This window comes from Lepidochelys olivacea, assembly GCF_965140295.1.
Source record: "Lepidochelys olivacea isolate rLepOli2 genome assembly, chromosome: 22".
NCBI classification, from domain to species: domain Eukaryota; kingdom Metazoa; phylum Chordata; order Testudines; family Cheloniidae; genus Lepidochelys; species Lepidochelys olivacea.
In genome coordinates, this window is record NC_140432.1 from 5,693,144 (window position 1) to 5,836,783 (window position 143,640).

The following is a 143,640-nucleotide window of genomic DNA, read 5'->3' on the forward strand; positions in this document are numbered from 1 at the left end:
GATATGATACCTGGACATACACAAATCTTTAACCATCCTGGAACCCATCTCCTCCTGGGACCCTCCCTTCCCCCATCCCCCTCAGTGCTGATGTGGTTTTTTGTTTGTTTCTCTCCTCCGGTTGTTGTTTTTAATAAAAGAATTGTTCTGGTTTGAAAGCAAATTTTATTCCATTAATTGAAAGCAAACAGAGCCCTGCAAAGCAACTGGCAATTTTCTTTCACCTTCATAGTGCATCATCTGCACCAATCACAATCACCTCCTAGCATTACAAGCACTACACTCCTGAGCATAGCAACAAATATTAGTGGCTTTCAGCTTCCAATTGCTGTCTCAAGGCATCCCTGATCCTTATGGCCCTGCACTGGGCCCCCCTAATAGCCCTGGTCTCTGGCTGTTCAAATTCAGCCTCCAGGTGCTGAGCCTCAGCAGTCCAGCCCTGAGTGAAGTTTTCACCTTCCCTTCACAGCACACGGCTATAAGCATAGGAATATTGTCATCAGCCACATCCAACCTCCCATATAGGCAGCGCCAGCGGGCCTTTAAACAGTGAAAAGCACACTCAACAGCCATTCTGCACTTGCTCAGCCTGTTGAACCGCTCCTTGCTGCTGTCAAGGTGCCCCATATATGGCTTCATAAGCCACGGCATTAAGGGGTAGGCGGGGTCTCCCAGGATCACAATGAGCATTTCGACTTCCCCTATGGTGATCTTCTGGTCCAGGAAGAAAGTGCCTGCTTGCAGCTTCCTGAACAGGCCAGTGTTCCGAAAGATGCGTTTGTCATGCACCTTTCTGGACCAACCTGCGTCAATGTCCGTGAAATGCCCACGGTGATCCACAAGCGCCTGGAGAACCATTGAGAAATACCCCTTGCGATTAATATACTCAGTGGCTAGGTGGTCTGGTGCCAGAATTGGAATGTGTGTGCCATCAATTGCCCCTCTGCATTTAGGGAAGCCCATTTGTGCCAAGCCATCCACAATGTCATGCACATTGCCCAGAGTCACGGTCTTTTGGAGCAGGATACAATTAGTGGCCCTGCACACTTCTATCAACATGAGTCCAACGGTCAACTTTCCCACTCCGAACTGGTTAGCGACCGATCGATAACACTCTGGAGCAGCCAGCTTCCACAGTGCAATCGCCCCACACTTCTACAACAGCAGGGTAGCTCTCATTCTCGTGTCCTTGCGCCTCAGGGCTGGGGCGAACTCATCACACAGTCCCATGAATGTGGATTTCCTCATCCGAAAGTTCTGCAGCCACTGCTCATCATCCCAGATGTGCATGACGACGTGATCCCACCACTCAGTGCTTGTTTCCCAAGCCCAAAAGCAGCGTTCCACAGTAGTCAGCACCTCCATGAATGCCACAAGCAATCGTAGCTACTACACATGGCAAAATCAATGTCACACTCCTCTTGCCTTTGTAGTTTAAGGAATAACTCCACTGCCACTCGTGACATGACACACAGCGAGCAGCATGTTGGAAAACTGTGCGGGATCCTGCAGACCAAATGGGCAGAGCACACAGTACACAAGTCACTGAAAGATGGCACCAAATGCGGATGGAAGCACAGGGATTGCTGGGATGCAAAGCAATGCATCACTGGGCATTGGGACAGGACCCAGGATGCTCCGCGACCCCCTCCGCCTTCCCACAACTCTTAGCAGCAAAAGAGGAAGAAATGCTCTGTGGGATAGCTGCCCAGAGTGCACCACTCTGAATAGCGCCGCAAGTGTGAACACGCAATTGTGCAGGCAGCTGACAGTATGAACACACAACAACGGTTTCCCTGCAGTGCTCTCTGAGTGGCACTGTAACTGCCAGCGCTGTAAGTCTGCCGGCGTAGACATACCCTAATTGTCACAGCTAAATCCAAGATCGAATGGATAATTTAGCATAAGTAGTTAGCATATATTCTAATGGACCATTCAAGGTGAAGTCAGGGGTGTTAATGGGCCACTTGTCTCTCTCCCCAACAGAAGTTGGTCCAATAAAAGACATTACCTCACCCACCTTGTCTCTTTAATTCACAGCTGGAGCCAGGGGACCAGATCCTCCGCTGGTGTCAATCAGAGTAGACCCTTTGGAATCACTATTCTGTTCTGTTCTATTTAGAAGATAAAGGGGTGGTTTGATCACAGTCTGTAAATACCTACATGGGGAACAAATATTTAATAAAGGGCTCTTCAATCTAGCAGAGAAAGATCTAACACAATTCAATGACTGGAAGTTGAAGCTAGACAAATTCAGACTGGAAATAAGGTGTACATTTTTAACAGAGTAATTAACCATTGGAACAATTTACCGAGGCTTGTGGTAGATTCTGCATCACTGACAGGGCGGAGAGGCACAACCGGGGTGGGGGGAAGGGGGCTCAGGAGAGGGGGCCGAGCAGGAGCAGGCCTTGGGGTGGAGCAGGGGGCGGAGCCACAGGTTGCCCCCCTCCCCCCCCAGGGAGCTTCCACCGCTTGCACCCAGCCTCCTCAAATGCAGAAGTCACACGCCGCCCATACTGGTTGATCTGTTATGCCACATGAGTAAGGGTGGCACAGTATCTGGGCAATTTCCGAGTCCCTTTTTCTTTTGAGCTTTTGGTTCTTCCCTCCAGCATTCCCTTCATTCCTATGTGTCATTCTCATTCCCATCCCTTCTCATTTCTCTCACCTGGAGTTAACTCTCTCCCTCCCCAGGGCTCTGTCCTCCACGGTGCTGAGCACTCTGGCCTGAGCCAATGAAATACTTAGGTACATGACTAGTTCCATTAAGTCAATAAGGTTACACAGTGCTTCACTATAAACACAAGCTTCAGTGCTTCCGTGGATCACTCACAGTCCTCAGCTGTGACAGGATGAAGCTCTTAAGTAGTTTTTCTCCTCCCTTTACATCTCTCCCTTTGGTCCCCTCTCCTTCTCCGCCATCTCTCGCTTTCACTCAGTTCCCCTTCAGAAAACCACAAAAGCAGATTTCAACCGGGACGAACACAAGCTAAGATCTGGGGGGAAATAATCTGACATGCAGACAGTTACTGCAAAGGAGAGCATGGGAACAGAGGAAGAGACCGAGGGGCAGGAGGGACTAGAAAAATCAGACATGAGCTTGCAATGTGATATGGTAGTAAAAACACATCAAAGATCTGACAGTCTTTTGCTATCAGACTTTGAGATCCTCAGGGCACAGTCTGGCCTTCTGGAGGGTCTGCAAAGAACCTAGCACGTTGTGGGGCTATCATACAAAAATAATAATAATGCAGCTCTGGAAAGACAGCAGTTAGAGTAGTGGTCCAGATCTTCATCTAGTGTGAACCGGTGTCACTCCACTGAAATCAGCAGTTACCAGATTGACACCAGCATAGGACATAACCTTCTGGCCGTAGAATCTGTGAAGTCAGCAGAGCTATGCTGATTAACACCAGCAGAGGATATGGCCCTGCGTGGTCAGTTCGGGGCACCTGCATGCCATAAAGATACAGAAATCCTGGAGGGGACTGAGAGAAGTGAAGCGACAAATAGCTGAAGGGTCCAAGGAGTTGTCTCCAGGGCGACCAAAGGGGGGCAGGACGCTTATTAGACAGAAGGAAAAGAACACACAAGGGGGGCCAGGTGGGGAGAGGAGACAAAGTCTCACATCACAGGTAGTATGTGGGATTTAGCTGGAGGTGGCAATGTCATCTGGCTCCATCTCTCTGGCCCGCTCTGGTCAGGACACCAATCAGGATTAGGAGGAAGAAGGTCCAGAGGCCCAGGAGACAATGGGGGTAGCAACCATGGTGGTGAATCTTGCTCCAGTAGCCATTTTTTCTCCCCAAAGTCTCTTTCTTACATATCCATAAAAGGAGTGATGGACAGGGTAGTCCATCCCCTCCTTATTTTGTCCACCAATAGGTATAATTTCAAGTTTGGTTAATTGATTTTCGGCCTCACACTGTTTTTGTTTACCAGGCATAGTCATAGAATCATCAAACCATAGGTCTGGAAGGGACCTTGAGTGGTCATCTAGTCCAGTCCCCTGCACTCATGGCAGGACTAAGTATTATCTAGACCATCCCTGACAGGTGTTTGGAGAACCTGGTCTTAGAAAGCTCCAATGATGGAGATTCCACCACCTCCCTAGGCAATTTATTCCAGTGCTTAACCACCCTGACAGTTAGGAAAAGTTTTTCCTAATGTCCAACCTTAACCTCCCTTGCTGCAATTTAAGCCCATTGCTTGACACAGTCTTTGATTTATATCAGTAGGCATTTTGCTTGGACTAATTCAGTCTTTCTATCTCTTTCTTGCACCTTTTCCCATTAACATTTATTGTGAGAGGTTATTGTGACACCTTATAAACTTTTATTCAGTTTCCCTCCGTTGAGCTCACATTTAGAGTAAATTGGTAGGCCCAGTGATTCTGGAAGTTGTACAGAGGGTCAGAGAGAGAGCATGGTGTGATCTATCTTAAACTCCATTGATGTCAAAGGAGTTACTTGGACGTACAGTTGGTGGCAGGGACATCAGAATCCAGGAGACAAATGTATTTCCTGTTGGGAAAGAACCAGACCATTTAGAGCCAGGGAAGAGGTTGTTCAGTGAAGGAAACTTTCTCTGGTTTCCCCTCATGCCCATAAACACTAGGCCTGTGTGAGGAGTGGATCATTTCACTGAAACTACTCACTGCTTCTGCATTTTGTTTTGTTCTAATGGATGAATGAGTCATGCGAAAATTGCCATAAAAGCACCCACACCTGTAAGCCCAAAACGTGCCCTGATTGTACAGTATGTTTGGCACGCCTAGCAAGCTCTGTTCAGTCAAAGGCCAGTATTTAATGGGATCTGAAAGGCTTGCTCTTCCCAGCTGGTGACTCTCCTTTAACTCAGGGTTGACATCAGTAAGAGTACAGGCGAACTCAGATCTGCAATACTGAAAACACAAAGGAGGCCTGAATAAGAAACATATGAAAAAATGAGGGCCACATTATTTGGAAACCTATAAAATATTGGAGAGGTGGTTTTTTGTACAAGTGTGAACAGCTCATTCTGGCAAGCATCGGGGACTGAGATGGGGCTTTGCAGTACTGCGAAATACCTTCCAGATATCCACATGGCCCAGCTTCAGAGCAGCTAGCCAGCCAGAGAAAAGGACTTGGAAATTAAAGGTATTTCAAGACATAAATGTACTGGGCATTTCTCTGGAAATAGCTCTTTGAGTTTGCTAATAAAACAACAGGCACCCAGAACGCTGGCTCTTATCCAGCTGCCTACAAGAGGTGGGGGAATTGTGTGCAGGGGAATTGTAGTGTGGCAACAGGTGCTGGATTGACAATACTGAGCATGGAAATACTCCTCAGAGCAGGTAGCTGCTCTGATGGCAGCAGCCACAGCTTCCCCCTCCCCAGCTCCCACCAACCTGACTCCAGCCTCATAGGTAAGGCGCAGAAGGGAGAGACAAGATCAAGCACTAGGGCCATTCAACGAGGTTAATCCATGCCGATTGTCGTGGCCGATTGTTATGGGAATTGTAATGGTGGTTGTGCTGTGAACACCTGTCCATTAGGAACTGCTTGCTCCCAGCCTTACTCCAGTCTTGCGCCTGCCCTGCATGACTCCAGGTAACGGGGTTCTGACCCTTGGCTCCAATTCCCAACCTCTGATGTCAGCTCTGGCCTCTGGCTCCAATTCTGACCCTAGGCTCTGACTCCGCTTGTGACCCTTGGCTCTAGCACCTGGCCTCTGACTCCAGCTTGACCCTGGGTTCCAATTCCTGGCTAGCAAATCCTGCTCTAACCGCTAGGCACAACTGCCCACATCCTAGTCCCTGACAGCATCATGTGAGTCCAGTCTACTCTGCTGGAAGGGAAAGAACAAGTTAAAAATTACTTAGACAAGTTAGATCTCTTCAAGTCTCCGGGGGCTGATGAAGTACATCCACTCAAGTAGCTGACTGAGGAGATGTCTGAGCCATTAGCAATTATCTTTGAAAATTCATGGAAAACAGGAGAGATTCCAGAGGACTGGAAAAGGGCAAATATAGTGCCCACCTATATATAAAAAGTGAAATAAGGACAACTCAGGGAATTACAGATCAGTCAGCTTAAGTTCAGTACCTGGAAAGATAATGGAGCAATCAAGCAAGCAATTTGCAGATACCTAGAAGATAATAAGGTGATAAATAACAGTCAACATGGATTTGTCAAGAACAAATCATGTCAAGCCAACCTAACAACTTTTTTTGACAGGATGACAAGCCTTGTGGATAGGAGGAAAGCAGTAGATGTGGTATATCTTGACTTTAATAAGGCTTTTGATACTGTCCCACGTGACCTTCTCATAAAGAAACTAGAGAAATACAGCATAGATGGAGCTACCTATAAGGTGGGTGCATACCTCATTGGAAAACCATTCCCAGAGAGTAGTTATCAGTGATTCACCATCAAGCTGGAATGGCATATCAAGTGTAGTCCCACAAGATTGGTCCTGGGTCTGGTTCTGGTCAATATTTTCATCAAAAATTTAGATAATGACATAGAGAGTACACTTATAAATTTTGTGGATAATACCAACTCGGGAGGGGTTGCAAATGCTTTGGAGGATAGGATTAAAATTCAAAATGATCTGGACACACTGGAGAAATGGTCTAAAATAAATAGAATGAAATTCAATAAGGACAAATGCAAAGTACTCCACCTAGGAAGAAGCAATCAATTGCACATGTACAAAATGGGAAATGACTGCCTCAGAAGGAGTACTGCAGAAAGGGATCTGGGAGTCATAGTGGATCACAAGCTAAATGTGAGTGAACAGTGTAACACTGTTGCAAAAAAAGTGAACATCATTCTGGGATGCATTATCAGGAGTGTCATAAGCAAGACACGAGAATTAATTCTTCCACTCTTCTCTGCATTGATATGGCCTCAACTGGAGTATTGTGTCTAGTTCTGGGTGCCACATTTCAGGAAAGATGTGGACAAATTGGAGAAAGTCCAGAGTAGAGCAACAAAAATGATTAAAGGTCTAGAAAATATGACCTATAAGGGAAGATTGAAAGAAGTGGGTTTGTTTAGTCTGGAGCAGAGAAGACTGAGAGGGGACATGATAACAGTTTTCAAGTACATAAAAGGTTGTTACAAGGAGGAGAGAGAAAAATTGTTCTTCTTAACCTCTGAGGATAAGACAAGAAGCAATGGGCTTAAATTACAGCAAGAGAGGTTTAGGTTGGACATTAGGAAAAAATTCCTAACTGTCAGGGTGGTTAAGCACTGGAATAAATTGCCCAGGGAGGTTGTGAAATCTCCATTGATGGGTTTTAAGAACAGGTTAGACAACCACGTATCAGGGATGGACTAGTTACTACTTAGTCCTGCCTTGAGTGCAGGAGACTGGACTAGATGGCCTACTGAGGTCCCTTCCAGTTCTATGATTCTATGATTCTGCTAGCCACATGTGTTGCCCTCAACGCCAAGGGAAACAGGAGTCTCTCTTCAGGGTAGAGGCCATTGTTATGCGGAGGGTCATTATTCCTTCATGTCCCACTTACTTAGAGGTCTTGTGCAGAGATTGTTATTCAGCGGCAGAATCTTCATGTCACTTTTGAGCGTGCCCTTTCTGGGTGAAGCTCCTTGTGCCAGACGTACTGTTGTATGTGTTGTGCGATTTGCATAGGCTGTTCCCTCATTCATCCCAACGTGACCTCTCCACAGCTGCATCTTCCCCTGATCACGAGGCTCAGCTATTTCTGAGCTTGCATAGCAGGCATCACTTGCAGCTTGCTCAGAATTTAGCAGCACCTTTAACCCAACCATGCAAGCTAGCCCCACTCTTCACAATGGCCACCTTGAGAACTGACTCCAGGTTGGCCTTGTCGCTTTCTAAAGCCTTTATGGAGGCAGGCTCTGGCTGTAATCAGCCGCTACCCATGAGCCTCAGCCTGATCTGTATCTGGGCTCAGATACCACGCTCTTTAAATTCCCACCACTGTATATCCTGGACCTAGTCCAAAGCCCGTTGACTTTGACCTCAAGTCAGCAAGTGATCAGGGCTTTGTTCTATAGGGCTGTATACTGCAGAGACCGTTCTACTCCAAAATCTCTCCTTGCATCCTTCCTCATCTTTAGCTCTGCCACCTAGAAGCCTCTTCATCCTAGTGGTGGGTTTTAGTTTCACTGTTATGGGCCCCACACTCATTGATTCTTTCTTCTCCATGCCCTCAGCTGTTTTGTTAACCTTAGTAGGTGGCCTCTGAGAGGGCTTTTTGTAAAGTATTTTAAATGGCTCTGTTATGATGTGCATCTATCTGAGTTTTTCCATGGAGGCTGAAAGTATTTGTAACCTACAATTCCTGTTCTGTATTACCCTTTCCATTCATTACATCCCAGGCTGGATTTGAACCCATGGCCTATACAGGAAAGGTTTCAGCTACTGTTACCAACCTGTTAAGTCATTCATTCTACCAGCCAGGGTCTTCTTAGCTTTTGGGCTGTACTGGCAGCTACAGGCACCACCCACCCCGCCAACACTGCAAACTCTGCCTGTCCAAGGCTCTCCTCCTGTCAGGAGAACAGGCAGTGCCTTTGACATGCAGCTGTCCACAGCTGTTGTGCTGTAACACTGCATACTCTATAGGCAGCTTTTGGAGCTTTCTGTGAATGAATTTTTCTACAGTGCTTTGTTAGTTCCACAGTGGCTTCAGCTGTTATACCGTTGCCTCCGGTCACTTTACAGCAATCTCAAGATTTCGTAACGATGCCTGTGGCATAATTCCAGCAGGGGTGAATTTGTTCCATTGTGTCTATGACTTAGAGAATCAGAAGTCAGCGATGTTCAATACCCATTGATCTGATCCATCACGCAGGGGCCAGCGCAGGAGTGGTCCCTACAGTATATTTTCCACAACTTTGTCCAGTCTAGGTTTCAATGATTCAAGAGATGCCCTGGAGCCCCCACAACTCCGTTAGAAGGCCATTCCATAGTCCATCAGGAAACAACCGAGAGCCAATGGATCAATTTCCAAGGGGAGCACTTAGTAGAGCAGGGCATCAGCTAACCAAGGGTGAGGTTAGACGTTTGGGGTGGGGAACAGTTAGAGAGAAAACACCTTAAAGGAGATACAAGAGCACCATGTTCAGCACCGGTCAAAGGGGGTCAGGAATGAGACCTGGTGAATGGAATGACCTGCTGTGGGTCAGCACTCAGTGTGGTGCTCATGGCCTCTGGACAAGGAGGCATCTCAGACAGAGGGAGGGGTAGCAAAATGTGCAAGTGGGAGCAGGGAGAGAGAACGAATAAAATATCAGATCCTTCTAGTGTCTGATACCGAAAGTGCCCAATCCTGCCTGCCCCACCGGAGTCAATGAGCGTTTTGCGATCAGTGGGAGCTGGCTGTATGGAATGTATGTTCAGAAATCCCTGTGTGGCAGACTCACCGTGTCCTGGGCAAACCTTATGGATTTCAGATAACCTTTGCTGAATTAAATGACCCCTGACTGAATTAGGTTGAATACCTTTGGGGTCCGTGGCATTAAAAATGCAATTGTGTGTGTGTTGTGGTATGCACCTTCTGTAGGAGGAGGGGGATGCTAATGCAGTTCCTCTGTTACCAGCCCTTTGAAGCCACTCCCTGGAGAGGTGCATTTTCAAACTGGATTCTCAGGGACCAACAGACAAAGAAAGGGTTATTGGATAAATAGCCTGGTTTCAAACTGGCTCAGGGTCTTCCTGTTCCAGCAGGCAGACAGGACCCCCTGGTTCACACAGGGCCCCCTTCTTAGACCAGGGTTGCAAGGACAGGGCCTACTGAGGCCACGTAAGCCTGCGGACTTGTTCTGAGCTGAGGCTGTGATGAACTTGTGACCATAAAGGGATCCCCTTGGGTGGGGATTTGAAGGACTTTTCCTGCCAGAGCCCATGTTAAGTTGGGGTGAACCCTGGTAAGATTATTAGCAGGTGTGGAGATTCTTTTCATGTTTTCTCTGTAGTGCGGTTACCTTAAGGAGAAAAGAGGCTTGCATAGAAAGAGCCGTGTGGTATCTGTAACTCCGGCCCCTCACATTGTAACCATCTCTGAAAAGAAAGCAAGCAGGTGTGCTCGGGCAGCCTGTCTCTGCTGGGCATAACACAGGGAAGGCAGGGAAGGGTGCCGCATGGGAACACCCTGCTCTGAAGGCAAAGAGACATGGGTCTTCCGGCAAAAAAGGCAATGGCTGGAGAGCTGGAAGACTGACAGTGGCTGCCCTTGTTGGACCAGTGAGGGGAAATACAGGTGCAGTTGCCCTGAACCACGACACCCTGAACCACAGGCGCTAACTCCGTGGGTGCTTCGGGGCTGGAGCACCCACGGGGGAAAAATGGCGGGTACCCACTGGCAGTCCCCCTATCAGAACCTCCCCCGCCAGCATCTCCTGCCTGCCGATAGGCCCCACAGATCAGCACCTCCCCCTCCCTCCCCACACCTCCTGCCAGATGCAATCCACTGTTTCGCAGAATGCAGGCGCTCAGGAGGAGGGGGAGCGAGGATGCGGCACTCGGGGGAGGGTGGAGCGGGGGCCGGGAAGAGGCAGGTGGGGGCAGGGCCTGGGGCAGAACCGGGGGTCGGGCGCCCTCCAGCACATTGGAAAGTCGGCGCCTGTGCCCTGAACCACAGCCCCAGCAGAGATGAAGGCCCGCGGCCGGGTGGAGGAGAATCAGAACACAGTGCGTTGTGCAACAGTGGGAGAGGCGCGGTCATTTTAGCCAGACATTGGAGAAAACGCCGGTTCTGGGGAAAGTGCCACGGGGTCCCTCATGTTCACAAAGACCAGCCCGGGCCTCGCTTGTCGAGGTCTGTGCACCTAGCAAACCCCCGAGATAGGGTCACCTGCTGCAGCGGAGCCCTGGGCTGAGCTGACCCAAATTCACACCCGTGACTCCAGGAAGTTTGGGGATTTCCAGCCTGAGGATTCGGCCCTGCCAGGACAGTCAGCAGACTGATGGATCCCAACCACCCACGCACCACTGGCTCCTCCCCATTCTCCCCCCAAAATAACCTTGGAGGGGTGGGAAACTGAACCATGACGGTGTGAACACAATAGGTCAGGCAGTGTTCTGCACGCTACCATTGGAGAGGCACAAGACCGAGTACGTCTCAAGACTATCCCCAACTGGAGCACTATCCTCCCGAGTGGAGCAAGGTAGGGTGGACAGCTGGGCCGTGGCCTGACCTAGGAGGGAGGGCATATTTGTTACTCCCTGTGGAAGGGTGAAGTCAGAGCTTGTTCTCACAAAGACCCTGGGGCTTCTGGCACAGTGCCTGCGGGGGCTTCTGCTGGGTCCCAGGTATCGCAAGGATGGGAGAGCCACATTCTAGCCCAGAGCGTAGTGTGAGAGCAGAAAGAACAAAGGGAACTGATGTCCATGTATATCAGGGCACGATACAGAGATCAGAGAAGTTCTGCTAGCTGGTGGAGAGAGGCTGGGTTGGCTACTGAACTGGGATTTTCCAATGGCTGGAGACAATTTAGTAATAGTTACTACGTGTTTCTAGTGAAATCACAGGAAAGCCATCAGACACTGTTCCCCTCCCAGGGTTTGTTGTTAATGTCTTGATTTAAGGTTGATGTTGAAGCAGAAAAGGAACCTACTGGTCAGTGTGTGTTACAGGTCCCCAGCTAGGCTTGAGGCACAGAGGATGAGAATCTGTTCCAGCCACAGCCGGGGACTCCGGCTCTTTAGTTCATGCTGTAACAGCCCAAGCTTTTAGCTCTGGAGGCCCCCCATTCAGTCTTCAGTGTGTTGGCCAACACAGTAGCCATCCCATAAGTGGGGTCTTGTCTGGGATTTGAACTGCAGCGGGCCTCGGACACTTGGGATCAGCTTTCTTTGATCACATTAGGAGAACGTTGACGTGAATGCATGTGAGGAAGCACTTCAAAGCCACAGCAGCGTTTGGACCCTACTGGGCTCACAGCTCTGCCATTTCTCACAGTTGCCTCTGTTGCTCTTGACCACCCCACTGACTCTAGGGCAAAGACATACCTCCCCCTCCAGACTGCGCAGAAGCCCTGAGAGAGAAGGGAAAAAACTCAAATTAAAAATAAATCTTGCTATAACTTTCTTGGGGCAGATTTTTACAGGCACTTGAGTTTTTTTTAACTGCTTTTTCGTCACAGACTCCTTTGCATTTTTCCCTTTATTAATATGGCACCCTTCCCAGGACACTTTATGATGCCATATGTGCTTTCACTTAGGCACTGATTTTGTTTGATAGTTTCTTTTCCTATAAAAATCCTGGTGATGTTATTAAAGTTCTTTTCTGTGTAATAAAGTTGCCCAAGGAAAGTACATTTGCTGTTCCCACCTCCGTTTCCAGTAAGCCCAGGATCAGAACTGCACATTTTTCCATTTCATTTAAGCATTGTCTCTCTCTCTTCCAAGAGGTCAAGAGCCAGGCTAAGAATAGAAAGAAACTATGTCTGGAGACTCTGCACCAGGTCCTGTTCGCAGCTTGGCCCGGAAGCAGCGCTACAAAGCCTGCTGATGATGGACAGCGACTCTGTCACTTGCCAGACCAGCTCATAGGATGATGAGGTGAGGTGTTTGCAGCTACACAATGCAGCACGGCTGCTATGTGTCGTAGATACAACAGCAACCTTGCAAAGGAACGCCAGACCATGCAGCTCTCCGGTGGTACAATGTAACTGCTCTCTCAGTCCCCGCTCCTGGACAGGGAGAGGGGCAATAACAACTCAGCTTTTTTTACCTGTAACTCTGTAAGTGCTTCACAAAGGAGGGGCAACAGAATTAACCCCATTTTCCCGATGGGGAAACTGAGGCAGGGATAAAGGAAGTGACTTGCCTGAGGTCACAGGGCAGAGTTTGGAGAAGAAACCAGGTCTTATAACTCCACACCAGTGAAAGGCCATGCTGCAGGGGTTCTCCTTTCTTGCTCTGTCATCCCTGCTCCTTCTCCCTCCCTGGCTGCTTGGAGGGAAGGGGTTGGATCCCAACAGTTCCACTGTGTTTACTCAGCACTTTCCCCATAGCCTTGCAGGGGCAGGGTGAAATAATATTCATTAATAATCCCAAATGTGTTGTGACCTGGGGGTCTATTTACCGGTGGGATAGCACATAGGATCATAATCTGTGGGATAAGGGCAGCTGGTGCAAGTTCAGTAACTGCCCGGGGTCTTTTACTGTTTGAGATTAGCTCGGCAAGCTCGCCTCCTGCTGCCCGTGTTAGGATTATAGTCACGTTTCTCTCTCCAAGAGGCAAGACGAACTGACACACCCTGAACTGCCTTGTGGAATTACTGAGTGTGACCTGGCCCTTTGTGGCCCCCTACTGGAGGCCCCATGATCCTTCCGCACCCCGCCCCAGGGAAGGAGCGACAAAGGTGGGTCCTCCAGGCCTGCCTAGAGAGGCTGCAGGGAAGCAGCCAATCAGGGCACAGCAGGCTCGGATAAAAGGCGGCCGCAGGGGCTGAGCAGAGTAGTCCCTGGCTGGGACCAGAGGGCTCAGTTTAGGCCAGAGGAGCTTGATGGGCTGCATTAGCTAAGCCTGGGAGTGAGAGGAGGTGAGCGCTCTAGCTCTAACCTAATGGACAGAGGCGAAGAGGCCAGCTGGGAAGAGGCCCAGGGAATGTAGCAGCAATCACGTAAAGGAAGTGGCATGTGGGTGCTATTTGTAGGGTCCCCGAGTTGGGACCCCGGCTAGGCAGGCAGGCCGAGGTCCCCCCACCAGCCCTGAGAAGGGGATGAGGCTCATTTAGAAGCCCAAGCAAAGGGCTGAATTCAAAGGGCCCAGGGAGGGGACTGAAGACCCTGGTTCAGGCAGACAAACCATCTGGTGAACTCTTGGTTACCCTACTGCCCTGGAAGGGGGCTGAACTTGAGAGACAACCTGGCTGGAGAGCTCAGGCAGTGAGAACCGGTGAAGATGAAGAGTCTCCAGGGAGGAAGTCCTGGGAGCAGTATTCTATCAGAGGGCAGGGAAGGACTTAAAGCTGGGGGCTGAGAACTGAGCCCAGAGACAGGGCTGAAGGGGCTAACAAGGATGCAGCGATAGTCCTTGGTGGACCTTTGCTATCCTGGAAGGGGTTCATCTATGAACTGTGTGACTTAGCTGGAGGGCCGAGTCACCAGTGACCTGCCTGGCGAGGTCTACAGCCCACCTGGGGCACCGGGAGCGGCGGAAGAGAGTGCAGGACCTCACCCAGCTGACAGGAGGCGCTTACCAGAGGTGAGTGCCCTGTTGCACTGAGCCTGGGTTCATCTAGGGGGAGCAACACCCCTTGGAGACTGTCTCAAGTGTGTGGGGAGCACTGGTTCCCGCACCAGCACAGTTACTTTCTTACAGTGTCTGTGGTCTCAAAGACTTCAAGGCTAGGAGGGAGCATGTCTAGTTGGAGCTGTATAACACAGGCCAGGCTGTATCCTCTTCCCTTCTAGAAGAGCCCCAAGAGTCCCTTGCCTGATTCTGGAACCTAGCCAGCTCCTCCTGTGCGGTGTTGATAGGCCACGACTACTCCCAGTGATGTCACTCGGTGCCCCACAGGATGATGGGATATGGCATTCAGTTTTTAACCGTATGAATTTGGGACCGCTGTATACATCACAAGGAGAGAAGCCACGAGTGTTACCCAGATCATCCGAATGAGCACCAATAAAACCTCTAAGCCGCCCCACCAGGCGCTCTGTACATGCAGACACATTGCTGAGAGTTTAGAGTGTTTTCCAAAACGAAACAAGGACTATTTTTCAGTGTCCGTATGGGATGGCCACCATCTTGGCCAACACATTCGCAACTGAACTGGGGACCTCCAGCACTCAAATTACGAGCTGTTTTACAGATTGAGCTAAAGGTTCCCCCCCCCCCCCCGCGGATGTAATCGGCTTGTATCTCTTGTGGTTCCTCACAAAGGAGCCTGTAACATACAGTAACCAGTGGCTTGCATCTCCACTGATAAAACCTAGGTGCTTTCGGTACTAGGAGTCCAAGTATACAGCGCTCAGAGGAAACATTAAAAACCTCTGGAACCTAAGTAACTTTTCTACGGCTAAAAGCGTCCCCACTTCAAACGGAGACCTCAGGCACTTCTATGCTAGACATGATGCGGACAGCCCCCCTTGGGCAGATGGGCCTCTCTCATTGCCAAAGGGCTACAAATCCCACTTCTAGTCCTGCAGAGGCATAGCCAGCCCCTCAAGTCATCACCGGTGCCTACAGAGAAGCTGGTTATGGCCCAGCTGGAATCTTGTTGGTCTTGTCCTTGAGGAAGTGAAATTGGGCGGGAGATGGGCTGTAAGGAATTCCACATTTGGCTGCTCATCCCCAGGAGGTAGGGCAATGTGGGAGGCAGGAGGCACCCGGGTGCACGAGTTTAAGGCCAGGCGGGACCATTAATCACATAGTCTGACCTCCTGTATAGCATAGCAATAGGGGTAAGGTCACCCAGTTACCCCTATTGCTGAGCCCAGTAACTTGTGTTTGGCTAAAGCATCTTCCAGAAAAGACTCTGGTCTTATTCTGAAGACTTCAGGAGATGGAAAGTCCCCCCACTTCCCTTGCTACTTTGTTCCAGTGATTAATCTCCTCCCTGCTACAGATGTGGGCCTTATTTTCAGTTTGAAATGGCCTGGCTTCACCTTCAAGCCATTGGTTCTTCTGCCTTTCACCACTAAAATAAAGAGCCCTGTAGTACCCACTGCTTTCTCCCCAAAGGTACTTCTATCAGGTCACCTCTCAGTCCACTTTTTGATAACCATACCGACTGAGCTCTTTGTCTCTCACTACAAAGCATTTTCTCCAGCCCTCCAATCAGGTGTGTCTCTTCATTGCACCCTCTCCAATTTTTCAACATCCTTTTAAAAATGCAGACACTAGGACTAGACACCATGTTCCGGTAACAGTCTCACCAGTGTCAGACACAGATGTAGTGCTCCTATTCTCCTCCCTTCTCCAAACCCTCCTTCAGGTTGTCAGCTACTCCTGTTTTCTCGACTGACTGGGCAGTAGACTCTTTGGGAGAGGGTCCCCCAGCTCTCTCCCTTCCTTAAAACACCAGGCACATCTATGGTGCTACCTAAACAAGTAATGGAGCTAAACAGTGATGATAAATTCCTCCGGAAGTCTCAGTTGTATGCAGTATTCTATCATAAATGGTGGTAGCCAGCGCCATCAGAGGGAACTGATGGTGCTCAGCCTCTCACAGGAGGCCCTCAGCACCTTGCAGGTTTGGGCTCTTAAAGTGTTGTGTTGCTGTGAGCTGTTAGACAGTTGCCACATTCCACCTAGAAGTGACTGCATTTTAGTGGTCCCCTACATAGCACGACTTTCAGTTTGACTTCTTTGAGATGAAACCTACTGCATATGTAGGTATAACACGTAAGGCCCTCCCCCACTACAGCTCACGAAGGCAGAAACATCCACCCTAATGCTTGGAGTCACCTTCTGTCCTGCTCAGCTGATGCCATTTGGGGGTGCAGGGCACTGGTTCCATAACTGTCCATCTGTGTTTCTGTGTTCCAGAGCATAACGGTAATCCGGATTGAAATCGTAGTTCTGTGTCCGAATGCCTGGCTAGGGAGCAACGAACCACGTCCCCATCTCCCTGAGTCGCCTGGTTCTCAGTGGCTCCAAGGCCAAATGCTTTGCCCGTTGTGGACACGCTACATAGAATTGCTCAGCAGCTGCATCTTCTGATCTCCTCCTGGAGAGCTGTTCCCAGGCCAAAGGGGGTGGGCTCCAGCAGTCTCTTTCCCACTCAGATAAGCAAGCTAGTCCCTTTCCATTGTTATCCCAGAGCCCTCCTCAGCAGCAGGTGCTAATGCCGGAGGCATCAAGCCAGCCTGCAACCCTGGAGCCAGCATTTCCAAAATGCCCCCATTCAAAACAACATGAAATGGAGGGGTGGGGAAGCCTCCCCGCTTGTTAGTCAGCTGCACTGAAGGTTATCTGGATTTTTCACATGTCAAGAGGCCAAATAACGGCCCTGTGCAGCTGAAAGTTTTGGCTGTATTGTCAGGTTCCTCGCATCTGGCCTGCAGATGTGCTGCAGCACTGCTGAGCCAGCCTCTGCCGTCCAGATGGGAGAAGGAATGACGTGCTGAGATTTTATTTTTAAAACTCCTTAAAAGTTGAGCTCCATGACTCTCAGTCCCGGGCCGGGGACCCATTTTCCATGGCCACGCCTTCAGCTGGGAGACTGCTCCCAGCTTCCACTGTGGGGTGCAGTGAAAGGTGGCAGGAAGGAAAAGATCCACATCTGTAATCCAGAGGCAACAGCTCACCATCATTCTGCTCCTAGCTGATCCCTCTCCAGCCAGACTTTTTAGAAATCTTTCAGGCCATAGTGACTACATAGGAGTGTTGGGTGTGGTCATTGCATCAGGGAAGGTGAACATGACACATGGAGCAGAAGACTGGACTCAGATAGGGAGCCAAGGGGATAGGGAAGACTGGAGAAGAATTGCAGGGAAGACAGGGGTTAACCAGGGCAGTGAAGAAGATTGACATTATTAGGGAGGAGGATGGAAGAAATCTACCATTTCATTGCACTGGGTGAAACTGTTTCAGAGGCTATGTGCCATATGAGAACACAGGGAGGGCAAAGACAGACGATCAGTTTGCTGGGTGCTATTTCATGAGGTTTTTTAGGATACTACTCCTCAAATGGGCAATTATATCTGAAAGACCCATACCAACAGAAGGAATTAGATTGGTTTGCAACCAGTGGGAACCTGAAGAGGAGGAAGCACAGGACTGGGAGTTGGGAAAACAGTTGAAATCTTCGGGAAAGCTTTCTAGACTTAGAAATGATGGGAAGGATATTTCCCTCTGCTACAGCTCCTCTATGCCACTCCAGCAGGACGTTCCGGGGCCCCGTCTGCCCATCTACACCCAAGCCCCCACACAGGGGGTGTGCCAGGCGCACCAAGGAGCACGCGGAAGGTGTCTCCGCAGCACACAGCGGTGGGGCTGCTGTAAATGAGAGCTGCCCTTGGCTGCTCTACCTTATGGCAGAGGCTTCAGCAGCCCTGTGACGAGGCAACGACTCACCGCTGTGGCGCCTACTGCTGGTTGTCCAGGGAATTAGCTCTTTTCAGCCAGGAGCACCCTCTGCCGGTCGGTGTCTTGCCTGCTGCTGGCCCTGTGTCCCTCCTGGGCCCCAGTGCCCTCCTGGCTTAGGGTTCTGCCCCCTGGCAGTACCCCCTCAGTCTGGGTTTCCCTTCCCCAGGGGAGCCCCCAAACTCCCATCCCTCCCTTGCCTCAGTGGCTACTGTCAGTCATCATCTAGCCACCACTCCCTAGGGCAGACTGCAGTCTGTACCACTCATCATTGGCAAGGGGGCGTCGGACCAGCTGCCTCTGTCTAGGTCTGGGCTGCTTCTCTGCAGCCTTAGTACCATTTTGTGGGCCTTTACCTCGGCCTGCAGCCTGGGGCTCCGCTAGGCTGGAGCTCCCTAGCTCCCTCTGCCCTTCCCCAGCACTGCTCTGCCCTGCCCTAGGTACCCTCCTCAGATTCCCAGGCAGCCAGGTCCGCCACTCTCCATGTAGCTAGAGAGAGTGTCTCCCTCAGCTCCTGGCTAACAGCCCTCTTATAGGGCCAGCTGTGGCCTGACTGGGGCATGGCCCCACCTGTGGCTACTTCCCCCAATCAGCCTAGCTTTCCTCCAGCTACAGCCCTCTCTTAGGGCTGTTTTAAGCCCTTCGAGGCACACACCCACCCCCTTAAGGGAGCCGATGGGGGGAGGAACTCTCTATCGGCCCAGTGCCCCTCGCAGCTGGACTCTCAGGGAATCCCTCTCCTGTAGCAGGTTCCCCACTATTTGGAGCCACCCGCTTCCCTCTAGAATAGTCGGGATCCCCACCGTAGCTGTCTCTGCTCCCGCATGGGTTTCCCTGTCCTTTTGAGGGCCCACTGTAGCCCTCCTGGCTCCTGTGTGGGTCCCCAGGTTCAGCTAGGGCCTCCCCTGCAACAGCTGTAGCAGCCTTGCTTGCTGCTCGGCAAGACGGGCCACACAGGCTCTCCAGTACCAATCCATTTCTTTCTTTTTCCGCCACCTTCTGTTCCTCCACACGGATCCGGGCAATTGTCCCACAGTCCTTGCCCTGCCCCTTGTATCAGAGGCGGACCATTATGCCCACATTCTCCACCACTTGTTGCGGGGCGCCGACTCACCGGTGCGGCGCCTCCTGCTGGTTGTCCAGGGAATTGGCTCTTTTCAGCCAGGAGCGCCCTCTGCCGGTCGGTGTCTCGCCTGCCGCTGGCCCTGTGTCCCTCCCAGACCCCAGTGCCCTTCTAACTTAGGGTTCTCTCCCCTGGCAGTACCCCCTCAGTCTGGGTCTCCCCTCCCCAGGGGAACCCCCAACCCCCATCCCTCCCTTGCCTCAGTGGCTACTGTCAGTCATCATCTAGCCCCACTCCCTGGGGCAGACTGCCGTCCGTACCACGCATCATCAGCAAGGGGGAGTCAGACCAGCTGCCTCTGTCTAGGTCTGGGCTGCTCCTCTGCAGCCTTAGTACCATTTCATGGGCCTTTACCTCTGCCCAGGGCTCTGCTAGACTGGAGCTCCCCAGCTCCCCCTGCCCTTCCCTAGGTACCCTCCTCAGCTTCCCAGGCAGCCAGGTCCTCCTCTCTCCATGTAGCTAGAGAGAGTGTCTCCCTCAGCACCTGGCTAACAGCCCTCTTATAGGGCCAGGCCAGCTGTGGCTTGATTGGGGCATGGCCCCACCGTGGCTACTTCCCCCAATCAGCCTAGCTTTCCTCCAGCTACAGCCCTCTCTTAGGGCTGTTTTAAGCCCTTTGAGGTATGGCTCATCCCAGCTGGTCGGCATGCTGAGATACCGCCGTGGAAGCAAGCTACAAGCTGTGGCCCTCGCTCATTTCTTATAGCAGGGCTGGGCTTGGGGAAAGAACCCAATGTATGAATAAGACATAACTGGCTTTCTACAGCCTGATTTAAGAGTGTAAGTTTGATGGGTGGTCTTAGAATTAGAGCAAAAGACTGGGAGTCAGGAAATGCTTAGTCGTATGCCCGTCTCTGCCATTGGCAGACCCTGTAATCTTGAGCAAGTCTGGTTCCTCATTAAAATCACTACAAGAATACTTAGATACTTTGCCAAGGACTTTGAGATCCTTGGCTAAAAGGTCCTATATGGGGTGGATCCAAAGCCCATTGACTTCAATGGAAGTCTTTCCACTGATTTCAGTGGGCTTTAGCCCAAGCCCTAGAAATGCAGAAGCGCTGTGATCACTGGTTAACCATACTGCACAGCCTCTTGTGGGAGAGGAGATCTCACAGATACGGTGCTCTTTTTTTCCACCTTGGTGGGTGTGCTGAGCAGCTTGAGCCAAAGTCTGGTCTCACTGGAGGCAAAGACAACATTCCCACTGACTTCAGTGGGTCTCGGACTCGGCTGTAGGTCCACCTGATAAGTGTAACTCACACAGCTCAAGTCCAAATGAGGTGTCAAAGAAAGCACGAGGACATCTGCTGTCCTATTTCCCTTTCTTCCACCAGAGCGAAGGAAAAGACATGGGCAGAGATGGAGCCATCATCAACAGAAACAGTGCCAGCCCTGAAGAAACCCCTGAACTAGGGAGGACTGAGCGCAGGATGCTGGGGCTGGAGTAGGCAGCAGTCTTCCCTCCGAGTCACTACAGGGCCAGCGCTTCAGCCGTTGCTGCCTTTTAGATGAGACCTGAGACCGTTGTGTAGCGATATCTCCTGGCCCTTTGTGCAAGAGTAGAGGGCTGCCCCCGTATCCTGACCAAATTCCAGTGGGGGTAATTGCGTTCGGTTATATGCTATACCCCGTTAGTTTTGGTTCTCTTTTTTTTTTTTTCTTTCTCCAAGAGGAAGGGTGATGTTATGGTTGAGGCAGCTGAAAAAAGAGTGGTTTTGGAAAGCATCGGTGAGTCAGTTTTTAAAGTTACATTCTTTATACAATGGAAAGGTTCTCTCCTTCATCGCTGCCTGGTTTCCTTATGAATTTTTTGCCACCTTATAATGAGAATGAATAATTTTTCCACTTTAAAAAGTCTTTATATACCTTTCTATGCCTGACAAAGTCATGAGATGTGCTTTTTAGAAGGCTGAGAAAAAATTATTGCAAAGTTGCACATGTTTAAGTGTAGCCATTTGAAACTTGTGGGCAGCTAAGTATTGGGAACACTCCCCTGATTAAGCATTCAGAACACCCCAAGACAATTTAGTACAGGAAGTTGATCCTACTAGTAAATATCAGTTTAGAGCACTGTATAAATGATTATTTCCTCAATAATTCCATGTCCAATTTAAACTCAAAAGAGAGAACTTAAGATAGGTGGAATGGAATTACCCATCCTTTAGTTATTAACGCTTGAAGATATACTGTGCAATCTTTAATGACGAGTGGTCTCATGTTTCATCAGAAAGGCCACCTCCAGCGGTATGATATCCCCAGTTCCCACCAAGGTAAAGTTGAAGAATGACACCTATTGAATCACCCAACCCTAGGTGTCTCTTCAAGTCTCCCTTCCTAGTGATTATACTGGTCCAGCTTATCTTGGCTTTTAGGATCCAAGGGCCTTAAAGCCCAACATGGTATGGCTGGAAACCAAGAGATACTCAACACTCAGCCTTGTCTGGCTGAGGTTGTCTTTCATCACAGCTAGTCTCATGGGTCACAGCTTTGCATAGCAGAGTTTTCTTTTCTTTTATAAATTGCCAGTTGTGGGATTTATTTGTTTAAAAATCATCACAAAGAGGACAGCTCCTCCTTCAGATCTGATTCTTTATTTCCATGTCAATCCCCAAGGGCGGAAGGCAGTCTAGAAGAGCAGGCAAACATTTCATGGTCTTGCCCAGCAGCCGACATTTGAAGAAAACCGCGTTCATTGCACGTGGCATCATCTGGCGCTTGCATCGCTCTATGTTAATTTAAACCTCATAGTCATTTCCACTCCAGACACAGACGAACAGCTGGCTTCAAGTCAATGTCATTACTGCGTATTTTTTAAAGAGGTGACCCTACTACAAACACAAAGGTAATAAACTAGCTTGAAAGGAAAGGGCCAGATTTGCAGATGTTCTCTGGATGATTTGCATTGCTCGAGCAACCCAAAGTATCTTTAAGTCCATCTTGGCTGGCTGAGTAACCCTGCTAGAGAGCTGTAAAGCAGTCAGAGAGTACCAGGGAGTCCTAGCCCAAAGTCTGAAAATGCTGTATGATTTCCCCCCTTTCCCTTAACACATTTGATTATGGATATTTCTTTGGCAGGAAAACTTCAGCTGTGGATCAGATTCATGTTCATTGGCAGGGAGATGGACGGTGTAATCTCTGAGGTCTTTTCTATCTCTAATTTCTATGACTCCAACTATATAAAAAAACAGGCTTTACCAAGCAGGCCTGCTCCATGCCAGAGATGTGTGACTGGAAGGACCTTCTGCCGCAGATCGGCACACATTATAATGAAGTGCTACCCTGAAGAGGGTCTCTTTATAGAAGGTGGAACAAACCCCCAGCTGATGTAAATTGACATAGCAGCTAGACCAGTTTACAATAGCTGAGGACCCTGTGGGGTTCCGTGGTTCTTGTCTGTCAGCCATGCCAGATCAGATGTACTGTTTACAAGTAACGAACCCACTCCCCTCAGGATCAGAGCGCCAACGAGCTCTTTCCTTCTCAGACCGTAGCACCAGTGAGAAAGGTTCAGCAGGGTCAAGCTAAGCCCTCGGTGACCCCTGTGCAGTCCCAGTGTCTGCCGTGGGTTTGCACAGGTGGAACTGGTTGGAAGTTAGCAAACAATTCTGTTGATGATACACCAGAAGGCATGGACACCAGCTTCCTCTTGTACCGCTGCGTCTTCTCTGCTGGGCTAGCAGGAGTACAAAGCAAGGGAAATGCATTTTCTCACTCGCATCTTGTCCCTCATATTCCCGATAATCAGCAAATTGTCCCCCATCCCACTGTCAACCTTGCTGGGGTGTCATCCCTGGCAGTGTTACAGCTGAACTGAGAGCTTCCCAGCCCATTGTCCCGAACTGCGAGCAGGTGCCTGTTGTCTCTCTGTAAAGCCCCCTACCCACCAGTGCTGCAATAGGAGCTGGCTCCGGGAAGGCTCTGCTGGGCTCTTGTCGAGCTGAGCTTTTTGTACTAGCCATTTCCATATATTTCAACCCCTACTTTCCAAGAGGGCTTAGTATAGATAGGAACCAGAGGAACAGTGCTTTAGAGCTTCGGCTCCAGACGCTCTCCAGTTAACCACAGCTTCCAGGTCAGATTCCAGTCAGAATTTTTCAGATTCTTTTTGTCCTGGAGTGTGGGGGTGGCAGGCATTCGGGGGTCTCTTGGCTCTCCCCTCCTGCCTATACACTATGAAGAAGGGATGTGACTTCTCTCAGGCTGTGTAGACAGAGGATTCTCTCATACCTACTCATGTTGGGGCTGCAATTCCTCCTCCTCATAACCCTTCCCACCCAATTTCCCACTCTCAGAGCCTGGCCCGGCTGCAATACATTCCAGTTACTGCTGCTAGGAGATTCTAGTCTCCCAAAGAAAGTTGCGGAAGCCCAGTTGCATGGAAAAGAAAACAGAACATGGCTTATAAGGACCAGCCATGCATTGGCTGTGGGATAACCAAGATGTGACCTAATAGGTATTTGCAATCTGTGTGCCTTTTATTGTTCTCTACACTCTGTTTCCTATCATCCTCAGAATGCACACCTAGCAGGAAATCCACATCTGATATGGAATAATGCTCAAAGCTTGGGATGAGTACGTACCCTGATCTCCATTGGATGGATGGTGGAAGCTGGGCCACAGAGGAGGTTCATGGAGTTATGAGGCAATGGTGGAGCTGGCAGTGGACCACTCTTTCTCGTTGATAGACGTTAAGGGAATGATGTGGCTGACAAACATTTATATAAATAAACACTGCCTCCATAAATACACAGCTCTGCATTCTGAGCCAACCCATTCCTGTCCCATTTGCATTGCACTGAAATCTTCCCTGCCCTGGGGCTCCTGCCGGTACTTTGATGTGTCCCAAGTGCTCTGGCATGCATGTGAGTGTACAAGCATGTCCCGCTCCCCACAGCTGTCCTCACTTAGAGGGAGCCTGCTCATTTTCACTTTTCCTTTTTCGTTTTCTTCTGGGGCTCTCTTGGGGCTGACGTCATCACTGGTTTATTACTGTTCTGACCAAGTTTATTCGGCGTTACAGTCCCACCTGCCCAACATCTCTCTCTTTCTTCCGCGGCCCCATTTCCCTGGATTGGGCAAAACTTATCACGAGTGCTGAGTCTGTGTTTCTCATTAGGCATCAGGACGACCACCCCACCCCCACCCGCCAGCCCCTCCAGTACTGTCAGTTTTCCAACAGTTGAGAAATGCCCTCTGGCCATTCCTCAGAGCTGCATTTCCGCAGCATGGCTCTCAGATCACTGTACCAGCATCCACTACTTTGGACTCACAGCTGCCTGCGAGGTAGAGAAAGACCATGATTAGCATTCCCATTTTACAGAAGGGGAAGCAGAAGGAAACAGCGGGGAAAGTGTCTTGGTCAGAGTCACACGGCAAGTCAATAGGGAAGTCAGCTCTTGGGTTAGGGACTGACCGTTCACTCTCTGTACAGCTCCTAGCACAATGGGGTTCTGGGCCATCATGAGGGCTCCGAGCACTGCCACAATACAAATACTAAAATAATAATAACACTGAAAATAAACCCCACATACTGACTGCCAGTTCCCTGCTTTAACTCCTGGGCACGCTGCCTTCTTGCACTAGTGACCAGCCAAAACCGGTCCCATTTGGGGAGGTTTCTGCTAAAGTCACAGTGGACAGCTCCCAAAAATCTAGGGCTGGAGTTCCATCCCGTGCGTCTCCTCCAGCAAAAGGAAGTGAGTCACTGTCCCCAAGCGGGAGGCGCAGAAATCAGACTCCCTTCCAAATGCTTTCATCCCATTCTGACTTGATGGGGGCTGGGCCGCAGCTGCCCCCACCTCCCTAGAGGGCTCTTTTGGGGGAAGCAAGGAATGTGCATTTTATAAGGAGATGCTATTAAATGTGCACAGAACCCCCCCACACCCAAAAAAAAAACCCCTGCAATAAAATCTGATTAAGCTGAGAGGTAGAGCCACAAAGTCAGGATATTTCTGCATTCACATGACTGCAGCTGCCTCCGCTCGCCTCCTTGGTGCCTTATTACTGCACATCTGGTCTGCCTCTGTCAGAGCTGGCCACTCTGACTAAACAGGGGCTTAACAGATTGAAACCATTTTTAAAAAGAATAACAACGGTTTCGTATCCAAGCCGAGGAGGTACCTACTAAGTGTAGTCCTGGACTATGGGCACATAGTGTTCTGAATGCCCTCTAGTGGTAATTCTCATTATAGTACTACATAGGACAGGAAATTGCCTGCCAGACAGCACTACCCAGAATACTTAATAGGGACATAGATGTGCCTTTGGTTGGATAGTGGAAAAATAAAGCCAGGTGGATTTTCAGCAGCACCTCAAGGTCTCTCTGTTCCCTTAAATACAATACATAAGTCCAACATAATTAGATGTGTTCAAGACACTGGGATCGCAACAGAAGATCTGACTCATCTTTGACACTGCGTTGCTAGAATCAAGTATTAATGTATTGCATTCGACCAAAGTGAGGGGCCCACGACTCTTTCCGTTCGGAGCTCCATTTTCAGGGGGTTATCACTGAAACTGGTGAGCAGGAGAAAGTAAGATAAATATACCCAGTTGGACAGCCAAGATCGGTCGCGGTCCCAAGCCTGCTCCCCAGATACCGAGGCTTGATCCAAGCTGGAGCGGATGAGAACCTCGGCAGGGTCTTGCATTGCTGAATGAAGGGGATTTTTTGTTCAGTTTGTGTTACAGCACTGCAGAGCTGAGTTTGTTGCCCTTCAGCCCTATGGAATTATCCAACTGGTTCAGTGGCTTAAAGTTTTTAATGTGGCCCCTGATTTGGAATGCCCATCTTGAGACCCCTTGAGACCCCTAATTTTCAGAGGTAATGACACCCAGAAGCTCCATCTGATCTCAGTGAGGGCGCTGGCTCTCAGCCCCTCTGAGTATTAGGCTCCCAATGGCTCAGGATTGTCACACAAAAATTGATGGAACCAGTGGCCACTTCTTCAAATGTCTGGGAGAGCCTGGGTGGTGTCCGCCCTGCTCAGAGACTCGCACCCAGACCCCTCCTGCCACTCCCTGGGTGACAGAAGAGGCTCTTTCCCCTTTGCCCTGATCAGCGTTATCAGGAGTCCCTGACTCAACATGTTGGTTCCTTTCTCTTGCCTTTCTCCTAGTCTCTCCTCATCTGTAGCTGATGTTACGACACAGCCTGCCACTGGCCCTCTGCCATAGCTGCCAGCTCTCTCCTTTTGGCCTGGGGCAACGCTGGCCAAAGCACAATACCAGCCTCTTGCCCTGAGCAGGCGGGGGGCTGGCTGGGGAGACCCCTCTGCTCACTCTGGTGTCTGAGAGCACAGGAGCTGAATCAGGCAGGAAGGGTGGCGTAGTCAAGCCCGCGGCTGCCTCCTGCCTGCTCTGCACAGTGCAGCAGTGGAGAGGGGGTGGCATGTCTCTCCTCACAACCCTTTCCCACCTCCTAGGGAAGTGGGGGATGGAGAGATTCTGCTGGGGGGAGGGAGACGCAGGTAGAGGGAGAAAATGGAAAGAGAATGAACTGGGGATGTGGAGAGAGGAGAGAATCAGGCAATGGGAGGTGCCCTGCAGTTTCTGGAGGGGGTGGGTATCAGACCCGCCTTCCTTCCCCAAACACACCAGACAGGATAGCAGGCAAAGGGGAGGGAGTCCATCAGGGGAGCTGTGTAGGGAGGCATGGAGGATGCTGGGGGTCTCATGGGGACCCCCATAGATTCTTGTAGGCATTTAAACTTCTGGATGGCTCTCTTCGCCTCCTGGGTTTGCTCTGCATTCGAGTTGCGCCTGGCCAAGGAGTGGCTTTGCCTGTGGGGCGGAGAAGGATCCTCGCCCACCAGGGATTGCACAGAGCAGGCTTCGTTCCCTGCAGCCAGTGCGATAGCCATGGCTGAGGAAGAGCCTCGTAAATCACAATGGATGAGTTCATGGTAATGAGAAGCAGCTTTATGAGGTTTCCACAGAGGTGAAGCTGCCCAGGAAACAAGCGTACAGGGTTCCCTTTGGGCCCTGCCGGGGAGAATCACCACCTCTAATACACTGGAGTGACACATGGTGGTCATAAGCACAATCAAGGGAACTGACTGCTTAGGGTTCCTCAGTTGCATGGCCCAATCCACACCCGCTGGCCGTGCGACCAGAGCGGGAGGAAATGCAGAGCACAATCCCTGCTCCCTCCCTGCTACAGGGGACTGAGATCTGGCTCGCTTGGCCCACGAGCTTTGTGAGATGCCCACAGGAGGACAGCTCTGAGTCCCGCTGAGTTCTTTGGCATCTCAACAAAGTTCAGGCTCCAGGGAGAGGTCTGAATTGGTTCAATACTCAAGCGGCACTTGGTCCCACGGGCGAGAGGAGAACGTTGTAGAGGCTCTGAGACTGGTGTGATAAACTTGGCAGTTTGAGGAGATGCTGGAACACTGTAATCTGCCCAGTACCAATCAAAAGATCTGGAAAATGGCGGACGCAAGAGGAATCAGCCTGGAGGGTTAATTTGAGTGTCTGCACCTGTTAAATGGAAGTTCAGGCAGTGAAACCAGTTGGCACCGAAGCGCTCACATGGGGAAGCATCAGACACATTGCACTGCAGATATATTTGTTCACGGTAGCATTCCCCATGGGCTAGGTGTTCTCCAGATAGTAAAGAAGGGGTGAGTTGTCCATGATTTGCTCACAGTTGACCTCGTCCAAGAAACGTGTATGCAATAAACCACCTGGGACTCCAGGTGTTCTCCTCGGAAGGGCCAGTGCCCCCAAGTCCTCCCTGCCAAAGTGTGACACCGTGGCTCCAACCAGACAAGGTCTTTCAAGCCTGATTCGTATGCCACTAAGCCATCCCTTCCGAGTCGGAGCATGGAGCAGTTACCTCTCTAGTCCACAGAAGGCAGTCTCAACAAGGGTCAAGGGGACCTGAGACTCCTTGCTGATGGAGGAAGAGAAGCACATTCTCCATCAAGCATTTCAGATCTGCACTTTAGCCCACAATTACACATAATAGTCCCTGTTTTCTTTATTCCACTCAAAGCATTCCCAATTGCCCGGGGACCTCAAGGGCTCGCTACCCGCCCCCCCTTATGACTGACATGCCAGAAGAGCATGTGTTTTATCTCAGACTCACAAGGTTTGTGGCTCAGATCAGAGTGAGAGCCGTACTATTAGCATAGAGTTCACACATTTTCAGGCCATCAGAGGGAGGGAAGGCTAAGCCAGGATGGCTGTGGCCGTCTGAGTTTAGACGGAGGCAGAATTTCAGGCTCCATTAGTGAAATCCCACTACATCCCTGGGCTCTATTAAAGAGCCCTTCCCAGGCTGCTTGAAACTGAAAGCTAAGCCCACCCCATAAGTCAACAGCTCTGCGCAGCTACCTCTGAAGTGGTGATGGGGGAGCCTTGGAAGTTTGGGGAAAAGCCTCAGCACTTTGAAGAGTGACAGCTTAGCAGAGTTTATTCCCAGGGTCTAAAATCTCCCATTTGCCTCCATTCCCCTTCCCTCTTCATGCCTAAACCAGAGTTTTCTCCCTTTTCCTGACCAGTGGCTACATCTCCCCAGTTCCCAACAGCTCCCCCAACCCTTCGATGATATCCCGCACCAGGGACAGGCCATTTCAAAGTCTGGCATGCTCTCTGCTGGGCTCTATCTAGTCACCTTGACCATATTTGGTGCACCCTGGGGCTCCCCAGGGCAGAGGCTCCCCTTCCCAGGGTGCATTACGCCTCCTCTGGCCCCTGGGAAGCCTCACAATTCACAAGATTCAAAGAGAGCAACCAGCCGGGCTGAGGTGGACAGAGTTCAGCGAGCCCCCGCTGCCTGCCTGCGTATCCTCCCCTGACAGACACCGGGGGTTCGTCCCGACACAAGCCCTCCCGGGGAGAAGGGGCGTGCGCAACTCGTGTTTTCATGGAGCCTCTGCAGCAACATTCGAGCTGCTCAAAGAGACCTTGACGAGAACCAGGCCGCCGCGCCCTGGCACTGGCCTGGGGACAGGACAAGGGATGACCAAGTGGCTGCTGTGAGGTGGGGCAGTTGTCACTTCACTCCCTCTCCTGCCCCACCAGCTGGACCCCCCCTCCCCGCCCCAAGCCTCAGCAGTGAAAGCTGGGAGAACAGCCCCCCAGCCCCTCTGTCCAAGGGCTCTGCTCTGTGGTAAGCTAAGGGGCTTCTGACAGAAAAGTAAACTGTGGCCACAGGAGTTTACACAGCACAAATAAGCAGCACTTTGGTGTGTTTAACATTCCCTCCCCCCGAATTAGCAGAGAGGCCCTGAACCACAGCGATGCTCCTCGCACTCCATATAACCCCCGCTCCCTGCTGTCCTCCAGCCCTGCAGCCCCAGCTAACGATGACAAGCCACGGTGCAGAAACCAGCCGAAATTGGGGGGGGGGGCAGGGGGAGCTTCAGACATCTGAGCGGACAGAGGCCTTCAGCTCCCGGAGCTGCCATCCTGGGTCCTTCCACCTGCACAAAACACAAACGGAAGGTGCAAAAGAAGTACCCCCTTTCCCGGGTGTTTCTGACGTCTGATCTCCAAACGGCCCTGCTCTGGGGGAAACATTTCCAGCGAGGGCCAGCCATGGCACAGTTTGTTGCCCACTGAGGACATCAGCTTCGCAGCCTCGACTGGAGGAAGAGGCTGTGACTCTGCAGCTCCAGCATGGGGCGCTTCACGGGCATTTTCCGGCTGTAGCTCACTGGCCACCTTTAAGGGCTTGCCTCTGTTGGGATGCTGCTCCTAACCTTGCAGGCTCGGGTGCCAGACAAAGAACAGGGGGAACCGCTCGTGACCCTGGCTAAGGCTGCCTTTTATAACTACAGTGAATATACCATTGCCTCAGTTTTCCCTACAAATCCCTTTCATTTAGCACAGATCATGTTACGTAGCTAGGTAGGGGAATGAAACATTCATAAGGGTGACGGCGGTTGGTTTTTGTTTTCGGTTCTCTCTCTCTCTCGTTCCTGGTACTCTTTTCTTTCTCTGTCTTCCTCTCTTTTAACTACAAGCCAGTCGTTATCATTTCAAACAGAACAACACACAATGCTGATATTTCTACCCCGCAAGAAAACCATCCCCTTTTCATCAGAAACTCGATTTGGCTCCGGAGGTGCCAAACCACCCTGCTTGGGATGGGCAGGGGCAGCTCTGGAGAGATGGAACCTCTCCGGTCCTCTTCGGAGGCTCCTAGCCAGCAGATCTGGCCCAGCGTAGCTCACCCAAATGCCAGCAATTGCACTGTGGAGCGGACTCTACGTGGGTCTAGTTTGAAGGAGAGCAGGGGTTTGGGGGAGGGCCCCTAATTTCAACCTGTGACTGTTTTGCTTCTGTCCAACTTTCTCTGGAAGAAATAAAAAAGTAAGCACACCAGGAAACCCCTTGCAAGAGGCGGGGGTTGGCAGGGCCGTCGGGGGGTGGCTGGAGGAGGAACACGCCAGCTCCGTGCTGGTTGCGAGCCAGGTTTGCCTGGCCTCGCGCTCTGGTTTAATAAACTCCGAAAGGGGGGTTTCAAAGGCCCACTTGATCTCCCCCATCAGGCGTCCCCTTCTTCCTTTCAGAGCCAGGGGACTGGAAAGAGGGGGGGAAAGCCCTCCGTGAACAACAAGGCCGGAGAAAGAAGCGCCTGAGGGTTTGACTATGAATTTTTGATGAACAGAGGGAGACCCTGCCCCCTTCTAGGAGAGCTGGGTGCAATGTCAATAATGTTAGTTTAAGTAATTTAGCATGGTTCAGTGGCTCTCTGAGAGCGTCTTGTAGTCAGTCTGGGCCTCTCCAACAAGCCTCTTTTGCTCTGGGCTCCCTGGCACTGAGGGTCTAACAATAGCCGCTTTCAAGGGGCTGCAGTCTATGGAGTACTTGTCTTTCCACATCCTAACCCTGCCTCGTCCACCCAAGAGGGGGTCCGGCTCCTTTCTCGCTCTCCCTCGCTGCAGTGGCAGGAGCTAACGGTACTTTAGGAGAGGCTAGGTCAGGCTGAGCTCAGCCGGTGTCCCCTCCATCCCCGCTGGAACGGGGCCGGCAGCTCGGGGGTGCAGCTGAGGCGAGGATCCGCTCAGCTCCGGGGCAGAGGTGCTTTTGGCCTCAATCCAACGTCAGGGGAGCTGCACCTGGGCCAGGCTGCAGCTTCCCGGGCCGGACGGACTGACTATGGCTGGGAGCTCTAGGGGCCGGCTGGCCTTCCCAGCTTGCGTAGGGGAAGGCTGGCTTCTGCGTGCAAAATTGTTGGGGGAGTGCTACCTTCCACTGGTTCACCCTGAACGACCCCCACCCCTCCTACCCCCCCAACACCCCGCCCCCTCCCTGAACACCCCCCCCCAGGCCTTCTCCCCTCCCTGAACAACCCCCCAGGTCTTCTCCGCTCCCCCTACTTGAGCACCCCCTGGCCTCTTCCCCCTCCCTGAACACTCCCCAGCCTTAAACACCCCCACAACTTTCCTCCTCTTTCCCTGCCCCCCATCCCATAGGTCTACTACCCCACCCCAGATTCAGCTTTCTCACCCTGCCTCCCTCTTTCTGAACCTAAACCTCCCCCTGCCACGCCCCCTCATCTCATTCACCCTGACCCCCACCCCGGCCCCACCCCAATCTCCCCCCAGCTCTCTGTCTCCTGAAGATCCCCGGCTGCTGGCCTCTCTCCATGGGGCTGGCTGTATCTTCCCAACAGTACATGTTGCTCTGGGAAGCAGGCTTGGGCGGAGAAACCCTCATGGCACATCCTGCCCGAGGGAACCCCCCCCCCCACACACACACACACGCAGAAGGGGTTTTGATAGAGCAGCCAACATGAGCCCCATTGGGTGCATGCCAGCCCCACGGAATAGCCCAGCAGGGCTGGAGCATGGCAAGGGCATGAGGGAGCCAGGGTGACACGGGGTGGGCTGGGCCTGGGTCAGATAAGGAGCTTGGAGAAGGGGTCGTTGCTCATCTGGGGCCCACCGGAGGTCAGGCGGCATGGGAGGGTCTCAGACTGAAGAGGCCCTCTGGGCAGAGGAGGGGAGTTGGACATTCAGTGGGCCCTGGGGTGCTGGAGACGGAGGGGACCCAGGTGTTCGGGAGGGTGAATGGAGTGTTCAGGGAGCCAGTCAGGAGGAGGAGGGGGCAGGTGTCCAGGCTGGGAGCGAACCAGCTTTGCAGGGTGCATTTCTTCCGTGTATGCCTGTCCAGGGGGATGGGACACGGGGCTGAGGGCTGCATCCTGGGACGCCCTGCCACGGAGCAGGGCACTGTGGAGGGGTGCAGGACAGGCTGGGGGCTGGGTCACACTTAGGCACTCAGACCTATGTGCTCTCCTATCCCACCTGCCTCTCTCAGTCCAGACCCCTTTTGGGATCCATTCCCCATGGATTCGCTAGCCTGCCAGGTCCGGGGCTGCTCTGGGCTCCCAAGGAAACACTTGCTGTTAACCACCAGCCCCCCGTGTAAACATAGCTTCACTGTATCAAAAGAGAAATAAGCCGGAAGTTGCTTCCCCCTCATTCCCTCTTCTGTGCCTTCGGTTCAGCCTTGAGCCCTGTTGGTTCTCACCCGCTGGCCTGTTTCTCCTGGGGCTGGATTTCCCCCTTCCCTCACAGGCAGGTGCATGCGACTAGGACTGCCATCCTTCTGCAGGGGAAGGAGAAGAAGCAGGGCTGCAATTCCGTACAGAAGTTGTAAAGGCAGCTCGGAGGGCCAGAGGAGACTCCGAGGGCCATGAAGGCAGCCTGGCCTCTCTCCTCCATGCAGCATTCTGGGGAGGTAAAGCATAACAAAGATCTGTCTGCACTTCTAACAACAGCTCCAGACCTCTTCCTTCTGGGCACACAAACCCCTCACTTAGCACTCTGGCACAAGGCAGGGGGCGGTCGAAATGTCTCCCAGCTGATACCAATTCTCAGGGTCAGTGTCTCGTACCCGGCGGGTTCCAGAACCTCACTCTTTCTGACAGTCCGGTCTGGGACTGCTTTATACTCACTTTACGCTAGTGTGAATGGCAATGCATGGATATCCATGCCATGCCCCTTCTGATGTCCCCCCAGCACACCTTCTGCAGTGCAGACTGCAAGGGATTCATTTGTGCTGATTTCTGCTAGTTCTGTGCTGGGGGGATTCTCCCCTGGCCCTCCGAGCTGCCTTTACAACCCCTGTACCTCACTGGAATGGCATATAGGGGCCACAGTTGGGGAGGGGGGAAATCTCTCCCAGTGTAACTTAGGTGACCTTTCTCACCCCCACAAATAACCAATGGTAACTAGCTAAAGTGTCTAATTCACAAACAACCTGCCAAGAGAGAGGCCTTTGCATAAAGTCTCCAAACACCTCTGCACGAGGAACAAACTTAAAATTCAGAGCCTGGCAATGCCTAATTCATGAACCGAAAAGAGGCTAGATGCCTCAAACAAATGGGCTGTCGGAATACACCCCCCCAGCTCTGGCACTGACAGTGTTATGTCTGTTGTTAAGTTAAAAGAAAATAAGGTTGAAATAGAAAGAGCAAGAAGGACCTTGGGAAGTCAAAACCCGCTTAGCAGAGCTCCCTGCATGGGTCTGTCCTGATATTTGGTTGCAGCTGTTGGCTTTGTGGCTGTTCTGCTCTTGTTCCCTCCCCATGGGCTGCAGAGGACCGCTTTGGGGAAAGGGGAGCAATTAGCAAAAGAAACCTATCTGCATTTTTAGACTAAATTATTTGCTGAGAAAATAAGGTTCATTTAGAAAACAAACCAGCAGTCCGTCCTAATGAGCTGCTTTCCCTGCCATTTGGCAGCCCGCGTGGCTGCTTTGAAGGTGACTTTTGACCCCTGAAAGTCCTGAAGGCTCCAAGATGCCCTTCCACTGAAGTTCCAGCCGGCCGGCCTGAAATCATTAGAGGAATTTTCCAGCCTTCTCCAAGAGCACCTGCCAACAATTAGAGCCATCTCCCCGGAGGCTAAACTCCTTCCCAGCCATCTCCTCCTCAACCCTTCCATGTCCTTCCCACCCCTCAGTCCCTGCAGTGAAAAAAGGTCGGTAGCGGGAGGAGATTAAGCTCTTTCCTATTATCTATATTACAGCAGCACCTAAAGATGCCAACAACTGGGGCCCCACTGTTCTGGGGGTTGTACACACATGACAAGAGACAGGCCCTGCCCGGTAGAGTTTTCTAACTAGATGAGCCAACGCATTCTAATGGAAAGTATAGGGCCATCACTACATAAACATTGCGCACGGTTAAGCACAGCATAGGGTCATCTTCACCAGCACACCATGCTGCTGCATTGACTCAGAGGAAAGTGTATCGGCTTCTCAATCACTAGCCCAGGTTCCTGCAGTATTTGGGTTTGCCCTGGCAGACGCCCATCCACGTCAAAAGCTGGCCCAATGCTGATCAGGTTGTGAAAGCTGACAGCACAGCAGCGCAATGTAAGAGGACCGTACTGCGGTAGGACCTGTGACAGTAAAGCAGGAGGCAGGCAAAAGCTGTTAGTGAAAACGAAAACAAATGAGGCAATTAAAAAAAAATAAACCATCAAAGAAGGGAGAAATGAATCACGCCTGAGATAAACAGAAAATTAGAAGCCCCGCTCAGGACTAATCTGCAAATCCACCCTGCAGATGTTCAGTGCAGATGACTTTGGGAAGCCTGTAAAAATTTTGCATTTAAAGACAGGCTCTGTTGAAAGCAGCTGGGGAACAGGTGGGAAAGGGCCCTGCCAGCGCACAGGGAAGACACTTAAACCTCTGGTCGGAGAAAGCCAAGTTCAGCCCTGCCCCTCTTCTTTGGGGCTCGCGTGGTACATATTGTCCCCCTGAGTGGGTACGAAACAGGCCAGCCTGCCCCTGCTAGGGCCACCTCCGCACCTTGGGGCTTTGCAGGCTTCCCAGGGGACCACTTCCAGAACAGATGGGCAGAGGCAGTGGCTGGGGGCACATATCTCAGAGACACCGTAGAGTCATGGTGGTGGCAAAACCATTACAGATCTGATCCTCCAGTGGGGGGATAGATACCGAACCCTGTCAGCACTGGGCCTGCCTCACCCTAGCACAGCGAGGGGGATAGACAGGGCTGGGCTTCATTTCTTAACAGCAGCGGAGCATCTCCGACCCAGCTCGTAAAATAGCCACATTCGATAACAGCAGGTTCTTTGCATTTGCTCCACTGTGTCTGGGGGCTTTAAACTCCTGTCCTCTCCCTACCCATGTCCACTCACGGCACCTGAGACAGGCATCTGGGCCTGCTCACCACCCTGAGATCTAGTGGGGAGCACTGGGAGGTGGGCCTGGGTCCTTGGCACCCTGTCCCGGGTCCCCACGGCGGGTAGGCAGGAGATGTGTTGGTCTGTACCAGTGGTTCTCAACCTATTTACCAGTGTGGGCCGCATACGTAGCTCTCTATGTGTTACGTGGGCCCATCCACACAATCTATATACTATCTGTATGGCCCTGAGGATGTCACATGGGCCGTAGCTGCGTGCTGATTGAGCCTCAAGGGGGTCATCCCTCCCCTTCCCCCCCAAGCTCCCCTCTGCCCTCCAGCCAGCCAACGCTGGCATGGGAATACTCTCCCTCTCCCCCAGCCACACTCAGTCCGGACTGTGCCCCCTCCATGCCAGCATTGTGATCGGCGCCGTCTCCTCCCTGCCAAGGGAGAAGATCAAATGTAGATACAGATGATGAAAGGCCCGAATCCCAATGCTGCCTGGGAATTTTCTTCTCGCTTTTCCATTTCTTTTTTCCTTTCCCTCTTCTCTCCTTCCAGTCGCTTTTCACTGTTTCCCTTGTCCCTCCTTCCTGCCCCATTGTTCTTTTCCCTTCTGATGTTTTCCCTCCTCTTCCTGTGTCCACCTTCTCCCTCCAAGCACTCCACGCTCTCTTTCCTTAGGCCCAGCACCCGTCTTTTTGAACACTGCACTTTTCTCTGCAAAGGCAGAGCTCCCCCAGCCCCTTCCTGCCATCCCCGCTCCAGCCCCCAGCCTGCCAGGAAAGAAGTTAGTTTCCAGAATCTCCACTTCCCCCTGTCCCTGGCAATTGGACTCATCACATGGGGGCCCTGGCCTGCCCTTATGCAGCCGAAATATTTGCCACAAGTTCACAGGTGACTGAGTCCATCCCAGCACTTCCTGTCTCAACTCATGCTGTCCACTCACCTCTATTCTCACACACCCTCCCAACCCCTGCATGGAAGTCACACCTTGCACACTGCCTCCATTCACACACTTTAACTACCCCAGGGTAGACACCCTGGCTACCCACCAGGTGCTCACATGTACGCTCCTCACTGCAGACCTGGAGCCTTCTCTAGCGTTCAGGGGAGGAAAGTGGGGCCATCTCCCCGCTCACCCTCTGCTCTTTTCTTTTTCTCTTGGGTAGAGACGGGCCCTTGGATCTGACCCCAGAACCCAACTCACTTGGCGGCTGGAGAAGTTGAGTTCCAATGCTGTACGCCACCGCTCTGGCTCATCTCAGCATGCATCCATCCTGAGACACATCGAAATCCACCCTAGGGCCCCAGTCCGTCTCCCCTTAAAGGGACTCACACACGTCCCCTTCACTTTAACAGGAGCTGGAAGAATAGCCCACAGCCACGCACACACCTCTACACACACACACACGCCCCCGAACTTCTTTCGCAGCTTCAAATCCCCTGCGCCCAGAGGATGGCGATGGGTTAAGAAAGGATTTATGACTTTTGCCTGGCCTTTGTTTCTTTTCTGTGTAAAGGGGTCATGCGTTCACAGCACCTGCGAAACACGGGCGGGCTCTCGGGCAGAGCCCCGTGTGCTGGAGGGACGTGTGTGCCTCCATGCAAAACAGATCAATGTGCAAAAACCGAGCACTGAAGGGTTATCCAGCTTTGAGCATTGCCGTACTCAGTGACCCCCATGTGCGTCACACACCACAACAATACAGGGTTCCCAGAACCTCCTAGGGGGTCCCACCTGGTACCCAGAATGGCTGTGGAGTTAGTATTCCAGTTGCACATGCCCTAGAGACCGTGGTGACAGGTTTCCCCAGCCCATGGAGAAACCAAGTGCAGAGACAGCGGGATATGCTCATTCTTCATGCCCCGAAGACTTCTCTGCACAGGCTGGGCTCATAACTGGAGAAGCCAGACGTCACCCTGCAGGGACAGCTGGGTTTGTGAGACCCATGAGAACCCCATGGTGGCCAGTCAGTTGGACACACTTGATCAGACTGAGCCTCTACTGGCTGTCACGTTGCACCAGAAGTTCTCTGGTGATGCCAACAGTAATCGTAGAAGCTCCCGTCCCCTCAGTGTCTCACATCTCCAAGTACCAGAAATGTCTGTGTTGCTTACTCACATACTTACTATTTCAGATTGAAACCTAATTTGACCTCTGGATCCTGGATGCTGAGTCTCTCCCTTTAGCGCTCCGGGCCGCAGCTCGTTCACACTGTGGGATCAGGACGAAAAATAGCCTCTGACAGCAAGACTTGGCCAGTAGCAGCTGGATGGAAAGCACCCGCTCAGTTCAGAAGCACACTAGTGGACAAACCACTGAACCAGAACTCAGGTGACCTCAGTTCTATTTCTGGCTCTGCCACTGGCCTGCTGGGTAACCTTGGACAGCCTCTCTCTGCCTCAGCTTCCCCATCTGTAAAATGGAGATAATGATACTGACCTTGTTTATAAGAGCTATTAAAACACTATATACTGTAAATGCCCATCACATGACTTCTAGTTATTGCCCAGCTAAACTGGATTTGAACTTCTGACCTGACAGTGAAAAGCCCTGTCGCCCATTGCCAGTAACCTGAGTTATCTAGCCCCTCTTCATTTGCGTTTATAAATCTCCTGGAATACATCAGTTCCATTTTAGCTGTGCTTCTCATATTTATAGCTGTATTACCGAATAAACTAGCTAGTGTGTATGGTACCACTCCTTTTCAGAGCTACACAACTAGAAAAGGAGGACTTGTGGCTCCTTAGAGACTAACAAAATTGGTTAGTCTCTAAGGTGCCACAAGTACTCCTTTACTTTTTGTGGATACAGACTAACACGGCTGCTACTCTGAAATCAGCTACACAACTGTGTGTCATAGGTCAGTTTTCGGTCATGCGTCCAGGGGCTGTACTTTAAACAGGAGTACCTGGATACTAACCCTGCTGTCACCATAAAGTCCTGTGTGGTCTTGGAATGCTGCATAATGACTGTAATTATATATTTCCCTGCAGTATGTTATTCAGCCATTAGATGTCTCCATGTGCTACATAGAGTTCCAAAAAGGGCGTGGTCTGTGGTAAACCAAGAAGACAAAGCTGGAATGCGAGCTGCGTGCAAGCCTGTATGTTTGTCTATAGTTGTCATTAGTTTCATTAATAAACTTCACCTCCTTAAGGACTTGTGATTGCATATAGCATGGCAATACTAACAACTGTAAAATCCTAGGTCACATCAGATTTGCAACAGTATTTACTGTTCTAGTTCTCCATTATTTTATCACCTGCCTGGAGACTCCAGTTAACTGTCTCCTGGCTTCTATTAAATTTCTAACAATGGCACATATATGTCTAAGTCTAGCATCTCCCATGAAGCTAAGCTAAAGCCCACCTCACATGTCCCACTCTGCCTAGCCAACATGGGCTGGCAGGATTTAATCTTGATGGGAGTGAGAGTGTGGGATAGGGAAGAATAATCTGCAGGTGCCTTGAAGTCCTATAAAGCACCAATAAATCACCCAGCTCTGCATGAGAAAGCATAAGCTTTATGATGAAAATATCCCGAGAGAGGGAGAGATGGGATCGGGCCCGTCACACCTGCCCGGGCGACTCTGGGAGGCGCGCTGCTCTCCTATGCCCAGAGCGCTCTAGTTAACGGTTGCCCGGCTCCAGCGCAGATTGACAAGGAGCTCCCTATATCTGGCAGCTCCCTTAATTGAAACCAAACCTGTGTTGCTCTTTTGTGAACAAACATGGCACAGAAGAAGAAATGTTTTCTGTTGGCTGCCAAGGCTTTAAGTGCCTACAGGTGTCTGAGGAATGCTAATGGCAGGGGGGAAAGGAGGGGGGCTGCACTGCCTCCTGCATTTGGTTCCCATTAAGCCCCCTTCCCCACCCCCTCTACACCCACCCTTTCCTCAACCCTCCAGCAATACGCAGCTTTCATGAGCCAATTATTTCACCCGCTCCCCCCCCCCCATGTGAAGCTGTTGCCGCCTTAACGAAGAGCAGATGTGAGGGCAGGACAGTCCCACTGGCCTGTGATGACAGGCCAGAGACGGGCTGTTCTCCACTCTCTCTGCTCTGTGTCCCCAGAGGATGTGTGAGAGAAAGGGAAAGTGGCTCCAGCTGCATCCTGCCTCCACTGGGCAAGGGATTTGGGTTACCTCACTCTGCTGGAGGAACCGGCAGGTCCCCTGGGGCTTCTCAGCGCCGCCCTGCTGATGGGACAGAGACACCATCTGGGGGTGGCTCAGCCAGCTCCCATGCTCACCAGAGTGAGTGTCCCCAGCAGACATTGCAGAGAAGACTACACCATCCCACCCCAGGGGGCTGTAAACTTCCCCTGCGAACTGTCCCGCAGGAGATACAGGACTCCCCCACGACAGCTACAATCCTCTCCAAGAACTATGACAAGGAAGCACCACCCTCCTGCCCTCTCCTCAGGCACGCGACTGTTACTGGTCACTTAGAATCATAGAATCATAGAATATCAGGGTTGGAAGGGACCTCAGGAGGTCATCTAGTCCAACCCCCTGCTCAAAAGCTGGACCCATCCCCAATTAAATCATCCCAGCCAGGGCTTTGTCAAGCCTGACCTTAAAAACTTCTAAGGAAGGAGATTCCACCACCTCCCTAGGCAACGCATTCCAGTGTTTCACCACCCTCCTAGTGAAAAAGTTTTTCCTAATATCCAACCTAAACCTCCCCCACTGCAACTTGAGACCATTACTCCTTGTCCTGTCCTCTTCCACCACTGAGAATAGTCTAGAACCATCCTCTCTGGAACCACCTCTCAGGTAGTTGAAAGCAGCTATCAAATCCCCCCTCATTCTTCTCTTCCGCAGACTAAACAATCCCAGTTCCCTCAGCCTCTCCTCATAAGTCATGTGTTCCAGACCCCTAATCATTTTTGTTGCCCTTCGCTGGACTCTCGCCAATTTATCCACATGCTTCTTGTAGTGTGGGGCCCAAAACTGGACACAGTACTCCAGATGAGGCCTCACCAATGTCGAATAGAGGGGGACGATCACGTCCCTCGATCTGCTCGCTATGCCCCTACTTATACATCCCAAAATGCCATTGGCCTTCTTGGCAACAAGGGCACACTGCTGACTCATATCCAGGTTCTCGTCCACTGTCACCCCTAGGTCCTTTTCCGCAGAACTGCTGCCTAGCCATTCGGTCCCTAGTCTGTAGCGGTGCACTGGGTTCTTCCGTCCTAAGTGCAGTACCCTGCACTTATCCTTATTGAACCTCATCAGATTTCTTTTGGCCCAATCCTCCAATTTGTCTAGGTCCCTCTGTATCCTATCCCTGCCCTCCAGCGTATCTACCTCTCCTCCCAGTTTAGTATCATCCGCAAATTTGCTGAGAGTGCAATCCACACCATCCTCCAGATCATTTATGAAGATATTGAACAAAACCGGCCCCAGGACCGACCCCTGGGGCACTCCACTTGACACCGGCTGCCAACTAGACATGGAGCCATTGATCACTACCCGTTGAGCCCGACAATCTAGCCAACTTTCTACCCACCTTATAGTGCATTCATCCAGCCCATACTTCTTTAAGCCCGAGGAATGTTCCCAGCAGCAAAGGGGCAAACAAAGGCGAAAGCCCTGCCCCGAAGTCCACAGGACAAGCTTTTGCCAGCATCGTTCCATTGGGCAGGGGGGAGGAGGTGTGATCCCTGAGCGACATAGCTGTGCTGGCAAAGGCCCCTAGTGTAGACACAGTTATACAGGCAAAAGTGTGCTTCTGCCAGCATTCCTCATTTCGCTCGCAGGGGTGTGGGATGGACTAAAGCATACTGGCAAAAACAGCTTTGCCAGCATAAGCTGCATCTACACTGGGAGCACTTTGCTGGGACAGTCTGAAGGTCCCAGTCCCGTAGCTGGATTCACATAGGCAGACTCTTACACTCAGGAGGACCCAGTCCTTTGGAAGCTGTTTTACAGAAACCACCATGCAAAGCACTGGTGTAGCATCAGAAAATTAACATGACATTGCAGAAGTACTCATTAAATGTGAAATACAGCCTGGCAGGAGATCCTTAGGGGGTACCCCACTTCCAAGAGGGGCAATCAATAGTAAGGGGTAGCAAGAGGTCGCAATTCAGTACTTGTATGAGGTGAATTGAAAAATACTAATTCTTTTGTTTATCTTTTTTACAGGGCAAATATTTGTAATCGAAAACAATAACAAAGTGCACAGGGCTCACTTTATATATCGGGTGTTGTAACTGAAATCAATATGTGTGAAAATGTAGAAAACCATCCAAAATATTTAAATAAAAAGTATTCTATTATGGTTTAACAGTGTGATTAGAACTGCGATGAATCGCGATTTATTTTAATCTTGCGATTAATCACAATTCATTTTTTTTTATCGTTTGGCAGCCCTAGTGCAGATCTCTTTTAATTGAATGAGAACGTTTGCCTCTTCTTAGTGGATGGTTTCACAACACACCTCACAGTGCTTTGCCAGGTTTGCTAGTTCAGAGACTTGCAGGCAAATGGACAAACTCCGGACAGCCCATAGCGAACAAACTCCTTGAGTCAAAGGCGTGTAATCCTGAAAGAGTTACAAGGCAGCTGTACACCAGGAAACTGGAACCGAAGCAATATGCTGTGATGAATATCAAACAGCAACCCACAGTGCAAGTGCGAGGGAATGTTTGATTGCAGACAGAAAATGGCTGGAAATCTGCAACGGTAACACCTCTATCAACCACCCCAAGGTCATACATCTTAACTATTCCATGAGTCAATGCTGCAGAAGGAAGAGGAGAATCTTAAGAATCCATGGAGGACACTGAAGGACACTGGCTGCCTGTTACTTGAGGACATCCAGAATTGGCACTGATGGTGCTCATGCACTGATTGAAGAAACATTCACCCACCCAGTCACGGACAATGGAAAGCATCAAAAGCAGCAAACACAGAGACTAGGGGGTAGACCATGGCCTCCCTGGCAGACCATGCCATAGCAGGAAGAAGTGTTCTGGGAGCAAGCGGCTGTGCGATTAGAAATCTGTATTCGTAGTGGTTGGGTTTTTTTGATGCCATAGGGCTGGGGGAGTGGCGGGATTCTGCACTTGAATTAAATACATAACAAGGGATGGTTTCCCAATGACCCCTGGTGCAAATGGGACCCCGGCATCTGTCAGGGGGATTAGCACTTTGTAACCCCAATCCATGCCAGGTGACTGGGACCAATGTACAAAGATCCAGCAGCTCTCCTATATTACACTGCTAAGTAGTGGTTGGAGGAAGGAGAGCAGCAACGAGATTATGTGGTTCATGCCCAGGGTGTGGAGAATATTCTTGAATGCATTTCTGAGTATGGGGCCTATAGCCAGAGGTATGCTGTAGGGGCGGATGGGAAGGAAGAAAGAGTGGAAATTTGATGGACAAAGTCAGGAGGAGGCTCCTTCTGCACAGCGGGGAGGCATGAAAGAAGCCGTAGTGGCAAGAGCAGCAAGGAAACAGGGGACCAATGGAAGAGTGAAAAGAGACAAAGGCAGAGAGGGGCACGAGGGGGCTCATTTGTGCAGGGCCTTCCAAGCAAAGAGAAGGAGGTTGGAGCTGATGTAGAAGGCAAGGAGCAGCCTGTGGAGTGACCTGAAGAGGCAAAGCCCTTGCTCAGGGGGAGAAGCAAGGCAGATGTTTCCTGAAGCCCCACATTGGAGGAGCTGCAATGGGAAAGGGGAGAGAAAGCGAGGCCAGAGAAGGCACATTGCTGTGTTGCTGGTAGGTAACGTTAGCGGTGGGCTTTAGCGGTGGGGATGGAGAGGAGCAGGGTGGATCCTGAAGGAATCGTTGGCAGGACTGGCAGCAGTGACGCGGCTCACAAAAGAAGCTGCCGCCCTCCCACCATGAAATACCACATGGAAAGCTACAACCACACCACAGCAGTCAGCGGATGAACCTTGAGACTGGGTGGGGCAGTCTCTTAGGCCCACATCCTCAAAGGTGCGTCAGTTCTTCACTCCCAGGGCACCTGTGCAGATCCAGGCCTTAGTTCTAGACCCCTACGGATTTCCACAATCCATCCTATATGCCCAGGAGCAGCTCAGAGTTCAGGGGCTGACAGCTCACAGGAACACGTTAGATTTACGGAGGGGTGAGCTAATTTGGACCGACTCAGTCTTCATAGTGAACCCATGCCAAACCCCAAACCCTGTTCTAGACAGGAAAATTACCTGACATCTTATAGTTTCCTTTCCCTGGTGGCATTCTCATTCCCTGGCCCTGGCTGGCATAAGGAGCGATGAAATGCCACAAAGCGGGTTCTGCTTGGATCATTCGACTTGGTCAGGAATTTTTTGACTAAATGTTTTTTCATCAGAAAAACGTCGATGTGTCGAAGCCAAAACACTTCCCGGGAAAGGCTCTGTTTCTGTGGATATTTCTACTCAAAATTTTTTGAAATAAACATTCTGAAGCTGTCAGAATGTTCTGTTTTGACACTTTGAGAACGAAACAGCCCAGTTTTCCAGTTCAGAACAACTCTTTGTTGCAAAATTTAAGCTAATTATAGTAAATATTTCTATATAAAAATGGTCAAAATTGAAACAACCCTTTTTGACTGACCCAATCCAAAATATTTGCTGGATTTTCAGTTTGTGAACATTTGAGATTTCCATTTTTCAGCCTGATTCGGGACAGGAAAATTTGTTGATGTCTCAAAGATTTTCATGGGGTGAGAAAACAGCTAGAACTTGCAGTGAGTATTGGAACCCTAGTGAGGAACCCGGTTTGGGTGGGAGTCTCAGACCTGTGCCCATGTCACACAGACACTGTCCTTAGCAGAGGAGACAGAATCCAGGGAACCTCTGCCCATAAAAAGAAAAGGAGGACTTGTGGCACCTTAGAGACTAACAAATTTATTAGAGCATAAGCTTTCGTGAACTACAGCTCACTTCATCGGATGCATTCAGTGGAAAATACAGTGGGGAGATTTATATACATCGAGAACATGAAACAATGGGTATTTCCATACACACTGTAACAAGAGTGACCAGGAAAGGTGAGCTATTACCAGCAGGAGAGCGGGGGGAAGAGGAGGGGGGAAGACTTTTGTAGTGATAATCAAGGGGGACCATTTCCAGCAGTTGACAAGAATGTCTGAGGAACGGGGTGGGGGGAGCTTGGGGGAATAAACATGGGTAAATAGTTTTACTTTGTGTAATGACCCATCCACCCCCAGTCTTTATTCAAGCCTAAATTAATTGTATCCAGTTTGCAAATTAATTCCAATTCAGCAGACTCTCGTTGGAGTCTGTTTTTGAAGTTTTTTTGTTGAACAATTGCCACTGTTAGGTCTGTAATCGAGTGACCAGAGAGATTGAAGTGTTCTCTGACTGGTTTTTGAACGTTATAATTCTTGACATTTGATTTGTGTCCATTTATTCTTTTACGTAGAGACTGTCCAGTTTGACCAATGTACATGGCAGAGGGGCATTGCTGGCACATGATGGCATATATCACATTGGTAGATGTGCAGGTGAACGAGCCTCTGATAGCGTGGCTGATGTGATTAGGCCCTGTGATGGTGTCCCCTGAATAGATATGTGGACACAGTTGGCAACGGGCTTTGTTGCAAGGATAAGTTCCTGGGTTAGTGGTTCTGTTGTGTGGTATGTGGTTGCTGGTGAATATTTGCTTCTGGTTGGGGGGCTGTCTGTAAGCAAGGATTGGAATTACTTTGCAAACTGGATACAATTAACTTAGGCTCGAATAAAGACTGGGAGTGGATGGGTCATTACACAAAGTAAAACTATTTTTACTATTCCCCCCCCCTCCCCCGCGCTGTTCCTCAGACATTCTTGTCAACTGCTGGAAATGGCCCACCTTGATTGTCACTACAAAAGGTCGTTCCCCTCCCCCCGCTCTCCTGCTGGTAATAGCTCACCTTACCTGATCCCTCGCCTTACAATGTGTATGGTAACACCCATTGTTTCATGTTCTCTGTGTATATAAATCTCCCCACTGTATTTTCCACTGAATGCATCCGATGAAGTGAGCTGTAGCTCACAAAAGCTTATGCTCAAATAAATTAGTTAGTCTCTAAGGTGCCACAAGTCCTCCTTTTCTTTTTGCGGATACAGACTAACACGGCTGCTCCTCTGCAATCTGTCTATAAAGAACGAGGACTTGCTCTTGGAGCTGTCAGCTGTGAGTCAGCAGCTGGGTGTCATAATGCCTCGGCGCAGCCACGAGAGGGGGACATGCTCTTGCACAGTAAGACGGCATTACATTTTCTAAAGCTTGTGGTCACCCCATTTTGCCAGGCCAATGCTACTGTATTTTGGGGGGGCTGATGGGACTTCATCCCTGGAGCCAGGGACTTTGGAGATATCCCAGTTCAATATGCACCCAACTCCACTCCTGCACACCCATTTTAGGTATGCCGTCCCCAAAGATCAGTACCCCTTGGACTCAGGAACCCTCTGCAGGCAGCTTGTCCCATCCCAGGGGAGGATGCAGATCCTCACAGCCTGCTTGTGTTTCAATAATACCAAGTGAAATCTGCTCACTTACAAGTAAAGAGATGGTTTCTCTAAATGCCAGCCCTGCAACCTGCCCCTGGGATCTGACCTCTTTCCTTCTCACTCATCATCACCAGTAAAGGTGCTGCAGGCCAAATTCTGCCCTCACTTATCCCCATACAGCCTATTGTCCACAGAGTATGCCCATAGTGAGTCTTGTACAGTCTCATTGCCATCTGCCATCTCATTGCACAGGTGTAACTCAAAAAACATAAGAACGGCTGTACTGGGTCAGACCAATGGTCCATCTAGCCCAGTGTCCTGTCTTCCCACAGTGGCCAATTCCAGGTGCCCCAGAGGGAATGAACAAAACAGGATGATTATCAAGTGATCCATCCTCTGTTGTCCACACCCAGCTTCTGGCATTCCTTCAGCTCATGTGGTAATGGCCTATGTTTTTGGCTTTGAAGGCTACAGGACCTAGTCTGGGCTGGCCGCCCAGGTGTGTGTACATGGTATTATCTGGTAATGGCTTCTGTTTATTGCAGAAAGTAATTTCATTCCAATGGGCCTGGGTCCCAACTTTCCAGCTGGCCCTTATCTCCATGTCAGGCAGAACCTACAGTCAAGGTCCCAACACGTCGAAAGTTGGGAGAGTCCTGAGCCAGTCCTGTGTCAGCACCGAGCCAGGCCTGGTGTGTAGGAGAGTGGAGGCTCTGCTTTGGGGCATGGCCTTCCTTCACCTCGTCAGGCCTTTCAACTCCTCCAGCCCACTTGCAAAGAGGCCCAGAGAGCACACAGGTATTTTAATGAGCTGATTGAGTCAATCCACAAACAATGAATATAAACCAGCCGGAGTTTGCCCTGTGACCCCAGTAATGACTTGTTTATCGTCGAAACAGCAGTGTGTAATATAAGACAATCTCAAAGTGTCACTAACTGGAAAAGCACCAGTAAATAGCACCATATAAACATTAAGTCCTTGCACCAAGGTTTGCTATTAACCAAAGAGAAATCCTAAGGCCCAACACCAGTTCTAGTAGCCCAGCCCCTTCGTGCTAGAGGAAGAAGGTAAAATGAGGCCTGATGTGGGTTAATGTTTGACAAGTCAATCTCCATTCTCGAGATTACAGTAGTACCTTTCGGGAATAGATCATGCGCGGCTCACCCCAAGCATTAAAAGGTATTGCAGAGGGAGCTGAAGGCAAAGCCACGGGTGGGCTTGTCGCCACCTTGATTGCTAAAGTGAGGGGAGAAATACCTTCACACCCATATTAGGAGTGGAGAGAGGGCTTGGATCCCTTGGGCGGAAACCTAAACGAGGGGAGAGATCTCCAGCCACGGACAGGAAAGCGCCGCAATTCCAGAGCAAGCATGTGCCATGAAGTGTGGAATGTTCACCTGGCTCTTTCTAGACAAGAGCTGGGAGCCCAGTAAGGGGAGGAGGTGATGGGGAAAGGAGCGCAAAGTGCTCTCTGACTCAGAGCTCCTAGCAGCCAGATTCTGCACTGACCCATATCCCCCTTTCCACTCTGGGAGGCCAGGAGGTGGTACAAGGATTCATAAATCTTAAAGCCATTGTGGTCAGCCAGTCTAACCCCCTGCATAGCGAAGGCCAGGGAATCTCACCCCATGATTCCTGCACCGAGCCCAACAACTAGGCTAGGGCAGGTCTCTTAGAAAGAGACATCTGAGCTCAGTTCAAAGTGACGGAGAATCCACCGCATCCCTAGGCAAGTTGTTCCAATGGTTAATTTCCTTCTAAACTGTGGAAGAGGTGGAGCACAAACCCAATTCTCCTTGAACTGACACCAGATTCACACTGGTGTAACTCCAGTGGCTTCCGTGGGATTACCCTGGGTCTCTGGCATAAGGGAGAGGGACCATTTACATCGGATCATTAATCTTAATAACAATGAAAAGGTACAGAGCGAATTTATGAGCAACTCTGGGGTGACGGGGGGTGGGGCAGCTGGTGGCTGGGCTCTCTGTATTCACATTCCTCACATGGGTTACAGGCTACTCAGTTTCTGCTCAGCCTGGGAGAGGAAGGAGGCCCCAGCCCTTGACTCGTTGGCCTGATTCTCCTGCGACATACACCAGTGTGAATCACGCATCTGTGCAGCTGTGCATTGGCGCGAGATGAGCATCACGCTCCTTGATTCGGTTGGGAATACATGGGGATACCACCACAGCAGCAGCTTGGCAAAGAGGTCTCTCCCCCAGCTCCAGGCCTGCTGCTGGGGAGAGGGCTAGCACCAGCCGTGAGCTGCAGAGTCGGCCTACAGTGTGAGGAAAAGAGCAGGGCTCCAGGCAGCCACATTCTTTGTTAGCACCTATGGTCACCCCGGCCTGAAATATCAGTAATTGGCCACTGTCAGGGGCTGGAACAGCCAAGGGTCTGACTTGATATGGCAGCTCCAGAGCAGCCAGGTGGAGAGAGGAGAGCAGAAAGGGGGGAAGGAGCAGAAGAGGGGAGGGAGAGAAACGGATGGTAGGAAAGAGAAGGCAGGAAATTGGAAACAAAAAAGTATGGGCCTGTATGAGTCTTGACACGGATTTCATTAGGAGCAGGATCGGGGCTGGAAATCAGTGGACCAGCGGGAATGCACAGGCTCTCTGAAGGAAGGAGAGATGTGAGGAGAAGTCAGGGTTAGATGGAACCTGCCATCCTGACTCTGACAGCACTCCCGTTGCCTTGGAAGGGAGTCTCGCCTGAGCAATGGCGGCAGGATCAGCAGGGATCAGTGCCGAACCACTGAGAGTGCAAAAAATGTCAGCCCCTGGCTGAATGAGATCCCATGGGCTGTGACCTGCAGCTCCTGGGTGTCAACTATTGGAGAGCAGCCACTCCCAAAGCCCCTCGCTGTGGAGGGGCGTGATTTAGAAATAAAACCATCATCGCGATAAAGCACGCCTCTGCCCCCTCATTTTTACCAGCGGCTGCTTCACACACAGTGACATAAAGACAAAGCTCTAGAATTTGCCGCACAGCTGCAGATTTCAGTCTCTTCGTTCTAGGACATTTTCCAGAGCCCCATGGGAATGGCTTGCTCACAGAATTTGGAGCCCGGTTTCCCCGTAACAGGCTCTGCTTCAGTCACTGACACCCAGGTCGACAGAGTTTCTTTCGAGGGGCATTAGAAGCCTATGCAGATCTCGCCCAGGTTCGAGCTGCAAAGGGCTGTGATCTCTGTTCTGGGGGCACAGAGAGATTAACTGCCATGGTAAGGTCACACAGAAAATCTATAGCAGAGGGGGGGATTAGAACCCACATGTTCTGAAGCAGTTTTACATGTCCAAACCACAAAGCTTGCCTCCTCTGCAGGCTTACAGATACACCGCTGGTGCAAGATATAGCCAGCACTAATCTGACCTACTCTCTCACCCCTAGAGGTCATTCTCTCTGGCAAAATGGCTTCTGTAAGGTACCAGCTCTGCAGGGTTGTACCTTAGTGCCCTAGAGGTGAAAGCATCTGCACGCAATTCCCTGAGCAAGGCCATCTCCAAGCAGCCAGTGGAGTTTTTCCTTTGTGCCACCAGGGCTGCCTGTTTTACAGCTGAAATGGGCAGGGAGTCACATAAGATGCTGCAGCTCGGTGTTTATTTCCTTCTGTTCATAGATGGCTAAACAAGTCTCAGCCGCACCTAAACCCTGCCTATGTGACTTGCCAGAGCGGTAGCCTGGGGACTCTCCCATCATTTCAGTGTCGTGGCTGCAGAAATATTTGTAAAAAGAAAAGGAGTACTTGTGGCACCTTAGAGACTAACCAATTTATTTGAGCATGAGCTTTCGTGAGCTACAGCTCACTTCATCGGATGCATACCGTGGAAACTGCAGCAGACTTTATATACACACAGAGAATATGAAACAATACCTCCTCCCACCCCACTGTCCTGCTGGTAATAGCTTATCTAAAGTGATCATCAAGTTGGGCCATTTCCAGCACAAACCCAGGTTTTCTCACCCTCCGCCCCCACACACAAATTCACTCTCCCACTGGTAATAGCCCATCCAAAGTGACAACTCTCTACACAATGTGCATGATAATCAAGTTGGGCCATTTCCTGCACAAATCCAGGTTCTCTCACCCCCTCACCCCCCTCCAAAAAACACACACACAAACTCACTATCCTGCTGGTAATAGCTCATCCAAAGTGACCACTCTCCCTACAATGTGCATGGTAATCAGGTGGGCCATGTCCAGCACAAATCCAGGCTTTCTCACCCCCCCCCCCTTTTTTTTTTTGTGTTAACTTGCAGCAGCATCCAAAGCGAGATGGCTGCAGAGCTCCTGCTGCATTACAGCCTGGAACATGCAGGACATTTGTGGTGTTGACTAGCACCCGGGCGGAGATCCACTTTTAAACAAAGATAACAGAGGAGCAAATAGGCTCAACTAGGAGGTATTAGCTGCAGGATGTGTTACGACCCAGAGAAACAGCAAGCTGACAAAGCTGCGGGACAGAGAGACCTGAAATGCCGCAGTTTGTATTTTCTCATATACACCTTTGACTATGAGGTACACAGCTGATTTAATGCTCTGCGGGCCCCAATTATTGCAGTGTGCAGGCCAAGCCATTGGAATTATTAATGTTATTATTGATTTGTATTATTGCAGCATCTAGGAACTCCGGTCATGTACCGGGACCCCATTGTGCCAGGTGCAAAAGAACCGAAGGGTCGTTTGCCTTCAGCGAGGCCATATTGAAGGCGTGGGCATGTTAAAAGAGCATTTTCTATGTACTCGAGCAGAGCAAGTATAGCGGAGCCCTTTACAAGGAAACCCAGGTAAAGCAGCAACATTCCCATGACACCAAAAGAGGAGCATGCAAATGGAAACGGTGCTAAGCAGGGAACAGGTCTGCTGGAATGCAGGCGTTCTGTGTGTATCAAATTCAAACGTGCCCCAGCCCGTAGGTCAGCTGCAGCCTCCGAGATGCCGACCTGTGAAAAGTCGGATGCTGTGAGATAGCTGAGCCGCCCGTGTAGCTAGAGGCGGGCAAACTAGCTCCAGTAAGACAAGAATTAATGGAACCTTTGCCTGAGTTTTGCTAATGGGCTGGAAAGGGCTGGGCAAGGCAGCTGGTAACAAAGCTGGTCTTCTGGCTCCATGGTGGAGAACTGATGCTTTCACTGTATGTTTCTAGCCCTCGTCCTTGCTATGATCACCCTAACAAGCTCCTTCACCAGCCAGGAGAGACCCTGCTCCCCCCACCCGCCCAGTGGTGAGGGCAGACCAGCGGCATTCAAGAGAGACCTGCCCACCTCAGAACCAAAGTGGACCCCTTCCCCATCCAAGCACCCAGCCCACTACCAGAGGAGACCTGCCCAGGCATCCCACAGCCTGAGGCCACAGGACAACGCACCTGCTAGCATTGCTGCTGCTGAGGGGGACAGTTCAGCTGCCACGTGGAGGAGTCACCAGGAGGGGTGTGTGAAGGGGCCACAGACACAATGAGCCAGGGCTGGGCAGGGGGTATGGTGGGCGGTGTGGGATGGCGTTTGCCTTGTGGGTGGATGTGGATGGAATTTATGGCTGGCGGGGAGTGTTTTACCGTGTGTGTGTCAAAGAATGGTTCTAAACATACAGGGGGCGCCTCCCAGCCCAAACCCACCTGCACCCTGCACCAGGCCCTGACCCCATCATCGACACCAGTGCAGAGTAGGGGAGAACCAAACCAAACCAGCATGGCAATAATTCACACCAGCTTTGCACCAGTGTGAATGGCAGCTCCCGGTGCTGGGCATGGAGGAATCTTGCCCCCCAGATCTTCCCACAGGATCTACAATGTTTGTGTATTTGCCCCTTGCTTATTTTTCACTCCTGTGGCTGTCTCCAGGCATCCGTGGCACGCGACAACCCCACGGGAGATGCCGCTGCCTGGAGAGTGTTGCCTGCCTGGTTCTGTGGACCCTAAGAGGTTGAGAAGAGAAGGCAATGGGATAGAGAAGGAGACTTGAGCCCCATCCTACACTGCCATACACATGGGCAGAGCCCAGCACCCTCCCAGCTGCTAGGCTCCGTGTAGTTCTCCTTATTAAGGCACAGAGAGCAGGTAGTTGACACTTGCATTATTTGTATTTAAATTGGAGCTGAATGGGAATTTTCTGACAACATGTTTTTTCATTGGAAAAGGCCGATGGGTTGAACCCAAACTTTAGGTGGAAACGCACTTGTTTTCATTAAACCGTCTTAGGCCCGGGATGGAATTTCTGTTCAAAGAGACGGCTCCACCCCAGAATGGCCTGCTGGTTAGAGCACTCAGCTGCCTTGCGGGCAAGCCAGGTTTAAGTCTCTATGCTGCCCGATGACCTGGATCAGAGCCGCAACTTGATCCTGGCTCTCTGACAATGCAGCTGAGTGCATTAATCAGCAGGCTATGGAGTGAGCCTAGCTCACTGGCCCAGTGAAGAGTTTCTTATCCAGGCACAATGGAACCTCTTCGACAGGAGAAATCGGCTCGAGAGCCTGGTGTTACGGCACTTAGCTGGGATGGGAGAGCCCCACATACAAGCCCCTGCCCCAAATCATGAAGGGCAGGGACCTGACTGTCAGTTTCCCACAGCAGAGGTCAGTGCCTGGGCTACTGGGTGGGGCTCTGGCTTTGTTCTGATGCGGCATGAAACCAAATTCCAATACTTTCTGAGAACTGAGACATTTCTCACAAAATAGAAATTCTGTTTCCTGGCCAGCCCTGATCTGAACATTACAGAACTTGGTCATAGAGCCGCCAGCCGCTCAGAAACCCCCTCTAAATGCACCCAAACATCACATCCTTATGCAGCGATAGCAGTTACCTTGCAGTATGTCTGCCTTTATCCCTCCAGTTAAAGCATGGAGGACTGTGAAGTCTATCCCTGATTCACCAGGTGGCCTTGAGCATGTCACTTAAGCCTAACTTAGTTCTGGGTGCCACAGGTCTTGGGTGCCCAGCTCACGCCTATGTACCCTCAAAACAGAGGTACCCCAGATGAGTGGTCACTTTGGGCTTTGACCTCGCTCCATGCCTCAGTTTCCCTGTCCGCAAAATGCAAATAAACAACCACCCTCCTTCGAAAGGTGGCCTGAGATCTTCAGATGAAAGCTGCTACATCCGTGCAAAATGGGATCAGCCAAAGTTTCAAAGCACAGAAGAGTTCCCCCTCCTGAGCCTAAGACTGGTTTTCATTTTTTCTTGTATCAATGTGAGGAGGACTTTCCGATGAATGTGTGTCACAGGTGGGTCACCCAGATGAATGCTGTTAATTTTTTATTTATATCATGGTAGCACCGGAGGCCACAGTCTGGGATCGAGGTCCCATTGTGCTAGACACTGCACCATTCCTCCCCTCAAAATCCTTATTCTTCCTTCCTTTACTCTGCTTTTCAAGCGCTTATTACTTTTCTCTCATAGAAAAAGGAATCCTTTTTGTGCAACAAAATCTACTTCCATTGTCCTCGAGACAGGGCCACAATTGGAGATAATCAGTTGTGTAAAAAAAAATAAACCAAGGGAGCCAAAATCCCACGTATAATTTCCCTTTCTTTGGACTAGGGGAGGAGAGCAGGATGGAGAACGGCTGCAGCAGGCTAGTCTGCTCAACAGCTGGCCCTGATCTATTTTCTCTTGAAAAGGAGGGGGGAACCGTGCAAAAATTATCTCTCTGCTTCTAGAAAATATGAGCAGGGCATTAGTTTCTTTGCACAACTTGTCTTTTACAGGAGTGGATACAGCTCGGGCAGAAATCAAAGGCGGGGGGCAGGCGGGGAAATCTGTCAAAATGTTTTAAAATGTCGCTCTAAGTGGGACCTTTCTTGCAAGGCTGTCAAAACAAGAGGCCCGAGCCTTTCACACAATGGGCCTCTATGAAGACAGGTTCATAACCGAGAGCCACTTTTCAGTCAAGTCAGGGTGAAGTGATTGCACTAACGAGTCAGGGGCTATAATAAGGGGAGAGACAGCTGTCAGGAACCCAAACTGGCCCTAAGTCCACATTAATGAGACTTCACATGGAGAAGTCGTCTCTTTCAGGAAGGCCAGGATCTGAGGAACAGCTGGAGCCCTGCAGTCATCAATGCTGTTTATTAGGAGACAAAGAAAAGAACTTTGCTCTGAGTGTTTAAGGTCAAACTCAAGGTATCCCCAGGAGACAGCAGGAGAATTTATGAAGTGGTGGACAACTGGTTCAGCAAGAGTTCTTGTTCCCTGGCTGAGCGCCATTCTCTGCCCACTGCCTAGCTATCAGGCTAGCCCTGTACCTTGCCTCCCAGAGAGCCCGTTGTCATGATCACTTACCTGCGTTTGTCTTTACTAAAGCTGTTAGGCACTCCTGTGGTGGAGTTTAAATATCACTGTAATTCCCCCTGCAAGCGTGACAGCTCTTGTTAATCAGGAAACCACTCTCATTACTGCTGCTTCCTTTGCTAGGCACAGGCAGGTAATATTTCCTCCAAAATGGAGTTGTCCCAGGGTGAATTTGGTTAGTTGGCACTTGGAAGAAGAAAGGGACAGATGCATTCCTGCATGGATAAGAGAGAGGGTTTAGCAGGGAACAGCTGAGACAGGAATAATAATATTTATTTAGGGAAACTGAGTTAGAGAGCAAAAGTGATTTGCCCAAGGTCACTTTGCAGGTCAGTGGCAGAGCAAGGACTAAAGCTCAGGTCTCTTGACTCCCACCTTGTCCATCGGATCACATGGCCTCCCCTAGCTGCTAGTCACTTGTGGGAGGCACAGGGGTCCCATGAACTGAGCTTTCTCTGTGGCTCTTAAAAAGCCTTCAAGAAAAGGAGGACTTGTGGCACCTTAGAGACTAACCAATTTATTTGAGCATATTAGTCTCTAAGGTGCCACGAGTCCTCCTTTTCTTCTTGCAAATACAGACTAACACGGCTGCTACTCTGAAAAAAGCCTTCAGTGACCTGATTCTGCCCGCACTGACCCCAGTTTTACACCATGTGCTTTCATTGACTACAATGGAGTCACTCTTGTTTCACACTGGAGTAAAACAGCCCTTGTCTTCACACAAAAGCTATGCTTATTTAACTAAAAGCAGCTCTTAAATAGCTTTAAACTGAGATAAGTCAGGTTTCAACTAGAGCTGGGTGTGACAGGGTGTCCACCCCACACAGGGCTGGAAGGGGTTAAGATGGCCAGGTAGGCCAATTAACTCCACAGGCTGCATCTGGCGGTGGAGCCAGGGAGCTAATTGAGAGCAGGCTCAGCTGGGCAGGAACAGGCAGGGCCTATAAAGCCAGGCAGCTGGCAACAGATAAGGACTGCTGCTGGAAAAGGGCAGTCACTCTCTGGGAAGATTGAGGAGGGTTTGGAGCTGTTATACCCAAAGAGAGGCAGGGAACTAGAGTGGTAGGAAGCAGTCCAGGGAAAGAGGTGAGGGCTGGGAGAGGAAAGCCCAGAGCTGCTGAGGTGAGAGTCCCTGGACTGGAACCTGGAGAAGAGGGCAAGCCCCTAAGAGTGTGGCATAGACCTGAGGGGAAGACTACCAAGGACTGCTCAAGGAAAGATGCTGTGGTTTCTGGAGCGAGAGAGGGGCTGCAGACCAGAGTGAGCGTCAGAGCGACGGCATGCAAAACACAGAAGGCGGCTTTGGCCTCGAGAGCTAATCCCCAGGGTGACCAGGAGGAGGTGCCAGCCCATGGGTGAGTGGAGCACCCAGTGACACAGGACATTGTTTGGCTAAAACTTTTTTCAGCCGATGGTTAGGAATTCATGCCGTCTTTCAGTGAATATTTTGGCTGGGAAAAAACCTCAAAAAGATTCTGAAAAAAGTGAAACGTTTCATTCTGGCATTTTTCTAAAGGAAATGTGTCAATATTTCAGTTCACGATGAATATTCCTTTGGAAATTTCTTTCTGGTTCATTTAAAAAACAATGGAAAATGTTAAAAATTGCTCCGAATCGAAATGAAACGTTTCGTTTCAGGTTGAATGAAACAATTTTTTCCTGACTTGTTTTTGCCATGCTGAAAATTCTCCTAAAATTTGTCTTCAGTTTGACCCTGAATATTTTTCCCCATTTTTTTTCTGAATTGCCAGAGAACCAAAAAAATGTTAATTGCACCATTCTACTTTCAACCAACATAAGTGCGTTCATTGTGTTTGCATTGGTTGACTTAAAAACACACCTTCTGTTACCCTGCAATTCTGAGTGTAGACTGTGCCTCGGATCAGGCCCTACCTATTCCATCACTGCTACAAACCTGATATAAGGACTTTGCAATCACTTGTATGTATATGATTCCCTCACCATTTATAACTCTCTTCTTTTCTTTTATTATTTTTTTATATTACAAAGGATTGGCTGACAGTGGGATATTTGGGTCAGATCGGAGATACGCATTGATCTGGAGTAAGTTTTTGATCCTTTGAGATCAGTTGGAACCTCATATATGGTGAAATGGGTTTTCCGTAACGTCTCACTATATTAGACCTGTTTGTGTAGATGGGAGCCAAGGGCTGGAATGCCTAAAGGGGATTGAGTTTGCCTTCTGGTTAACCAGTGTGGTACTGCAGAAGCTCTTTTGTTACTGGCTTGGTGAATCTTCACACAACGCACAGTCAATCTGTGGAACTCTTTGCCAGAGGATGTTGTGAAGACCAAGACTATAACAGGGTTTAAAAAAGAACTAGATAAATTAATGGAGGATAGGTCCATCAATGACTATTAGCCAGGTTGGGCAGGGATGGTGTCCCTAGTCTCTGTTTGCCAGAAGCTAGGAATGAGCAACAGGGGATGGATCACTTGATGATTACCTGTTCTGTTCATTCCCTCTGGAGTACCTGGCACTGGCCACTGTTGGAAGACAGGATACTGGGCTAGACGGACCCTTGGCCTGATCCAGTAGGGGCGTTCTTATGACAAAAGCAAAGTACTCCATTCAGGAAGGAACAATCAATTGTACACATACAAAATGGGAAAAGACTGCCTAGGAAGGAGTACTGCGGAAAAGGATCTGGGAGTTATAGTGGATCACAAGCTAAATATGAGTCAACAGTGTAACACTGTTGCAAAAAAAAAAAAGTGAACATCATTCTGGGATGTATTACCAGGCGTATTGTAAGCAAGACATAAGAAGTAATTCTTCCGCTCTACTCCACACTGATATGGCCTCAACTGGAGTATTGTGGCCAGTTCTGGGTGCCACATTTCAGGAAAGATGTGGACAAATTGGAGACAGTCCAGAGAAGAGCAACAAAAATTATTAAAGGTCTAGAAAACATGACCTATGAGGGAAGATAACTGTTTTCAGTACATAAAAGGTTGTTACAAGGTGGAGTGAGAGAAATTATCCTCCTTAACCTCATTAATTGCCCTCAAGAAGCAAGGGGCTTAAATTGCAGTGAAGGAGGTTTAGGTTGGACATTAGGGGAAACTTCCTGTCAGGGTGGTTAAGCGCTGGAATAAATTGCCTAGGGAGGTGGTGGAATCTCCATCACCGGAGAGGTTTAAGAGCAGGTTAGACAAACACCTGTCAGGGATGGCCTAGATCATACTTAGTCCTGCCACGAGTGCAGGGGACTGGACTAGATGACCTCTCGAGGTCCCTTCCAGTCCTCTGATTCTATGAGATACAGAGACCATTCCTTCCCCTGACGAGCTTATCAAGTAGGGAAAATGTTACCTTGTGGTTTTGGTCTGTCCCTAGATTCATAGGCACTGACTCCGTGGGTGCTTCGGGGCTGGAGAACCCACTGGGAAAAATTAGCGGGTGCTCAGCACCCACCGGCAACCAAGCTCACCCCAGCCTTACCTCCTCCTCCCGCCCCAAGCATGCCACATTCCAGCTCCTCCCCCTCCCTCCCAGGGCTTCCCGCCCTCTCCCCCCTACCTCCTAACAGCTGTTTGGCAGCACTTAGGACTTTCCCAGAGAGAGGTGGAGGAGTGGGGACGCGGCACGCTCAGGGGAGGAGGTGGAGAAGGGGCAGGGACTTTAGGGAAGGGGGTGGAATGGGGGCGGTGCAGGGCCGGGAAGAGGTGGGACACAGGGGCCAGGGGCAGGGGGGATTGAGCACTCACCGGGCAGAGGGGAAGTCGGTGCCTATGCCTAGATTGTCAATTTCACCTCCTCCCACATGTATGTGATGATGAGAGTTGCCAGCTCCCCAAGTGTCTTTGGTCAGGTGTCTCTGCCACCCTGCAGGAGCTCTTGTTGCTGCCTGAGGGTGCAGAGCTTCCAGCTTCTCCCCAAACCCCAACTATCCCATCTATTCATTCTGCACCCCACATCCGCTCAGCCCCCTCTCATTCTGCCCCCCCAGCCTCAGTTCTCCTCCTCCTGCAGCTCCTCAGGCTCTTCCCCCACCTCGCAGGCTTGGGGGTGGGGCTGCAGCGAGGTCCCCTGTGCCCCTTCCCATGTGTTGCAGGAGAAGCAGAGGATGGAGCTATGCTGTTGTGCATGGGGGCAAAGGAGAGGAGGGGGCAGAGCTGGCCTGAGCTCCTAGGTTCTTTCTGCTCCCTGTCCCCCTGTGAGAACGGTGTCCGTATCTCTCAATCCCCTATCCAAAAACTTCTCCGGCTCCTTAGGGGGAGGAGAGCTCTGCCTGCCCCCTCCAGCAGCTCTGATTGGCTGCTCTTCTCTGGGATGCAGGGCAGTGGGGAAGGCAACCAATCAGAGGGGGTTTTCCTTGTGCAGGCCAGACATCCATGAGGGTTGGAGTGTCTTGAGTCACGTGTGACAGGCAGAGGGCTGATAACCTGCCATGCACCCTGTTCTTCCCGCCCGACTCTGAGTAGGGAGGCGGTGAGTGATCAGAGCCCTCTGTGCAACAGCCAGCCCCACTGAGCCTGCAGAGGACGGAGGGGGATGCATGGACCAGCAGCAAATTACTACCCACCTGAAGCAAGTGGGCAACAGAAAATTCCCTCCAGAGGTACGATTCCTTCCGTGCCCTCTCCTGGAGCAGCACCCCTGCACCGCCTCTTGCTCTGAGCAGATTGTGCCCCAGTGAGCTAGCCCTAAGCTAAGCCGGAGCTGGCCAGAATTTTCTCTTTCACCCAGAAATAATTGTGGTTCTGGTCAATACGTTCCCTGGAAATGTTCTTGTTTTGAAAAACAAAAATTTGAACTTTTAAGTTTCTAGCTTTTCAGTGGAAAACTCCTAAACATTCTTTGGAAGGAAATTTTTAAAACAAAACAAAGTCCTGGAAATTTCCCATGCAAAACAATGGGTGTTTCTGATCCACTCTCGTGAGCACTCCTTGGGGCGAGGCTGCTTGGCTTCTGCAGGACTAAGGAGCCTGAATGGAAAGCTGAACACACAAGGGAGAAAGAACCAGCGAGGAGGCCTCAAACCAGTCCAAAAGCTCCTCAAGGCCCAACCCAAATCAAAATATCCCAGCATCTGCTCTCTGTGTCATCTCTGACAAACACCACAGCGTCCGCCCAGCCTCCTGGGAAGGGGCTGTTCCAGTGGCTGAGGGACGGCAGAAGAGCTGCACTGTCCAAGCAGAGCTTGTTAAGAAGAAAACCAGTCTCCATGAAGCCCCTCAGAAGAGCAGCTGAGGGATGGGTGCTGAGGATGCTTAGTGCGTCACGGGGCAGATCCCCGTTGATGGGTATAGCATAGAATTGACATCCTTTGGGTGTATTTCTCTGCTCCTGGAAATGGGGGTGCATCTGGGAGTCAGGCCAAGTCCCCCATCCTGCATTTGGACTCAGAGCCCCCCGCTAACTGCCATCAGCTTGCAGCGTCCTCGTTCATGCAGCATGTTCGCCATCCGTTGAACCTGAGCGGGTAAAGAGGGCACATCTTTTTCCAATTGAAGCGAGGCGGCATGCTGCCACGACATAACAAGCTTGGCAAATCGGAGCTTATTGAATTTGTTAACATCATCCCTGGGTCCACGGGCCCGGGAGCAGGGCTGGGCTGGGAATTCCTCTTGCTTTTCTTATTTTTATTTTTATTTTTTTGTACAAAAGTTTTGGGGGCTTATTGATTACAGCCAGCGCACTGCGTACCCACTGGCCTCCAGGCTGCAGCCCGGATAAAGGGCAGGGGCCTCCTCCCAAGCTGGCTGGGGGACTTTGTGGGGCATTTCTGGGGCTGTGTGGGCGGAAATGAGTGCTAGTCCCTCTTGTTGCTTTAAACCCATGTCCGGTTGAAAGGTTGAGCAAACACTTTGGAAGTCAGTAAGCTTGACCTGCATTCCCTGGGGCTGGGCTCACAGACAGGATCCCTGTGCTGTCACGCCATGTTGTGAGAACCTGGCCCCAGAGATTTGGGGCAGGATTTTGTTCTGGTACAAACTACCCCTTTTTCCTTTCACTAATGATTTGGGTGACTCCAGCTAGCTCTGGGGAAGGGGCTGGCTGGAGGGAGCACCCATGTGGCTCAAGGCCTTCTTTGCCCAGTAATAGGACAACACACCCAGTAGCAGTGCAGGCTTCCTTTGTATTGCCCACCTATGTGCATCTAACTTTGCCTAGAATGACCAGCTCTCTGGGTGAGGGAATAAGTCACTCTCCTTAGCCCATGATGTCCTTGGTGGCTGCAGACTGCCAGCACAAGACCCCTTCATGCTAAGTGTGGGGCTGGTTCCTAAGAATGGTCAGCCTGGGTCAGACCAAAGGTCCATCTGGCCCAGTCTCTGTCTTCCAACAGTGGCCAATGCCAGGTGCCCCAGAGGGAATGAACAGAACAGGTGATCATCAAGTGATCCATCCCCTGTCACCCATTCCCAGCTTCTGGCAAACAGAGGCTAGGGACACCTTCCCTGCCCATCCTGGCTAATAGCCATTGATGGACCTATCCGCCATAAACTTACCTAGTTCTTTTTTGAACCCTGTTATGGTCTTGGCCTTCACAACATCCTCTGGCAAAGAGTTCCACAGGTTGACTGTGCGTTGTGTGAAGAAATACTTCCTTTTGTTTGTTTTAAACCTGCTGCCTATGAATTTAATTGGGTGACCCCTAGTTCTTGTGTTATGAGAAGGAGTAAACACTTCCTTATTCACATTCTCCACTCCAGTCATGATTTTATAGACCACTATCATATCCCCCCTTGGCCTTCTATTGTCTAAACAGAATAATCTGTTCCATTAATCTCTCCTCAGATGGAAGCTGTTCCATACCACTAATCATTTTTGTTGCCCTTTTCTGTGCCTTTTCAAATTCTACTATGTCTTTTTTGAGATGGGGCAACCACATCCACATGCAGCATTCAAGATGAGGGTGTACCATAGATTTATAGAGAGGCAATAGGATATTTTCTGTCTTTTTATCTATCCCTTTCCTAATGATTCCCAATGGTTCCGTGATATCTGCATGGAACTGGACTGAGACCTGTCGATTCACATCACATAGCTGTTTGGGTCAGGGATTGTCATTCACTATCTGAATGAGGCCTATGACAATGGAGCTCTACTTGGCATCTATACACTGTGCAATATAAATGCTCAACACTAATACCAAGGAGCTGCTAAAGAGCCATCAAGACAATATAATGACCCATGCAACCCCCGCCCCCCTCCTATAGTCCACAGTGTACATGAGCCCAAACTAAACTCAGAGCTGAACGCCAATAGACCTTGGAGAAATTTGATTTGGATCCAAATGTTGTGGCTAAAGCCCATCCCACATCCAAAGCAAAGCATCGGTGCTGAGCCAGTGTATCATATAGGCTAAGAAATGGCAGTCGCCTTGCCACAGCTAGTTTGCCTTTTGCGGGGGAGAGGGGTGGGTTCAAAATTAACATATAATCATATATTTTATATTAATAACAGGTGTTCAGACAACACCTGTTATTAATATAAAATAAGTGTCAGAACTTAAACTGGCATTTAGAGGGTCAGGCCCTGGTGATAGATAGCTAGATGAGATATGGTGTTTATTTTTTCAAATACACACAGAGTGTATGTGGAAGGTGTCTTCACTGAGGATTCAGCGTGGTATGATGTTGCGGAAGGCCAATTAGATGGGGGGCTCCCAGCTCAGTTTTGTCCTGTGCCGTTCTCTGCTACAAATGCTGCATTTACAGCTTGGGAAGGTGAATTAATTCAGTTCTACCCCAGCTTCCAGTGTCTCCAAAGTGTTAATCCCAAAATGCCAGGTGCCTCTCAGATCACTGCCCCAGCCAGGACAGGAGCCCCTGCCCCTGGCTCTTAATTATGGAACATTAGCCCAGTGTTTGTCAATTTCATTGATCAGATGTTCCTCATCTCAGATGGATTATTGTCTCTGCAGAACAGCACTACCCACACCCTCATGGCCCTTTTCTACCAGAGGCTTGTTTACTCCTCAATCTGATTTGTTTCAACCAGAGTCTCTGCATAACTCTCCTGCCCTTGCCCTTTGCAGGCTGACACCCAGATAACCTCCCTTTTGTAGTGTCTGGTCTCAGGATAATCGGCAAAACCCCCCTTCATGGAGCTGCCCTGATACCCAGTAGCTGTTACTCACAAAACCTCATTACTAGATGAGACACGCTAACCTGCTCATCTTGCTGGGATGGGAGCTCTGTCACTGTGAACTGGTGAATCTCCCGTAGGGAACAGCCCAGTGCTGGCTGGATCAGAAGGGCCAAGTCTGACCTGCAGTGCTAAGTCGCCCTCCTTTGTGATCTTTTAAAAGCCTGATTCACCAGATTATTTTATCACTGGGGGGAGGGATAGCTCCGTGGTTTGAGCATTGGCCTGCTAAACCCAGGGTTGTGAGTTCAATCCTTGAGGGGGCCATTTAGGGATCTGGGGCAAAAATTGGGGATTGGTCCTGCTTTGAGCAGGGGGTTGGACTAGATATCTCCTGAGGTCCCTTCCAACCCTGAGATTCTATGATTCATTAGTCTTGTAGCATCATATGCAATGAAGAGACACCCATCACCATGTTATCTGGGTGCACAATGAGGAATAAGGACCATACAAATCCAATCTCCTAACCCATAAGGCACTGGAATCCTTGCACTCAAGGTCAGGCCTCCTGGTTTGCTATGGGAAAGGTGTTGGCATTATCCTTCCCTGTTCTTCCATCTGTGACTTGCCAGAGGACTGCACCCTATCTTCAACAGACCCTGGAGTTCCAGGCTAGACTGCTGCTACTCCCTAGGCATTAGGGATGCGTCTGTCCATCCAAACTGCAGCAATTGCCTCCTTAGCAACCCCAACACGAAGGAGCACCCCAGCCGCTCTTGAAAGCAGCCACCTATGGGAGGAACACCGTATCTGACGTGCCGAGGCAGAAAATGCTCTGGATTGGTGTGACCAGCCTCTCGCTATGTTCCATTTGCTGGGGCCACCTGAGCTCCAAAGCCCTGCTCAGATCAGACTCCTCCTAAGCCTGCTGGGAACTTCAGCGTGATGAAAAGCCCCAAAGAACTCAGCCTGGTTTCTAGGGCTCAACAGTGGTTCGAAAGATGATGAGCCTCCATTGCCCAACGTGTCAGTCTTTTTCTAGGAACGTGGACCAGAACAAGATCAAGGTACTTTTGATAGCCCCTGGGCTCACCAAGGGGAAGGACGTGAAGGCTACTCACGGCTGCTTGAATGGTGAGCAAAGCTTGTGAGATCACCAGGAACTGGTCGCTTGTCACTGAAACATTTTTTCCATTAAAAATGGTTGGTTGGTTTTTTACTTCTCCCCAGAACCTCCAAAAACATTTCAGTACAATTTTTTCAGTATTTTGCAAAGACATTTGGGTTAGGGGGATTTGAAAACTATTTTTTTTAACCACAAACTGCTTTCAAAAGTATATTTAAAAAAAAAATGGAAGTCACATGTTGGGGATTTTCTTTATATCAACGTTTTCCAATCAACTCTACCCTCAACATTTTCCCCCTCCCCGTATCGGCCCCTGAGGGGAGGATTCCAGCTCTGGCATGTTGTTTTGATATCATTTGTAATGTGGAGACCAGTGTGATTTGGATTAGGTAGTGATAAGGATGTCCCACTGCCAATACACAGGCTGGAACTTGTCTGCGCTGTGATGTGGGCTGGGTGGGGGTTCAGTGTGTGGGGAGTTTGGTCAGTTACAAAGCAATTTTATCTCCCTTGGTGTCAGCAGTGGGGGGTATTCCGGCCCACTGGACAGTGTTGCTGAGTGCTGGATCACCCGTAACCACTGCATTCCCAACAGTGTGGGCACTAGATCTATCAAGACACGGCAGGTATTTATTCAAACCTTCGCTGGTGGGTCCTTTCAGCCCTATGTGACACCCTCTATTATCTCCTTTTTATAAACGTTCGTGCAAACAGCATTTTAGTGCCATGAACATTTCTTCATAGGAACAAGAATATTCGCAGTTTGTGATTGGGAATCCCTTATTCTCCTGGTTCCAGGCATCCAGCAAGGGCATAGGAACGCTACCATGGGACTCAGGTGAACAACCACACACCGCAAATAGCCGCTAGTCAATGGGCCCAGGTTGCAAACACCCTGTAGGCTGGACTGTGGTTTGCAAGCGCTATTCAGCAAATCCTTGTAAATACCAAATCTTTGCGGAGAAATCAGGAGCTGTTGGCCAATGGAAAAGAGATGACATTGATCAGCTCATTTACTCAAGTGGCTCTAACGTGCCGCGGTGAGAGGAGCAGCATTCCAGGCTGGGAGGCTCCAACGAGGCAGCAGAATTCATAGATTATGAGGCCAGAAGGGAATCCTGTCATCATCTGTCTGACCTCACACATAACACAGGCTCGAGGATTTCCCTGCTTGGATTAGAACAGAGCTTTCAAAAAAACGTCCCTTGATTTAAAATTGTCAGTGTCGGAGAATCCACCCCAATCTCGGTAAATTGTTCCCGTGCTGGACAGATGCTGTCTGTGCAGTGCCAGTAACTTTTGCACCTAGCAGAGCTCATTTGTACATGCTCAGAGCTGAGTCAAGCTGAGCCTTTCACTTTATGACCCTCTGACTGACTTTATTTGGTAGGGGTTATTGTTCCACCTCAGAGTTCGGTCTTCCACGCCGTCTTTGGCTGACGTCCTCGGTTGCCACTTCATCTGACCTATACACAATAGAGCTTTGTCACATCTGAGCTGCCTACAGTGATAGGGGCCAATCGGCTGTGTGGGGCTCTCCAGAAGCGTATGAGTAAACACTGCCTTTTCCTCGCAGAGCCCACTAAAACCACACCCACAGGCTGCTGCTCACACTGCAAATTTGTGTGGATGCATTGGAAAATAGGGGCCAGTGACCACTTTCCATTTGTCGGGTCCTTTTGGGAACAGCCTTTTCATTTATGCGCTTTTTAATGCCAAAAGTAGAGAATTGGGCAAAACCTTTTGGATCTATCTGTCTAGCTATCTATCTATCCCATATTTATTTTGGATGGATCTATCTATCTATCCCAGATTTGTCCCCGCCACAGCTGAAGCCCAGAAGTTATACGGATGCTGCTGTGAAAATGACAAATAAGTGAAATTTTCCAAACCATAAAGAGACTCTGTTTAGAAGACTCAGATCAATACTTATTTTCTCTTAGCCCCTTTGCCCACCCCTAGTGCCTACTCTGGGAGAAGCACCACGGTATCAATTTCACAGAAGTGGGCATGCAGTGCCAATAATAACTAAGACCCTGTGATACCGACATAGTTGGATGAATCTGTATTTTTTTGGCAGTGCTCAGATGCAAACCCATGACCATCAGGTGCAAAGGCTAAAGCTGACGCTCCCCAAAGCCAGGGCACTGGCATAGTCCAGTGGTTTTCACACATGGGCAAGCAATATTCTTCAAACCCCAAGAGCAACTGTAATTAAGAGAAGCCAAGGGTGTCTCAAAACCCAGGTCATGCTTAAATGGAGTTAGAATAGTCCGAGCAGCAGGTCCCGCTAATCCTGTTTGGGCCATCATGCGATTTGAGACAGACTTAACTCCAGATATGAAAGGCATTGCAGCATATGTAAAAAGCCATGGGAAACCTTGACTTGAGTGAACACAGTTTTCTTCCAGCTGGGAGAAAGAGGGGAACTGAAATCCATTCCAAGGTCCAATGGTTCTCTCCGGAAGGTCAGCAACATGGGCTCCACTTGTGCCTTTCCTCTGCATCCTCCTTGGAGTTTGCAATATATCAACTGCAAAATTCAGATCCAGATTCAACCCTCCTTCCCTCCTCCCCCACACACACACCTCTCCAAATGTCCAGATGTTTGGACCTGTGCTGATGAATAGAGACACCAGGTGAGTGAGGTGATAGCTTTAATTGGACCAGCTTCTGTTGGGGAGAGAGACAAGCTTTTGAGCTACACAGAGCCCTTCTTCAGGTCTGGGAAAGGTACTCAGAGTGTCACCGCTCAGTATAAGATCAAACAGATAAATAGTTAGAACATGTTCTAAGGGACCACTCAAGGTGAAAGCAGCCAGCTGCTCATGTCCTGACCCAGGCCTAGTTCCCAAACAACCCTGACCATGCAGGCTGAATAGCAGGGAAAACGTCCTCTCCTCTTAAGGAGATGGATAAGGAAGTGATAGAAACTCCACTGCTTGAGTCATTCAGAATTAGGCCAGACATCGCCCTGGAGAACTCATCCTAGGGAACAACCCTAGACTGATGGGGAGATGGACTATCAGGTCTCCTCCACCTCTGAGTTTGAGTGTTCTATGAGATGTTCTTGGACAGCTGTCTAAGAGAAGGGGCTAGTGAAAAGACGCAACTGTGAGGTCTAAGTATGTGGCTGGAGTGTATGACATGTGAGTTACTGTGGGTACAGATAGGTCTACACTACTCAGACCATGCATAGGTCTGTGTTTTAATCAGCACCACTGAACTGCCCCAGCCAGAAGCAGTCTAGAAATCAGCCAGTAACTCACAGAAATAAATATGCCTCCCAAAGTGCTTGGCAAACCCTAAAAAATAAAGCTGCCCAAAGCTCTGCAAGGTAGGTGTTAGCACCAAGTTGCAAATGGGGAAATTGAGGCACAGGGAGGCTAGGTGACTTGCCTAACATCCTACCATGTGTGGATGGCAGGGCTGGGAGCAGAGCGCTGAGCCAAGTTATGCTAGTGTGAATGCAGAGTAAGGTCATTGATTTCAGTGTCCCTGCCACTCAGCGTCTGGCCCAAGAGCTCTCTCCTAAGAGCTGTTGCTTTGACCACAGCAACAGCGTGTTTCCCTGCGTTATGGTATTCAGGCACTAGATGTGTGCTGAGTAGAGTTCCAGGTGGGGGTCAACACGGGAGACAATGCTGGAACTTGAGCTGTGGGTGTCTATCATTGTTTATAAATGGCCTCCTGTTATGAAAGGCTGTGATTCCCTCTAACAGGACAACCCCTCGCTGCACTCCAACTACACAGGCAAACCTCTCTTCGAGCATAGAATCACCCATTGGTGCATCTAACCGAATATAGCACGTGTACAGGTACGGCACTGGGGGCCTGATCCTGATCACACTTACCTAGCTGTAATTCAGGTGAAGCCGATGGAGTTACACTGGTGTAAATGAGTCAAAAATCAGTCCTGCAAAGATCTATTTGCCTAAATCTCCAAGACCACTCATACTCCTCCAACCCAAAGCAGGTGCGGCTACAAGAAACTCAAAGGTTTCGTGGGCAGGGAATAACAGGATGAAGCAGGCAGCGCTTTCTGCAGAAGCTACAGTTGGTAACATTCACAAATTAAGTCTCTCCTCCTCCTCCCCCCAGGAGAGGCAGGTAGTCTGTATTATCACAACAATTTGGCAGACAGACACATTGGCGGTGGTGAAGCTAAGACTGGAACCCATATCTCCTGAATACCAGGTGACTACACTAACCACTAGACCATACAGTCTCTTCATAATAGGAAATGGGCCCAGGCTGCAAAATCTGGGGCTGTGTTTCAGGGCACTTGAAAGCTAGGTCTAAAGCAGCTGACTGTGGGGTTCCAATTTCGGTCACAGTGTGAAACTCCAAGCTGGGCTCTGGTCCAGATTTTAAATTGCGCACCCTGAAATTTGAGGTCCCCCTTTGCCCCATCTCTAGCCCAGACTCAAGCCTTCCCTGGCAGCGGTGATGCCCTGAGCAGAGACACTAATCAATGAAATACCATCTGTCATCTGATGGTGTGCCGCTGGAACCGGGCTCTCCTACAATTACACCCATTTCTCAGGTAGTGGCAGGCTGACAGCAGCTACTGTCACCAGCACTGAAATGCAGTCCAGCTGCAGGAACATCAGCAACTCATTATGGCCCTGCGGCTCCTACACAAACAACTTCTGGAAATCAGCTTGCTGTAAATAACACATAAAATCCGGCATCTCTTCCACAAACACCACAGTCATGGCTCCAGGCTGACAATACGGTCCTCTCGCTTACCGTCAACTCAGTCAGGAAGGACAGTGGGAACTTGTGTGCTACAGGGGGCTGAGGGATGGGCAATCCAGAGCGAATAATAATAACAATACAATATGTTGAACCTTTGCCCAAAACCACTGATCAAACCTTTGGGAGGCTCAAAATGCTTTGGAGAACTCCATTTGCTATTGTTTTAAAGAACATGAGAACATTAGAAGGATCTGACCCTTCGCCCCATCAAATCTGGTATCCTTCTGTTGTGGGGGCTAGTCATATATGTATATGTATGTATATTTGTTTAATTTCAGTGTCTGAGCTGTCTCTAGATAATCTCTTGCTAATCTCTGTCAATTTCTCTTGCTCAGTCTCTCTTTCTCATACTAATCTCTCTAGCTGTCCTGCTCGAAGCTTTTCACTCTTCCTCTCTGCATTCCTTGGATGCCCATCGCCTAGTCTGTTGGGGCTAATGACAAAGATTAACTGAAGCAATTTTGCTGATCAACAAGGATTGTGTCCTCGACCCTCGGCCCCTACCCACATCCCAAAGCTGTCGTGCTCTGTCAGATTGCTGGTGGAGAATTATTACTGTGGGACGAGGGAGGAATGAGGGTCTGTCATTGAGCCGCCTCCTTTATTGGGAGGAAGTCCACATGAGTCTTGCATCATGCTCTGAATATGGCCAGCCTCAGGCCATCCTAATTTCTAGTGACAGGGCCCACACACAAGAATGCCTTTGTCTCCGGCTCCTGGAAATTTCTGTTAGCACAGGGCCACCAGCAGTGACTCTGTTGCTGGTAGCTCTGAGATGGTCCCTGAGGCCCTAGCCCAGCAAGAGCTCAGACAAGCATCTGGATCTTTAAGCAGGACACGAATTGTATGGGGAGCAGAGCACTAGCATGCCATGCTGTCTTCAGTTTGCCTTACCGAGAGAGGAAAGATTGTCCTGTGCTTAGAATGGGACGGGTAATCAGGAGACCGGGGGTCTGTCTCCCAGCTCTCCCTCAGGCTTCCTGTGGGACCTCAGGCAAGTCACTCGGGTTCATATTTTCAAAAGTGTCCACTGATTTTAGGTGCCTCTGTTTTGGGGTCATCTTGAGGCTGTCCCGCCATGAGACACCTCGGGTGTCTGATGCTGGGCTCCAAAACCTGGAAACAACAAAAAGAAGAGGCCACGTTCAACAACACAGGCCTCAACCCCTCGGTGCCTCGTTTCTCCATTCATATAATTCTTATAAAAATAGTGACCCGCCTTTGAAAAATACTTTGAGAGCCTGAGACAAATATCTGTGCAATGGGTTGTTACTGCATTTAGCAGACCTCATACAGGGGTGTATAACTGATTAGGGACCAGATCCTGATCTCAGCTACGGAGGGCTAAATCTGGAATAACTCCAGCAAGGTTACTCTAGATTTACGCTGGTGTAACTGAGATCAGCATCTGGCCCCCTTTGTTGTGAGCAATCCAGGGCTACAGTAAGCATCATGCTGCGTGTTTAATTTGAGCAAATTGTCTTGAGCTCTGCAGAGCTGACATTGCTTGTCACGGAAAGGCCAGTGAGCGTACAAAGGTTCTGCAAACTATTGGCTTGGACAAGACTGTGGGGCATTGAGAGAGGAGGCCCAACGAGACATGGGAGGCCGTGTGTAATGCTGACAACTTCCCTGGAGGAATGCTCCACAATACTGAACTTCAAGGAGGGAAGTTTATACTGCAAATGCCATCTCACCCCCTTTCACTCTCCCCCCTGCAAAGATTTAAAAGTCTCCCACAAAAGTGGAGATTCATCGGCCCACCCAGCCAGCCTGAAGGAGGCCAGGTTTCCTAGCACCCCTTGTAGTCTTGAAACAGAATCTAAAGGTAAATGAAATGGATGAGGGGAAAGGACACGTTTTTAATAAACTGCTCTACAAGCTGAGTAGTGAAGCCTGCCCCCAAAGCCGCGGCTGACACTGATGATGGATTGCCATTGGCAGTGACTACAGCCCCGCAGCTGGGGGGCAGGGGTCATGGTTCATGCTCTATAAACTCCTTGTGTTTTGCGACGGGAGGCTGAGCCCACGAGGCTGCACTCTGGAGGCTGGAAATGAGATCCAGATTAACGGTTCATTTCCAGCGCTGCCAGCGCCGGGATTTCCAGGCTGTGCCTCCCCGAGCCGCGGCATCCGTGCACGCTTCCCATCCCTGGGCTTTGGGAGGGGGCAGCCATGCTCCAGAGGGCTGGGCGTTCAGCAGAGAGACACAGCCTGTTCTTAGCCAGGTCCCGAGCAAAGGCAGCTGAGACTTTTCAATGGCTTTTCTGCCTTTTTTGTCCAAGTTTGTACAGATCCCAGAACAGCAGCGCCTGCCTGTCGGCCCAGCGGCCCAGAATCCACCGCTGGAAATTCCAGAGCCCACCAAGTCAAATCCCGCTGGCCAAAACTGAACCCTCCCAAAGGAAGCGACAGAAATTGCTCCCGTCCCCCAAAGCTCGGGCGAATAGGTGAGTGAACCCTGCAGCAACCGCGGGAGGTTTGCTCAGACCAAGTCCAAGAGGGAATCGTCATCTTGAGAGGGCCACGTGGGGAACACTCAGCCAACACCCCCTGCTTTCCCCAACCCCTGCTTTTCCTTCCTAATTGCCTAGAATAGGGTGGCTGGGCTCTTCTGGGATGAGGTGGAACAGCAGGAGCCCTGCTAAGAGATCCCGCTGATTTCCCATGCCAGGGAATCCTCATTCATCCCACCTTGGGGAGGGGGAATAGCAGACGGAGCTAGGGCCTGGGGCAGGATCCCTAGGGGAAGTCAGGCCTGGAATTGGAGCTGTCTCACATAGAGTGACCAGACAGCAAGTGTGAAAAATTGGGACAGGAGTCGGCGGGGAAGGAGGGGGAATTGGTGACTATATAAGAAAAAGCCTCAAATATCAGGACTGTCCCTATAAAATCGGGACATCTGGTCACCCTAGTCTCACGCTGAGTTACCTTGTCAATAAAGCCGAAGGCCCAGAGAGCATGCGTTTTGACCCCCTGGCCTTTGGAGGAAGGTGGGAAGGCCGGATGCTCAGTGCTGCCCGGTTGTGGGAGGCGGAACAGTAATGTGACTTTCCGATTGGCTACCTCCACCAATGGAGCAGAGCAGAGCAATCACTGTCTGAGTTCCAGAGCATCACCTGGCCTGAAGGCCAGTTTGGCTGCCCTACGTAATCATAAGCACTCTCACCAATTATTCGGAGTTAGTATTGTTGCTAGCATCTAAACAGAGCAAATGGCACTCCACAGACAACATAAAGAGCCAGGACCTGCCCCCAGAAACTTCCACTCTCAGGGTCTGACCCTGCAAACACTGAGGACCCAGATCCCCAAAGAGGCTGGAGCGACCCAGGGCTGCCAGCTCTCGTGTTTTCACGCTCAGTCTCGAGACATGGGACGTTTTTTTTCTTAAAGCAACAGATTTAAGGCATGGGATTATATGTGAGGCCCGGCTTTCATTTACAGAGAAAATGTAGGGTGCTCGATCTCATGGCTATGCAGCAAAGCTGGTAAATGCGACCCCAAAGGGCAGCAACAGATGGCAGATGAAAACGAGCCCTGCTTCTATTCTTTTGTAAAATCGCTTGATTTTTCCAGCCAACCGCCTGATCTCAGAGACCCTGACTCAGGAATTTGGAACGCCTGGGGTTGGCAATGCTGCATCTCAACTTTGGGGGAATATACCAGGCGCAGGATCAAAAATGCCTTTGGAAAGCAGAAACCGCTCCCTGCTTTCCCCGGCCATTCAAGAGACCCGGGCAGCAAGTGTCCTGGCCCGTGCTGTGCCATGTCTGTGCAGGTGTTTTGGGGATGCCAGCCTGAACCGACTGCCCATGCTAAATGCAGGCATAGGCTGCTCTAAGCCCTGCTGTCTCTACCACATCCGTCTTGGCGGAGACTGAGGATGCTGTGTCTAAGAGCTGGCGCTTGCAGGTGTTGCAGACAGCTGTTAATCTGCACACAGAGCCACCTTCCCGGCTGCGGCTGCCGGGAGCGTGGTGGGTTTGATGCTGGGAACGGGGAGGGTGCTGGCATGTCCTGTCCGAGAGCAGCGAGGGGCGCGCACAGCTCAGCCAAGGGGCAGGCTCGGCTCTCAGTATTTCCCTGCTGTGTGTCTCCCATGGGGCTGACTGGGATTTCACAGAGAGCGTGAGAACAGCCTGTGTATTACCATAGAGTCTTAGGGCACGATCCTGCTGCCACTCACATCAGTGAACACAGGAGGGAGCCATTAGGTGGTGAGGCTGGTAAAGGTCTCTCAGGGCATCCCTCCCACCCGCTCCAGGGGGCACTGAGCCCCCTCATAGAGCACAGACTTCCCAGTGCCAGCCCCCTGCCCAGAGCATTGCCACCCTAACCCCCTCACAGAGCATCCTATCCCCCATCCAGTGCTGGATCTTCCTCTATGCTGAGCCCACTAAGTTTTATCTCTTGGCTTCTCCAGCAGTGGGCACCTCACTGCATGGGAATCTGTCAGTCCCAACCCACGCAGTAGGTGCACCCCGCCCAGCCCCGCTCCTTCCCCGAGCATGGACTCATTTGTTTTCTGTGGCTTCTCTCCAAGCCCTGCTCCGACTCCGGAAGGTGCCCTGAATGCTAATGGGCAGGGTGTGGCGAAGACGGTGCTAATTGCTGCCGTAGCTGTGCCTGCAGGTAAGATCCCTCCAGCTTGCCAGGCCCCAATAAATCCCACACCCGTTGGCACAGACCATGCAGCTGGCAGGTTCTAGCAGTTACCTGGATAGTCTTTAACCCCCTCACTCAGGTCCAGCAGCCTGCAAAGCATTAATCACCATTAGGAGAAGCAGCCTTTCTGCTTGCAGAGCCGTTTCGCTCCCTGCCCATTCCCCAGTGGCTCCGTACCATGGGCCCACAGACCAGAAAGAGCCTGCTCGGACTATTTCTCCCCATGGAAGGGACAGTTTTTCATGCTGGAATTGCCTCTATGAGTGGAAAATGGTCTGGCTCAGCCGGCAGGCTGAGCAACTGATGGCTCCCTCAGAGCAAAGCCCCTAGGTTGGGAGCTTCCGACCCCGCTGGGCTGGCTCACCTCCAGCATGGCCTCTTGCTGGGAAAGGGAGAGCAGAGCGCTGTAGCTAAGGACAGCAGATGACCTGGGGCTGGGTAGCTGGGAGGTTATCAAGTTAAAAACTGCAACCAAAGGCAAAGGGATTCGCGCTCCGGCCCCGCGTGCTGTGATTGCCGGATCTGACAACGCTGGACAAATTAATCTGGTGAGACCCATGGGCAGAGGAGGATGCTGGGGGATCCCTGGCATGCAGAACACTTCTATGGCTAACCATTTGTATTTCCATAGCTTCTTCCAGCCACAGATCACAGCACACTTCATGACATTCGCTAACGCAGCCTCATGGCACTCTTTCCCCATTGAACAAGGCGCTGCCCCATTCCACAAAGGGGCAGGGGCTCAGTCAACGTCACAGAGTCTGGCAAGCCCATGGGGGAGCTGAGCCCACTTCTGCTAAGGCTGCACTTGAACTGTTGCTCATGTTCCCACTCAGATCAGCCAAGAGTCTGGCTAGCTCAGGTGCTTATCTGCCCCCTCACTGTAGTATCTGAGTACCTTGCAATGTTAAATGCCTCATCCCCTCCAGCACATAGGGCCAGGCTGCTGTCCCCTAGTACGGATGGAGAACAGAGGCACAGAGAGTCTAAGTGACTTGTGTAAGGTCACACAGTATATCTGTGGCAGAGCAGTGAATTCACCCTGCCTCTCCAAGCCCTATGCTAGCACCCTAACCACTGGAGTCATCCGCGGGAGCTGGATGAAGCCTGTTCGGATTGCCATGAAGAGCCCAGGGATTGAATTTTGCTGAGATGGATTGTTGGAGGGTATTTCAAGTTTTGGGAAGCCAACAGGAGGGTGGTCTCCTGGGGAATTTGAGTTAAAGCATGAAGCTAGCCTTGTCCTCAATCCTCTTTCCCCTGTGTTCTCCGTCAATATCTGGCGGGGTGGGGGTCACTGGCTGTCGCCATGAGATTGCAGCATCTCAAGCCCCAGTCCCATTCTCTGTGGCAAGCTGCCAGCATCAGAGTCATTGCACTCGCCAGAAAGCATTCCAGACAGAAACCACACCGCTTTCCCTTCACGCACTCCTTTGCTCTCCAGATGCCTGACTCGCTAGTCCCAGTGGAAAGCCTTGTTGCTGTTTGATACGTTGTTTACTATGACTTCATAGCGCATGATTGCACGGTTATTGCAACTCTTGGCTTTCGCATGCGTAGCAATAGTCCGAGTGATACAGATCAGGGCCCAGGGTTCTTTTAGTTTGAAGGGTTTTATTGTTATATTAAACAGAGACGAAGGCAGTAAAGAAAAGACTACAGCAGCCAAGCACCTTAGGATAAGAGGGAAAGAGGAATTGGCCCATATATATGTTATCTAGCTCAACTTTCCTCACTAAACACTAACCACTCAATGAGCTCATTAATTGTAACTAAAGTAACTATTCACTAGTCTCCAGATGCTTACAAAAGACAACATCTTGTTCTGTTTGGGACATAACGCCTCCCAAATTGTATGTCATCGCTACAATAGGATGAGTAGGACAAAAGAGAGAGTGGTGACTATTTCCATGAGTCTAAGCACTGCATAGAGATTACCATTATGGTCCATCTACCTGTGACGGCAGCATGTGTGGACAGACTTGAGCCAGCTTTGATCTAGAATAACAGTAGCAGTGAAGCAGAACAGTCTGCAGCGTGGGCGATCCACTCACGTACATCCCAAGAGTCCCAGATGGGCTAGGACAGCCTACGCTTCGCAGGATTGGGATTGGAGCTAGCTGGAGCCAAGCTAGCTCAGGTACGGCTCCACGGGCTGCAGTCACATCTCTGATGGCAGTATAGATGGACCCTCAGTCACAGAGTCGTGTCATACCCAGGTGTGCAGGCAGCTGGGGGCCATCTAATCCCAGCTCCTCCACAACCACCAGCACAAATATCCATTCCAGCAACAGCATTGCTTACTCCCCTGTATAAAAATTTCAGGCATCCAACCAGGAAGCAAAAACAGGACCATGAGACTCACATGACCAATCGCTCCCCAGAAATAACAAAGAGTCAATTTTGTGGGAGCTGTCTGCTTTGACTATCTTTATTATTGTAATTCTTATTAGGATAGCGCTTGGATGTCCCAGGCTGGGGTGTGGCCCCACTGTGCCAGGTGCTGTACGTGGATACACAGGAAGACACGAGCCAAGATTTTCAGACGTGATCAGTGACTGTGGGAGCCTAACCGGAGACACCTAAGGGGCTGGTTTTCAGAGAGTGCTGAACACCTGCCCTCTGAAAATCAGGCCCCTTTAAAGGTGCACCGAGTGGCGCAGGTTTGACAATCTTGGCCCGCCTGGAATATTTAGTCTGAAAACGATTGCTCAGAACTATCCAGCAAATCCTTACAAATAGTGACCACGTTCGCAGAACCGAGCACCCAGGCATTGCAAATACCATTGGTAGTGAACAGCTCAGTTGACGTTAGTGACCAAGCTGGGATGAGCTGTATTCACTGCCATGCCACTGAGAGGGGTCTGGCCAGTTCGATATCATTCTTGGGGGGAAGAGAGGAGCAGCTAATTTCAATGGAAAAATACCAGCATCATCACCACCTGAAGGAAGAGGGCAGGAAAAGAAACGTTAAGAAAGTTGTTATGCCTCCGAAGAGAGCAGCAAATTGCCCACTGACGTTGAGCAGCTCCACCTTCCGACTAAGGACTGAAGCTAGTGCCTGGCCTGGAGCTTCCTAGAAGACCATCTTTTGGGATAGACAAAGACCATAACTTTGTATGTAGCCATCCCAACGTGGGGAATCCAGAGTCTGCACCTGGTTTGAATTTTAAACACGAGCCCGATCACCAAGGCACCGTTAGCCTAGCAAGAGCCAGCGATTCCAGCCCCGCTAACATGGCCAGTTAATCCCAGCTAAACTGTATCTAGAGATACAAATCCCCCAGTAAATCTAATTGTCTGCGGGAAAGCGCAGCTGGCAGAGTTAAGGCAGTGGTGGCATCATTCCCGTCCCCTTGGCCAGGGGGATTCAACCAGAAAACTACATTCAAACTAATTATCCCCAGAGCCCCAATCTGCGATCTTTGGAACAATTAAAAGTCCTTAATCCTGAATGAAAAGCAAACAAGGGCCAAGTTATTGTCTTCCTGCTTCCCCTAATCAGGGCTGCAGGTCCTGCTCCCGTTTACAATACAAATATTCAATTAAAAATTCCCAAAGGCCCCAGTAATTGGGTCTCAAAGGGGGTTCCCACCGACAAAAAGAAATGAAAAGGGCTTTACTGTTCCCTTCCTGGCCGGGTCCCCTCCGCCAAATAACCCACAATTAAACATCGCCTGGGAACCCAGGTTACACGGACAGGCTCCCAGACACCAGCAGGCTCTGGCTGAGGCAGGCAGAGCAGACAGACATACACATCCCCTCCCCCCACCCCCCCATGTGCATGCAACCATGCACACACACACAAATATGTACACACACACACTCACGTACATATGCACACAATCCCACGTGTGTACACATGTCCACACGTGCAGACATACAAAAGCACACGCATACATATCCGCGTTAACTGTGTGTAGTTAGCGAAAGCAATTTCATGCCCAGCAATGAGCATCGCCATGGCTGTGTTGCCTCTTGATTCAGATCTGCTATTATTTGATGAGCCCGTCTCTTCCTCGGGATCAGTCAAGGAAACTGGAGGTGTTTGGGGACCGTGAGCCCCAATGTCCCTGATTTACAGGGGAGGGAGCTGTGAGCAGGGACTGGGTGTCGGGTTGTTTTTTCTTTTAAATGGAAAAAATGCGGGAGGAGTTTGTCCTTGCTGTTGCTGCTAAATTAAAACTTTCAAGAAAACCCTTTCTTGGGCCTCTCTTCCTCATTCCCAAGGGCAGCACCTGAGTAAATAGATGGTGCCATGGAGACCAAAATGCATCTTGCTCCTTTAACTGCACCTGAGAGACAAACCCTGGGCCAGATTCTTCGCAAATCAGTGTAGTTCCATTGACCTCAGTGATGCCATATCAATCATACCAGCTGTTCCCCCAGCTCTCCTGTGTCTGGTTATTAAATCACAAATTCCTTCCCCCACAAGGGCCATTTGTGGGCCCAGCCCCTCCCCAGCTAGCTAGAATAGCAGGCAAGCAATCAAGTGAATTGTACAGCTAGCAGGTCCTTCAAGTGGGTAATCGTAAGCTTTCTTGACAAATCAACCACCTTCGCAGGCGCTCCTCTCGGTCCAGTGCTAACAGCCCCTGGCAGCTCCTCGCTCATTACCCTCCAAAAAACAATTAGAGAGCAGGCTTTAAAAAGGCAACTCCTAATGCAGGCACTGACCTGATTCGAAAGGGGGACATGACTACGAACTGCTCTTCTCGGGGGAGCCTTGGAGTTATTTGTGGTTAAGGTCAGTTCCAGCCACAGTGCGCCCCCACTTCCCAAAACACAGCTGAAAGGCACTGGATGCCCCCACTCCTATCGGGAAAGTGGGCACTCTATTTCAGACAGCAACACCCCGACAATGCCCGGGGGAATGGCAAAGTGCAGGGAGGGAAGTACTCGCTGCATGGTCTCGCCTCTCTGTGCTCTTTGAATGTCGGTCAGAGGCATCACATTCAAGACAAATTCAGGGCCTGATCCTCCAACTCTTTCCGTCTAAGCATCCTTGGACAAGGCTTTGCAGGGTCGGGCCATTATTGTACACCAGCTGCACCCCAGCCTGAGTCACGGACTTACACACCTGGAGCCTGCGCAGGAGCTGAGAGAACTGTTCACAAAACCAGCTCTTCAAAGGTTTTTAGGCACCTGACTCCCACGGGTCACCTAACTCCTTGTGAGGATCTGGGCCCTAGAAAGCACAGCGAGGGGTGCAGCATAGGGACCTGAACAGAGCCGGACAAGCGAGGAAAGAGCAAAAGGCTGAGAATTTTGCCCCCCTCCCTCGGTCTGATTTTCACAGCTCCAGCAGGAACCCAAGCACTCAGCACAGTGCAGGTGCCCAGCACGTCCAAGCTCTGGCTCAGCATCTCTCTCTTTCCAGTTGTCCCAGCTGCACCATCCCCAGCACTTGAACCCTTTCAACAAGACAGGGTGTCTCCTTCTCAAACATATGCTCTGGTTCAGGCAGCAGTTCTGAGCTCAAGGCAAGAATCATAGAATCATAGAAGATTAGGGTTGGAAGAGACCTCAGGAGGCTCTAGTCCAACCCCCTGCTCAAAGCAGGACCAACCCCAACGAAATCATCCCAGCCAGGGCTTTGTCAAGCCAGGCCTTAAGAACCTCTAAGGATGGAGAATCCACCATCTCCCTAGGTATCCCATTCCAGGGCTTCACCACCTTCCTAGTGAAATAGTGTTTCCTAATATCCAACCTAGACCTCCCCCACGGCAACTTGAGACCATTGCTCCTTGTTCTGTCATCTGCCACCACTGAGAACTGCCTAGCTCCATCCTCTTTGGAACCCCCCTTCAGGTAGTTGAAGGCTGCTATCAAATCCCCCCTCATTCTTCTCTTCTGAAGACTAAATAAGCCCAGTTCCCTCAGCCTCTCCTCATAAGTCATGTGCCCCAGCCCTCTAATCATTTTTGTTGCCCTCTGCTGGACTCTCTCCAATGTCTCCACATCCTTTCTGTAGTGGTGGGCCCAAAACTAGCTGCAATACTCCAGTGGCCTCATCAGTGCTGAATAGAGGGGAATAATCACTTCCCTCCATCTGCTGTCAATGCTCCTACTAATGCAGCCCAATATGCCATTAGCCTTCTTGGCAACAATATCCAGCTTCTCATTCACTGTAATCCCCAGGTCCTTTTCTGCAGAATTGCCACTTAGCCAGTTGGTCTCCAGCCTGTAGCAGTCCATAGGATTCTTCCATCCTAAGTGCAGGACGTTGCACTTGTCCTTGTTGAACCTCATCAGATTTCTTTTGGCCCAATCCTCCAATTTGTATAGGTTACTCTGGACCCTATCCCTACCCTCCAGTGTATCTACCTCTCCCGCCAGCTTAGTGTCACCCACAAACTTGCTGAGGGTGCAATCCATCCCATCATCCAGATCATTAATAAAGTTACTGAACAAAACCGGCCCCAGGACAGACCCCTGGGGCACTTCGCTTGATAGTGGCTGCCAACTAGACATCCAGCCATTGCTCACTACCCATTGAGCCCAACAATCTAGCCAGCTTTCTATCCACCTTATAGTCCATTCATCCAATCCATACTTCTTTAACTTGCTGGCAAGAATACTGTGGTTGACCGTATCAAAAGCTTTGCTAAAGTCAAGGTATATCACGTCCACCACTTTCCCCATATCCACAGAGCCAGTTATCTCATCATAGAAGGCAATCAGGTTGGTCAGGCATGACTTGCCCTTGGTGAATCCATGCTGACTGTTCCTGATCACCTTCCTCTCCTCCAAGTGCTTCAAAATGGATTCCTTGAGAACTGGTCCACGATTTTTCTGGGGACTGAGGTGAGGCTGTAGTTCCCTGGATTCTCCTTCTTCCCTTTTTTAAAGATGGGCACTATATTTGCCTTTTGCCAATCATCCGAGACCTCCCTCAATTGCCACAAGTTTTCAAAGATAATGGCTCTGCAATCACATCAGCCAACTCCCTCAGCACCCTCAGATGTATTGCATCCAGTCCCATGGACTTATGCATGTCCAGCTTTTCTAAATAGTCCCTAACCTGTTCTTTCACCAATGAGGGCTGCTAACCTCCTCCCCATACTGTGCTGCCCCGTGCAGCAGTCTGGGAGCTGACCCTGTCTGTGAAGATCAAGGCAAAAAAAGCATTGAGTACATTAGCTTTTTCCACATCATCTGTCACTAGGTTGCCTCCCCCATTCAGTAAGGGGCCCACACTTTCCCTGACCTTCTTCTTGTTGCTAACATACCTGTAGAAACCTTCTTGTTACCCTTCTTATCCCTTGCTAGCTGCAACTCCAGTTGTGCTTTGGCCTTTCTGATTACATCCCTGCATGCTTGAGCAATATTTTTATACCCCTCCCTGGTCATCTGTCCAAGTTTCCACTTCTTGTAAGCTTCCTTTTTGTTTTTCAGCTCACTGAAGATTTCTCAGTTAACCCAAGCTGGTCACCTGCCATATTTGCTATTCTTTCTTCACATTGGGATGATTTGTTCCTGTGCCCTCAATAAGGCTTCATTAAAATAAAGCCAGCTCTCCTGGACTCCTTTCCCCCTCATATTAGCCTCCCAGGGGATCCTGCCCATCAGTTCTCTGCGGGAGTCAAAGTCTGCTTTTCTGAAGTCCAGGGTCCGTATTTTGCTGCTCTCCTTTCTTCCTTTTGTCAGGATCCTGAACTCGACCATCTCATGGTCATTGCTGCCCAGGTTGCCACCCACTTCTACTTCCCCTACCAATTCTTCCCTGTTTGTGAGCAGCAGGTCAAAAGGAGCACAGACCCTAGTTGGTTCCTCCAGCACTTGCACCAGGAAGTTGTCCCCAACACTCTCCAAAGACTTCCTGGATTTTCTGTGCACTGTTGTATTGCTCTCCTAGCAGATGTCAGGGTGGTTGAAGTCCCCCATGAGAACCAGGGCCTGTGATTTGGAAACTTGTGTTAGTTGTCTGAAGAAAGCCTCGTCTACCTCTTCCTCCTGGTCTGGTGGTCTATAGCAGACGCCCACCACGACGCCACCCTTGTTGCTCTCGCCTCTAAACTTAACCCAAAGACTCTCAACAGGCTTTTCTCCAGTTTCATACCGGAGCTCTGAGCAATCATACCGCTCTCTTACATACAATGCAACTCCTCCACCTTTCCTCCCGTACCTGTCCTTCCTGAACAGTTTATACCCATCCATGACAGTGGTCCAGTCATGTGGGTTACCCCACCAAGTCTCTGTTCCAATCACATCATAGTTCCTTGACTGTGTCAGGACTTCCAGTTCTCCCTGCTTGTTTCCCAGGCTTCTTGCATTCGTGTGACAGGCACCTAAGATAACTACTCTCTCAGTATGAATCAGGAAGTCTCCCCTGTTGCACCCTCCTCCTTGTGTTTCCTCCTTGTGTATCCCACTTCCCCACTTACCTCTGGGATTAGGTCCCCATACCCCAGCAAACCTAGTTTAAAGCCTCCCTTCCTAGGTTAGCAAGCCTGCCTGCGAAGATGCTCTTCCCTCTCTTCGTTAGGTGGACCCCTTCTCTTCCTAGCAATCCTTCTTCCTGTATTCCTGGGCGGAGCCCTCTGGCCTGTGCTATGCAGATCAGACTGGATGATCCGAATGGTCGCTTCTGGCCTTCCCAGCTATTAATCTATGTCACTCTTACCCAGGGTCTTTCACAACCCTGCAGTGGCAGACAAGACCCAGGTACCTGGTGTGACCTACTGACCTTTCCCTTTTGCTAAATGCCCAGGAGACAGGAAGCTGCCTTTGAGGAATGAGTGACACTGAGTTTTAAATCACTGGAGCCAGAGCAACGAGACTGCATGAAGCAAAGAAAGGGTCCCGTGGACAGAGTGATGAGGAAGCCAGCCCCAAAGGGAAAGCTGCAAACGCCTGACTCCTCTGTGGGGGAGTGGAGGCGTTCCCTGCTCACTGGGGCTGTGCATGGGCTCCCCAGCTGGAGCTGACAGAGCCATACCCCTAGAGAAACACCTCAGGAAATCGTCACTTCAGTTTCTCCACAAGTGACTGCTCCCTGCGGTTTCAGAGTAACAGCCGTGTTAGTCTGTATTCGCAAAAAGAAAAGGAGGACTTGTGGCACCTTAGAGACTAACCAATTTATTAGAGCATGAGCTTTCGTGAGCTACAGCTCACTTCCTCCCTGCGGGGCAGGCATGGAGTCACAAGGCTTGTTTGTTCGCTGAGCTCCCCAGTGGCTTCGACAATAGAGCGAATCAATGAAACTTACAGTCCGGGAAGAAGCTCGTCGGCTTTTTTGCCCCGTTAGCACTCATGATGAAGACAGCTCCTAGCAGCCATTACGCAAGACAAGGGTCCAGGTGTGCAAAGACTCTGACTGCCTTTTCACAGACTAGCAGTGCAAGGCTTCCACCAGTCTGCCTCCCCTATGGCCTGCTGGGACCCCCCGAAGGGCTGGGAGTGTTATGACCCACAGGTCTCAAGCATGGGTCTGCAGGGTTTATAGGAGCAGCCACGCTCCAGCCTTGCACATGGCAGCCTGCTAACACTTGCTTACCTGGGACCCAGGAAGCCCCGCCCCTGTCTGAGGCTCCACCCCTGCAGCCCTATAGGCAGGGTCCCAAAGCAGCTGATTGCCCCCCTGGCCCTACTTAAGCCAGCAGCAAGCACAGGAACTGGTCTAAACTGGGCTCTGCCCTGCTCTGGACTGTGCACCTTGTGCTCCCTGTTCCTGTGGCTTGATTTCCTGGCATCCTGACCCGGTCTGACTCCTGGCATCGGGTTGGTGGTTCTGACCCCCAGTTTGTCTCCTGACCCTGCTATCCTGCCCCAGCTGACTCGTGTCTCCTGACTGCAGACTCTGGCTCGACTAGGTCTGGCTGCCCATAAGGTTGCCAATTTTGTAATATTTAAAAACCAGGCACTCCAGCAGGAGCTCTGGAACCTCCCCAGCCCCTGCCTCGTCCCCCTGAGGCTCTACCCCACACTTGCTCCTCTTCCCCCTCCATCGCTTGCTGCTTTTCCCCTCTTCTCCCCCCTCCCCCACCCAGGTCAGGAGGGACTCGCTATGGAGCTGGGGCTGGTAGCTGCAGCCACTCCAAGGCAGGGAGGAGTCGGGGCTAAGTAGGGGCTGGCACAGGTGATGACCTGGTGCCTCTTCCAGCTGCAGTAACTGGACTTTGGGTGTCTGGTCAATAGATCTGACGGGACACTGTCAGGTCCCCTTTCGAGTGGACTTTCCGGTCAAAAACTGGACACCTGGCCTTAAAGTCTATGAGAACACAAAGAAGCTTCAAGTCTGACATTTCCCAATGTTTGAATACTTGGCTTCTCCACCTTAATGTTCTTTTAAGATAGTTTGCATGTATAATAAATATGCAGATGAGATGGACCTGGAATAAGTGACTACATAAAAACTGTATCTGTTTGATTGTACCACTCTCACCACACTGTTAGGGTATGTCTACACAGCACCTAGACACCTGTGAGGCTGGCCCTTGCTAGCTGACTCAGGCTCACAGAGTGTTTCATTGAAATGTAGACATCCGGGCTCAGGCTACAGGGCAGGAGAGTCTGAGTGCTTGGGCTCCAATATGAGCCTGGAAGTCTACACAACAATGACCCAAGCCCACGAGCCTAAGTCAGCTGGGCCAGTCTCAGGTGCCCAGTTGCTGTGTAGACATACCCACAGTATGCCCCTTGTCTTCTTAGGGCCCCATCTTGCACCCATTCACACACACGAATGACTTTACCAGTATTGCCAACCTCCAGAGATCAAAAATCATGAGATTTAAAAAAACAAACAAACCTCAAACCGTGTTTTTAGTCTGGCCTTCTAACTCTGCTCTAGTCCTCTGCATGATGGCTCTCAAAGGGGCCAGGACTGTGGGTCACCTCGTTACCCCCAGGCCACCAACATGAGAGTCTGTTTGTGTTTCTCTGGGTGTCGGTGCCCTGACATTGCCACCCTGTTCGCCCCCGAAACATTCTCTGCTGCCCTGACTTTGCTTTGCAGGTTAACACTAGGAGCATCCCAGTCCTCAAGCCCCTCTGAAGCATTCCCCTTCTCCACTGAACCCTCACCCAAATACCAGGTCTGCTGTCATCAAGGGACCAGTGCACACACCAACTTATGTGGTTCACCTTGGGAAAGCACAATATTGCAGCACTGAGATATATGGATAGTGAAAACAGAGATCAGCTGGCTGCTCATGGTTCACGAGCAACCATGTAAGCTTTCATGTCAGACCTCACCTGCCGTTCTTTGGTGAACCAGGACATACCAGAATCAGGGCTCTCCACTAAGCCCCTTGCCAGGTGGCATTGAAAGGTTCTTGGGTCAGACTCTGGCAATGTGTGTGTGATTATTTCAAGTTGACAAGTCAACCTTTAATGCATGAGCAAATGCATATCTCTCCCTGGCTGCTCAGAGGGAGATTCCACTAACCCTCTCCTCACCCCTAAGACAGGGGAACTGCCGTCCATTTCCTGGTACCGGCTTCACCCCGCAGCAACACTGCCCTGCCTCCCGCAGCCCCAGGGCTTCTCGTCTGCCCAGGTCCCAGCAGCACCCCCCACTCCCCCGCCCTGGGACGCTCTCACTGCTCTAGGGCCATACACCGAAGGCCGGGCTCAGCAGCAGGCAGGTCTGCGTCCCAGCCCCGAGGCTCTCGCACACAGCTCTGCCCACGTGCCCAGTCCTGAGTATCAGGGGCTCAGAGGAGCTTCCCATGGCATCACGACAGCTCCTCCTGCAGGCAGCCAAATCCTGCGCCTGGTGATCAGTGCACAAGTTGGCAATGCTGCGACACGGCCTTCCCTGGCTCCTTGGATGGGCCTACCTTTCCCCACTGCTGCCCCCTTGCCAGGGGAGCTACCATCCCATCCTTCCACCTCCCACCCCATTGCTGTCCTCTGCCCCTCCTCAGCCTCCCTCCTGCCCTCCACATTCCCCTGTGCCCCTCAACTTCCCTCCTGCTCCCCACATCCCCCAACCCCCCTCAGGCTTCCCCTGCCCCTCCTCAGCCTCCCTACTTCTCCCCGCAGCCACCCTCCTGCCCTGCCCCCACACCCCCTGCCCCTTCAGCCTCCCTCCTGCCCCCACATCCCCCTGTGCCCCTCAACCTCCCTCCTGCCCCCCCACATTCTCCTGCCCCTTCCCAGCCTCTCTCCTGGCCCGATATCCCTCTACGCCCCTAAGCAGGTGGTAGCTAGGTCAATGGAAGAATTCATAGGTCACCCTAGCATTGCCTACACCAGGGGTTAGGTCAGTATTGCTACATCTCGGGGGGGGCGGGGGGATTTCTCCCACCCCTGAAAGACATAACTATGGTGACGTAAGTTCCAGTGTAGACCAGCCCTTAGAACTGAATATGTCAGAAACATTTGGGAGCCCTGGAGAACCGCTCTCCATTTTCTGAGTCCAAAAAGCTCTCTCATTTCAAATGGCGCCTCCAAAAATTCCACCAGCCAGCGCAACGAGAAATGCTGGAGTCATGGCAGGTGGCAGGTAGTTCTGTCATTACAAGTACCTGGGAGCCCCCCAACCTCCTCTCCGTCCCTCCCTGACAGAAACGCTCCCCGGGCGCCACAGAGAACGTCGAGATAGCAGGGATGGTTAGACGTTGGTTGTCCTTAATCTTATCATCCCTCATGGACCAGATCCATGCAAGTCGAGCGCACTAGCTGCTCTGTTAAACATACCCAGCGTGACCTGGCTGGACACACTTGCTCTCCTCCTTAGGGCTGGGTGGAGTGTACCCGTTGGGCTGTCAAAGTTTCCAGCTCCAGCTAGCGCCTATCTGCCCCTGCACTTGCTGCGTACATCTGGGTGGAACGCCAGGAGCCCGAGGATTTGGGGGTGCTTAGATCCCCACATAATGAGGCCAGTGGCCACCCCTGCTATGCTGCAGGACACACTGAGCATGTTGACCTAGGGCAACCGCAAGGAACCTGTTAAAAAATTCCTGAAAAACCCTGCCTGGCAGAGTCCCCGTGAGACACTGGCTGCGCTTTGAGGGACTGCGCCCATTTCGAAGAGGAACGGCACCGCCTGGCTTTAACCCCGTGAGCTGCTAGACGGGGCAGCCCTCACCCTGCAGCAGCCTAGCATCAGGTGACGCTAGTTTGTTCTGAGCCCTCCTCGCCGGGAAAGTTACGTCTCCCCCTTCCCTTGGCTAGGGGAGAGTTTCCTTGGCAGGGTACATGTGGATGGGAGCCGAGGGGAAGAATTGCCCAGCGTGCTCCGTTAGCATGAAACCTGCTGATGAAGTGAAATATACCCCCAAAACGCCAGGCCGATCCATTACAGCAAACTCTTGGCTGGGTCCCTGTGCCTCGTACAACAGATTGGTTTTGCCTTGTTTACCATGGCTTGTGCTCAGGCCACACACGCTGCTCTGTGCGTTGTACAGAACGGAGCCAGGCTCCAGGCCCTTCCCCCCCAAACCTAGAGAAATAAATCAGCCCATGCGCACAAACATTGCGGTGCCCTGGTCCCGTGAAGGCTTTCTTCTTCCAGCACTGGCCTTCACGGACCTGGCGAATGTCATTTCGCATGTCAATTGTGATCCTAAAACAAGGATCTCTTGCCAAAGGCTTGCCAGGCTTTGAGCCAACAGTTGTGTGCTGAGCATGCTCCGTGGGAGATTAGAGGAAAACAGAAGGAAAGGACAGGTAGAGCCATTAAAGACAGTGCACTGGTTTTAGAGGGCTGCACACAGCCCCGGAACTGAGCATCCTCTGAATTTATGATTACTACAGCGGTGCCAAGCCCCAGCTGACCATTGGGCTAGGTGCCGTCCAAGTACTGTACATAAAAGAGAGACTCTGCCCCAAAGAGCCTTCAAACTAAATAGACAAGACGGGCCAAGGGTGGGTGGAAGGAAGTGTTAGTATTCCCATCTCACAGACGGGGAGGGGATCAGAGCTAGGAACTGAACCCAGAGCACTGGGCCATTACCACAAAACTTTTCTTTGCTCAAAAAGAACAGGAGGACTTGTGGCACCTTAGAGACTAACCAATTTATTTGAGCATAAGCTTTCGTGAGCTACAGCTCAATTCATCGGATGCATACTGTGGAAAATACAGAAGATGGTTGTTTTTATACACACAAATCATGAAAAAATGGGTGTTTATCACTACAAAAGGTTTTCTCTCCCCCCACAAACCCACTCTCCTGCTGGTAATAGCTTATCTAAAGTGATCACTCTCCTTACAATGTGTATGATAATCAAGGTGGGCTATTTCCAGCATAAATCCAGGGTTTAACAAGAAAGTCTGGGGGGCGGGGTAGGAAAAAACAAGGGGAAATAGGCTACCTTGCATAATGACCTAGCCACTCCCAGTCTCTATTCAAGCCTAAGGTAATTGTATCCAATTTGCAAATGAATTCCAATTCAACAGTCTCTCGCTGGAGTCTGTTTTTGAAGTTTTTCTGATGTACTATCGCAACTTTCATGTCTGTAATCGTCTGACCAGAGAGATTGAAGTGTTCTCTGACTGGTTTATGAATGTTATAATTCTTGACATCTGATTTGTGTCCATTTATTCTTTTACGTAGAGACTGTCCAGTTTGACCAATGTACATGGCAGAGGGGCATTGCTGGCACATGATGGCATATATCACATTGGTGGATGTGCAGATGAACGAGCCTCTGATAGTGTGGCTGATGTGATTAGGCCCTATGATGGTGTCCCCTGAATAGATATGTGGACACAGTTGACAACGGGCTTTGTTGCAAGGATAGGCTCCTGGGTTAGTGGTTCTGTTGTGTGGTGTGTGGTTGCTGGTGAGTATTCGCTTCAGGTTGGGGGGCTGTCTGTAGGCAAGGACTGGCCTGTCTCCCAGATGAGAGTGATGGGTCGTCCTTCAGGATAGGTTGTAGATCCTTGATAATGCGTTGGAGGGGTTTTAGTTGGGGGCTGAAGGTGACGGCTAGTGGCGTTCTGTTATTTTCTTTGTTAGGCCTGTCCTGTAGTAGGTGACTTCTGGGAACTCTTCTGGCTCTATCAATCTGTTTCTTCACTTCCGCAGGTGGGTATTGTAGTTGTAAGAATGCTTGGTAGAGATCTTGTAGGTGTTTGTCTCTGTCTGAGGGGTTGGAGCAAATGCGGTTGTATCGCAGAGCTTGGCTGTAGACGATGGATCGTGTGGTGTGGTCAGGGTGAAAGCTGGAGGCATGTAGGTAGGAATAGCGGTCAGTAGGTTTCCGGTATAGGGTGGTGTTTATGTGACCATCGTTTATTAGCACTGTAGTGTCCAGGAAGTGGATCTCTTGTGTGGACTGGACCAGGCTGAGGTTGATGGTGGGATGGAAACTGTTGGAATCATGGTGGAATTCCTCAAGGGCTTCTTTTCCATGGGTCCAGATGATGAAGATGTCATCAATATAGCGCAAGTAGAGTAGGGGCGTTAGGGGACGAGAGCTGAGGAAGCGTTGTTCTAAGTCAGCCACAAAAATGTTGGCATACTGTGGGGCCATGCGGGTACCCATAGCAGTGCCGCTGATTTGAAGGTATACATTGTCCCCAAATGTAAAATAGTTATGGGTAAGGACAAAGTCACAAAGTTCAGCGACCAGGTTAGCCGTGACATTATCGGGGATACTGTTCCTGATGGCTTGTAGTCCATCTTTGTGTGGAATGTTGGTGTAGAGGGCTTCTACATCCATAGTGGCCAGGATGGTGTTATCAGGAAGATCACCGATGGATTGTAGTTTCCTCAGGAAGTCAGTGGTGTCTCGAAGGTAGCTGGGAGTGCTGGTAACGTAGGGCCTGAGGAGGGAGTCTACATAGCCAGACAATCCTGCTGTCAGGGTGCCAATGCCTGAGATGATGGGGTGCCCAGGATTTCCAGGTTTATGGATCTTGGGTAGTAGATAGAATATCCCAGGTCGAGGTTCCAGGGGTGTGTCTGTGCGGATTTGATCTTGTGCTTTTTCAGGGAGTTACTTGAGCAAATGCTGTAGTTTCTTTTGGTAACTCTCAGTGGGATCAGAGGGTAATGGCTTGTAGAAAGTGGTGTTGGAGAGCTGCCGAGCAGCCTCTTGTTCATATTCCAAAAACCGGAATTTGTGCTGGAAATGGCCCAACTTGATTATCATACACATTGTAAGGAGAATGATCACTTTAGATAAGCTATTACCAGCAGGAGAGTGGGGTGGGGGGAGAGAAAACCTTTTGTAGTGGTAACCACCCATTTTTTCATGGTTTGTATGTATAAGAACATCTTCTGTATTTTCCACAGTATGCATCCGATGAAGTGAGCTGTAGCTCACGAAAGCTCATGCTCAAATAAATTGGTTAGTCTCTAAGGTGCCACAAGTCCTCCTTTTCTTTTTGCGAATACAGACTAACACGACTGCTACTCTGAAACCTTTCTTTGCTCAATTACTGACTGACCTAAAACTGAATACCTAAGGCTGGTGGCTCGGGAGTCAGTCAGCCATTGTATAGTTTAACCGCACTGAAACTGAAGGACAGAAGTGGACTGTTTTCGATACTGGCATTGCCGGTTGTACAGGACATGGGGATTCGTAGAAACTGCAGCAGCATTGTCGATGGTCTGTCTTGTAAAAGTTTATTTAAACCGTTTTCTTTTCTTCCCCCTTCCCCGCAGAGTGTGTTCTACAAACAGCCTTTGGATGCCGCCCCACCTATGGAAGGTGTGCAGCACGAGGCAACTCTCGGACACCGCGGTGATGGACTCAGCATAAGAACCTAATGGCATGGATTAGAATGGCCATGGCCACAATGGGACCATCTTGTCCAGATCTCTTCGGGACCTGAGTTTGGCTTCCATGTGAGCAAATTTGGGAATGCTTTTCAGCTCAGTATATAGACCTTCCGCTTTAATTATAGTTTGCACATGTAGGTTCTGATCTTAACATAAAAGTCCATAAGTACTTCTTGCAGGCTACCAGGCATTCTAAAGTCCTATGGAACTTGAAGGCTTTATATAGCATCTTCTATCTGAGATTATGCCTCATATCCTCACAAGCTAGGTAAATATTTTCCCATTGCACCAAGGATGAGTGTTTACAGAAGTCTGTGGCAGAGAGGGGAACAGAACCCAGGTCTCACATCCCCATGCCTTCATCACATGACAACCTATTCCACATTTCTCTGCACAGTGTAACATCGTTCTACTGAGCTGTTCCAAAAGGGGATAGATAAAGGGGTTTCCTTCATACCACACTTCTCTTCCGGGATCTAGATGGGATTTGCAAAGTCCTGGAGCACTGTCTTTACCCAGGTTTGTCCGACTGACAGCTGAGGCTGTTTACTGTATGTATAGGCCATTGTAGCTGTCCTGTGTTGTCAGGTCTGCTGCACAGCATTATCAGATGTGTCTGTTCCAAATACCATATCACTGCCGAACTGTGTCAACTGTAGTAACATGGTTAAAGATGTGTACGGTGCCATTTTCCTGGCAGAATTGCCTCCGCTGTTACCCCTGGACACTGCCTAGGAGTCAGAAAGCGGTGGAGGACATACGCTGGCTTCCTACCAAAGTTCCAGCCATAAAGATAATCTCCACTCCAATTTCAGAAACACAAGATGTTCCTTCAGAAATGACCAGCAATGCAACAGAGAACAGTGCTGAAATGCAATTTGTCATCATTACAGTCCAGAGTGAATGCTTTTATTTCATCTCTCTCCGAGCTACTATTTCAGGCTGTTTGTTGCCAGCTCAGGAGGAGGACACCATATCAGTCAAATTCAGAACATTAGAAACTCAGGTCAGTAAAAACAGGTTTCACAAAGACACCAGAAAAGTTCTAGTGTGTCAAACAACCACCTAGGGGGTCAATCCAACATGTGCTGAGATAAGCAATTGATGCTCCTTGGCTCTTGTGAAATGTGCTTGATTTCAATCAAGCAGGCGAGTGCTTCTTTTAATAACACGGCAAAGAAAGCAGATATCCTCTTTCTGGTATTATTCCTCTATCCCTCACCCACACACCCACACCTGAGACCCCTCCTAAGAATCTGAAAAAGCAAACCAAGTACGTGGCTATTATGTTTCACAGAACCCATTGCTGGCCCTGTAGTTTCCGTACAAGATAATTAAACCCAATGGCAAAGTAAAGATAGAAAGCAGAGAAGGAAATGCATGGAGCTGCTAACTGCTGGGGCTGAATTTCAAGCTTCTTGTGATTCAGCTAATGAAACACAGATGGAAGCAATCAAAACTCAGCTAAAATTAGCTGATTGAATGGAGGCCACTGTAATAAGCGTAGAACAGTGATTAAAGGCGTGCCAGCCAGAGGTTCATCCCCAGCACCCCCAAAGCAGCTGGAATAGCATCTGTCACTCACGGAGATGAAACAAAATGCTGACAACAGTGTTTCATATTTATGTGTCTGTACGGAAAGGGGGAAGGCTAGACAGAAAGAGGCCAATCTTCGCCTTTCGCTGGCGACGGAGGAACAAGATGGACATTTGCACATGCTGACACACTCACCTTCTCGTGTTGTAGCACGCATAGTAGAGACAGAAAACCCTCAACGTTGTTCTTTCATTAACAAACATCTAGGGTAAAATTCAGACATCTGTTGCACCAGTGTAAATCCACCAAGAGCGGAGTATGTCTCTGGATGCTCAGGCAAAGCTGGTCCAAGTTAATTCAAACCTCCTTGGTCTGGAACTCAGGCTAGAATTTAAGCAAGAACAGGCTATTGTAAGGGTTCATCATGACCCAGCTGAGGCAAGGTCAGGGATGCAGCGGGAATGGATCCCACCACAGGATTTTTATAGTTTCACTGCCAGTTGAAACCAGGAGGAGCAACCAGGGGGACAAAAGTCCAGAACTTCCTGAACTCATAGAATCATAGAATCATAGACTATCAGGGTTAGAAGGGACCTCAGGAGGTCATCTAGTCCAACCCCCTGCTCGAAGCAGGACCAATCCCCAAACCGTTTCTGTTCAGTTCCTATTCCGGCCATTGGCTTGCCGATAACATCCAGGCTTCAGAAGGTTGAAATTCACCCCAGCACAAGGCCCAGGTTCCACTCAAACCCTACTTAAGCTTATGCATCCCACCTCTGCACAGGGGTGAATTTCACCTGCTGTGTGCCACCACAGGGTCTAAGGCGTCAGTGTAACCAGCTAGTGATTGGAGTGGGCGGCAAGGGACATTTGTTCTAGTTTCTGCCTCTGGCTTGCTGAGGGGTTGCATTGGGTAAGATGCAACCTCGCTGCCTCAGTTTCTCCATGTCTGAAATGGGAGTGAAAACACAAAGCTGCCTTTATTGAGCACTTTGAGGTCTGTGGATGAAGAGCTATATAACCGCAAAGCACTTGTACCACAAAGCACTTGGCAAGCATTAAGCTTCACCACCCCCCTCAGAGGTGATTTTCTTCATGGTTCAGGTGGGGGAACTGGGGACCCATGACTAGCTCACGGTCCCACTGTTTAATCTAACAGAACCCCACCATGTGCTTTAAGTGTCAGACAATGCTGACTTGTTACTGCATCCTGCCCCTTACCCCATGTTTACTGCGGGAAGCGACGTGCCCTCTTTGAGACAAACAGACCCACTGGGACTACATTTTCAAATCGTTGTATTTCCTTTCCCCCAGGCATTATAGGTCATTTTGTAAGGGACATTTTATTATGAGTCTCTGCCAAGTACACTTATCCCAGGGAAAAACTGACAGCCCCTGAACTCAGAGAAACTTTGTGACCCTCAAAGGGACAGGGGCAGGTTACAAAAACATATCTAAAATAGAAGTATACAGCTCCTTTGATTATTAAAAAGGAAAGACATTTTAAAGACAAACTGATTCCATTTCAGCAAAGCTGCTGTACAATCAACAAAGATGGGAGAGAGGATGGCTGCAGGGAAGAAAGAAAGAGAGACTTTGGGGATGGGGGAAGGAGGGAGTGGGTCGTAAAAATAAATGAGAAGTGGGAAGGAGGAGGGAGCGGGATTGAAGGAAAGTAGAGATGGAAGGGTGAAGAGAGGAGAAGATAACCCACTGCATACACGTGTGCTTAGAGCTCAGACATTAGCAGCACTCAAAGGAGTCGCTGTCCAGTATTTCTCTGTGCTCATTTGCTCTGAAGCTAAATTCTGCAGTTTCCATTTCTCTTAAAACTCCCAGACACAACTAAAAAACATCACCTTTTCCATTCCGATGGAGCTCATTAATTCCTGCCACCATCCAGCTAGATCGAGGGCATTTCTTCCTCCCATCATCACGCTGCATGCATCTGACTACACAACGCTGCCCTCTAAATACAGTGGGGCTCTGTGTGCTCAGTCCAATAATATTATCTTGGGACAATATCAAGGGAAATAAATTGTCTAGGGAGGAACCCAAAGGCCTATGGATGGACATGAGCAAAGGAAAATTAAGGCTAAGTGTCAGGAAATGTTTCCCCCTGATCAGACACATTAGGCTGGAGTCCAGTATTGCTAATCACAAGCATTCAAATGGCGTGAGTCAGGTCCCCAGAAAGCATCATGAGATTCTAAAAAATAGTAAATGTGGGGTCCTCTTTAGTTACCTGCCAGTTTTTGAGCCTTCAGGGCATGCTTGAGTCATGTTCTCAAGCTTGTCTCCACAACCACAAAGGCAAGAAACTTACACAATTTTTACTTACAGCTGAGAGTCTCACATCATCACATGACTCCAGGAGCTGGGGCTTTAAGGAAACAAATATTGCAAGTCTCAGAAACACTGTAGAATTTGTTGGCAGGCCCATCCCTAGGAACACCTAAACTTACAGTGGCAAAGCATTGGAGGGCACAAGTCTATGCAACATCCATGAACAGGTTAGGGAATCTATCTACTTATATAGTCCCTACAGCACATGGGCATCTCACAATTGTTAATTGATTTTACCACCACACACACACTAGAAAGTGAATTATTATTGCCATTTTTCAGATGAGGTACAGAGTAGATTAAGGGACTAGTGTCATAATCCATACCTGAAATAGGACTTGAGCCCTACATTTTTTGAGGCATAGACCAATGCCTCATTCACTAGACCATCCTTCTTAGCCCCAGGGCTTGCTCTTTCCCAGTTCTGTCCTCTGCAATGCTAAGCAATGAATGCTTACTGCATGTTAGAGAAATGAAGGCATTGTGGGAGGATGGCAGCTCAGGAAGAGGCAGGGCTAGTTGGTGTAATGTCCTAGAGGTGGGGATGGAAGTGGAGAATGGGATACAGACTGAGAGCCCTGTTCTCCATTGCCTTTTACAAAGGCTACTAATCTGAGATGGCAGGATTTTGCACAGGAGTAAGGGGCTGCACAAAGTGAAAGGCAGAGAAGAACCAGGCCTTGAGCGGGCCCTGCCCTTGGAGAACAGTTCTCTGCTCATGCTCATCTCTAGGCATTTGACACCATCAACCAAAGAATCAGGCCACCTGGCTGAGACTCAGCATTTCAATCCGACCGCTTGCTTACCTGGCTTTGCTCCCAAGCTGTTAAAATAGTCAGTCATTGCCTGGAGCTTAAGGGTAAGCAACTCATTCTTCATCTGTGACTGGAAAAGAGGGAGGCTTAAGATGATTCAGTGGCAGAGCCAGAACTAGAGCCCCAGAGTCCTGAATTACTCTAACCACTAAACCATCCATCTTCCCATTCACCTCAGCAACTGACGCTGTCTCAGAATCGCCTTAGAGAAAGCCGAGGAGAAAGACAGCTCCATGAAACACAGTCGAGTCCGAGAGTTGAAGGCCAGAAGGGACTCCTAACACCAGCCATCCCCTTGCACGCTAAACCCAACAACCAAAGTGAGACCAAAGTATTAATTCTAGTTGGAATCCCAATTTTAAACCGACCAATGAAATCCCACTATCTAAATCAGTCCCCAAAGGACTGATCTGCTTTGCTGAACCCTGTTGTACATGTACAATTATTATATGGTTTAAATCACAGGATTACTTAATGTTGCTCAGCATAACAGGGCAAATTCACATCTCCTAGTTTGAGTTAGGAGAAAGGCAACGTTTCAAAAAAACAAGGGGAATTTGTTGTCCTATTTTAAATTCTTTTTATATTACTATAGAAAAAGCTACGGAGTCACTGAGCTAGCCTTTCTCCACTGGACTTACCCAAGGCATGAAAACAAGCTGACCTACCACATACTATTCAAAACAATCCCAAGCGGGACAGACCGTGGCTGGGAAGGGACCATCCCAGCTGTCAATGGCTTCCATGCAGCCAGTGGAGGGCAGCCCAAACAAACCCGGCTCTCACTGAGGACGGTTTGTTTTTGCACGATCAACAATCGCAAACTTTTATCTGCACGGTTACTGTCGCTTCTCAGCTGAGTTACTCATCAATCAGCCTCCGAGGGATCCCAAACCGTCAGATCCTCCCTCCAGAGAGACATTCCCAGTGCCCAGTGCAGCCGGCTGATGGCTGCTCCATTAGGCACAGTGAGCACAGGAGGCGTTAGGGACAAGAGAGCGTTATGTGACTGTGAGACATACAAAGAGATTGGGGTGCACCAATGCAAAATAGGACTGACAGAGCCCTGAGGAGAGCGCTGGCATGGTTGAAAGGCAGGTGCTGATACCCAGCTACCACAAGATAGACTCCCTCCTGCCGGAAGCGGGGGGGTAACAGGGTGACCCACAATGCTGGGTGCCCTGAGAAAGCATCAGAGCAGATTACAGTAGAGGGTAAGAGGCTCTGCAGTGGTGATTCAAGGATGCACCAAGGAAAATAAATACTGCTTCCCTGAAGGAAACTGCTTCCTCCCTTCAGGTGCGCTGTCCCTCAGGTGTTCTCACCAGTGGAGCTGCCTTCGCTTCTCCAAAGGAGGCAGACGCACGGTCCTCTCTGCTACGTCTCCTCTCAGGAAAACATTCTTGTGTCTCTTCCACAGCACTTCAGCCCCTTCACTCTTCCCACTTATGACCTCATCCTGACTGGTGCAGGGCAACTCTCCCTCACCTCTCTCAAACAGGCCCCATACTGCACCTCCTCCTATCCCAATACACCTGACACACAGCTTACAAGGAACACTGAGCATTTCGCCCTGAGGAGATGTGGTGTATTGAGGACTGTGTTCGAATTGCAAGCTATCACTTTAATAGTGGATGGAGGGGAGGGGGTCCTGGTCTTGCTTGCAGAACTGGGGGCTCTGTAGGGAAGTGTTCAAGCAGCAGTCAGTCTGCAGACAGCCAGCCTACAGTAAAGTGGGGTGAGTTGTAGGTCTCTCTTTTCAGGAGCAGCCCCCTTTGTCTCTCTCTGGTTATTTGGGATCTTGCAAGTTATCATTCTCAATTATAAAAAATAAAACGGTGTTATGTTATCTAACATCTCTGTGTGTATGCCATGGACATAACAGCAGACAGTGTTGACCAGCGGCTAGGGCCTCGGAGAGGCAGGAATAGAGACAGGTGTCCAACAGTTCGATGGAAAACTTTAGTCAGTGTTTATTGGTAAGTTACCCATTGTGTTTTCTGGGAGTGCAATGCACAGGAGCAGCGGTTTCCCCTAATCAGATAGTGCACAGAGTTAGAAAGTCAGACCCCCGAGCCAAGCTCTCTGCTGATGTACAGAAGCAAACCAGTGAGGCCAATGGAACTGCGCCCACTAACACCAGCAGTGAATCTGGCTTCTTAGGATCCACAGTTATTATTACAGCAGCACCGAGAGGCCCCTACTGAAATCCTATTGTGCTAGGCACTGTGCAAACATATAATAAGAGACAGTCCCTGCCCCGAAGAGCTTACAATCTGAATAGTCAAGCCAGCCAAAGGGTGGAAGGAGAAACAAAGACTCACCCAAGATCGCACAGAGCCAGGGACAGAACGCAGGTTTCCAGGCTTCCTGTCTAATCCCCCACCCCTGGGCCTCAGTAAGATCCAACCAACCCTGCCTTTATTTTCAAGGTTTAGGAAACCTCCCTTTTTATAGTTCTGTAAACAGATGCACTAGCTAAGAAACACATGTCTGTATGATCTGCATGCTGGAGGACATGTTTGTGCACATCATGTGCTTGTCCCACCCGTCACGAGCAGGACTAAGCTGGAAATCATGTTGTTTTTTTCATCAGAGGGTTGCACTGCAGAATAGCCTACATACCGCTTCAAGTGAAGGGTGAGGGGGCTTTGAAGTCCTATATGTCACTGAGAAAGGTCAGAGAGCACCTGAGTTATACAATGCAGAAGTTACATGTATATAGTTATTGTTCTCATTGCCAAATTTTTATCCTTCGACGTAATGTTCTTAGGAACTCTCTGCTCTACCTCGGACTGTTCAATAATCACGTTACAGACACTACATTACGATATTAGAACTGGTACACTTCACAGAGAATTGTATTGACTTACCAATAATACTTAGCGCTCACGGATCCATGTGGTAGTTATTTCCATTGTGGTCACCCTCAGTCGCGATTGGGACCCCGTTGCACTACGTGCTGTCCTTGCACACAGGATGAGCTTACAAACTGCCCCAATGAACTTGCAAACTCAAAATGTAGTGCTTTCCATCTACAATGCAAAGGGGAAGTCGGTATTATTGTCCCCATCTTACAGGTGGGGAAACTGAGGCACAGGGCGGGATGGTGATTTGGCCAAGGTCACACAATAAATCAGTTAAGTATAATTCCTATATGCAATGGGAGCACTGGCCATTATTCCTGTTACAGCAGCACCGAGAAGTCCCAGCTGAGCTCAAAGCCTCATGATAGTAAACGGCAAGCCCTGTATGGATTCTGCCCATTTTACACATGAGGCCCTGAGACTCAGAGAGACTAAGGCACAGACCCTCAAGGATATTTAGGTGCCTAATTCCCACAGAATCAATGGGAATTAGGCACCTAAATACCTTTGAGCATCCAGGCCCAAGTGACGTCAAGAAGCTCGCACAAGAAGGCCAATATGAAGCCAAGAACTGAACCCCAGAGTGCATGAATCTTAGGGCACTGTAGAAATCACAAGATGACAGGAACCGCAACAAAGGCAGCAGAACATATTAATAGCATTAACATTACTGGGCCCCTAACAGCATCCCAGTGCCAAATAGCCAGGGGTCCCCAGGCATGTAACAGTAAAACTCAGCTGACCTGACCAGCTCAACACACCTCACACACTATTGTCATGATATTTATTTCAAAGGTGTCTGGTAATATACCATCTGAAAACTACCACCACACTGGTCATTGATATCGCTGTGAAATGTATGTAATGACACTGTATAAAATCATGGACACTCTCTGATACTGTGTTTTGGAGTCTGGAAACAGACCAAGGTGGCAAAACGGGATTTTCCAGACAAAGGAAAATGGCAACACCTCTTGGGCTCAGTTGCATGTCACGCCAGGTGTGGTCAAGGGCAAAGGGCTATTCATTTGCACCAGGGTCCATTTGTGTTGTAAAATTGCAGGACTGCAAAAATTAACCTGGTGTTGGCTCCCGGGTAGACACAGAAAGCTGAGCCCCTGGGAGGGATTCCTGTCTTGGTGACAAAGATAAACTCTGAGGGTATAAAGGACTGGTGAGAGACTCTGGGGCATGCATCACCTAGGGGACACAGGACAGCACCTCTGAGTTCATAGAATCATAGACTATCAGGGTTGGAAGGGACCTCAGGAGGTCACCTATTCCAACCCCCTGCTCAAAGCAGGACCAATCCCAAACTAAATCAGTTCATGAAAAGTGGATCCTCTTGGCTGCAAACTGTCAGTGAGAAACTTGCTTAGACAAGGATTGTAACTTGCTGAAATCAAATTTTAGCCACTAGGAAGTGCGTTTTGTTTTGTTTTACTTTTAACCCTACCTGTCTCTTCCATCTCTGGTCTTTGTCAACAAACGTATTCTTGCTTTATTACAAAATCCTCTCCGTGCTGGGTATTAAACTGAAGGGTAAAATCCTCAGCCAAACTGCCAGGCAGGTGTGTGGAGGCAGCTAACTTGCTAACTTCTGTGTGGGTCCAGTGAGAGGGACTGGCTACTGCAGAGGAGGTGGTTTGGGGGAAACTGAGGGCTGGAAGGGTTTTTGGTGTTGCCCTGCAAGGAGGGACCAGGCTGATGGAAAGTAGGGGGAGGCCACTGTGCCGTGAGCAGGCTGCTGGTGGCAGGGCTCTGAATCAAAGCTGCACAGCCCAGAAGCACCCAGGATTACAGGACAGGAGGTGAGAGAACCCCTTACTGGTCTGGGTGGTGCCCCCCCCCCCAACATCGCAGGTACCTGCCTCCATTACTTTTGGCCTGAGATCCAAAGCCCTGAATGAAAACTCAACATTTTCTCGTCTGCATTTATATGAAGCTCAGATACCAAAAGTCATAACAAAAATAAAACTATACACTCAAGCTGCCTTCAGGGAACTATGTTGTGTTGTAGGCATGTTGGTCCCAGGATATTAAGAGCCACTGACTTGCAGAAGAGCTCTGTGTTGCTCAAACTCTCGACTCTTTCACCAGCAGAAGTCAGTCCAATATAAGATATTATCTCCCCCACCTTGTCTTTCAGGGAAAGATTACACAAGCAGTTAGAGGTCAGGCATGATCTTAGGAAGAGAAGGAAACTAAGCACACACCTTCTAGGTATCCACTCCCACAAGGTGGGAAATATCTCAAATGGAGTGATTTATCTGAGGAAGTTATGATTCCCTCGTCAGTTCTCTATCGATTTTACCTGACACACATTCATAGAGGCTCCACAGGCATGTTGCATATTTCTGTATTTGTACCGTTGGAGAAGATTCCCTAACGCGTTCCATCCTTGCTACCAATCTACTGGAAAGCGTTCCCCTAATAAAAAACCTACTACGGCTCTGGCCACAGACACTTCAGTATCACTATTGCAAGATGTAGTCTTTAGGGTCATTACTCAAATATTTTCTTACAAGGGTAGCGACAGAATTTAATAGGAATTCAGACATTACGAGAGGACTCTGCAGAACATTTACAAAGATCCGTAGATACCGACTTCCTATAGAAATGTTTCTGTCTCTGCTACGTCTGATTGGAATTGCCATGAGAGCAGCCGCTTCTGTCCCCTGACAGAACCAAAGGCAGCAATGAAATGAAAACCAAGACAGTTAATGAAGCCACTGTGAGCCTCTGAAAAAGGACTGACAAATTCATCTTGGGTCTTCTTTTAACTGCTCCATAACACTCATTCTGTGGGTGCATGGGCGTGTGCCCAGTTTAGCACCTGGAAGTCCACAGTGAACTCTCCAATGTGTCCTTCAAGTGCCAGTAGCTTTCTTAGAGCCCTGGACGAGCCAGAAAGCTTGGAAGTGGAGCCAAGGCTGAGGTAATCCAAGGCTTCTACAAGCCAGAAACTTGGCTGGTCACTAATGGAAAAGGAAATAGAGAAAGTGAAGCACAAAGTCGCTCTTGACTGCCTGAGAGCAATGGTACAACATCCTAGTTGGCTCCCCTTCTCCTTGGCGCCTCCTCAGCGTCAGACAGGGATGTGAGCCAGGACAGGGCACGGAGCCTGAATCTAGCCTGTTATTAACTTGCCCATCTCTGCCGCAGGCTTATTGCAATAACGCCGTCAAGGAGGATTAGGGCTGGGTTTGTCGTTACCAAAGAGCAGGAGGAAGGTGCAAGAATCCAATGGTGGATGTAGGCTTTTGTTGCCAATGTGATGGCATAGGGCCCCGCACACCAAACCCAGCTGGACAGTCATGCTGACACCTCTGCCAGATAGAGGCCTGAGGAGGGGAAGCCCCACAACAGGTGGGGAGACGGCTAGAGAGACTCAAGCTGGACCCTGCGACGGGACGCACCAGGCTGTTTGAGGCCCCCGGCTGGAGGCCTTGCTGTCCTACCACACCCTGCCCCAGGAAAAGGAGCAGTGAAGGTGGGTCCTCCAGGCCTGCCTAGAAAGGCTGCATGGAATCAGCCAATCAAAGCCCAGCAGGCTCAGTTAAAAGGAGCTACAGGGTCTCTGAGCAGCTCAGTCACTGGCTGGACGCAGAAAGGGGGAGAGGGCTTGGAAGGCTGCGAGACGCCCCATGTAAAGAAGTTTGGGAGATATCCTGCCCGAACAGGCAGGGAACCCAAGGACAGAAGGGGAAGCAGCCTAGGGAATGCAGCAGCAGCAACTGGAAGCAAAGGGCAGCAGTAGGTGGCTGCTGTTTATAGGGTCCCTAGGTTAGGACCAGACGCAGTGGGCAGGCCCGGGTCCCCCCCACCACCGGCAGCTGGGGAAAGGATCTAAGCCGCGAGGAGGGGATGAGACTCAGTACTAAAAACCCAAGAAAGGAGCTAGAATGGAAACAGGCCCAGAGATGGGGCTGCAGACCCCGAAGTGGGCCAGCCATTTGTTGGGAGTGTGGTATCCCGGAAGGGGTTCCTTCATCCATGTGACTTGGCCGGAGGGCACCAGCTGACGGGGCTCCGGGAGCAGAGAGCAGGATCCCGCCATCCGACAGACTACACCACAGACTCCCAAAATGCCAAGCCGTCGCAATTAGAGGCCTTGCAGGGAAACTTGCCCCCGACTCAGGTAAGGGTCTGTCTACGCTTGGAGCTGAAGGTGTGATTTCCCAGCTCAGGTAGACATACACGTGCTAGCTCTGATGGAACTAGTGCATTAAAACAGAAGGGGAGCCGCGGCGGTGCAGGCTGCGGGACGAGCTAGCGGCCTGAGCACGCGCCTTGGGTCACGGGTCGGACTGTACTCAGGGCGGCTCGCCTGTCCCGCCGCCTGAACCGCTGCAGCTTTGCTCCTATGCTTAGCGTGCTAACTCAGTCCAAGCTGGTGCAGGTATGTCTGCTCCAGCTTGAAATGCACTCACCCTGAGTGAGGCAACGAGAGAGCCCAGCTGTGTGGCCACTCCACTGGACCCCAGCTGTTCCAATGAAAAACACATGCATTTCCCTGCCAGCCACTTTGCGCACGTGAAGCGGGCTCCACTCTCTCTGAGAGCCATCTAGCACGGGAGGCAAGAACTGTCTGTATAGGTCGGGCCGAGCGCCTGTCCGCTCCAGCTGGCTGGGTACGCAGACAGATTGCTCAGCCTAGCACTGGGAGAGTGGGAGGGATACAGGGAGAGTTCTGTGCGGCTTTTTCCAAATTGTTTTGCCAAAGTGTAACTAGAAACACAAAACTTGTTTGCAGCAACGTTTGGGAAAGATGCCCCAAGGGGATACAGTTGGAGCAAACAAGTTCTGCAATTTTCTACTCGCCCCACATAGTGCTCAGCAGTCCCCTCCCCCCATTGTACATTGCACGCTCGTCAGTTAGTGCAAGTCAGACAATGGGCGTTTGGGGCAGCACCTGCATAGGAGACCGCCAAGACACACTCAGGCCTTGGGTAACATTTTCAAAAGCACCTACGTGACTTAGGAACTGAAGTCCCATTTTGAAAAATGACTTAGGCACTGAGGGCTGAATGCTGGAAATTCGGCCTTCGATGCTCAATGATACAACTCCTAACAGGTGCCTGGAAAAACCATGGCAAGTCTCAAAGCCTGAGTGAGGCACCCAGATTCCTAGCCAAGGAACCAGGAGAGAGAGGCCTCTTGCACTGTGATTCACAAACACCAGCTGGCTAGGTGGGGAGCCACCTAAGATAGCCAATGGGACACCAGCCACACGTGTGTTACACTCCACCTTCTCACAGGGAGGTGCCCGGTGCGCTTGGTGATTCTGAGGCCAGGTACCTTGTTTAGGGTTAGGTGCCTTCTGCCATTTTAGCAAGAAGTTGCCAGAGGAGGAGCTGCTGCTGCTCCACCCACCTTATAACTTTCAGCCCAGCGGGATTAGCACGCGCACCTGAGAGGTAGGAAAGCCAGGTTCAACTCCCCACCCTCTGCCAGAGGAGAAGAAAACATTTGCCCAGGGGTCTCCTCCTTCTCAGGACTGCCCTAACCTCGGAGCCAGGGGATGCTCTGTTGTGGCGGTCTCTCAGTCTCTCCTTTTGCACACTGGATAAATAATCAAAGACTGATGAGAGCAGGGGGCCTGGATCTTCTATCTCTTGGGTGACAGCTTTAACCACCAGGCTAGAGAGTCACACACGTGTCTACATCCCACTGTAAAGAGTCATTTGGGCAAGCAAGAGCAAAACCTGCAGGGTTTGGTAGTGTCTGGTGCATCACAGTAGTGTCGGTGTCTAAAAGAGGGACTTAGGTGTCTGACTGTTTTGGAGTCCTTAGAAGCCTTTCAGGAAGATTAGGGCTTGTCGAGAAAATTGTGCCACTTTATCTATACCAGCATAGTTAAAGCAGTACAACCCCCTTAGTGTGGATACTGGTGTATCAGGAGAAAGGGCCCAGTACAGCTTATTCCTGTACAGGAAGGGGAATAAGCTCTACCGGACTAAAGGCATCTTTATAGCACTGTAACTGCGTCCACACTGGGAGTGGTACCGATTCAGCTATGTCAGTTAGGGATGCGACTTTCTATTATAATAGTTAAATCGGTGCAACACTGTTTGTAGACCCAGGCCTTAACATCCTCTGTTCCTCAGCCACTTTTGAAAATTTGACTTAGGATCCTAAGTCACTTGGTACTTTTGAAAGTTTGACCCTTTATCTGTTGTTGTTATTAATTATTGGTATTGCCATTGCTCCTTGGCACTCTCGTTAGAGACCCATGGGGGTAGGTGCTGTGCAGACAGAACAAACAGACAGGTCCCACCCCACAGAGCTGCCAATCTAAGCTAGTTAGCAATTTAACCTGCAAACAAATGTACCCTAGTTTAGTTAACCCCCTGCCAAACCGTGTGTGGACACTTGTACTTTGCTTTAAGAGGGGCTTGTTTTGGTTGAGTGTCAACCTGTTCTAGTCAACTTCAACTAAACTGGAATGAACCTATTTAACCTGCCATAAGAGCATCCACATGGCCTTTTCACTGGTTTAACTAAGTCAGGTAATTTAAACACTTCAGGTTAAACAGATGCACGTCTGCAGGCAGCCAAGCCCTTAGGTGTTGCTGGGGTATTGTTAATTCAGTATAAGATACTGTGTCCTGTGGCTCAGTACTAACCCCTCTCCCCCAGAATGATGCTAGGGATCTGCCAAGTGACGGATAAGATAATAGTCCTTTTCATCCAGCTTTCAAAGGTGAGTATGAGTAATTATCTCCATTTCACTGTGAGGGAAACGGAGGCACAGAAAGAGGAAGTGACCTGGGTTACACAGCAAATCAGTTGCAGAGACCAGCTCCCCCCAACTCCCACTCCACTAGTCTATGTCCCGGGAGCACCGCCACCCATAGTACAAAACCAAGGTCCTATCTATCTGCAGTCGCTAACCGATCCTACATGAGCAGGGTCTTTCATTCACCCAGGTGTCCTAGCCAAAGTCCAGCTTGGATAATTACCAGCAAAATGGCTAAAGCTGCTCCGGTTGCTCTGCCCTGTGGAGTGGTTGCTCCTTTCTGCCTTCACGGCAGCCGATCTCTGGCACAGATGCTGTGCGGCGTTTACACTGAAATTTGTAAAATGCCGGGTGCGCCTTGTGTCGAAAGGTGCTGGAGATATTGCAAAACCGTCATGAAGACAGCTCTGCAATTAGCTCCAAAGCAAGATACCAATTAGAGTAACGAGTCCAAGCCAGTATTTAGTGAGTGAGATTTTCTGATGAGGGTGGGAATTTCTGTTTCTTCCATTTGCTTCTTGACTGGCTCATGTAGATTATAGTTATTAAAGGCTGAGAAAATGTGGTCATCACCCTAAGTGGGAAAACAGACCGAGAAGCTAGCTGGAAAGTACTGTCCATCCCACCCCCCCGCAATCAAATATGCTCTCGGAGAAAGTGGAGATGATGTTGGAATGTGGCTTTACTTGTCAAGACAGCGTTTTATTCTCTCTCTCTCTCTCTCTCTCTCTCTCCCTTTGCCTTTCTCTCTCTCCAGTGAGTTGTAGCTTGGAGATTAAAAGCTCGTTCTCACTCCGGAAATGAAGAATTTCTGCCAAGACCTCCGGCCGAGAAAATCTGAACAAGATGCCTTGTGCCTGCAGACCCCGCTGGTGAACTCCCTGCTAGCATCTTGTAAGGAGAGACATGACAGAGCCTCCTGTGTCACAGGGCTTTTTAACCCTGATTCCCATCCAAGCAGCACATGAGATGGGGGCAACAGGTCACCCGCTGAGAGCAGCCACTTACACGGGCCATGACTCAAACAAGCCAACCTCTTCTCGGGGCACCTGTAAATCTGGAAGCCGTAAAGGATCCTAGGAAGAAGTGGCCCTGTAGCCTCTGCTCAGTCCCCGCAGAGCTCTGATTCCGTCAAACGGTTACCAGCTCCTTTGCTCTCTACACAGCGCCATGGGCAAGAACCTCGGCAGCCTTTCAGCTCGGGCCAGGCACCAAGCCGTGGCGTCCTCCGTTCCTCTGCAGTGACAGGCGTTCAGTGCCACTATCATCCCCAGTGCCCGGAGGGAGGCGCTGCATGCTGGACTCCCAGTCTCCAAGGCCATGGAAGTCTCGGCTGGGTCTCCCTGACTGCGCCACACTGGGTGCACCAAACCTTGAAGGTCCCCGGGAGCATGCCAGGTGCACCAAAGGCAGGGGCTGAATCTGTGTCAGCTACTGGGCCCTGTCGGTGCTGGTCCTGCTCGGATCCCCGTGCTTCAAGGAAAGGGATAGAGAAGGGAGCCTTTAGTAGGGCTCTCAGGAAAGGGGCAGATCGTAAATACCAAAGGGACAGGGGCTTGACCAGTCAAGGTAAATGAGGAAACCGAGGCACAGAGCAACAAAGCGACATCTCCAGAGTCACATGGCTATTGGAGGGCACGACCAGAAATCGAACCCAGGCGCTGTGACAGCCAGTCCCCTGCTCTAACCGACAGACAACGCTGCCCCCCACTAAAATCAGGACTCCCGTGTAAAATGAGCTCCCGTGAATGCCTCACCACCACCAAAGGCAGGATTGTTTTCGGTCAGAAACATTGTAGAGGATGCTAGCATCAAGGTAAAACGTCTGTCCTTCCCTGTGATATTAATAGAGCCTTAGCCAGTATTACAATGACATCACTTGGGGGTAACTTTGCAGCATTCATGCCTCTCATTTCTTTTATGCCCTTGGCTCAAGCAGAACATTCGGACCAGACGGGTGCCTTGCCCTTTCCGTGTCCCTGTTCCCCGTTGCCAGGTGCTAGTCCAGAGCTCCCCGGTGGTTGCATCTCCAGCCCCGAGAGGGAACGTTTAAATAACTAAACACATTTTTAAAAGGGAGAAGGAGGTAACAATTTCTGCCCTCAGAAAGTGGGGGATGGAGGCCGACTGCCTGTGCATGAGGAGCCAGACCCAGCCACTGCAGGATCCTACAAACTCCCCTTTGCTGAAACAAAGGCACTGGCCACTGCTCAGCCAGGCACTGCTATCCAGTCGCCTGAACGCCCTCCTTCGACTCCCTCTGCTGGGCCTTGTTTCCAGGGTCCAGGCCCCTTTTTGGTCTAGGACCAAATCCTGTTCCCTGCCCCGGGTCAGTGCGAGCTTTGCCACTGACTTCAAGGCAGCAGGATTGATCCTTGGTCTCCTCCTAGGTATGCCTCAGCCCGTTGATCGTTCCCAGTCCACAGGCGGTAATGGACATTGGGCCCAGCACTGACAACACGTTCAGCCCCGGAGGGGAATGTGCCTCGGGTCAGTCACGATCAGCTACGCTACCTGCCCGATGGGGCACCTAGAGAAGCCCAACCAGCCCCATCACCTCTCCTCAGCCACACCCGACCCAGGTGGGTGAGAGGTCCAAAGTGGGCAAGCAGGCTGGACGCCTCCGATGGAAATGCCCCAGGTGGGAAGGGTGGAAGGCCAGTGGAGCAGGGCCGCCGGACAAAGGAGCACAGAGAGTGGTTTTCTCCTATGTCCTCTCTGGAGCTGATTCCTTCCCTCTGCTTGCCCCCGGCAGTACACAGGCATCTGTGCGAACGTAATAAGCTGCTTCTCATTACCAGAGGCCAATGCTAAGCTTGCCCACTGGGGCTAGTGGAAATGAAATTGATGATCTGTCTCCGGGAACCCCAGGTCGCTCTGGCCACATGGGCGCAGAGCAATGAAGCTGAGATGAGGCCGATTGCACAAGGAGGCCGTGTCGTCCCTGCCATGCAGGAGCAGCAGTTCCAGGTCAAGGCTGAAAGGCCAGAGCAAGACTTTCGGCTCTGTGCAAGGCTCCACTGCCCACATTTATCACCAATATCCCCATTCACATTCCTGGTCTGCCCAGTAAAATATTCATACCCCAAAGGGCATTGCTCTTACTGATCATAGCAGAGGTCACGTGTCATTGGCAGCTCCCCAAGCAGCTCCCGGAGACCTGCGTATCCTTTCCCTACCCCCGATGTCTCCCTGCAGGAGGAAAAGGACCTTGCAGTCAAGCATCAAGACGAGACTTGCAGGCATAAGACCAGCTTTGCAGTGGCACTGGCTATCCTAGCCAGTGCAAAAGGACAAGGAGCTGAGACAAGGAAGCAATCCCGTGGCACGCTTGCTGTGCAGACGTATTGCACGGGCGTGGTGTTGGAGGACAGGAGAGTAGATCTATAGGTTCCAAGGCCAGAAGGGACCATTGTGATCATCTAATATGACCTCCTGTATAGCCCAGGCCAGAGACCTGCCCCCAAATAATTCCTAGAGCAGATCTAGGGGGACACCTTGCTTTAAAGAATCCCACATAGGTGACTGCTGGATTAAGGATACCAGAACCATACGCCTGGTCTGGTGAGCTGGCTTTGTGTTCCTCAGAGTCCATGGTGGCTGACAGCAGCTACAATCCATGTCATTCCAGGAGCACCTGCCTCCTGACTTCCGAGACAAACAGAAGAGCCTCAGACTCCTGATCATACCAGTGCAGGTGCAATAGGCCCATGTCGCTGCCATCCCTGGAAAGGAGCACTGAGATCTCAGGCCAGCCCCTCCAACGGTGACGGCTGGGAGCCACATTCCGTGATGAACAACTGTGGAGACCTCTGACATCATACAGCCAGCCTGGCCTTTCACACTCAAATTGATTCGCCAAGACATCACTGGGCCCCTCCTCCGCCAGAGGTTCCCTCCATAAATCATTTCAGCAGGGGGGCTGAAAGGCAAGGATCATATTTAGCCCTAAATGAAGATGCCAGGTTGAGGCTGACAGAGCTACTGTGATCTTCAGTTACATATGCCCTCTAGAATGACACTGGCCCCACATGAATGTACATGTTAATCTTCACATGATGAGCAGATGAAGCTCTGAGCCAGACAGGGAAAGGGAATCTCAAAATCCTTAGCTTGGCTAGATGGTTTTCTTTGCTGATCTCTTTCCAGAGTCCCTGCCCATATCCCACCTCGGTAATCTCCCTCCCTTCGGCCAGCCGGGAGGTGAGTCTGATCCCAGCCCCTGCAAGGGAACAGCAGATTGCTGGAGCAGCAGGGGTTCCAGCCGTGAGCTCAGTGGAACTGACATTTCTTTCAGCACCATGCTGCGTGCATGCCTGCACCTTGAAACCTGTGTGCCTCAGGGAGACCCGCCGCGCTCCACGCCAGCAGGGGCAAGGGGGCTGGCAAGCACTTGTCGTCCCCCCCCATCCTCTGGTAGCCTCTCAGGCTCGCCCAGTGGTAACTGACCTGACTCAAAAGCCCATGCAGCTGGAGAGTGGGCAGTTTGGTTTCACGGCAGGAGTACGTGTAACCCACGCACCTGGGTGTGGTGTTCTGTCCCATCTAGTGGCCCTAAGACCACTTAAAGAGAGAGAGAAACAGTCTCCTTAACAGCCAGTTGGCTTTAACGCATGCAGTAGAGGCTCGTGCCCTAAGCTCCAGAGGTCCCAGGTTCAATCCCGCCCGCCGACGACCAGGGTCTGTCAGCGTTACGTACGCACAGGCCCCCTCGGTACCATTCCCTGCCCCATGAGAATGCAGAGCAGGTGGGTGCGGCTCTGGGGCAGAGGTACCCACTTCAATCCTCCACGTTCCCCTCCGTCTCCCAACAGCCCCATTCGGCGACAAACGGGAATCTGTCCACGTGGTAGCCGGGTACATAGCAACGTCCCCAACCCGCAGAGTAGCTGCAGCTGTTAAGACGCTGCAGCAACTGGCTGGTGAGAAGAGAGGGGCAGATCCGGAGGGCATGGGAGGGGTACGTTAGCACAGCACCGTCAAAGATGATGCATCTACTAGATCCATGTCCCTCTCCGCAGCATTTCCTACGCCCTAGCTCAGGCAGCTGAGCTCCCCACTTCCTTTGCCGGTGTCTGTGGCTCCTAACTCTCCCCGTGCATTGTATAGGGCCCCTGGGTGACACTCAGAAGTCCTTTAGACAGCAGGGCGTTTAAAGTTAGGCCTTGCAAAAATGAGATTAAATCCCCTGTGTGGATCTAGCCTGAATTTGCTAGTTCCTCTGCAGGGGTCTTCATTGTCCCTGCAGAGCTGATTTGCTTTCTGGAGCAGCAGCTGTTAACTGCCAGGGTGACACCTCTCATCACAAGCCAAGAGGACAACATGGGCCAAGGCAAGCCATGAAGGGGCAGGTTTGTCTGTGGAAATCTATTTAATTTGAGGCCTGGCTAATTGTTATGGGCCAACCCCGTATCCCTGGGATACCTACGCCAATCCAAGTCTGGCCTAGAATCACGCTGTAATAGACCTGAAAACAGGTTCCAGACAACGAACCACAGCTCGTCAGTAACCAGGTGTTATTTATTTGCACTGCAGTAGCCCCGGCTGAGATCAGGGCCCCGTTCTGCTGGGCACACACACACTGAGATACAGAGTTTATAGACTAAATGGACAAAGAGGCTCAGAGAGGGAAAACGACTTGCCCAAGGCCATGCAGCAAGTCAGTGGCAGAGAACACTGTGCTCCTGACCCCCAGGCCAGTGCTCTGCCCACTAGACAATGCTGCCACTTGTGGAACTTACTGCTGCTCTCCAGAACCCACCTCTTCTTTCCCAGTCATCCCAAACCCACTGATCTAGAGTTGACTGGTGGAACCTCAACACCGTGAAACAGCTTCTCCCTTTGTCAGGCTTGGGCCCTAGGGGGGGTCTCTCTGGACATGAGGCCTCCACACCGCTTGCCAGAAGCTCTTAGACACAGTGTCTACAGGCTCCACGTGGGCTGATGGAGGCGCACCAGTTCCAGCAAACGGCTGCCACAGAACTGCAGGGTCCATCTTCCATAAGCCCCACCTGAGTTTACGATGGCCCGGCAGGGGAACAGCGCTGCTGGGAGGTAGGATTGCCATCCCCGGCCCCACCCCACCCCGGAGCCCACAGCCTGCACCCCCTCCTGCACTCCAACCCTCTGCCCCACCCCTGAGCCCCCTCCTGCACTCCGAACCCCTCATTTGTGGCTCCACTCCAGAGCCCACACCCCAGTCTGGAGCCCTCACCCCCTCCGGCACCCCAACCCCCTACTCCAGCCTGGTGAAACTGAGTGAGGGTGGGGGAGAGTGAGCGATGGAGGGAGGCGGCTGGAGTGAGCGGGGGTGGGGCCTTGGGGAAGGGGCAGGGCAGGGGTGGGGCAAGGGTTTGTGCAATTAGAAAGTTGGCAACCCTACCGGGAGGGCCCATCCAGTGCAGGGTTTCAGGGCTCTCTGGCCAGCTGTCCTCAGTGGGGATCCAATGCTGCTCCTGAGGGAAAGGGACCTGAGCGCAGAATGAGCTCAGTGGTGCATTAGCCACTTGGCCAATGGGGCCCATGCCCAGGAGCAACAGCCAATTGGGGGGCCCCGGAAAAATGGACGCCCCCATGCCACGACCCACTCCACCCGCCCGGCGCTCCTGCTGGGGAGCGGAGGAAGCCCCCATGTCCTGACCCTGCTCCCCAGCAGGAGCACTGGGCGGGCAGGGCAGAGCAAGCCCCTGCACCCCAGCCCCACTCCCTGGCAGGAGCGCCGGGCAGGCGGGGAACCCCTTGCGCCCTGACCCATTTCCCAGGCAGGAGCGCCGGGCAGGTGGAGGATTCCCTCGCGACCTGACCCAGCTCCCAGGCAGGAGCGCCGGGCAGGTGGGGAACCCCTTGCGCCCTGACCCATCTCCCAGGCAGGAGCGCCGGGCAGGCGGGGAACCCCTTGCGCCCTGACCCATCTCCCAGGCAGGAGCGCCGGGCAGGTGGAGGATTCCCTCGCGACCTGACCCAGCTCCCTGGCAGGAGCTTGGGCGGGGGGCAGGGGGAGACTGCAGGTGGAAGGGGTGGGGAGGGGCCCCCCTTGCTCTGCCCGAGAGCCCCACAAACCCCTAATCTGCCTCTGACTGAGCTGGCTGCTAAATGAATATTCTGGGATGGGATTCTCCCTGTGACTGACAGGAAGCCCGCTGTGGCCCCACCTCCATGCCCCTTTCCTTCCCCGGCTATAGCTCTTCCCCGTTGCTGGCATGGAGTGAGGCTCCCCACCCAGACCCTGGCACATGGCCCCCTTATCCCTCCCAGGAGCAGCAGCAGTGCCCCCCACCACCTTGGGAGCAGCAGCAGGCCCCCACTATTCAACCCCCAGCCCAGAGGTCTCAGTTTAGGGGGGCTGAGCCCACTGAACTCTTCTCCTCCTGCCACCCAGAGTCCCTGGCGGGGTGGGGTCATCAGGCCCAGCAGAGCAGGGGAGCTTGGTGTTAACCCCCCATTGAGATGCCTGGGGCTGGCCATGCCACTCAGCGATGGCTTCAGGCTCTCTGCAGGTTCAGGCAGCAGCGCCGCTCGGGTCACGGTTTTCACAAGGGCTAGAAACTCACTTGGCTGTCCCACATGAAAGCTGAGATTCTGCCCTCGGCACGCGGCTGCAGGAGCTGAAGCCCGGAGCGTGGCTTTACCGTGCACATGCCTTCATCTGGCTGTTTGCTGGGCTCGTAGAGCCCTGGTGTTGGCTACTGGACTGAGCAGGCGGCTGGGTTCTGTTCCCAAATCTACCTCTGATCTACCACAACTTAGGGTGTGTCCCTTTAATGCCTCCGTTGCTCCAGATGGGAACCCACCCTGGCCCAGCCTCGGACGGCACTCTGAGCAGCTCCGATGAGAGGGGCAGGTGGCCTCTATGCTTACAGAGCCTGTAATGGGCACAGGGGCAGGGAGACCAGCAGACTGTGTCCACCAGCGTCACACGCAGGCCAGCCACTGCCCCGGCTTGAGAATGGGATAGGATTACTTCAGGCCCATAAATCAAGCTCTTTAAAGTGGAAAACAGCAAGGCTTGTACCCTGCGCTCATGTTATTTCTTCCTTGAGAATTCCAGCCCCGGCTGCACCTCACGTCCCAAGCCAGACAGCCGACCCTTTTACCCAAAGGTAAGAAGCCAGGCAGACATCTCCCTGGCCTCCCGGAGATGAGGGGAAGCTTCAGGAGAATAAAATATGGCGGCTGACGTCAGCTGATAATGATGAATGCGCTCTCGGGCACGATAGCACTAAATCAGGGGTGAGCCGTACGCAGAGTGCCTGGGACGTTGTCCGTTACTCGGCGTCGGAGATAAGCCAGAGACGAGCAGGCTGGGCCCTGGTTAGCACCGCAAGGCCCAGATTGTGGAACCAAGCACCAGAACTGAGCTGTCAGGATTAAGTCGTGTCTGGGAGCGCTGCAGAGACCCTGCCGTGTCTTGGAGAGGCCTCTCCTGCGATCAGGCTGCGGGGAAGTGCCGGGCCTCTTTCCCGTTCCTCCCCCCCTTCCCACACTCTCACTCCCCTTTCGAACAGCTCTGCGTCCAACTCTCGTCTCCTGCTCCTCCCCCCTCAGCTTTCCTCGTGGGCGCGTGGCTCTCCCTCTTCCTCTCCTCGCGGTCTCCCACACTCATCCTCGGTGACGTGACCCGTCCAAGCCGTTAACTGTGCATTTCCTTGCCCTGGTGTTTTCACTCGCCCTGCGGCCCTGGGTCAACTCTCGCCCCCACCAAAACGACTTGGTCTCCAGGCAGCACGGCCCTCTCTGCTGCGTTCCCCTCTCGGACCAGCCCCTCGTCTCTTTCAGCATTGCCCTGTCACTCGGCCTTTTCGTGACTTGCAGTCCCTTGGCGCTGGTGACTTCTCGTCTCCTCCCTGTCCCCTCTTCCATTGACATGGCTGTTGATTCTCTCCACTTCTCTCTCTGCTCCCCCCTGTACTCTTTGGCCCCTCTCTCCCACCACAAGATCTGTCCTGCCAACTCCCAGCCCTGGCTCTCCCCAACGTCCCCTTGCTCCTCTCCTGCGTTCGGGCGGTGGTGCACCTCTGGCGGGAATCCCGTGACTGGGCTGACGTCCTCCTTGAGTTCTGCCATCTTCCTCGCTCGACAGCTCTCCTGCTCCAATTTCGCTGAATCCCACGGCCACAATCCCAGCTGCCTTTCGCCCCCTTTGATTCACTCTCAGACCCTCCCCCTCCTGCCGCCACTGTTCTCTACACACAGAACTGCGCCAATTTCTTCCAAGAGAAAATTAACAAACGACGCCAGGAGTTTCCCCCTGCCCTGCCGACAGCTCTCCCCTCCTATCCCAGACACAGACATGTCTCATCTGCTGTCTTCCGCTAACCCCTCCACTTGCCTCAGTGACCGCGTCCCATCTCCTGAGCTCCCACGTGCCCACTGTCCTCCCTGCCGTTGTCCTTAACCTCTGGCTCTTTCCCCTCACAGGACTAACACACCTCATCTCTCCAGCTTAAAAAATCCACCCTTGACTCCAGTTGTCTCTCTTGCCGGTACGCCGTACCCGACTGGACCGGCTTACTTTCACCTCTGGCTCCTGGAAGTGCAATGTGCGGTCTCACCCGGCCTGCTCAGTACTCGATAATGGGAGCTGCACCTGAGCTGATATATGGGGTCCAAAGAGACAGGGACATGACAGGGCTTTTCCCCCAGCCGGGCAACTGCTTGGAAGCCACCCGCAGAGCAGGCAGGGCTTATCCGGGCCAGCGTCTGATCCAGGCTGAACCCAGCCCCTCTCACACCAGCACCCAGTCCCTGCTGGGGGGAGCAGCAGGGCAAGCGCAGCCCCTGGATTTCTGAGGTTCAGGGTAAGAAAAGCTCAGTGAAGGGCCCAAGCCAGGCCAGAGGAGCCATGCCTGTCAGCGCAGCTGCCGGCCCCTGGCTGCTGGGAAGAGCCCTCTCATTTCAATCATTCTTCGGCAGCTCTCGGTGAGCGAGCGGGTTTATTTACTGTGAAATCCCTCCAAGCGTCTTTCCAAAAACGCTGCCAAGAAACAAAAAAGCCGAAGCGGCGCTCCGTGGCGAGCGAGGGCAGCAGCCAGCGGGGTGCCCACGCTGCCCCTCGCCGCCTGCAATCCAGCCGCCGCTCTGTTTATTTGACATTCACTCAGCACTGCACAGTCGGGTTAGCCACAGCTTACGCAGTGCAACCAGCATGACCAGGCAGCTTCCCCGGGGGCCGCCCCTCCCCAGCCTCACACCCAACCCACCACGGCCAGCCGGGCGGTTCCGGGGGAGGCTGCACAGGAGCAAGGGCCGATTTCAGTCCTGCTGGGAATGTACACAGGGCCCTCGATTAAACACCGCTCTTGGATCAGAGGAGGTGTGGCAGTGATTTGGGAGGCCTAACAAGGGGCGTTTCCCTGCAGGCTGGAGCCCCGTGAGTCATGATCCCCTTTGCCTCGGGACTGTCAATAGAGACATTCCCTCCAGCACCTGTGTAGCATACCTACAGCGCACAGATGCTGCCGGCACGGGATCTAGCTAGGGGCACGCTCAGCGCTGCCTAGCCCCAGTCATTTGAAACTCATGAGTCAGGATTTTAAACCGTCCTAGATGTCGGGGGGGTGGGGGGTCCATTTATTGGCCACCTGGTGTCTCAGTCTTTTGGGGGTCTCATGTTCCAGCTGTGTCCCCAACCCCAAGGGCTGGACACTGGGGGTTTTTTTAATGAAAGCTGAGAGTTTCGTGTCATCACAGGACTCCGGGAGATGGGGATTTAATAAAACACCACAAACGTCGCCAGAGTTGTCGATGAACTCCTGAGAACTGCCAGCCCTGCGCTGTGTATCCAGTCACCCATGGATGAGATGGGGAACGATCCAGATCGTGCTCCCCCCCAAGCCGCACATGAAGGGAGCCCTTCCAGCACAAATCTCTTCTGGTCTGTGCGGAACGGGGGTCAGCTCTCTGCCTGGGAACACCCTCTCATCCAGGGCCCAGCAAAGGCTATCGGCTGCCTTGCGACCCCTGTGTGGGGCTGAGGGCAGATCTGGATGACATGGGATGGGCCTGCAGGACTGTGGCAGGTGGGTACATTTCCCCAGTACCTTAGAGCCCCAGGCTGTCCCTGTGGGGGAGCCTTTCCTTTAAGGGACTCCAGGGGGAAGCCTGGGCAGGGATGGCCCTGGTAGTGGAGGGGGCGGGGGGGTGGGGGTGCCAGGAGTCTGTGCCAGGGTGGAGGCACAAGAATGCAGATGCAGAAAAGAGGGCCCTCAGCTCTTGAGGCTCCCTGCGGGGCTTGCGGGAATGAGAGTGGCCCATTCTGGGGAGAAGGGGCAAACCCCACTCTCCTTCCAGGGAGTGATTTGGAGGACGCTCCCTTAGGCCATTCTTAGCAGGGGATCTAGGCCATAGAGAAGTCATAGGCAGAAACCAAGGCCCTGGCCCACCAAGAAAAGACTCTGACACCCCAATGAGTCTTCTGGGGAGCTGCAGCATCGAGTCTGGGGCTAGGTGGTGTTTTTCTTAGAGCCCCCAGCTCCCGGAGTCCTGTGATGACCTGGGGATCTCGCCTGTCACTAAAAAAACAAAACAAACCACCAAGCAGATACATTTCTAGCCCTCCTAGTTGGGGAGTAAAGGCTGCAAACATTGACCCCAAAGGCTCCAACAGCAAAAGGCCAATATATGAGGTGTGGGCCTGATTCCTGGTGTTTGAATCCTGGGGGGTGGTGAGCGCACCGTTACCACAGCAGGGTCAGCCAGGAAAAGCAGGCCCCATACAGCGGTCCCCTCCGCTCAGTCCCAGCCATTAGGACCTTCTCTCTCTGCAGGCTCCAGTGACTGTTACACAGCTAACAGTCCATCCCTCACTGCATCAAGTTTCCTCCAAGCCCTGCCTGTACTCATCAGATTCCCGGGGGTCCAACATGCGATTCGCAGGGAGCCCTGGGCCTGCGGCGCCTTCCCCTGCCTGCCGGACCCAACGGTCGGCTGGAGCATGGTTCTGCAACTCAGGACTCTTCTGTGCCAGGCTGGTTGTGACTTTGTGTCTTTGGCACACCGGGAGGCTGAATTCATCAGCGTCTCTAGCTGGCTTAGGTGCCTATCCGCCCCTGTTGCTATGGTACCTGAGCACCACCCAACCTTTAGTGGAGCTTCACAGCACACCTGGGAGGTGACGCCGTGCTGTTATCCCCATTGTACAGCTGGGAAACTGAGGCACCGCGAGACTACGGTTGTGGCTACTCTAGATCTTCCAGCTCACACCTACGCTAGCTCTGAGTGAGCTAAAAACAGCAGCCCAGCCACCCCAGGAAAGATCCCATAGGTCCAGACTCACAGCAACTAGCCCCTCCAATGCTGCTGAAGCTACTTGTAAGCACCCTCAGGCGAGTGCGTCTCCCCAAATCAGCATTGGCACCTCCCGCTCTAGGGCAGACGGACCCTAAGTGACTTGTCCAAGGAAGTCTGTAGTAATGCAGGGACTTGGCTGCTGGTCTGCCAGGTCTTAGGCTTGGGCCCTAGCCTCTGGACTAGCTGTCCCCTGTTTGGATCATGCGTTGCTGTCCTTGGACTTGGGTGAAAGACACACGAGGCAAGCACAGTATAACTCTGCAGGGGTTGGGCCCACATCTTAGTGCTGCTAAAATCAGAACCAGGGCCAGCTGGTTCGAAAGGCAGCCCCGTTACCAGGTGCACTGTGTGCCCCAAACCCCTCTCCCTCCCAGTGCCCCGACACCCTCTTCTATAGGCAGCTGCCAGTGTTTTATCAGCTTCCTTCGCCTGCCAGCAGAATCCTGCTTTGATGAGTTCTCCTTGCCACGGCTGGGGCTGCCTCTCCCACGCAGCCTGGGCCCCAAACACAGAGCATTCCAGCCATTCCCTTCACCCCCCGGAGCCACTCCTCAGCTGAGCTCAAGTTTCTGCAAAGGGTCATTGCCCTGCTCCCCCAGCAACGTCCATTAGAACCCCACTCTGCGTGCTCTCAGGCCTTGGGAGGAATGGCAGTCAAATGCTCTGACGCCTCAATAACCCTCAGGACAAACATTAATGCAGCCAGCCCTCTGCTGACAGGCTCTGCTAGGCTGCACCTCCCACCTGCCAGCATCTCTGCAGCTTCCAGGAGCCAAGGAGGCTTCCCAGCCAGAGACGCACCTGAGGGAGACTGTAGGAGTTGATGTATCAGAGCTGGTCCCCAACAAGACCCTCCAATATGAGCCCCTAGAGCCAAGCCCACCCCCTTGGTTCTGCTTCTTATGTCAGATCCAAGCTCACCAGGGCTCTGTTTATTGCTCTGGTTGCACACAATTCCAGTGCTGTCAAATCCCAACCCAAACCGCTGCCTGAAAATCCGCAACTAAGAATGCTCCTCCCTAGGGCCTCAAGGTGCTTCACAGACATGAAGGAGTTGATGACAGTAGCCAGCTCTTATACAGCACTTTTCATCGGTAGAGCTCAAAGCACTTGCCAGTGGATGCCAGTAACATTACCGCCATTTTACAGATGGAGGAAACCGAGGCACAGGCGGCGATATGACTTGCCGCAGGGCGCCCTGCAGGTCCGTGGCAGCACTGAATAGAGACAGGTCTCCCAAATCCCAGTGCAGTGTTCTGGTTGCTTGGCCCAGGCTGTGAGTTTAAGCGTCACAATTCCTCGGGGAGGTGGGGAATGATGACTGTTATTATTTTCCATATGGAGCAAATAAAACAAAATGACTTGCCCAAGGGATGTCGTCTATAGATTTGCTCTGGGCTTGATCCTGCACATGACTTCAAGTGAAGTCTATGGGTGCAAGGCGCACAGTGACTACAAGATCAGCCCCCCCTAAATTCTTAAGGCTCAGGCTCTCCTCAGTCCAGCATCCTCCTGCCTTGAGCTGGCCCCATCTCTGGTGATTTAGGAGGAAGGTCCATGCTCCATAGTCGCCTCTCTCCAAGTTAGCTGGAAAACCCGCTTTGCTTCCGGGCGCCGCTGCGGTTGGGTTGGAGTCACCTGCGCCCCTTGGCTGAAGTCAAAGCACCACGTTCTGTCTCGGGATTCGTGATTTGCACAGCCACGTTGTTGGGAGCTTTTGTTGCGCTGAACAATCCATGAGTTTTCCTGCTCTCGGCCCATTAGCCAAGACCTCGGAGCTCCCATTTGTTAACGACGGGTCTGGAATTGGCTCTGGAATGTGAAATGGCTCCAGGAATTCATCCATAGCAAACTCTTCTCTTTTAGTGGTAATGAGAGGTTGTAACGCTGGCCAAGGCCATGCAAATCCTTCCTGTTATCTCACCGTACCCCCCTCCCCCGCCCCCTGCCTCCCACACAGATCATGCAGTGAGCCTTAAATTCTGGTTCTGTTGTAGGCATGATGGGATCCGGAGCAGAGCTTGCCACTGGGACCATAATAGGCAACTCCTTGGACCTGAAACAGCAGTCTTTAAAGTCACTGTGCACAATGAAGAATGGTAAACAGGTCTGGGCAGTAGCCCCTGAGCCTTCTGGGGAGCAGAATATGTTGTGTTGGGTCTAGCTGGCTGGTGGTCGAGAAAGTTTTAGGTGTTTAATACTCAGCAGGCGGCTTCCTGGGCCAAAGTGCCCCCCCCGGGGCCATAGCCTGCTCCGCCCGTCCTCCTGAGGCAGTGGGCCTTCTGGCTGAGTGCGCACGTCAGGATTTGGCCCCAGATTTTGGGCCCCTGCCGACGTTCAACAGGAAGTCTCTAAGCAGTTAGAGTCCTGGGGCCATCTGCTCTCTTCCAGCAGACAGTCTATATCAAACGCACTGCAGCCAGGGGGCTGTGCAGTCTCGCAGGAGCCACGCATGCAGGAGACAGATCGGGGAAAGCGGAAAAGGACCGAGGGGGTCCCACAGAGGGAAGGGAGGGTCACTGCAGAACTGGAGGGGAGAGGGTATTGTCATGCTGTCAGTGGGGGGGGGCAGGCAAGCCAATATTCCCATCATAGAATCATAGAATCCTAGACTATCAGGGTTGGAAGGGACCTCAGGAGGTCATCTAGTCCAACCCCCTGCTCAAAGCAGGACCCATCCCCAATTAAATCATCTTCCTGTCGTGACTTGGAAACCTGCTACTCACCACAGCTGCGCTGTCTCCCGAAAGGAGACGCAGCAACTCGCTCCAAAACTTGCTCCCAGAGATTCGTGACAAATCCAGACTGAAGGGACGTCACAGAGAACACAGGAGTGTGGAAACGGCCAGACTGGGCCAGTGCTTCTAGACGGGACAGGCCAATACACCCGTGTGCCGCTGTGGGGACTTTTTTACTTGGCGGATGAATATTTTACGAACGCATGAAGGGCTAAATGGTGAGAGCGCGATTGGTAAGGGCAGCAACGCGGGCCGGGTGAGCCCTCACCAGTCAGTACCCCCAAGAGCACTGGGTATAAAGACGCCCTGTCGTGTTATTCGCCCGAGCAGAGCCCGATGCTGCCTTTGGCTCCTGTTGACGCCCTTGGGGACTCATGTGCAGATCTTCAAAGGGATTTAGGCGCCTAACTACCGATTTCAACACCTTTGAGGCTCTGGGCCTCAGGACCTCACAAGGACAGGTCTTTGGAGCGCGCTGTCTTAGGGTTACGTGCTGGTGCCCATCACAGCAGAATCTCACATCTGAACCCCCACGTCAAGGAACAAGGCTGGCGGCAGAGCCAGCCTCCCGGCAACCTACCGAGCGCAGCTGGCCGCCTGATTGGCTTCACCGCCTGATTCGTGGCAAGGCTCAGCAGACCGGCTCTCAAGCCCAAAGGCTCAAAGCTCCCAAGGGCTGTGAAAGCACCTGCTTCTTCCCAGCCCTGTTCGAGGCCTGCTCCTGCCTTGGACCCGGCCCTGCTCCTGCTTTGCCTCTCTTCAGGTAACCTGGCTCTGAGCCTCAGCTCCAATTCCTGACTTCTGGGCTCCAGCTCTGACCCTTGGCTCTGGTATCTGGTAGCTGGACTCCAGCTCCAACCACTAGGCATGACTGCCCACGTCCCAGTCACTGATACTAAGGGTTCCCCTAGGATCATAGGAATTGCCAGAGCAGATCAGAGCTGGGGTCATAGAATCATAGAATCTCAGGGTTGGAAGAGACCTCAGGAGGTCATCTCGTCCAACCCCCTGCTCAAAGCAGGACCAATCCCCCCAAAAGTCTGGTGCTCTACCAGCTGAGCTAGCCAGGCTCACACCTAGTCCAGTACCCTGTCACGGCATCAGCTGCTTGAGGGGCAGATACATGGATCTCGCTAGTGGAGAGTCAAGTTGCAGTGGGGGAGGTTTAGATTGGATATTAGGAAAAACTTTTTCACTAAGAGGGTGGTGAAACACTGGAATGCGTTACCTAGGGAGGTGGTGGAATCTCCTTCCTTAGAGGTTTTTAAGGTCAGGCTTGACAAAGCCCTGGCTGGGATGATTTAACTGGGAATTGGTCCTGCTTTGAGCAGGGGGTTGGACTAGATGACCTCCTGAGGTCCCTTCCAACCCTGATATTCTATGATTCTATGATTCTATGATGAGATAAACTGCCCCTGGGGCTAGTTCACTCCTAACCCCCCTTAGTAAGAGACTGGGGCACACCATGTCTCGGGGTGAATAATGTATAATATCTTATGGTTTTTATGGTGGCCCTCAGAGTTTTCTTGCTGCTCCAGATGGTTTCAGTATGTTAATTTTATATGTATTTGCTCAAATAAAAATGTGGCCATGGTTTGCCCCTTCCACCAGTATTCCAGCAAGCAAGGGCCACAGCTGGAGAATTCCTGGGAACAGGCAAGTATTTACACCAAACATCTGATTCTAAGAGTTACAGTCATCCTATCAGGGAACAGAAACCATACCATGTGACTCAAGCACCCAATCAAAACTAACTAAGCTCTTGTCTTTTAATGCAACCAACTGATCACAAAGTATCTACAGACCAGTGGCAGAGCTGGAATTAGAAGCCAGGTCTGCTGAGTCCCAGTTCTGTGCGCCATCTCCTAGACGGCGCTGCCCGTGTTTAGGGGAATAAAGGTTATACCTGTATAAGCATCTTTATACCTGTATACCTGCATCCACAGTAAGAGGTTGGACCCTCTCAAACTGATACAGGGAAAGTGGCATGGAAAGGGTGCCCTAAGGGGTTATTACAACATGCTTTGGGGATGCTGTTTGTGTGCAAGGTGCTGTACAAACTACAACCGGAGGTCTTGCGTTTATAAGAAAGTTATGGGCTGCTGAGCCCAGGTACCTGCCTATTCCAAGTGAATCTAATACTTCCTAGGCGATTAACAGCAGGACACCCGGATTTCTTAGAGCAGCTGTTTGGGGTGATAAGAAGGGACAAAGCCCCACGTGTTCAGGACAGTGACTTACAAATCATGTGCATCCCCTTCCCTTCCCTCCAGTGATTTTATTGGTGTTTGATCTTTAAGGGACGCTCTCCCAGCCTGTGCTCTGCAGCCTGTCACTGCAGCCCTCCATTGCACACAGGGGCTGGCTTTTCTTCGGCCCTGAATGTGCCCTTCCAGCTGCTGTCTCCTCTCATCAGCTCCAGAAGCAGCTTCTGTTTTCAATGCCTAGGGCTGCTGGCCCAGGATCTCTCTTCTGCTGTGAGAACAGCTTTTGTTTGTTCTGAAAGTAGCCGCTCTTTCCCTGCCACTGACAACCATACTGCACTTCAGGCAGATGTCAGAGGTCCCTAATTCAGCTATTCTTCATCTCCAGCACTGCCAGCGCCCGAAGAATAGCCGACTTTCAGGCTTCTTTCATCCCAGTGAGGTCGCCGTTGGATCCTAGAGCTTGGCCTTACAAAATAGCCCTGCCTGGAGAGCTTAAAAAGCCAAATGTGGGTGAATTAAACAGCCCTAAGAACGAGGCCATGTTAAACAGTTAACAAATGCTGCTCAACCCTCCGTGGGGCTTGCAGAGCACAAAGCCGGCGGCCCGTCTCTGGAAGCCTTGGAGCAGTTGCTCCGAGCCTTCACAGGGAAGGAAGAAATGAAAGCGGGGGTGGGTGGGAATTGAGAATCTGCCTCTTTCCCTTTTAGCCCAAGCTGCGCTAGACAAAGAGTACGAATTTCCCACTGACTCCTCCTGATTGCACGTCGCTCGCCAGAAATGCACCTGTTCGGTGCGAAGGGAGAGTTAATCCAAAAACCACTTGGCCTGCGGTCTGGCTGCAGTTTACAAACTCTACAGGGCCCGCCCGTAGAGGGGCGGCCTCACGCCAAACCCAGTTGTCACCGGAAGTGGAGTTGGTGAAGTCCACCCAGTGCTGGGGAGGCGTCTTTTAGATGGTCTTACAAATGCACATGTGATGAAGCTGCCTCTCTGCAATCTCCCTGCAGCATCTTGTGAACACGCTCCTCTCCATCACCTCCTCCCCTCAGCAGCCCTGCAGCGCTGCTCTGCCTTTTAAGGACCTCGTCCTTTACTTCAGTGGGAGCTGAGTGTGCTCAGCACCTTGCTGGCTCGGTCCCTTTGACAGCTGCCCTGCTCCACCCCCGAAGAGGCTGCATTTCAGTGGTGAGCGACGTGCTTCTGAGACAATGTTTATTAAGCCTGTTGGAATCCTTTGCGATGAAAGGAGCGCCGTAAACCGAAACAAGCGCCCAGAACTGACACAAAGCCTGTGATATCTCTCAGGTAGGCAGGAAAGGGACAAGCAGAAATGATGAAGCGGTTGCTTCAAGAACCTGATTGGTCAGCTTGTGCATTTGGAAGCTCACAGCAGGATTAAGAGTAGCTAGGGGGATCATGGACAGAAAATATCTTTGCAAAAGTGGCCTCTTGGCATTTCCATATTTAGCTACTGTCAACTTCAGTCTTTCTAGTGATTGGCCTGACTAGCCTGCGAGCCAGTCCTGGCACCCCTCTTGATCACCCTGCCCACACACACACCTTCTGAGCCTAAAGTCTAGGTCTCCCTTGGCACGGTTAACTGGCAGAACCCTCTGCCGCAAGTGCTGGCATGTCTAAGGTAGCCAGAGCCTGCAGGCATGCACTTTTATATAGTTCCCTTGGGAGCTACAGGATTCTGGGTAACGTAGTTCCTCACACACTGCAAATTCCTTAAAACTCCAATATCCCCTTCTCTCAGCCAGCTTTGCTTATCCCATCTCCGCTCTGCAGCATCCACAATGAGCATGCTGGCTGCAGCAGTCAAAGGGGAATAAATCCCAGTTGTTAGTCACCAGTTTCCAAGGCCTACAGGTGCCTTCAGGCCATCACCCCCTAAATTAAGGAGCCCTGGCCTTTTCCAGCCCTTTTAATGTCACCCGTGAGCTTGTGAATCAGATTCAGCCGGGCTCCCTGGAGTGTTGTTAAGTGTCCTCGGTTCCCTTTTGTGCCCTTCCCAGGCTCCTGGCAACCAGAAGTCAAAAGGTTGGAGGAAAAGGCCCTTTACATTTTGTAATGGAGTTTGAATGTGATTTCTCTCCTTGAGCCAACCTCCTTAACTCCCGGGAGATTGCAGCAGAGGATGCGAATCTGGGGGCTCGTGAATTAAAGGAACCTAATAAGCGTCCCTCAATATTTTGCTCTCATCCGAATTATCTTCCCTGACACCCCGGCCGTTAATTGGCTGCTGGGGGGATTTGTTGAGACCTGGCCACCCAGATCTCTAGACAGAGCCAGACTTTGTTCTCAACCCACAGGAATCAGCCTATGTCCATTTACCTGCTGCACACAGAGCTCAGTGGAGCTACGCTGGTCTCCGCCGGCTGGGCCTACGTGCTCGTGATGACTCAGGGCCTGGGACAGCATGTTCACAGCAAGGAAACGAGGCAAAGGTGTGCCAGCAATGCAGAGGGCAGAGCCTTGCTGCCCGGGCATTGTGGCTGGGGGACCACTCTGTCCTTCGCTGGGACTTCTTCTTTAGCCACTTGCAGAAGCTAGTATCACCGGACTGGGAGGCCCGGAACTGGAAGAGACTTCCAGCCTCAGCAGCTGCGTGTTCCTGTTAGATAAAGGTGATGCTGATTTTGTCCGGTTCCCCCATCTCCGGCTTCCAATGGCAACAAGGATTTCATGAGGATTTCAAAGTTCTACCCAAAATGTAAGCCAATCCAGGGCCAGTTCCCCCCCCCGCCCTCCCCCCACCGCTGGTGGAAATCGGCGTAACTCTACTGAAGCAAATGGAACTATGCCAGTTTACACCTAGTGAGGATCTAGCTCAGTGTTTAATGGGGGTGGCGGGGTGCGGGCAGTCGGTCACCTGATCTCCCAACCACAATCGCTGGCCAGCTGAAAGGTATTGGACATTGGGTATCCAGAGCGGCGCTGAGTGAATAGACCATTACTGGCATGACATTCATATCTGGGAATTCTAACATCCCTTAAAGGGTGCAAGTCTGTACGTCAGGACTCCTGGGTTCCATCCCCTGCTCTGCCACTGATTTGTTGTGTGCTTTGGGCAAGTCACTGCCCTTCCGTGTGCTTCACTTTCCCCATCTGCAGAGTGGGGATACTAATACGGGCCTGTTCTCCTGCGGGGCACTAGGAGGACTAATGTTTGTGGACTCCTTTGCAAGGGCAAAGTGTTATGATAAAGGTTTGCATCCAAATCCACGTGACACTCAGGTCATGACAAAACCACAGGAATTTTTGTCAAACTTGACTGGGCTCATGAAACTTCTGCCCAAACCTGACGTGAAACTCACAGCCATCTCTGGCGAGACACAAACTTTCCCAGTCTGAGCTTGGTGGGAGATTTTCCCAATGCCCTCTAGTGGTGGTTATGATCAAATCACCCCTTCGTGTGTGGAATGCCTGTGGGACTTGCTACCCAAAGTCCTTAACAGGAAGCTGGGTGTGTTTGTGTTGGACAGTGGACAGATAAAGCAGAACTGTGGATTGTTAGCAGTGTCTCCCAGTCCTTCCTTAGTAAACAAATAAATGATTAAACCCATTATGTGTGTAAGCAACCGCACTTGGGCCATCAGTGGGGACAGGAACCCAGGACCTTCAGCACTGCCAGGACAAACCTCTATCCCTTGAGCTAAAAGAGTAGCTCCTCTACTGGGCTACTGTAGCAGCCCCTTTAGCCCCTTATGTGAAGCAGCTATAAAAACAGGACAAAAGTTCATGTTCTCCTAGTGGGGATCACATGTGCAATCCACACCTCTAGTTGCATAAGAAAACACAATGGATCTTTTGCATAAAACAAACACTCCCAAATACATAGTTCCCAGAGCTCAACAAAGCTCACCAGATCCCTTCTGAATTTCACTGTCACTGTACTGGGTTGAAATGAAGCCAAACCTGAAAGGGAAATTCAAAGAGGTATGAGACAGTCTGATGGGCTCCCTGGGATGCAACCTGGACTGTGGGACCGCTGAGCCCTCCAAAACCCACCAGCCTGGGGTATCCCTCACACTGTGATGCTGATGTCAAGCTTTTACACGCCTCTGACAGGATGTCACTTACACAAACACCCTCAGGCAGGGACACACCCAACTCAGTTACAGGAATCATCTCCCAGCCACTCACGAACCAACAATAGAGAGCCCAAGTGATGATGTCACTTCCCTTCTTTTATACTTTCTTCCAGCTTGCTGGAAAAATTCTTGGGGTGACGTGAAGGTCAGGCAGTCCCCATTGGTCAAGCAGTCTCTAGTGCATCCATGCCTTCTCTAAGCAGTTTCTGGAACAGTGGATTCTTTTCTTGATGGGTATTGATGAGCCGTTAACGCTGTCTGGCTATTGATGGAGACTCCTTTGTTGTAGCTGAAAGGCTGGTTGTGGGTGTTCCCAGCCTCACCGCATATTTCGAGAGCACATACAGCAAAACTTCATAATTTTCCATACAATGCTAGCGCATATGATCCAACAGGATATTGATATTCAATAGAATAAGACTTAAAAATGCTACCTCACAAGGCATACTATTCACAAAACACATCACAATCGTATGACAGTGGTGAATATGGGGGGTTCAGGGGGCTACTTTTAGACACAGAGTGCCACAAACAGTTATTTCAAATCTAGGCCTGGTGCTAGAGAAGAGTCATCCCCTACAGGCAGATTATTCTGTCATTATTTTTATTGAGTATCTGTCTTACCAAGACACCTAGGAGCCCCAGCCATAGACCAGGGACCCCCTTGTACTAGGGGCTGTGCAAACATGGAACAACGTGAGGTTTTGGCACCTTCCTCTGAAGCAGCTGGTGCTAGCCCCTGGCAGAGATGGGACACTGAACTAGATGGAGCCAGAATGGCAGTTCCTGTTCAAGTTGAAACTTCTCTAGTCAACAAGCAGAGGCAAGGTCAAAACAAGCTTCCCCAGCTCGCAGCTTTGCGATACTACATTACTTATGAGCAGGGTCCTCCCCAGCCAGGACTGGTTTCAGAATCCAGAGCTATCAATAAAAGGAATCATCAAACAGGCTGGAAGGGACCTCAAGAGGTCATCAAGTCCAACCCCCGGCGTTGAGGCAGGACCAAGACAACCTAGATCATCCATGACAGGTGTTTGTCCAGGCTGTTCTTAAAAACTTCCAGAGATGGGAATCCCACAACCTCCCTTGGAAGCATGTTCCAGAGTTTAACTGCCCTTAGAGTTAGAAAGTTTTCCCTAATATCTAACCTAAATCTGCCTTGCTGCAATTAAACCCATCACTTCTTGTCCTGCCTTCAGGGGACATGGAGAACAATTGATCACCATTCTCTTTATATTTATATTAGGGCTGTCGATTAATTGCAGTTAACTCACGCAATTAACTCAAAAAAATTAATCGCGATTATAAAAATTAGTCCAATTTTATTACAAATATTTGCACTGTAAAAAGGATAAACAAAAGAAATAGTACTTTTCTATTCACCTCAGACAAGTACTGTAGTGCAGTCTCTGTCATGAAAGTACAACTTACAAATGTAGAATTTTTTTTTACATGACTGCACTCAAAAACAAAACAATGTAAAACTTCAGCGCCTACAAGTCCACTCAGTCCTACTTCTTGTTCAGCCAATCGCTCAGACAAACGAGTTTGGTTACATTTAAGGGAGATAATGCTGCCCACTTCTTAATTACAGTGTCACCTGAAAGTGAGAACAGGCACTCGCATGGCACTGTTGTAGCTGGTGTCGCAAGATATTTACATGCCAGATGCGCTAAAGATCCATATGCCTCTTCATGCTTCGGCCATCGTTGCAGAGGACTTGAAGGGGGAAGTTGGCCGGTGCCTTCTATTCTGCGACCCAGTACTGGGTCGCGACCCACAGTTTGAAACCCACTGGTCTATACAGCTATTTTACTGTCCTGGCGCAGGCCCTGCTACGACAAGCCCAGCTTGCTCCCAGCTGCAGCGTAGATACACCCTAATTGACTTGCCTGCAGCCCCACAGCGAGTCAGGAATGGACGCTACATCTCCTGCTCCCACCGCCCCACCACGCTGCCATCTTCATCTGCATTAGCAAGCTCTAGATTTGCCAGCTGGTTTTCGGCCGCTTTCCTCAGTGGTGTCGCCCACCCCCCGCAGATAATTTTCTCCCAGTTGCTCTCTGCTCTCCCTGCTCCCCCAGCCCAAAGACTGTCTGCCACTTCCAGAGCTGCGCGTAAGCCAGAGAGCACCCTGCCTTGGGACAGTCAGAGTCCTCACTTCCTGCAGCCTCCCCCCATGCAGCTGATCCCCGCCTTCACCCAGCCACGAAGCTGGCAGGAGCCCTGTGCTCTGGAACTGCCGCACACATCAGCTTGGTTTGCAATTCCCATATCTTCTCAGCCTAGGTTGGGGGGGGGAGGGGAAGGAGGTTGTTGCTTTCCCAGAATCCAGGGGCGGGTGGGGGCCTAAGAACCCTCTCTCACGTCCCACCCCTGCTCCTGGAGGCTTCGCTCATTTCTCACTCCACCAGCTGAACACGGGGGGCCCCAGCCAGCTCATTGTGAGCGACCGCGCATCACGCCTGTTAGTCTTATTAAAGGGCACCTATGAGCCCGTGACGCTATGGATTAACTCCTCCTGTGCCAGAGGCTCCCACATGCTTCCCTGGAGTGCTGAGCCGGTGGCATCAGGAATAACTGGCTCCAAAAGCCTCCCAGGGGTTTGCTTGGGCACAGCGAGATTTTGAAAAGCCGCTGCAAAAAAAAAAAAAAAAAATGCTATCTACAATATACACACTCCCTGTCCTGTGCCTCTTAGCTCTCCATCGTCACTAGGGGAGTCGCTGCCCATTGCACGGAAGTCGTCCAGCTCAGCGCTGGTCTCACACACTGAGGCTGCGTGAGAATCGCCCCCAGGGGGCGCTGGTTTCTCAGTAAAGCCACCAATAAATCAGTTATTCATGACGGGTGAAATTCCCCCCACCCATGAGGGACCCCACTCCACCCCTCATTTTGAGACTTGAATGTTGCCTTGGCCTTCAACTTCCAGCCATTGGGTTGTGTCGTCCCGCCCGCCGCTGGACTGCAGAGCCCAGTATCAGATACGTGTTCTCCCGGCCCTTTACCTGACCCGCCTGCATACAAACTAGCTCTGCAGAGACGCACGTACCCTGCTGCAGTCTGGACACAGTCTGCAATGCTGCATTAACACTGGAGGAGAGATGGGATCAGATGGGGTCAGCTACATTGTTAGCTCCAATTAGTATCCCATTTATAGTAGGGAGGCTAATTAATCACTAGGGCAACGTACCCAGGTGGAGGGACTCTCCATCTTGTGAAAGCTTTCACTCTCCTTCTAGAAAGTATGCTCTGGCTCAAGCAGGAGTCTAGACTTGATGCAGGAATCACTAGGTGAGTTTGGTGGGCCGTGCTATCCAGGTGGTCAGTCCGGATGATCTTAATGCGCCCTCCTGGCCTTAAACTCCAGGAACACACACACTGGGTCTATGAAACCTCGTCACAAACCAGAACAGCCTGTTGTTGCCTTCAGCTCCTGTTGACCCTACTGGGTCATCAAAGGAGATCATCAAAGGGATGTAGGTGCCTAACTATTGCTTTTTAATGGGAGTTAGCTAAACACCTTTGAGGCTCTGGGCCTGAGGACCTCTCAAGAACAGGCCTTTGGAGCATGCTGTCTTAGGGTTTTGGGCTGGTGCCCATCACAGCAGTGTCTAGAGAAGAGCTCTGATCCTCTGTGTGTTCCTGGAATCACGAGAATTCCCAGAGCAGATCAGAGCCAGGGTCTATGTGGCCCAGAACCCTTTCACAACAGAGATCAGCACCAGCTGCTTCAGAGGAAAACATCTCCCCTTAATGGACCAGTATGGGATAACCCACCCCCGGAGAAAGTTGCCACCTGACACCTCTGGGATTGGATTATGTTCTCTAGCAGGTGGGCTTGCCTCTCGTGTTCAAAATGTGAGGGTTTTTTTTAAAAAAAGCTTCACTAATGTCACGCTGGCTGTTCTCACTGTCCATAGAAACGCCCAGTCCTTTTGGTCTCTGTATCTTGTGGCAATGAGTTCTTCAGGCCCATGGCTGAAATCTTTGAAAACTCATGGCGATCGGGGGAAGTCCTGGACGACTCGAAAAAGGCTAATGTAGTGCCCATCTTTAAAAAAGGGAAGAAGGAGGATCCTGGGAACTACAGGCCAGTCAACCTCACCTCGGTCTCTGGAAAAATCATGGAGCAGGTCCTCAAGGAATCAATTCTGAAGCATTTAGAGGAGAGGAAAGTGATCAGGAACAGTCAGCATGGATTCACCAAGGGCAAGTCATGCCTAACTAATCTAATTGCCTTCTATGACGAGATAACTGGCTCTGTGGATGAGGGGAAAGCGGTGGATGTGTTGTTCCTTGACTTTAGCAAAGCTTTTGACACGGTCTCCCACAGTATTCTTGCCAGCAAGTTAAAGAAGTATGGGCTAGATGAATGGACTTTAAGGTGGATAGAAAGCTGGCTAGATCGTCAGGCTCAACGGGTAGTGATCAATGGCTCCATGTCTGGTTAGCAGCCGGTATCAAGTGGAGTGCCCCAAGGGTCGGTCCTGGGTCCGGTTTTGTTCAATATCTTCATAAATGATCTGGAGGATGGTGTGGATTGCACCCTCAGCAAGTTTGCAGATGACACTAAACTGGGAGGAGTGGTAGATACGCTGGAGGGTAGGGATAGGATACAGAGGGCCCTAGACAAATTGGAGGATTGGGCCAAAAGAACTCTGATGAGGTTCAACAAGGACAAGTGCAGAATCCTGCACTTAGGACGGAAGAATCCCATGCACCGCTACAGACTAGGGACCGAATGGCTAGGCAGCAGTTCTGCAGAAAAGGAGCTAGGGGTTACAGTGGATGAGAAGCTGGATATGAGTCAACAGTGTGCCCTTGTTGCCAAGAAGGCCAATGGCATTTTGGGATGTATAGGTAGGGGCATTGCTAGCAGATTGAGGGATGTGATTGTTCCCCTCTATTCGACACTGGTGAGGCCTCATCTGGAGTACTGTGTCCAGTTTTGGGCCCCACACTACAAGAAGGATGTGGAAAAATTGGAAAGAGTCCAGCGGAGGGCAACAAAAATGATTAGGGGACTGGAACACATGACTTATCAGGTGAGGCTGAGGGAACTGGGATTGTTTAGTCTGTGGAAGAGAAGAATGAGGGGGGATTTGATAGCTGCTTTCAACTACCTGAAAGGGGGTTCCAAAGAGGTTGGCTCTAGACTGTTCTCAGTGGTAGCAGATGACAGAACGAGGAGTAATGGTCTCAAGTTGCAGTGGGGGAGGTTTAGGTTGGATATTAGGAAAAACTTTTTCACTAGGAGGGTGGTGAAACACTGGAATGCGTTATCTAGGGAGGTGGTGGAATCTCCTTCCTTAGAAGTTTTTAAAGTCAGGCTTGACAAAGCCCTGGCTGGGATGATTTAGTTGGGAATTGGTCCTGCTTTGAGCAGGGGGTTGGACTAGATGACCTCCTGAGGTCCCTTCCAACCCTGATAGTCTATGATTCTATGATTCTATGAAATTGCCATGGCTGCTGAAATGACGTGTGTGACGGAAAAGTATGAGCCCAATTTATTTCCCAGTCATAGCTGGTGATGATTTTGTTTTGGATTGTAACCATTTCTTTCCATCAGTCTCTCTTCTTTCTAGTGGGATCTCCGTCCTTTTTTTAACTCACCCTTTGTTTGTTTCAGTACCAGGGCCATGTGTTATACAGGAGCAGTGGTTTAAGATACAACTAGTAAACCGGGGTACCCTGCACCTTTGAGGGCAGAGGCGCTGCGATTTCTGTCAGTAGCCAGTGTCAGGGGCTGGATATCACAGGGGAGTGCTTCAAGAGAGTTGGGGACTGGGGAGCACCTTTTGCTAACTGTAAGGCAAAGACAGGGAGGGCACAGCCCAGAGGAAAGTAGCTGAAAGGCTGGCAGTTTTAGGGAGCTGACCCCCAGTCCCCACAAGTAAGACTCTCTCCTGCTGGAGGCAAAGGGATAACAAGGTGCCTCACAGGCCTGGCTACCCTGAGAACCATCACACTCACCCCTCACATAATCTGCCAGATTCATCATTTCTTTTCCGCACACAATTGGCCCGTGGCACTCGCTGCCACAAGAGGTCATGGAACCATAATAGGGATGAGACGTTTACAGGTGATGGGAACTTAGAACAGTAAAGACTAAAACAATAATCGGGAGTTTTGAGGCTGACATAACCTGGCCTACTTCAGGGCCCCTCTGCCGGATGGATCAGGAGGAAACTCCCTGGGGGCAGGTTATCCCATCAGTGCAGGGATTCTTACACCTTCCTCCGAGGTACCTGGTTTTGGTCACTGTTAGAGCTGGGACACTGGGCTAGACGAACCATGGGCTCACCCTGCATGACAGTTCTTGTGTTCCCAGGTGCCTGGGTACATTATATGCCAGGCTTCTCACTATCACCCCTTTTTGTTCCTCTTCTCCCCACGGCCCCCCCTCCCAAACTCATACCAATATGTGAGACACGGTGGTGAATCTACTCCACGTTGCATCTCCATAGTTCTATCCAGCCGGGGTTGCACTGCCACCAGGAGGAGGGTGTGGTAATAACCAAGCTCCGCCCACAGCATAAGCTCCTCCCACTTGTGATGCTGCTCACAGTAGATTGCTCTGTGTGCTCCAAGAGCGATCAGGCATCTCTCCAGGCTTGCGGAATTGGGTTCCCCCACAGATCATCTGCCAACTCCTTGCTGAAATGCATCCCTTCCTCTAGCGAGATAACAGGTGTGACATGTTTCAACAGCCCCTGCCATCGGAGGGGGCTCAACGGTCTCTGCACAGTGCTGGTCAGCTGCATCACCCCAACGAGAAAACTGATGCCCCAAGCGTTCCCACAGTAACCCAGCAAGTCAGCAGCAGAACAAGGCTAAAGCCCAGCGCTAGACACCCCTCCCCTCCCAGCACTGGGGAAAGCCCTTCGAAATCCTGACTCCCAGCTCCAGGCACTAGACCCCACTCCCCTCCCTGGGCTGACGGGCTGGGAATAGCCCTCCCCAGCCTGGCTCGAGTTGTACAGCACCCTTTTGTAGCATGCTTTTGTCTTTCCCCACTTGACATGCGCACAGACCGTGCTAGTGTGAAGTAGAGCAGCCGGCAGTAATCTAGCTAGCTAGGAACTTATTCTGGCCCCCAGCAGTGCAGTATCTGGAGGTAGGGAAGTATCAGTATTCCCATTTACACTCTGGGAACTGACACACAGAGGGTCTAAATGACTTTCCTGGGGTCGCCCAGTATGTCTGTAGCAGAGCCAGGACCTGAACCACCATCTGCTGAGTGCCAATCCAAAGCCTAAGCCACAAACCCCTCTGGGCCTGTTTCACTTGTAAGAGCCCAGATGTTTGGGGGTGAAGTGCTCTCCCATGGCCTTCAGCAAGGAATCCTGCTGCCTTCCCGCAGCTGCTTTTATTGGCACCATCAGTCGCTGTCCTTTTCCCTTCCCAGCTGCCTGGTTGGGTGCATTCTCCATGCAGAACCAAGGACGATGGAGCTAAGCAAAATGTGAATCTGTCGTGCGATCCGTGGAGAATAGTGGAGAGGAGGCTTGTCGTGAGAAGGGTGCTGCCCCTTACAGGTCACAAGGGGATTTAACACACAGACGCCGCTCGGGGCACTATTCATACGCGGTAGAGAGAGCCTGGCCGGCAAACAGGTGTGGGGATTTGTGTGTGACTTCAGTGTCACTGTGAAGCCAGGGATATGTTCACACTTCCTAAAGTCAATCCTGCATCCTTGACCCTTGTGCGGATGTATCCAAGGGGCCCCAGATCTGCTCACTGCAGTTCTAAGGCCTTGTAGCACTTTGCAAACTAACTACGTCAGGCATTTCATGACTGAGGCATTGGATTGAATTTCTATGCATAGCAAATAAGGCCTGGAATGTATCTGGTAGGAAGAGAGACGTGAATAAGGAGGCATATCCAGCTGTTAGTGGCTTTCCAATAGCAATGTTCCTATTGCTCAGACTCACTCCATATTTTCCAGGAACACTGGTTAGTGTTTGCAAATTGCAGAGCACCACCTGGAATAATCTTCTCCACCTTCCCCCAGTATCAGACAGCTGTCCCGTCCCCTGCACCCCGCCCCAATACCCGGAATAATACTCCCTGCTATTGAGCAGCTGTGGCCATGTTTGCAATGAGGCTCACGTCAAATCTGGGCCGCTTAAGACAACTAGGTGACCCCAAAATGGAGGCACCCAAGTTTAGCGATCACTGTTGAATGGTACTTGGCTTTGGTCTCGTTCATTTAACTCAAATGCCTGACAAGCAGTTGGGAGGGAAAATGTCTTTGTTAAAATAAACAAATAAATTATAGCGCCAACCCTTCAGGTAAGGGCTCCCTAACCCCCAGGGTGATCGCGAAGAAAGGCAGAGAAGCCGATTCAGTCCCATTGTGGTCTCCAGTGCAACCATTAAGACCAGCAATGGTTGTGGTCTGTTGAGAGTGGGCATTTGGTTTTAGTTCTGTCTTGGAAAACAGTCGAGACTGACCAGCCTGACCCCTTGTGCCCCAGAGGGGCTGGGGGAGGTATTCCAGCTGCTGCCCTCACTCTGGGCTTCCTTCCTTCCACTGGCGCGAATGGGTGCTGACCCCTGCCCTGTGACTGCTAACCCCGACCTGTCTTTCAGCAGTGCTCCTGTGCCTTGCCCCTTTACGACAACAGCGATATGCTGAATCTGCACAATGCCAGCTGCCCTGGCCATCCCCCATTCCTGGCCAGCACCCCCCACTGGGGGGGCTTAGCCCTGACTGGCTGTGATCTCCAGCACAGGGCAGGCTGTGGCTGATTCCCAGCACCAGGGGCTGCTTTAGGGAGTTATTATTTGTCAGAAGCCAGCTTCCTTCCCTCTGGTTTTTACAGCTCTTTATAATCATCCTTCTCGCTTTTCATCCACTTCAAGGAAAATATCACAATCCCCATTTTTAAACTGGGCAAAGTGATGTGATCTGCAACAAGTCAGTGGCAGCATTAGGATTAGAACCTATGCCCCAGGCCAATGCCACGCCCACCAGGCCACACTGCCTTTTCCTGATCTCCTTCACTGATGTAATGCAGCCTGCTGATGTCTTTTGCCTTTCACTCATTGTGGACAAGGGAAATAGACCGGTCAGTTTCAATTTTATTTCTTGTCAGTTTCACATTCAAGTTCTCATGCACTAGCCCAGTGCTGGTGTAGGGAAGGAAGCAAATCCAAAGCAAAGCTGGTTTGACTCTGGAACTAACAATAAAAACAAAACCATGAATTGATCCTAGGTTCAGTAAAATAGCAGCCTTAAATGCAGAGCCAAAACTGACCTGACAATGTCCTGGGGACCCATTTTCCTGGGAGCAAGCGCTTATATTGTTCTCGCTTAGGCAGCTACACTGGGCATATTATGTTTCAAGAGAGGGTGGGGGGGAGTATATTGCAACTTTGGAGTCCCCTGGGGATTGTCAGCCCTGTGTCTAATCCCTAAAGGATGAAGTGGGCTGTACAATAGCTGGCAAACCCGGCTGGCTGCGCTGTACCAACTCCATAAACACCCCACAAAAGGAGCCACCTTCAGGGGTCGTCCCTCTGAAAGGCCGAGGTTGTGGTGAAGAATTTCTTTTTTCATGTAGATTCACTGCTCTCTCTCACACAAACACACCCAGGCATATTCTGCTGCTGTGGCTGTCGGCCTGCGCCCCCCGCCTGGCCAAAACTAAAGGGAGAGGGGAGAGCCCCCCCATCAGCCCACAGCACTCCAGACACAAACAAGAGGATTATTCATGTGGGCAGGCTTCAGGCTTGTGATGATTTCAAGATAAACACATTTCCCTCTGCCGAGCCAGCCCCGGGCCCTGCCACCGGGCCTCGTTTGGGGAGGCACACACAATGTGCGCCACAATTAAGAGCCATTTGTTTACTAATGAGACACGCACTGTGAAACTGGGGCAGGCAGAGTCGCAGCTGCTTTAAGGGGATGTGGGGAGATGGGGAGAGTCACCAGGGCTCCCTCGGCCAATGTGAGGGGCCGGGCCAGCCCTGAAACCCACCTGGGTCTCTCTGCCCCCTGCGGTCAGCGCCTGGCCTCTGTGCAGGGTCATAAGGGAGCGGAAGGGCAGACGGAACCTTCCTCCTCTCTGGGACTGGGCAGGGTCCAGCTCACAGATCACACCCCATGAGCACCCCGTGGTGTGCTAGGTCCCTGCACCCAACAGGGACAGGGTGGAGGCAGAGCCATAGTGGCTCCAACGAGGGCCTGTGCCTTGATGGCACAACCTGGAACAGACAAGTGTTCAAGAACAGACAAGCCTGAAGCTCAGATTGATCCTCCCCCTGCCTTGGAGAAGTTCACAGCCAGCTCTGTTCAGTAACAGCAGCCATTCTCCCTCCGGTGGGGCAGCCAATGCTCCCAGCTAGGACAAAGTCACGGTTCACTCTTCAGGGTCACTTTTCTGCCCTAGTTTTTTCCTTTCCTCTTCTCCTCTTGACTCTTCCTGTGTCTTAATTTATATTGTAATGTCCTTCAAGTAGGTCATCTTTACCCTTCCTAGCTACCCTGCAGCATTTGTGTTGTAATTCACAGATAGCAAGGATGCCAGGGTGAAGAAGCAAAGTATAAATGCCGGGGGGGGGGGGAGAGAGTACGCATGGAGGTAGATAGATAGATAGATAGATAGATAGATAGATAGATAGATAGATAGATAGATAGATAGCATGGAGAGAGAGAGAGATGGTAACATATTTTTACCCCTTCCCAGCTATTTCTGTTTCTTGTATGCAAGGTACTTCATAAATTAATCAAAGTGGCATGAACAAGAAAAAAAGATTTCTCCCCTGCCAGCCTTTAAAGAGAGCATGTGCTCTTTCCTGACTACCAGCAGCGGCAAAGTGAACTAGAAGGGACTCTCTGAGCAAATCCTTGTCATATGCATGTTACCATCATGCCTTTGCACATATTCTTTTGCCACCACCGAGTGGCTTTAGGAGCTGCATGGCCGTGACTGACAAGGTGCCTGGAAGAGTTTTCGTATGCAGTAACATGTCCTTGAAACAGGAGGGTCTTTTCAAAGTGGAATCGCAGTTGATGGGATGCCAGACACCCTTAGAATCATAGAATATCAGGGTTGGAAGAGACCTCAGGAGGTCATATAGTCCAATCCCCTGCCCAAAGCAGGACCAATCCCCAACTAAATCATCCCAGCCAGGGCTTTGTCAAGCCTGACCTTAAAAACCTCTAAGGATGGAGATTCTACCACCTCCCTAGGTAACGCATTCCAGGGCTTCACTACCCTCCTCGTGAAAAAGTTTTTCCTAATATCCAACCTAACCCCCCCCCCCACCCACTGCAACTTGAGACCATTGCTCCTTGTTCCCCTTCCTCCCCTTTTTCTGGTTAAAGTAACATGGGCTAAGTGAGCTGTTGTGTTGTATACCTCGGATTGCCTCCGAGGAAACTGCAGGAAGAACTACAGCAGGAGTGGGCTGGTCAGTATCTTCAGAGGTGTCAGAGTCTTCACTTAAATGTTAGCCTGGCGTGATGAAACAAATGCGTTCCCAGCTCTGGATCTATTTTCTCTCACTTTTGGCTGGATGAAGCAAGAAGACAATTCAGATTCTTTGACAATGCCTGAAATACAATATGGCAGTGCTGATGGCACTGGGCCTGGCACCAGCCAGAACCAGGCCAGGCCTTCCACCACCTACGTGTTGATTCATAGATTTATGGATTCCAAGGGAAGACGGGGCCACTGTGATCATCTAGTCAGACCTCCTGTGTAACACAAGCCAGAGACCTGCCCCAGAATAATTCCTCGAGCAGAGCTTTTAGAAACGTCCAATCTGGATTTCAAAATTGTCAGGGATAGAGAATCCACTGCGACCCCTAGTGAATTGTTCCAACAGTTAATAACTCACAGTAAAAAACTGATGCCTTATTTTCCAGTCTGAATTTGTCTATCTTCAACTCCCAGCCATTGGATCGTGTTAGACCTTCCTCTGCTAGACTGAAGAGCCCATCGTTAAATATTTGTTCCCCATGTAGGTACTTACAGACTGTGATCAAGTCACCCCTTAATGTTGGTGCACAGGCAAACAGTGATGACTGGTGGCTCCCTTTCCATTCCAAAGAACCATCCCCCTCAAATATCCTTCACACTGTGGGATGCCACTCACGTTAGCCGGAAAGTTACCTCTGCTCCACACAACTCTGGAGTCTCTCCACTTTTATAGAAGAAACTTATTCACATCAGAAATGAAGCATCAGGACACTGAGGTTCTAAGAAGACTCACTTATACTAAAGGAATCAGTCCCACTGCATTTAAAGTGCCTTTCATTAATATGTGTGTGTGAGTATGTGTGTGTCTCACTTTAGGTGTCTGTCACTGTCACAGTTCAGGGCAACTGCATCGGTATGTCCCTCAGTGATTTAGCAAGGGCACCTGCTGTCAGGCTTTTGGACTCCTGGATCATTCCCTCTTGGATGGAGACCCCCTCACTTCCTCCCAACAAGGGTATTCCCAGGCTGAACCATTCCCTGCTTTCATTGGGTTATTCCCAGCAAAAAACAGTCTGCCTAAGCAGACCTGCTTTGCTTCCCCTCTCAGAGACAGCCCACAGTGTAATTCCCCAGTCGATAAGTGCTAAGCAAGCATATTTCATTCTTAAGGTAAAAGCACTACAGAGAAAACATTACAAACAATGAAAGAACCAACATGCATGAAAATAAGCTTACCAGAGATCCCCTCTCCCCCAGTGGTTCAGTCCAGGGTCAGGCCTTCCCATGCTTCCCTAAGGATAGGGGGCCTTTATGGACCAGAGGTCCTGTCTGTTTGCTGGATCAGAACGAAGACCCCGAGTCAGCTTAAACTCAGGCTATGTTTTCAACACTCCTTTCTCTGTTGGTTTCTAGAGACTCCAGTCTGAACCTTTGCAGAGACCATGAACAGATAATCGGCCAGACAATGGTCCCCTCCCCAAGGTGAAGCTTCAAAGGACTGATAGCTGGAGGAATTATATTATCATACTCTACCGTTCCAGAGAGGCTGCATACAATCACACCATAACATGGAAATAATTGCTGTTTAATGCAATGGACGCCAAAGGTATAGTGAACTTTATTCAGTAAGGTGTGTCCAGGAAATGGCCATCTCTCACAGTCACACATTGTGATCCACATTCAGGTAGCGGCAGGTGGAGTGGTATGGGGTGGACAAGGGTAGGACAGCTATGAAAAGGTAAATTTGTCAGTGACAGCAGCTCTCAGAAGTAACCCAGGAGTGTCCTGCCTGCAGGGTCTGGTTAGGCAATGAGAGCTTGCTCTGAGGCTGTCGCTTGATATCCCGCTTTGGAGCGGTGCTCATGAGAAGTCAAGAAGTTGTATGAACCATGAGCTATTCTTCTGGTGCAAGAGCTCCTTCTAATGGTAGTTATGAAACTCAACTGCTATATAAAAGAAGGCCCACTCACACCTGGCTGCCCCACGAATGGAAAAGATACCAGGGTACGATTAAAACTCAGACAAAATAGGAAAAATTAGGGTTCCTATGAAGCTAAACCCCACTGGAAATCAGATGTAGCTGGTGGCAACAGAGCCAGAGGAAAAGTCCCAGAGAATTTGAGATTTTTTTTACTCCTTCACCTGGTGGGGGAGCAACATTAGGAGAATGAGCTTAAGAGAAATCAGCTCGACGGGGTTTTAAAGAGATGTGGCAAGCCCTGACCCTACGAAAGGCATTTGATCCAACTCTTCTCTCCAGCACCAGCTGAGACAATAGAGCCACACGGACCAGCACCTACCGCTGTGCGACACTTGCTAGCGTAACTCATGAATAATACTTAGTTGTGTTGTGACACAGTACCTACAGGTAAAAAGAAAAGGAGTACTTGTGGCACCTTAGAGACTAACCAATTTATTTGAGCATGAGCTTTCGTGAGCTACAGCTCACTTCATCGGTGCCACTCACAGAGAGGACTAGGCACAGTCCAACCACAGAACAAACAGATGGGGACCTGACAAGCTCAGTAAAATTTGTGAGGCTGAAGACCACTATCTGATAAGTGGCAGGACCGTTTGGGGCGGTGTGTTCTAGGACGAACGCATGTTTAAAGCTGACTTTAAATCCAGTTATCTCTGTCCTTCTATTCCCCCTCACCACAATGCCTAGGCACCTCCTCACATGCCCCTATGTGGCCGGGCTGTCTTCTCCATTGGACAGCTGGGGAACTGAGGTACAGAGAGACTCAGGGACTTGCCTAAGATCACACAGGAAGCCTGGGGCAGTGTATGGAATTGAACCCTGGTCTTCTATGTTCCCGCCTCTAACCACTAAACCATCCTCCCCCTCCACCCAAGAAGCAGCTCTCTAAGGTGGAAGGAATAAGTACCAGGCTGGGGAGGGCTAAACCCTTCAGCTTTTTGGCCTCATCCAGCTGATTCTGGCCTGTCCCCCAGCCTGAGCAGAGTCTCAGATACACGACCTTTCCCACTCCGTTTGGGAGGCATTGGAAGTCCAGCACCCTAGGATTGCTGGCCAGGAGATGTTAGGAGGAACAGATGGGGCTACCATTTCCCTTGTTGGGGAAGAGCCAGAGCAGAGCAGAGCCCTGGACTCTGCGAAGTCTCTGCACAGCCTGGTATGAGCAACGTGTAATGAGAGTGAAAGCCGCACAGTAGCACTAGGGCTAACAGTTGCTCTTCCCAACAGGGTGGTGCAAAGGGAGCTAAAAGCACCTGCAGGGCCCCCGCTGGGAAGTCCCACAGTGGAGGGATCTCCCACTCCAACTCTGCTGCCGAGAATCCAGCTCAAGAAGTTCATGAGCTCCTTTGTGAAGAGGTTGGTAAGGAATTAAACCTGATCATCCAGTCAAAGAGGTGAGATTCAAACACCCCCTACTAGCCACAGACTGGACTTAAAGACCCATGGCCAAGCTGCTATCTTTCAGCAGAGCCCATGGTAAGGGGGCTCAGGGAGAAGAAAACTTGGTGTGGATCCCCTTGCAAAGTTCCTTCCAAGCCAGATTTTAGCCATGGGATGGGGCAATCTGGGTCACAGAAATTAGTGGGTGTGGATCGATCATTGACCTCCCAGGGGGCAGCATACCTATAACAGAACGTTCTTTTAGGACAACTATGTTCATAGTAAATAACAGTATAAGGGAAGAGTTTGTCTTAAAGGCAAGGCCAGTTCACAAGACAAGCAAGAAGCAGCATCAGACAAACACTGTGGATAGCCAGAAACCAGCCTGCCCACGGCATGTGCTTATGGAGCTGCTCATGGACTGGGAAGCTGGCAGGATCCCAATGGGAAACCAGTTTGTCATACTGGTGCCAGGTAGCGCTTCCCTGTTGTCACTGTGCTGCCCGACACAGGACCCACAGCAACACTGGGGACAAAAGCAGCTGCTGCTCCAAAACCGTAAGCCCCAAATATATGAGCTGAAGGAGAATCCTAGCAATAAGGGGCCTAGCAATAAGGGGCCTCAACTCCACTGTTGAGGAGTTCTGGTCCATGTAATAGAGGGCAATGGTGCAGCACAGACACTAGCCAGTCATAAGAACATAAGAATGGCCATACTGGGCCAGATCAATGGCCCCTTCAGCCCAGTATCCTGTCTTCCGACAATGGCCAATGCCAAGTGCTTCAGAGAGAATGAACAGAACAGGGCAACTATCAAGTGATCCATCCCATCGTCCAGTCCCAGCTTCTGGCAGTCAGAGATTTAGGGACACCCAGAGCGTGGGGTTGTGTCCCTGACCATCATGGCTACCAGTCCATTACACTGTAACTGGTACATCCTGATGGTATGGAAGGGGGGATGCAAACTCCTGCTGAAGTGTTAGGAGCGGACAACCAACCCAAGTAGCACTGGCCAGTAACCACGCTTAGATCTGGAATAATGCCTGACTCTGATGTATGATATCTTGGATTGGAACTGTAACGTGAGCGGCTGACCTTGGTCCCCTCCCAAAGTGTGAACAGTCAAAGGTTGTGCCATGTTATTCAGAGGGACTGTCATTTTCCTACATGGGCCAAAAGGGCCATGAAATCATTGTTCTGAGACTCCAGCCATTCTTCATATACTGTACTGGTTCTTCCAATGGGGCCCTATGTTTATAAATACGCTTAGTAAATTTCGAGCACGCGGATTCTACACCAGTAGGAAGCGCCTCCCCAAGGATTTTATTCTGGTGTCAGTGTGATTTACATCAGAAGATGGATAACATGCCTGCATTATATAAAACTCAACTACTGTATTAACGGAACAAAGCAAAAGTAATGTAGGTCCTACCCATAAACAGATCCCTGTGTGTGTGTGCTGCTTTTCGAGAGTACAGATACACAGTTCTGTTTGTTATTTATATGACAACAGTGATATGTTATTGTAGGAGCCTCTTCGGTCTCTAGCCATTGTGCAAGGTGCTGTACAGCCAATCCCTGCCCCAGATTGCTCACGTACTAAGTCGATTGGTGGGGAGGTGAAGTGACTTGGCTCAGGTCACACAGCAGTCAGTTACAGAACCCGGACTACAGCCCGAATCCTAGCGCAGGACCCAATTCTCAGAGCCACCCTGCCACTCAATGCTCGGCACTGTCTGCATATGCCTTGTCATCACTCAGCCCTAGCTCTTGCACGAAGAAGCAGATTTACAACCCTCCTGATTCCATGTGGGGCCAGAAGGCTGTGATGCTGTCCCTTAAAACAGAAGTAGAGACACAGCACCCACTGGTCATCTCACTAGCCTGGGACTATGGGCCGCTTTCGGGCCGTGGCTGTGAGCCCTTGAATGCAGGACACGCAGGCCACTGGCCCGTCCCAGTGTTTAGTGCCTCCATGAAATCAACCTGTTTTTTCCTCCCTTCCTTGGGTTGCAACAGGCAGCGTTCAGAGGAATAATGGAAAGCAATTGGATTCCTTCATGCCACTGCCGGAGTGGGGCTCCGCTTTGCCGGGGGAAATAATGAGGCAATTAGAGCAGCCGAAGAACTGTTCCAGATGTGCAATTTTACTGCTGAGATAATGCCCATATAATTCTAATAAACAAGCCCTTCAGTGGGAAAGCAGGGAGCCGGCTCCTGCAGCTGTCAGGGGCTTTCACTGGGGCCTTGTCAAGCTTCTGCTGTTACCCTCCAGAATTGCTTTAGCTCGAAAGCAAGCGGCCAGAGCAGTTCTCACGTGAACCAGGAAGGGGGTCTCAGAAATGGAGGCTCATGGGAATCCTGCGGTGTTCCTAGTCTGGGCTTTACAGCTCAAGGGTAACTTTAATATGAACCTATCTGTGCTGCTGGGCTGGGCTCAGGGAAGCAGAGAATGGCCCCAGTACTGAGAGCTGAGAGCCAAGGTCACCCCCATGCTGGGTGTGGAAGGAGACCCCCCCCCCGTGGCTGCACTCTTAGTACGAGAGGACTGCAGGTTTGATTGAGCTGTGGTACAGAAAGCAAGCCCCTATTATTATTATTTGTGTTATTGTAGCATCTAGGGGGCCCAGCCATGGAGCAGGACCCCATTGCGCTGGGTGTAGTACAAAGACGGAACAGACAGCCAGACTCTGCCCCAAAGAGCTTCAAAAATTCTTCTTGCCGAGGGCAAGTCATTCTTTTATGGGCAAGTAGGTTTTTTTCCCCTGCCAGTCACCACGGCAGGGACCAGCGGGAGGACTTTGCGCAGGGGACCCGACCTTCACGTGGCAATTTTGCAAGTGTGAGATCATTACTCATTTTCAGAGCACCCAGACGGACTCTGGCCCTGATTCTCTGGTGCAGCTGCGCTGTGCAGGGCCCACGGCAGGTGAGTAGCTGGACTTTTCATTCCCAAAAAAGCAGCCTGCCTGGCAGATGGCTTAACGCTTCTGTTTTCAGTGCACATTGCAATCTGCCTTGCCTGTCAGCACTGTGCTCCTCATCTCTGGGACACAGGGAACCGGGAAGGGCTGGAGGGGCAGACTGCTGTGGGTTGCTGCAGCATGTGCTGGCCAGTGGGTGTGGTAAATTGGGTGATAAATTATGCTACTAGCCTGTCAGACACTTGAGCTGTTAGTCTTGGACCTTCCTAAATTACTGAATTCTCAGATGGGTGCTATTCAGCATCTATCCCAAATCATTATTTTTGTAAAAAAATCTACCTGTGGCCACCTAGTAATATCACAGTCGTCATTGTGCTGAATGAGAATCACCATTAGTTGTTAGCCGTAAGAAGCTTATGATACCCAGTTGAGCAATACTGATTCCCTCCCCTAAAGGATGAAGCTACTAGACAGTTGTTTTCCACTATTGCTGTGCACCTCCTGGCAGGGTCTGGGAGCAGGGGCTCTGTGAACTAGCACCCCTCCCTGGTGGCTACCATCTTGTGCCCCCCCGTATCTCTGTTTTCATGTAAAAAAATAAACCTCTAGCCCTTATGGCTGCAAAATGTGACTCGAAAGTAAACTTGTGCGGTGATGTCTGCCTGAGTCTGCAGACAGCCTGAAATAACAGCTCTGAGAGAAGTGTGAACTGGCTCCTTCATTTCAAAGGTGGTTAATCCTCAGGCATAATGATCATTTCAATGTCAGCATTGTTACTGCTCAAAGAAGAGGCATAATTTATGAAGATCTACATGGCCTATTGTGAGTGGCAGCTCATTTTGCCATCACGAGGGGTGGAACTTGGGAAGTCCTGTCACTTAATTTTTCATCTGACCACTGCCTCGTCTCTGTCCTCTGAGGATGATCTCATAGATAGAGGAATTAACCCAAACTCACAACCCTGC

General features: G+C 50.9%; 2 long non-coding RNA genes across 2 annotated transcripts; one reads left to right on the forward strand and one right to left on the reverse strand.

The window, feature by feature from the left end:
* Positions 1-65,830: 65,830 nt before the first annotated feature.
* Positions 65,831-104,123, reverse strand: LOC311511309. The gene is made up of 6 exons (XR_014709251.1): positions 103,848-104,123; positions 96,889-97,050; positions 94,007-94,085; positions 93,181-93,237; positions 91,050-91,238; positions 65,831-69,090 (listed from the first exon to the last, which is right to left on the reverse strand). It is a non-coding gene; the product is annotated as an uncharacterized lncRNA (long non-coding RNA).
* Positions 70,111-91,052, forward strand: LOC311511310. The gene is made up of 3 exons (XR_014709252.1): positions 70,111-70,424; positions 72,518-72,606; positions 89,202-91,052. It is a non-coding gene; the product is annotated as an uncharacterized lncRNA (long non-coding RNA).
* Positions 104,124-143,640: the final 39,517 nt, after the last annotated feature.